Source organism: Hippopotamus amphibius, chromosome 3 (assembly GCF_030028045.1).
Source record: "Hippopotamus amphibius kiboko isolate mHipAmp2 chromosome 3, mHipAmp2.hap2, whole genome shotgun sequence".
Taxonomy (NCBI): Eukaryota; Metazoa; Chordata; class Mammalia; order Artiodactyla; family Hippopotamidae; genus Hippopotamus; species Hippopotamus amphibius.
This window is the reverse complement of record NC_080188.1, coordinates 124,578,099-124,722,277: the sequence shown is the minus strand read 5'-3', so window position 1 is coordinate 124,722,277 and position 144,179 is coordinate 124,578,099. Positions and strand designations below refer to the sequence as shown.

At 41.2% G+C, this 144,179-nt stretch overlaps 3 protein-coding genes and 1 long non-coding RNA gene across 6 annotated transcripts; 2 read left to right on the top strand and 2 right to left on the bottom strand.

Annotated features, from left to right (window-relative positions):
* Positions 1–23,228: 23,228 nt before the first annotated feature.
* On the top strand, positions 23,229–31,925 carry ZFTA (zinc finger translocation associated). Of its 2 annotated transcripts, XR_009052584.1 has the most exons (6): positions 23,229–23,370; positions 25,541–26,038; positions 26,563–26,949; positions 27,320–27,871; positions 28,031–30,851; positions 31,741–31,925. XR_009052584.1 is itself a non-coding variant. In XM_057726543.1 (5 exons), the coding sequence occupies exons 1-5, from the start codon at positions 23,229–23,231 to the stop codon at positions 28,489–28,491; spliced, it is 2,040 nt and encodes a 679-aa protein (XP_057582526.1). In that variant the 3' UTR covers positions 28,492–31,925. The 2 variants fall into 2 exon arrangements, 1 of the variants encoding a protein (XP_057582526.1); XM_057726543.1 differs by having other exon boundaries at positions 28,031–31,925.
* Positions 31,926–33,166: 1,241 nt separating this feature from the next.
* Positions 33,167–91,415, bottom strand: RTN3 (reticulon 3). Of its 2 annotated transcripts, XM_057726541.1 has the most exons (9): positions 91,059–91,355; positions 75,842–75,892; positions 64,554–66,893; positions 38,942–39,149; positions 37,574–37,712; positions 37,069–37,138; positions 36,545–36,591; positions 35,755–35,813; positions 33,167–34,123 (listed from the first exon to the last, which is right to left on the bottom strand). In XM_057726541.1, the coding sequence occupies exons 1-9, from the start codon at positions 91,204–91,206 to the stop codon at positions 34,078–34,080; spliced, it is 3,108 nt and encodes a 1,035-aa protein (XP_057582524.1). In that variant the 5' UTR covers positions 91,207–91,355; the 3' UTR covers positions 33,167–34,077. The 2 variants fall into 2 exon arrangements, with proteins under 2 accessions (XP_057582524.1, XP_057582525.1); XM_057726542.1 differs by lacking the exons at positions 64,554–66,893; positions 75,842–75,892 and having other exon boundaries at positions 91,059–91,415.
* Positions 91,416–91,507: 92 nt separating this feature from the next.
* LOC130848273 (uncharacterized) lies at positions 91,508–98,666 on the bottom strand. The gene is made up of 3 exons (XR_009052585.1): positions 98,529–98,666; positions 92,867–92,970; positions 91,508–91,930 (listed from the first exon to the last, which is right to left on the bottom strand). It is a non-coding gene; the product is annotated as an uncharacterized LOC130848273 (long non-coding RNA).
* Positions 98,667–98,955: 289 nt separating this feature from the next.
* On the top strand, positions 98,956–141,855 carry ATL3 (atlastin GTPase 3). The gene is made up of 13 exons (XM_057726474.1): positions 98,956–99,261; positions 111,041–111,255; positions 111,395–111,538; positions 117,186–117,290; positions 117,787–117,837; positions 123,045–123,101; positions 124,369–124,461; positions 125,088–125,226; positions 133,929–134,056; positions 134,673–134,729; positions 135,597–135,668; positions 136,058–136,489; positions 137,419–141,855. The coding sequence occupies exons 1-13, from the start codon at positions 99,216–99,218 to the stop codon at positions 137,503–137,505; spliced, it is 1,626 nt and encodes a 541-aa protein (XP_057582457.1). The 5' UTR covers positions 98,956–99,215; the 3' UTR covers positions 137,506–141,855.
* Positions 141,856–144,179: the final 2,324 nt, after the last annotated feature.

The window sequence follows — 144,179 nt, the reverse complement described above, 5'->3', positions numbered from 1 at the left end:
AAATCCCATGTACCTACAAACTCAAAATTGTTCATAGTGGTGGATCTTAACTCAACTTTCTTTAGTATTCCAGTTGACAGGGATAATCAATATTTATTTGTTGTCATTTGGAAAAACCAACACTCTACCTGGACTGTAATGCCACAGGGTTCACTGGAGCCCCATCCTATTTTTCATAGGTTTTACATCAAAACTTGGCAAACTTATATTTCCCTAAGAAGCCTCCACTCATTCAATATGTAGATGAAGTCTTCCCTGGTGGTGCAGTGGTTAACAATCTGCCTGCTAATGCAGAGGGACATGGGTTTGAGCCCTGGTCCGGGAAGATCCCACATGCCGTGGAGCAACTAAGCCTGTGTGCCACAACTACTGAGCCCACGTGCTGCAACTACTGAAGCCTGTGCACCTAGAGCCCGTGCTCTGCAACAAGAGAAGCCACTGCAATGAGAAGCCCGCGCACTGCAATGAAGAGTAGCCACCACTCTCTGCAACTACAGAAAGCCTGCGGTCAGCAACGAAGGTCCAACACAGCCAATAAATAAATAAATAAATAAATAAATTTATATAAAAATATGTAGATGATTTATTGCTATGGTCCCCTTCAAGGGAGAATTCAGAAATAGATTTCTCTATTATACTAATTAGCATGTAAAGGCCATAAGACCTCTAAGAAGAATCGCCAATGCTCAAAGGAGAAGGTCTACTACCTAGGACATGATTGGAGTGCAGAAGGCATTGCCTTTTCACTTGGAAGAATAGAGACTGTCCCAAACTTCCCCAGAGCTACGACTAAGTGACAATTAAAAGGTTTCTAGGGGGCTTCCTAGGTGGCGCAGTGGTTAAGAATCCGCCTGCCAATGCGGTGGTCACAGGTTCGATCCCAGCTCCAGGAAGATCCCACATGCCGCGGAGCAACTAAGCCCGTGTGCCAAAAAAAAACCAAAAACAAAACAAAACAAAAGGTTCCTAGGATTTGCAGGATAGTGTACTCTTGGGTTCTGAATTTTTCTCTGATAGCAATTCCCCAGTATGCGCTTATGAGGAACAATTCCAGAGCCCTTACCCTAGGACGATAGTCACGAGCAAGTCCATCACCAACTAAAATTAGCACTGCAATGAACTCCAGCCCTCGGGCCCCCCAGCCTTTCATCTTATTTGTCCACAAGCATGATGACCAGGCACTAGAAATTCTAACACAAGAGCATGGAGGAAAACAGAGCTATTGCTTACTATAACTTACAATTAGACCCAGGAGCCAGAACATATCCAAACTGTTTGAAACAGTAGCCATAGCAGCTAAACTAGGGAAGACTCAGCTGAATTGGTACTAGCATATGACTTATACTTACAAGTACCTCATGCTGTGGAGTCTATTTTGTTTTCTTTCTTTTTTTTTTTTTTTCACATTTTTAAAGAACTTTTATTGAGATATAATTGACATACAATAAACTGCATATATTTAAAGTGTACAATTTATTTTTTTCTTATTAGTAATGTATATATGCCAATTTCAATCCCCTCCCGCCCCCCTGCTTTCTCCCCTTGGTGTCCACACATGTGTTCTCTACGTCTGTGTCTCTATTTCTGCCTTGCAAACTGATTGATCTGTACCATTTTGCTAGATTCCGCATATATGCGTTAATATACGATATTTGTTTTTCTCTTTCTGACTTAACTTCACTCTGTATGACAGTGTCTAGGTCCATCCATGTCTCTCTCTCTTTTTTTTTAAAGAAACAATTGTGTGTGTGTGTGTGTGTGTGTATTTAATTAGAGTACAGTTGCTTTACAATATTGTGTTAGTTCCTGCTGTACAGCAGAGTGAATCAGCTATATGTATACATATATCTCTTCCTTTTTGGATTTCCTTCCTGTTTAGGTGACCACAGAGCATTGAGTAGGGTTCCTTGTGCTATACAGCAGGTTCTCATTAGTTATTTTTTTTTACACATAGTAGTGTATATATGTCAATCCCAATCTCCCAATTCATTCCACCCCTCTTCCCTCCTTGGTGTCTGTACATTTGTTTTCTACATTTGTGTCTCTATTTCTGCTTTGCAATTAGGTTCATTTGTACCATTTTTCTAGATTCCACATTTATATGTTAATATATGATATTTGTTTTTCTCTTTCTGACTTACTTCACTCTCTATGACAGTTTCTAGGTCCATCCACATCTCTGCTAATGGCACAATTTTGTTCCTTCTTATGGCTGAGTAATATTCCATAGTATATTGTACCATATCTTCTTTATCCATTCCTCTGTTGATGGACATTTAAGTTGCTTCCATGTCCTGGCTATTGTAAATGGTGCTGCAATGAACATTGGAGTGCATGTGTCTTTTGGAATTATGGTTTTCTCCAGGTATATGTCCAGTAGTGGGATTGCCGGGTCATATGGTAACTCTATTTTTAGTTTTTTAACGAACCTCCATACTGTTCTCCACAGTGGCTGTATCAATTTACATTCCCACCAACAGTGTAAGAGGGTTCCCTTTTCTCCACACCCTCTCCAACATTTATTGTTTGTAGATTTTTTGAAAATAGCCATTCTAACTGGTGTGAGGTGATACCTCACTGTAGTTTTGATGTGCATTTCTCTAATAATTAGCGATGTTGAGCAACTTTTAATGTGTCTCTTGGCCATCTGTATGTCTTCTTTGGAGAAGTGTCTATTTAGGTCTTCCTCCCATTTTTTTGATTGGGTTGTTTATTTTTTTGATATTGAGCTGCATGACTGCTTGTATACTTTGGAGAGTAACCAACAAAGTCATTTGCTTTGTTTGCAAATGTTTTCTCCCATTCTGAGGGTTGTCTTTTCATCTTGTTTACGGTTTCCTTTGCTGTGCAAGAGCTTTTAAGTTTAATTAGGTCCCATTTGCTTATTTTTGTTTTTATTTTCATTACTCTAGCAGGTGGGTCAAAAAAGACCTTGCTGCGATTTATGTCAGAGGGTGTTCTGCCTATGTTTTCCTCTAAGAGTTTTATAGTGTTTGGCCTTACATTTAGGTCTTTAATCCATTTTGAGTTTATTTTTATGTACAGTGTTAGAGAGTGTTCAATTTCATTCTTTTACATATAGTTGTCCAGTTTTCCCAGCACCACATATTGAAAAGACTGTCTTTCCTCCATTATATGTTCTTGCCTCTTTGTCATAGATTAGGTGACCACACATATGTGGGTTTATCTCTGGGCTTTCTATCTTGTTCCATTGATCTATATTTTTGTTTTGTGCCACTACCATATTGTCTTTTTTTTTTTAATTTTTATTGGAGTTTAGTTGATTTACAATGTTGTGTTTGTTTCAGGTGTACAGAGGGTGATGATTTTTTAAATACAAATAAATAAATAAATAAATTCATATTGGCTGTGTTGGGTCTTCATTGCTGTGCATGGGCTTTCTCTAGTTGTGGTGAGTGGGGGCTATTCTTTGTTGTGGTGAGCAGCCTTCTCATTGTGGTGGCTTCTCTTGTTTCAGGACACTGGCTCTAGGCGTGTGGGCTTCAGTAGTTGTGGCGCTGGGGCTTAGTTGCTCCGAGGCAGGTGTAATCTTCTCAGACCAGGGCCTGAACCCATGTCCTCCGCACTGGCAGGTGGACTCCCAACAACTGTGCCACCAGGGAAGTCCCCATACTGTCTTGATTACTGTAGCTTTGTAATATATTCTGAAGACAGGGAGCCTGATTCCTCTAGCTCTGTTTTTCTTTCTCAAGATTGCTTTGGCTATTCAGGGTCTTTTACGTTTCCATACAAAGTGTAAAATTTTTTGTTCTAATTCTGTAAAAATGTCATTGGTAATTTGATAGGGATTGCACTGAACCTGTAGATTGCTTTGGGTAGTATAGTCATTTTCAAAATATTGATTTTTCCAATCCAAGAACATGATGTATCTCTCCATCTGTTTGTACCATCTTTGATTTCTTTCATCAGTGTCTTATAGTTTTCTGCAAACAGGTCTTTTGCCTTCTTAGGCAGGTTTATTCCTAGGTATTTTATTCTTTTTGATGTAATGGTAAATGGGATAATTTCTTTAATTTCTCTTTTATTTATTTATTTTTATTATTATTTTTTAGAACTTTTATTGAGATACAGTTAACATACAATAAACTGCATATATTTAGAGTGTACAATTTGGTATTCCAATCTCCCAATTCATTCCCCCCCAACCCTCCCTGCTTTTCCCACTTGGGGTCCATATGTTTATTCTCTACATCTGTGTCTCTATTTCTGCCTTGCAAACTGGTTGATTTGTACCATTTTTCTATATTCTGCATACATGTGTTAATATACGATATTTGTTTTTCTCTTTCTGACTCACTTCACCCTGTATGACAGTCTCTAGGTCCATCCAGGTCTCTACAAATGTCCCAGCTTCATTGCTTTTTACAGCCGAGTAATATTCCATTGTATATATGTACCACAACTGTTTTATCCATTCATCTGTTGATGGACATTTAGGTTGCTTCCATGTCCTGGCTATTGTAAATAGTGCTGCAATGAACATTGGAGTGCATGTGTCTTTTTGAATTATGGTGTTCTCTGGGTATATGTCCAGTAGTGGGATTGCTGGGTCATAAGGTAACTCTATTTTTAGTTTTGCAAGGAAACTCCATACTGTTTTCCATAGTGGCTGTATCAATTTACATTCCTACCAACAATGCAAGAGCATTCCCTTTTCTCCACACCCTCTCCAGCATTTACTGTTTGTAGATTTTCTGATGATGCGCATTCTCACCGGTGTGAGGCAATACCTCATTGTTGTTTTGATTTGCATTTCTCTAATAATTAATGATGTTGAGCAACTTTTCATGTGCCTCTTGGCCATCCATAGTCTCCTTTGGAGAAATGTCTATTTAGGTCTTCTGCCCATTTTTTGATTACGTTGTTTGTTTTTTTGATATTGAGCTGGATGAACTGTTTATATATTTTGGAGATTAATCCTTTGTCTGTTGATTTGTTCGCAAATATTTTCTCCCATTCTGAGGGTTGTCTTTTTGTCTTGCTTATAGTTTCCTTTGCTATGCAGAAGCTTTGAAGTTTCATTAGGTCCCATTTATTTATTTTTGTTTTTATTTCCATTACTCTAGGGGGTGGATCAAAAAAGATCTTGCTGTGCTTTATGTCGAAGAGTGTCCTTCCTATGTTTCCCTCTAGGAGTTTTACAGTGTCTGGATTTACATGTAGGTCTTTTATCCATTTTGAGTTTATTTTTGCGTACGGTGTTAGGGAGTGTTCTAATTTCATTCTTTTCCATGTAGCTGTCCAGTTTTCCCAGCACCACTTATTGAAGAGGCTGCCTTTTCTCCAATGTATATCCTTGCCTCCTTTGTCATAGATTAGTTGACCATAGTTTATCTCTGGGCTTTCTATCGTGTTCCATTGATCTATATTTCTGTTTTTGTGCCAGTACCATACTGTCTTGATCACTGCAGCCTTGTAGTATAGTTTGAAGTCAGGAAGCCTGAGTCCACCAACTCCATCGTTCCTTCTCAAGATTGCTTTGGCTATTTGGGGTCTTTTGCGTTTCCATACAAATCGTAAAATTTCTTGTTCTAGTTCTGTGAAAAATGCCATTGGTAATTTGATAGGGATTGCATTGAATCTGTAAATTACTTTGGGTAGTATAGTCATTTTCACAATGTTGATTCTTCCAATCCAAGAGCATGGTATATTTCTCCATCTGTTTGTGTCGTCTTTGATTTCTTTCATTAGCGTCTTGTAGTTTTCTGAGTACAGGTCTTTTACCTCCTTAGTTAGGTTTATTCCTAGGTATTGTATTCTTTTTGTTGCAATGGTGAATGGGATTGTTTCCTTAATTTCTCTTTCTGATCTTTCATTGTTAGTGTATAGAAATGCAAGGGATTTCTGTGTGTTAATTTTGTATCCTGCAACTTTACCAAATTCATTGATGAGTTCTAGTAGTTTTCTGGTAGCATCTTTAGGATTTTCTATGTAGAGTATCATGTCATCTTCAGACAGTGACAGTTTTTCTTCTTCTTTTCCAATTTGTATTCTTTACTTTCTTTTCCTTCTCTGATTGCTGTGGTTAGGACTTCCAAAACTATGTTGAATAATATTGGCAAGAGTGGACATCCTTCTTTTGTTCCTAATGTTAGAGGAAATGCTTTCAATTTTTCACCATTGAGAATGATGTTTGCTGTGGGTTTGTCATATATAGCCTTTATTATGTTGAGGTAGGGTCCCTCTATGCCCACTCTCTGGGGAGTTTTTATCATAAATGGGTGTTGAATTTTGCCAAAAGCTTTTTCTGCATCTATTGAGATGATCATATGATTTTTATTCTTTAATTTGTTAATATGGTGTATCACATTGATGGATATGCATATACTGAAGAATCCTTGCATCCCTGGGGTAAATCCCACTTGATCATAGAGTATGATCCTTTTAATGTGTTGTTGGATTCTGTTGGCTAGCATTTTTTTGAGGATTTTTGCGTCTATGTTCATTAGTGATATTAGTCTATAATTTTCTTTTTTGGGGGGGATATCTGTGTCTGGTTTTGGTATCAGGGTGATGGTGGCCTCATAGAATGAGCTTGGGAGTGTTCCTACCTCTGTAATTTTTTGGAAGAGTTTGAGAAGGATGGGTGCTAGCTCTTGTCTAAATGTTTCATAGAATTTGCCCGTGAAGCCATCTGGTCCTAGACTTTCGTTTGCCAGAAGATTTTTTTTTTTTTGTAGAAAAGTTTGCTTTATTCAGAAGGACAGCAACCTGGGGAGAAGGTGGACTCATGTCCAAGAACCAGTTTCAAAGATTCTTCTTAACCATGAAAGTTTTCAAAGGGAGAAAGGGGATGCTAATCGCAATTAATCATTTGAGGAGGGGGTCAGAATCTTTGTCATTTTCCAGTCTGTGCAGACTGGCCAGCTCCATTGTTCCTCTCTTCTGATGCTATTTTGATTACACAGCCTAATAACAAAATGCTGGAGAAAAGGTCTGGTTAACCTTCTAATAACCTGTTCACCATTTTCCCTTCCTTCAATATAAGAAAAGAATCAGCATGTTAAGCAAGAAGAACAAGAACAAAGGCCTTGGAAACTATGCAGAAGCCTGAAGGTCCTAGAATGTAAAGGTTGGAGTTTATAGTATAACTAGATTCTAAGGCCCGGGGCTGCTTAAACTGTAACTTGCTTCTAACTATAGAAAATAGCAAAAGTGATGGGATGTTGAAAGATTTTTAATCCCAATTTCAATTGCTTTATTTGTTCATATTTTCTATTTCTTCCCAGTTCAGTCTTGGAAGGTTGTACTTTTCTAAGAACTTATCCATTTCATGTTAGGATATGACTTATACTTACAGGTACCTCATGCTGATGAGTCTGTTAAACTCTGATCAGATTCAACATTTTTTCAGCAAGCAGACTAACATGAAATCCTTCTCCTTTCACTATTTTTTTTTTGGCCTAGCTGTGTGGCATGTGGGATCTTAGTTCCTCAACCAGGGATCAAACCCATGGCCCCTGAAGTGGAAGTGCAGAGTCTTAACCGCTGGACTGCCAGGGAAGTCCCACCTTTCACTTTTTAAGCTCCATCTTGAGTCCTGCAACTTTCTCAACCCTGCTGCCTTTGCAGACGATGGTACAGATCACCGTAACTGTGTAGACATGGTATCATGGTTATTGACCCCTTGCATTGACTTACAGGACACATCACTAGAAAACCAAGATTTGATACTCTTTGTTGCTCGGTCAACAAAGAATGCGGAAGGGAAAATCAAGCAGGATATGTTATGACAGCTCAATAGGAATTATTGGAAAGGGGAAGTCTTCCCAAATTTAACTCTGCTCAACCAACAGAACTATATGCTCTCACTTGGAGCTGTCAGCTAGCCAAAGGAAAATGAGTAAACCTTTATACCAATAGTAAATATGCCTTTGGGGTGGTCCATGACTTTGGTATATTACAGAAACAGAGAGATTCCTCACTACTAGTGGAAGGCTGATCAAAAATGGGCCCCAAGTAGGACTTCCTCGGTGGTCCAGTGGTTAGGACTCTACGCTTCCACTGCAGGGGGTGCAGGTTCGATCCCTTGTCAGGGAAGTTCCACATGCCGCCCTGGGGCAGCCAAAAAAACAAACAGACAAAAAACTCCCTAAAACAAAAAACCACGGCCCCAAGTAAATGAACTGTTCCCTGTCATTCTTTTGTCTAACTGAATTGCAATTATTAAAACGGAAGCTCATCCTAGGAACATAGAACCTGAGCATTAGGGAAATGCTCTAGGAGACTTCCATACTAAGTCAGCCAGCAATAAAACTGTACCAATACACAACTTGAATGAACTCCATAAGATGGATTCTAACCAAATTATTTATGATAATTTATATAAAAGACAAAATCAGGCATCTGAGCTGGAGCACAACATTGGGACCAACAAGGGTGCAAATTTCATATTAAACAAGAAGTCACTGAGGGCCGGGACAGTTGCCTGGTTCTTCCTGAATCTTGAAAAGGCCATTACTAAAAGCTCTACATTCTACAACTCAGCAAGGCACAGATAAAATGATCAAAATTATGAAACAGTATTGGTGGAATGACTACTTCAAGGTCACAAATTTGGTTTACCACCAATACCTGATTTGTCAAACCCATAACCCTGGAAAGACTATTAAGGTGTTAGATGGTGCATTCCCACCACCTACTGGACAGGCCATCTGAAGACTTACAAATGGATTTCATTCACTTGCCTCCCTCAATGTGTTATCCATATGTTCTTGAAATTGCCTATATGTTCTCAGTATGGATTGACTGAAGCCTTCCTATGCAGAAAGGCTGATGCCACAACTGTGGCTGAGAAATGTATAGAAAATATATTTCCTTCATGGCGCTTCCCCAGAGAAATCTCCAATGATAGGGGAACTCATTTCACCAGACAAATAATTAAACAATTAAATAAAGCACTGCCAACTCAATGGTATTATCGTTGTCCTTAGTCATCTTGTAAAGTTGAATGGACAAACGGTAACTTAAAACTAAAGCTAGCTGAATTCACAGAATCAACTGGACTGCCCCAGCCTAAAGTTCTACTATTGGTTTTGATAGTGATTAGATCAACACCCCTGGGAAAGGATAAAGTAATGCCTTATGAAATAGTGACAGGAAAACCTATGCCCTTGATGATAGAACCACATCTGTCTCCTGTACTCAAATTTCTGATATGATTAAATATTGCAAAGCTTTAATGCATTATGCCAAAGTGTATTTCCACCACGTAAAAGAGCTTTCCATGACCCTCCTACAGATGGTTGAGCCTTCTACAAGTTAGAACCTGGAGAGTGGGTCTTCCAGAAACGACACCTGAGAAAGACTGCCCTGGAATCCCATTAGAAGGGACCATCCAGGTTCCCTTCACTACCCAGATGGCAGCCAAACGTCAGAGACTCAAAACCTGGGTCCACATCTCCCAGTTGTAAAGGGCTCCTCCAAACTGTTAGAACTGCATGCTAGCCGGAGATCTAATGTTAAAACTGACCAGGGAGATTCCTCCCTAGAAACAAATGCCATCTTGAGGTGGACAGCTCTCTCAAGATCATAGACCGAGATCTTTATTTCCAATATGAAATGTTTACCCCTTTCACCTATTTGCTATCTGCTTTTTCTCTCTATTAATGCATGGAAAGATAACACTATAATTAGGATTTCACAAACAAAAGCTACTGCAGGAAACTTAACTAACTGCTGGATTTGTCCTGCTAAACCAAAGTCAGTACGTGGAGGGAGAGACCACTTAGTTCACCTTATAAGTAATTTCACTGGAATCCCAAATACCACTGTGTGCCTAAATTGTTCTGCAGGTCCCTTTTATAAAGTTAAAATACTAAATCCACATATTCCTATTCCTTGCCTCAATTTAACCCAACAGTGGGATGGGAAAATGAGATTCACTGAATATATGATATATATGATACTGCAGAGCAGCCAGTGTAAATCAGGCCATTTACAGGCTCGTGGACAGGCCCATATATTTAGGTGATCTTTCAGTATGTTGGGTCTTAGTAGAACGATGCTAACTAATACCTCTGTACCAACCAATGAGCCCACAAATGCTAATACTGATGAAGGAACCCTATGCACACCTCCTGGCTATGGCTTTATACGTGGAATTTTTGGTATGGGCCCCTATGCTTGAGCAACTCATTGTCTTGACAGCTGGAAGATGAAAGGGCACTGTGCCCTGTCTGCATTTAGTGTTCCATTGCCCCTTCATAATACCTCAGAAACTCAATGTTGGCCACGCCCTTGAATTTATGCTATGGACCAAAAAGAAGTTTCTCAGCAGATGTTAACACCCCTGGATGGGCATCATTCGGATGGTTTCTTCTTCCTTGGCTTGGAGTTAGTACAAACAGACATAGGATTAGAAACTGATCTTTAACTCTGGCAAACATAGCTGAGTCTACTGCTAAGGTCTTGGCTGTACAGCAAAAGTACTTAGGCTCTCTAGCTAAGGTGGTTTTAGATAGCAGAATTGCTTTAGATTATTTGTTGGCTGAATAAGGGTTCTGTGCCATAGCTAACACCTCCTGCTGTACCTGAATTCACACCTCTGATGTTGTAAAAACTCAAATATGAGAAATTAACAAACAAGCTACTTGGCTAAAACAGATTGGTACCACATCAGGTACATTCTCTGACTTACTTGATACCAGCTGGTTTGGTTCATAGGGGACCTGGCTAAGGAGTATACGTCAGTCTTTTGGTATTATCCCCCAGTAGTCACCATTATCGTCTCCCTGGTGGGGTGTGTTGTCTCAGAGATCTCAAATGCACGTTTGCAGCTGTCAGCAGCAAATCAGATGGTCTCACTGCGCTTGGAGAAACAGAAACAAGATGTACAATGGGATAAACAGGAAAAGCAATTCTTCTATGGATCTGACATCATAACCTGATAAGAGCAATTTAACTCTCATGGTGACTGAGAGTAGGGCTAACACCAAACTTTTGTTTATCCTCAGGATGACCAAAAGGGGGAAGTGTTAAATTAAACAAGGAGGCCATTAGACTGAGACAGCTCTAATGCCTCAGTGCCTACGTAAGCAAACCAAAAGGTAAACCTGTAAATACCTCAAGGTAATGAAAGCAAAACCTAGCAACCAATCATTAACCGCCAACTAGTGTTTAAGCTATGGTCAATCAATAATTTCCTTACTTCGCTCCCACCTTTTTTCTATAAAAGTTTTTCCCCAGCTCCCATCTGTGGAGTGCTTCTAAGCACTTCCCATTTGATAATGACCAATTTGGATGGATTTTCGCTCAAATAAATTCCTAAAATTTTAATATGCTTCAGTATCTTTTAACAACGGGCTCTGCAAGTTCGGTCAGCAGGGAAGAGAAGCTTAAGAGTTAGAATTTAAAGGCATTTGTGTGATTTGATATGGAATGTTGGGGGCAATGCACATTCTCCAGGGTTATAAAAGTGGCAGGACCCCCCAAAGGATGTAAATGTCCCAGTAGCTCAGGAGGCAGCTTCTGTGTATCCTTGCACTGCTGCCAGCTTTGCACACTGCGCTAGTCTCTGATTATAGAGAACAAGACATTTGAGGGCTGCTGTTTCATAGAACTTCCTGAAGGCCGCATACAAGTAATAGCAATTGGGTATATAGTGCATGAGTAAGTGGGGAGATAATCAGAAAAGTGTCTGTCTTTCCCTAAGAATTGGACAAATATAACCTAATGAAATACAATCACTGTTTTTAGTGAACAGTTAAGGGGAAGAAAGAAGACAGAGAAACAGGAAGGAGGAGACATGCCCAATGGGCAGTGAACACTGAGTGGCCAAGGGGGCAGAGGTGCCCACCTACCTGTAAGCCCCAGCAGCCCCCAGGCAGCTCCAGCTCCCCCCACTCTTCCTCTTTTTCTCATAATAATATTTGATGAAATAACTTAAATTCTGGATCTTGGGACGTCCCTGGTGGCACAATGGTTAAGAATCAGTCTGCTGAAATAGACACACAGATGTAGAGAACAAACATATGGACACTAACGGGGAAATCGGGGAGGGTTGGGGGGGAATGAACTGGGACATTGGGATTGCCATATATATATTACTAATAAGAAAAAAAATACCAAATTGTACACTCTAAATATATGCAGTTTATTGTCTGTTAACTGTATCTCAATAAAAGTTCTTTAAAAAAAAAGAATCAGCCTGCCAACGCAATGGACACGGGTAAGATCCCTGCTCTGGGAAGATCCCACATGCTGCGGAGCAACTAAGCCCGTGTGCCACAACTACTGAGCCTGCGCTCTAGAGCCTGCAAGTCACAACTACTGAGCCCGCGTGCTGCAACTACTGAAGCCTGCATGCCTAGAGCCCATGCTCCACAATGAGAAGCCACCACACTGAGAAGCCCACACACTGCAATGAACAGTAGCCCCAACTTGCTGCAAGTATAGAAAGCCCATGCGCAGCCATGAAGACCCAATGCAGCCAAAAAAAAAAAAAAAAAAAAATTCTGCATCTTACTTTTACCACTTTAATACACATAGCTCTACCTCATTCGTTTTTACTGCCACATAGTATTCATAGCATGACATTCTCTGGCTTATTCAGCTCCTTCCCTACTGAAGGACATTAGATAAGTCCTGAGTTGTCATTAGGGCCACGCCGCAAGGAATACCCTTTATCCTTAACTCCTCGTACATGTGCGTTTCTCTAGTATAGAATCGCTGGATCAGTGGGTATGTGCGTTTTACAAATAAATTTTTTAAATTTTGGAATAATTTTAGATTTACAGAGAAGTTGCAGAGAGTACTGAGAGTTCCCATATAGCCCTCACCCAGTTTTCTCTAATGTTATCATGTTTCATTATCACGGTACCTTTGTCAAGACTAAGAAACCAACATTTGCATATTACCATGAATGAACTCCAGATTTTTCTGGGTTTCATTAGTTGTATTGGTCTGCTGAGGCTGCCATAACAGAATATCACAGACGGGGTGACTCAAACAACATAAATTTATTTTCTCACCGTTCTGAAGGCTGGAGGTCCAAAATCAAGGTGCCAGCAGGGTTGGTGTCTTGTGAGACCTCTCTCCTTGGCTTGCAGATGGCCACCTTCTCCTTGTGTCCTCACACGGCTTTTCTTCTGTGCACAGCTCCATGGGGAGAGAGAGAGCTCTTTGGTGTCACTTCCTCTTAGAAGGACACTAGTGCTATGGGATTAAGACCCCATCATATGAGTTTAATTACCTCTCTAAAGGCCTTCTCCAAATACAGTCACATGTGGGGAGGTGGGGGGAGGTTAGGTCTTCAACACATGAATTTAGGGGGCAACACAATTCAGTCCATAACACTAGCTTTTCTGCTAATATCCTTTATCTGTGCCAGGATCCAATCCAGGGTACCACATAGCCTTTTGGAATCTGTGCATTTTTATTTATTCATTTATTTTATTTTTTATTTCTATTTCTTTTAAGAAGAGTTTTATTGAGATAAAACTGACATACAATTAATTACATATACAGTGTACAATTTCATATTTTTTTATTAGTCATCCATTTTATACATATTAATGTATATACGGCTATCCCAAGCCCCAATTCATGCCCCCCAACCTCCCCCTCCCACCCCCTCCACTTTCCTCCCTTGGTGTCCATATGTTTGTTCTCTACATCTATGTCTCTGTTTCTGCTTTGCACACCGGAGGATCTGTACCATTTTTCTGGATTCCACATATATGTGTTAATATACGGTATTTGCTTTTCTCTTACTGAGAGTCTGTGCGTTTTTAGATTTAAATAGATTTGGCTAATAGACTGCTTTCCAAAGTGGCCCTAGTAGTTGACACATTCCCATCTGCGTGTCCCGCTTTCCTCATACCCTCCCCATTCCTGATAGCAACAAACTTTAAAATCTTTGCCAATCCGATGGGTGACTAACAACAATATCTTGCTGTTTAATCAGCAGTTCCTTGAATGCAAGTAAAGTTTAGTTACTCTTTGCTGGCCACCTGTTGCCCCTGGATTGAGAACGGCCTATTCTTAGCCTTTGACCTTTTTTTTTTTTAACTGTATGATAAGTTTTTCGTATTGAATTGCAAGACCCTGTAACTTTGTGAGGGGAAAGGCTATGTCTTATAGTCACTGCTGGCACATAGCAGGTGCTTTTTGTTGCAAGAATCAGGGGACTAATTTGAGGAAATGAAAAAGAGGACGTGTCCCAGGGGACCCAAACAGGCATGTAATGAGGCCTCTTCAGGGTTTGGAATCAGGAAGGGCAGGCAGCCTCTCCTCTTCCCCTTCCTTGTTGGTCTGGGTCTCCTCATCCTGTTCCACATAGTGGGAGAGGCCTGGTCCTGATGGATGCAGCTTCAGCCACCCACCCTCAGGCATCATCTAGCTGTCTATCAAATCCCGAAAAGTGCCAGGAGAGAGGATCTGATTGGCCTTATGTGGGTCAGGGTGACATTCCCACTGGACAGCCACCTCTAGGCTCTTAAGCTGGAATGTGTGGAGGAAAGATGGCTGCGGGGGCTCCCACGATGGGTAGGGAGGGGTGAGCCGGGCAGAGAGCCAGAGGAGAGCCAGCTTCTGCAGGACTGTGATGGATAGAATGGGAGAGATGGCCCCCCAATTGTGCCTCGCCCCTGTCCTACTGGTGTCTTGTTAGTAGCTGGAATGACAACATACTCTCAACATGAGTGACTAGATCTCTGTTGTCTGTGCCGTTGAGCATCCCTTCTTTTGTCAACTTCATATGGTTTTTCCTTATAGCATCCACCCTCCTCAGTCCACATGCTGACTCCGTCTGGAATCGGCATCTGACCCCAGGCATAAGGAAGTGGCACATCCCATGTGTTTGGCCACAGTGATTGGTTGAGGGATAAACATGTGATTAAGCATGTGATCTGGACTTCCCTTGTGGCACAGTGGTTAAGAATCCACCTGCCAACGCAGGGGACACAGGTTTGATCCCTGGTCTGGGAAGATCCCACATGCCATGAAGCAACTAAGCCTGTGTGCCACAATTACTGAGCCTGCGCTCTAGAGCCCACAAGCCAAAACTACTGAGCCCACATGCCACAACTGCTGAAACCTATGCACCTAGAGCCCGTGCTCCTCAATAAGAGAAGCCACCGCACTGAGAAGCCTGTGCGCCGCAACAAATCGTAGCCCCTGCTCACCACAACTAGAGAGAAAAGCCTGTGCACAGCAAGGAAGACCCAACGCAGCCAAAAAAAAAAAAAAGCATATGATCTAATGCAGGCCAGTGAGAGTTAGACCTGGGATTTTGTTCACATTGCTGGAGAAAGGAAGATCTCTTTCTTTTCTGAGGGCCTTGGAGTGGTGAAGTCACAACTCTGGAACTGCTAGGGGCCATCATTTGAAAGACCTGTCTGAAAGGGAACCAATAAAGAGGGAGGCAGGGTAAAAACAAAGAGAGAAGGACTTCCCCGGTGGTGCAGTTGTTAAGACTCTGTGCTGCCAATGCAGATGGCCCGGGTTCGATCCCTGGTCAGGGAGCTAGATCCTGAATGCAGCAACTAAGAGCCTGCATGCTGCAACTAAGATCTGGCGCAGCTAAATAAATAAATAAATATTAAAAACAACAACAACAAAGAGACAGACAGACAGACACGAAAATCATGGTGACACTACTGAGCCTCGGGTCAAGTCATGGCTGAAGACAGCTCTTCTGTAGTTTTCAGTCCCATGAACAAATACCCCCTCTCCCCACCTTAAAAAAAACATTGAACCAATTTAAGTTGCGTTTTGCATCATTTACCACCAAAAGTGTGCTGACTCACAGTAAGAGACAGGATTAATGAAACATTAAGCAACTACTGGAATACTCTGTGCTGGATGACAGGTTATAGAAAAGGGACAGAGAAATCCCACATGTCTGGTTTTGACATATTTAGAGGGACAGGGATGAAGGCCTTGCTGGTCAGTTACTTCTTGTTCCCTATTTCTGCTGGTGGCTGGGTCAGGGAATTGGACCATCATGTGACTTTTCTCTCCTCAGCGGGGTGAAGTAGAGGGAAGACTAAAATCCTCAAATGTTTATGCGAGATCAGAAGGGTAGGACACTGAGACCATCTTGGAGACATCCCCACAACCAGCAGCTGGGGACGCAGCAGCAGGCCAGCATCTGAGGCTGGTTCGGAGCACCTTTGGATGCATCTATGATTTTCTGCACTAGTGGGAACTCAAGCCACTTGAGCCATGGTCCTCAGAATTATTCTTCCTTTGGCATCAACAGGTAAGAGCACGAATGCTATCCTGTATTTTCTTTGCTTCCTTTTAGAAATTTATTATTTATTTATTTATTTATTGGCTGTGTTGGGTCTTCGTTGCTGCACTCGGGCTTTCACTAGCTGCGGTGTGCGGGTTTCTCAGTGCGGTGGCTTCTCTTGTCGTGGAGCACCGGGTCTAGACATGAGGGCTTCAGTAGTTGCGGCAGGTGGGTCCAGTAGTTCTGGCTCACAGGCTCTAGAGCGCAGATTCAGTAGTTGTGGTGCATGGGCTTAGTTGCTCCCCAGCATGTGGGATCTTCCTAGACCAAGGATTGAACCTGCGTCCCCTGCATTGGCAGGTGGGTTCTTAACAACTGCACCACCAGGGAAGTCCCTATCTTGTATTTTTTAAGTGATCATGTCACCCCCAAAAATAGTTATACAGCCTGGGCATTAAGAATGTTCCACTGGCGGTGAGGGGAGTGGGAGGTACAAAGTATTGGGTGTAAGATAGGCTCAAGGATGTACTGTACAACATGGGGAATATAGCCAGTATTTTGTAATAACTATAAATGGAAAGTAACCTTTAAACATTGTATAAAAACAAAAAAACTTTTAAAATTAAAAACAAACAAATAAGAAAATTTTTCATTGGACCAGCTCCTCCAGAATCAGAATCAGAAATCAGAATGTGAGAGCTAGGGTTTTCATTTGTGAGTCAACCTTGGTGGTGATATCAGTAACAAACATTCAATAAACAAGAGTTGAATGAAAGAATGAATGCATAAATGAATGTTTGCAGTGTGGGTGCGTGTAAGAAACTTTGAAAGTTCTAGAATGATAAGTATAGAGGAATTCCATTTAGTTCAAGCCTAAAAACATGAAAGTCATTGATTTATATTGTTTTATTTATTTATTTATTTATTTATTTATTTATTTATTTATTTATCAGCTGTGTTGGGTCTTTGTTGCTGCACACAGGCTGTCTCTAGTTGTGGCAAGCAGAGGCTACCCTTTGTTGTGGTGTGTGGGCTTCTTAGTTGCGGCTTAAGGGCTTAGTTTCTCCGTGGCATGTGGGATCTTCCCCGACCAGGAATCGAACCCATGTCCCCTGCATTGGCAGGCGGATTCTTAACCACTGCGCCAGCAGGGAAGCCCTGATTTATCTTGCCTTTTTTTTTTAACTTTATTTATTTATTTACTTATTTATTTTTGGCTGTGTTGGGTCTTCGTTGCTGGTGGAGGACTTTAGTTGCGGTGAGCGGGGGCTACTCTTTATTGCAGTGTGTGGGCTTCTCAGTGTGGTGGCTTCTCTTGTTGCAGTGCACTGGGTCTAGGCATGCGGGCTTCAGTAGTTGTGGCAGGTGGGCTCATCAGTTGTGGCTCGCAGGGTCTAGACTACGGCCTCAGTAGTTGTGGTGCATGGGCTTAGTTGCTCTGTGGCATGTGGGATCTTCCTGGACCAGGGCTTGAACCTATGTCCCCTGCATTGGCAGGCAGATTCTTAACCACTGTGCCACCAGGGAAGTCCCCTGATTCATATTGCTTATGAGTATGTGGGCAGTGAAAATACTGGAACTTGTATGGGAAGGATATGCACCAGCTTCAGGACGGTGAACTTGGGGAGGGAGGAGATGGAGCAGGACAGAGCTTCAACTGCCTCTGTGATATTTTCTTTCTTTTTTCTTTTTTTAGTATTTATTTATTTATTTATTTATTCATTCATTTGGTTGGGCTGGGTCTTAGCTGTGGCAGGAGCGCTCCTTAGTTGCGGCTTGAAGGGTCCTTAGTTGCAGCATGTGAGCTCTTAGTTGCGGCATGCATGTGGGATCTAGTTCCCTGGCCAGGGATCAAACCCAGGCCCCCTGCATTGGGAGTGTGGAGTCTTAACCACTGTACCACCAGGGAAGTCCCTCTGTGATATTTTCTTCCTTAAGAAATGTTATGTAGCAAATACATTAATATGTTTAGAGTTATTAAAGCTGGGAGGTATGAGAATATGTACATAGGTACTTATATAATTTTTTTCTGTATGTTTGAAATATTTTATAATTTAAAAAAGTGTTTTAAGTGTCAGGGCTTTTGAGACTGGCAGGTTGGAGTTTAAGTCTTCTTTTCACCAACTACTAGCTGTGTTTTGGACAAGTTACTTCCTTTCCCACCTGTGACTGTCCCTCTTGGGATATGTCGCATCTTCTTCACCTGAACTGAACACTCAACTAAGTTAACATTGGGAAACAGCTTGCTAGTTTTCTCGTCTATGAAAACAGAAACATCATTGGCAGGTTTGTTTTTTTTTTAATTTTTTAAAGTTTTTGGCTGCGTTGGGTCTTTTTTGCTGCTCATAGGTTTTCTCTAGTTGTGGAGAGTGGGTCAGGGAGGCAGCTACTCTTTGATGTGGTGCATGGACTTCTCAGTAGTGGCTTCTCTTGTTGCAGGGCACAGGCTCTAGGCTTGCGGGCTTAAGTAGTTGTGGCTCGTGGGCTCTAGAGCACAGGCTCAGCAGTTGTGGTGCATGGACTTAGTTGCTCCGTGGCATGTGGGATCTTCCTGGACTGGGAATTGAATCCGTGTCCCCTGACAACAATCCTATTGGTTACTTTATTTTCAAATTTGAGTGCCTGGGGTTGAAATTCCTCCCCTCTCTCTCCCCTCAACATACAAAGTTTGAAGTTTACCTTACACCTGGAGATAATGTTTAGGTTTGAAATTCCTTTAGAATTTTACAAGGGATGATTTAATGTACAATCTGCATGGAAAGTCCCTTTGACATTCATAGGCTATACCGCCACTTGACTTTTGTTCTGTGAAAGGGTTTCAGTCTGCCCTCTGGAGAACACTGAAAACCTACTTTTCTGAACCTGTTTTATAGTACTGAGACATTTCAAAAAGTAGAATCTAGAATTTGTGGCAGGTTTGGGTCTAGTGAGATGGATGTGTTTACAGCCTTAAAAACTTTCTTTAGGAACACTCTTCACAGCTCCCTGTTCTAGTCACCAGGGAGGCTCTTCCTTCAACAGGACTCCCGAGGAGCCACTGAGGTCCTGGGAAGATACTCCGATTCTGCCCCAAGAAACTCCGGCCCATGCAGGCTGGGACCAGCCACCCTAAGGAGCCTGTAGTGCTGCCGGCTGAGAACCACAGACAGTGGCCTACGCATCTGTGTCAGAGAATGGAGGGGAAGTGGCCTGGTGCAAAAACCAGGTGTTCTGGCTTCCATACAGGCTCCAAGGTGTCCACTTGTGACCTCATTCTGTCTCCACCCCTAAATCTATCTTGCTTTTCTATCCCTGCCCTTCCAATGCAGACACTGGGAGGTAGCCGGGCTTTTCTCTCACCACCGCATTCCAACAGGCACTCTGTCCTGTAGGTTCTACCCTCTTAATATAGTTCAATCTAGGACCACTGCTGGCATCGATGGGGCTTTTGTTAGAAGTTAGCTAAAAGGGCCCTCTCTGTGCTAGTGCTTGATCTTGCTGGAGGCAGCTTTCAGGTACATGCTTGGCTAACAAAGAGCTTGTGGGTGAGAAGAGGTGCACCTTCCTCCTGGCTCAGCGGGGGGCACAGGTGGCATTTCACATTCCCCTCCAGCACCTCTGTGTGCAGTGAAGATGGCATCACGATGTGCTAGGACCCTGCTCAAATCTTTAGCTTCCTCTCCATCAGCCCTGTAACTGCTCCCTTACAGCCTTTCTGTGGCTGGCGTGGATGGCTCCGTGTCCAGTCTCTCTCTCTTCTCTCCCTCCTCCCTTGTGTTATCAGGGCTGCCTCCTGACTGCCCTGCACACTGGCTCCAGGCACTCCCCAGGCCTCTGGGACAAACGTGGACCTCTCACTAGGCACCCAAGGCTCTTGTCCCTGCTCTTTCCATTTCCTCTTCTGCATCTCCCACTGGAAAGCTTCCTTCACCCTAGATCTTCCCTGCTTCTGTTTCTCATCCTGGCAGCACCTCCTGGTCTTTCAAGACTTGGCTCAAGCCATATACCTTCCCTAAGAAGTCTTCCCCAGTGGGTTGGGTGGCATCTCCCTTGGCACTTGTCACCCTGTATTGCAATCAAGGCAATTGGGCACTGGGCACTGGGAGCACAGTGCCTAGAGCTCTCAGTCATCTTAGAGGCTCATGAAAATGTTTTAACTTATTTAAAAATCAGAAGAAATAAAAGAACTTTAAGGGTCAAAGAAAATGTATTTTTTTTCATATCAGAAAAAAAATTTGTAGCACCCATAAAAATCCATTAAATCATTTTTCCTTTTTTTTCTTTTTCTTTTTTCTTCTTTTTTCAGAGGAAGATGCCCATGGAGGCAAAAGTATCTAGGACCCATGTAAAGTCATAATGTGACCCTGACGGCCACTGTCTTCCCACAGTAGACTCAGGAGACTGAGAGTTCCTAGGAAGTGGGGACTGGAACCTCCCAGGGCTGTGTTATGTAATCTTTAAACCTCTGTATCCCCAGCGCAGTGCTAGGTACTCAGGACTGGCTCAGTCAGTGCTTTCTGAATAAGTGGGTAAGTAAATGAATGAATGGCCTTGAATGAGACTCTTGACTCTGAGTCTCCATTTCTTCATCTGCAAAGCAAAGCTTCATCTTTGTAGGGTGGCTGTGAGGATCAAACGGTGAGTGGAAGATGCCTTGGACCCGTGGAGCTTGGAGCCGGTCCTGAAGCTACGCAGGATGTGAGCAAGAAGAGCCAGAGGTTGTTAAAATGGCTCTAGGTGGTGTTGATACCTCTTAACAAGTAAAATTATCCTATTTATACACAGAGAAAAAGAACCGGAAGGATATTTACCAAAAGTGTCTCTCAGTGGCCAGCCCTGAGCATGGGTTATCTTTGTAATTTTTTAAAAACCATACTTAGGGGACTTCCCTGGTGGTCCAGTGGGTAAGACTCCATGCTCCAAATGCAGGGGTCCCAGGTTCGTTTCCCTGGGATCAATCTAGATCCCACATGCCGCAACTAAAAAAAAAAAAAAAGATCCCGCAGGCAGAAATGAAGATCCCATGTGCTGCAACTAAGACCCATCGCAGCCAAATAAATAAATAAATAAATATTGAAATAACAACAACAAAAAACCCCACGTGGATTTATGACTACCAAAAAAAAAAAGAAAAAAAAAAAGAGCCATACTTAGGAACGTGTGAAGGCCAGGTCTGTCTCTTATTTTCCTTTTGTGTCCCTGGCCTGGCACAGGTGAAGGACATATGAATAACGGAATCCTCCATTTCACGGTCCCTTCTGGCACCACATCAGCACCAGGGCCCCTGTCCCCAAGTGGGCGAAGGAGTGCAGCAAGGCCAGCAGTGGAGAGAGCAGAGCTGTAGGACAGAGACTCTGTTTACCCAAGGTGATGTCTCACAGGTCATCATGGGGACCGAGGAAGAGATGGGACAACATCTCCAATGGTGACAGACGCCTTTCAGACACTTTAGAAATTTTAGTTCCTGGCCCCTCTTCACAAACACTTAGCAGACAGGCTTCCTGTGTTCCAAGTAATTTAGTATTTCTCATGGCTCCCAAAAGGCTGGAATTGTTTCCTTTTTATAAGCCGTGGGTGCTAAGTCAGAAACACTATCAGACTTGTGCGCCTTGCCCACTGCTGTCTGCTCAGCGCCTAGGAGCATGCTGGCACACAGTAGGTGTGGAGTAAGCAAAGAAATGTGTCAAGGGTGACTTCTTTAACGGGTTGCTGGGCACCACCCCAAAGAAGAGAAGAAAACCCACCTCTAGATAATAAGACCCTGCATGGCCTCCCGCACCCTGTAATTTGGATCTCTAGGAATCGCCTTTGTTGTGGGCGACCAACCACAGGCACAGAAAGCACCTGCTCCTCCAGCCGGTCCTCGAGGAAGGACCCCAGGCTGCCGTGCCCCTAGCTGCTTCTCCGAGTCCCTTCTCTCCGCTTCCCGAGACCTGGGGGCTCCGAGGCATCCCGAGGCACGCAGCAGGGTCCGCCCCAGCGCTTCCCAGCCGTGGTGGCGCGCGTCCCCTGGTGCCCGACACCCCGCCCGGGGTCAGCGTTCTTCCCCTCCTCGTGCGGGGCAGAGGGTCCGAGGCCGCGTCTAGGGCCTCGTCTGGCACCCCCAGGCCTGCGGGGGCAGGAGCCTGAGTCACGGCGGCGCGCGCCCTCTCCTCCCGGCTTCCATCCCGGGGCCACCTCCGCCCGGCAGCGTCGGGCCCCGGCGCAGCCCGCTCTCCGCGGTCTGCTGCTGCGCGCCCCCCCTCTCCTCGGCCTGAGTCTCCGAGGCCGCGGTCCCCGCCCCGGCCAGCTCCGGGGGAGCTCCGCCTGTCCGCCCTCCCGTGCAGAAGCCCGAGCTCCCAGCGCTCCCGGGCGGCTCCCGCGGGAGGGGGCGCGGCCGCCCCCGCGGCTCCACCCTCTCTGCGGGGCCGCGGCCATCTGGGGCCCCTGCCAGTCGTGTCCGCTCTGGGGCCCGCGCCGAGCTCGCGCGGGGGAAAGGCAGTCCCTGGCGGGGACCCGGACCTCCCCGCCGGGCGACCCCCTTGGCAGCGCCGGTGCAGGGAGCCGGGCGCTGCGATGCCCCGAGGGGGCAGTGGCTGCGAGCCGAGCCTGGGTGGAAGCGCGTCGCAACGGACGCGGCGCCCCTGGCCACCTCGGTGACCCTTCAGGAGCCGGGACCCGAGCCCCGGAGGCGGCGGCGGCGCGGGCCCGCGAGGACGGCGAGGTCCGTGCTCCCAACGTCCGCGGCGGGCGTCGGCTGCGGAGCCTCGGTCGGGCTTGTTGCCTCCCGCCTCTCCCCCCAGCCCCCCGCGAGCCGGCAGGAGGAAATAGCGCGCGGCCCCTTTAAATTTACCCAGGAGCCCTTAAAGGAGCCCCAGGGGCCCCAGACAGGAATCCCCACCCCGGTCCAGCCCGCGCCGCCGAGCGAGCAGCCAGCCGTCCGTGCGGCCGGCCGCCCCGTGCATGCGCCCCGCGCCCCGGGGCCCCGCGCACCGAGCGCCGCGCGCGGGCCGCCGCCCGCCCCGCGGCCCCGCGCCCTGCCGCCCCGGGGCCCCGCTCCGCAGCGCAGCGCATGGAGCCTGGCGGGGACCACCGGAGCCGGAGCGGCGGCGGCGGCAGGGGCGGCCCCGGGCCAGCAGCGGCCTCGGCACGGGGCCGACGGCTGCCGCCCGCCGGCTCGAGCGGCGGCGCGGAACCCGAGGAGGACGACGGCGGTAAGAGCTGGCTGGGGCCGGCGGCTCGGGCGGGGGCCCCGGCATGGGGGAGGGGAGGGCTGCGGCTCCGGGCTCCGGGCCCCTCTCCGCCGCCGAACAAAGGGGGGGACGCGGGCAGGGCGGCCAGGGGCGCCACCTGGCGGGCGCGAATCGCGGCTGCAGGGCCGGCGGGGGAGCCCCCCGCCCGGCTCCTGGGGTTGGCCCGCGGGGCTCGGGCGGATCCCCTCCCCCTTAAAGGGCCCCGCGGCCCCCGCCTTGGACGCCAAGCTGGAGGGGCCCCAAAGGGCCTGGCCAGGCGCCACGGGGCGCGCGCTCTGGGCTGTCGGACTTGCGGCCCCCGCCCCTTTCTCTTTCAGACTCCCAGGTGGTCTCCCTTATCCGGCTGGCTGTCTCTTAAAAGTCTGCCCAGACCTTGTCCCTTTCGGGGGCTTTTCCCCAGAGGAACTGAGCTGGGGACTCCGCTGCTTAAGTTGGGCAGTCCTCTCTTCTGTGGCCTTGCCTAGAGAAAGGAACCTTTTTTCTTTTTCTTTCCCTGCGTTCTCCCTGGGAAAGAGCCTGGCTTGCGCCTTTGGGGACCTACCAGTACCTTCCCCGCGGCGGGCAGTTTTTAAAGGGATGGGCTCGCCCACAAAGACAGACACCCCCTCCTCTCCGCGCGTTATCCCCTCCCTTCTTTTTAGTAAATTTGCCACAATTTGTCAGCTATAGCGGGACCAGCCAGTCCTCTTCGTTTACTCTGAGAGGAGACTTTCTTCATCCCTCTGCTGCAGGGTCAACGCCTTAAGACCCAAGAAGCTTCTGTCCAGGCTAGGGAAACTCAGCCCTAATCCCCGAGGTCCCCTCCCAGAAATTCCCCATCCCCTTTTGTTTTTAAAGAATCCCAGCTCCTCCCCTTTTTTCGGCTCTTAAAGGGCCAGTCCACCTTAGACTAACAGATCCAGCACTGGAAGGATGCTCAGAGACCAGCTAGCCAGCCAGTGCCTTTGCAGACAAAGACGCTTAGGCCCAGAGAGCGGACATGACCTACCAAAGGTCACAGAGCAAGTTAACCAGTAAGGCCAGGAATCGAACCCAGGTTTCTGACTCTCAAACTAGTGCTTTCTTTTTCTTTGGATCTACTTACGCCGAAACTAAACAAAAACACCTTGATGACAGGAGCCCTCTCTGATCCTGCCTTTTGTTTCCCAGACTGTGAGATTCTCCACTGGGAGAATGACCACACCTGTCTGTTCAGCCTCTTTGGCCAGGAGACCCTTTTCTAAATAAAATAAGGTCCAAACTGTAGGGAAAGTGGGGGACTGCTCAGTGTCTCTGTTTGGCAAAAGGGAACACCACTGGGTTGGTGGCCTCTCCACTATCTGCCCTCTGATTGCTGGGCAGTGGCCAGCTCCTGGCCAGAGCAAAAAATAAATCCTCAGAAAGACTTAATGGACTCCAGTGGGTGGTGGCCACTCCCTGCTGCAGAATCTTCAGTAGCCACTCTGGTGGCCCTCCTGCCATCCTGCCCTTTCAGTCGTCAGCTCTCCCAGACTCTAGGAAAGTCAGAGTCCTAAAAACTCCCTTCTCCGGAGGTGCTGACAGCTTTGTTGTAGGGGTCCCTCCTCTGGGTCCCTAAATTTGGGGAACCCACAATGCTTAGTGCCCCTTAAAATGGGATTCCCAGGAGGGTGTATCTGAGGCATTATTGGAAAAAGGGAGAAGATCATCTTCGGGTGGGGCCCTCCTGGCTGGGGCCTTGGGCGGTGGGTCCTGCATGCAGCCCTGGATGCAGACAGATGCCCCCTTTGTTCTTCTCGCCCTGCTGCCCGCTCTGCTCCGGCTGTAACTGCTGCGGCAGGCTGCTCTCCTGGCTTTACCCCTACAGCTCTCATCCAAAAGGGTGCTTTGCAGAGCCTACTGCCTCCTTGGCGTTCACCTTATTTTTTAAAAAGTCAGAGCTGTGCCTGCATTCTTTTGTTCTTGATCCTCTTTTAAAGGGGTCTTGCTCTTTGTAAAGGACCAATATTTTGACTCCCTGCTCTACCACCTCTCTTTTATTGCTGTTGCCATCCCTTTCCTGCCTCTGAATGACCTCTCTCCCGCTTCCCTCCTCTTGCAAAATCAAAGCCCTAGTAAGTTCTTTCCCTGGAAATCGGAGGTTGAAAAACTGTCTCCCTTTCCCCCTCTTCAGGGCAAGATCTTCAGCTGGAAGGGGGTGCCTTTGGGTCCTGGGGGAGTGCCCCCCTGCCCTCCTCCAGGGCCAGGGGACCAGCATCTTCAGGCAGGAAATACTCAGACCACTGTGAGGCCCGGGCCTCGAGGCCTGGAAAGAGCCGCATCCCCGGCCGTGACCACCGGCGCTACTACCACGACCACTGGCGGCTGGAGTACCTAATGGACTTCAACCCTGCCCGCCACGGCATGGTGTGCATGGTGTGCGGCAGCTCCCTGGCCACTCTCAAGCTCAGCACCATCAAACGACACATCCGCCAAAAGCACCCCTACTCCCTGCATTGGAGTCCCCGGGAGAAGGAAGTCATCAGCAACAGCTGGGATGCCCACTTGGGGCTGGGGGCCTGTGGAGAGGCGGAGGGCCTGGGGGCCCAGGGGGCTGAGGAGGAGGAGGAGGAGGAAGAGGAAGAGGAGGAGGAAGGGGCTGGCCTCCAGGCTTGCCCGCCCAAGGGCCCAGGTAATATAGGACATGGGGAAGCAGGGGCCTGGGTGGTGGACAGGGCCAAGTGGGGACAGCCAGGGCTTCTTAGCCAACCAGCTGGTTTTCTGGAGCAAATTATTGCTCCTTTTTGGGGTGAGGTCTGCTTACTGGACAGTAGTGGGGGAGAGACAGGGGAATGTGGGGGTCTCCAGCATCCCAGACAGCTTTGACATTCTGTGGTTTTAGTGGAGGCTGGAGAGAGAGGCAGGGGAAGGGCTGGGAGCAGAGGGTACTGGGAAGGTATGACTGACAGTGAAGTCTAGGGAAGGGGCTAAAATGTGGATCTGGGGGAGGAGTTGGGTGGGCTGACAGTTTGTGTGCAGGAGGATTAGGAGATGGAGGAGTTAAGACTTGAGGGGAGAGGAAGGGAAGGGCAAAGATTAGGCAGTGGGCTCAGTCAGAATGAGGGAGAGGCTTGTGGATGGAGGACCTGGCTGTGGTGGGGGGGCTCCCCCAGAGGGCCAGCATCTCAGTTCCTTCCCTCCCTCCAACCCTTTCAGGCAAAGCCCCAGCTGGTGAGGGCAGCCGGCGCCAGCGGCGAGGGGGCCCAGGGGCACCCCGGGCTCGGCGTCGGCGCCTCTCTGCCTCCCGGAGGGCTGGGGGCAACAGGGGGCTGGGTGCCCGGCGCCTGGAGCGGAGGCTGAAGGAGTCCCTGCAGAACTGGTTCCGGGCAGAGTGTCTCATGGACTATGACCCGCGGGGGAACCGGCTGGTGTGCATGGCCTGTGGCCGGGCACTGCCCAGCTTGCACCTGGATGACATCCGTGCCCACGTGCTGGAGGTGCACCCCAGCTCCCTGGGGCTCAGCGGCCCCCAGCGCAGCGCCCTGCTGCAAGCCTGGGGTGGCCAGCCTGAGGCACTATCTGAGCTCACCCAGCCCCCACCAGGTGCGAGGCCCATCTCAGGGCCAGGACCACTTCAAATAAGGGATGCAAAGTGAGGTCTGTGGCCAGAACGGGAGGGACTCATCACACACACACACACACACACACACACACACACACACACACACACACACACACACACACACACACACACACACACACACACACACACACACACACACACTCTCTCTCTCTCTCTCTCTCTCTCTCTCTCTCTCTCTCTCTCTCTCTCTCTCACGCATTCACTCACTCTCTCTCTCTGGTTGGGGCCTCTAGCTTAGGGCTGGGGTGAGGAGCAAGGGACCCTCTCTGCGTGGGTAAGGGCAACCCAGCCAGCAGGCTGAGCCCCTCTCCCTCACCCCTTCCCCAACAGACGATGACCTCGTCCCCCAGGACCTGACCAGAAAGAGCCGGGACTCGGCCCCCGCTGCTGGAGCCCCCTCCTCTCAGGATCTCAGCCCCCCAGACGTAAAGGAAGAGGCTGGCTGGGTCCCTGAGAGGCCCGGGCCGGCAGAGGAGGAGGAGCTGGAGGAGGGCGAGAGGGTGGGGGTCGCGGGCCGGTCCCCGCGGGGCCGTGATCACCGCCGCCACTACCAGGAACGCTGGCGGCTGGAGTACCTCATGGAGTTGGACGGCGGCCGGCGCGGCCTGGTGTGCATGGTGTGCGGGGGCGCGCTGGCCTCGCTCAAGATAAGCACCATCAAACAGCACATCCGCCAGCGCCACCCGGGCTCCACGCGCCTCAGCGGGCCAGTCAGGGCCCTCATCGCCCAGGAATGGAGCGAGAAGGCCGCCCACCTGCTGGCCCTGGGGCTGCCCTGCCCCGAGTCCCCCAGGGAGCCTGCCGCCCCCAGCACAGCCGCAGCCTCCGAGGAGGGGGGAGGGGAAGAGGAGGAGGAGCCAGAGGAGGAGGAGGAGTGGTGGGGTGAGCTGGTGAAGGGCCAGAGCAGGTGGAGAGGGAGAGTGGGGCCAGGGGTAGAAGGGGGTGGGGAGAGTGGAAGGTCGAAGGGGCGATTGGGGAGGGGGACACGGGGGGGTTATGAAGCCGAGACACCCCAATGTGCGGTCCTTTGTTCCGTCCTAGGCGACGTCCCGCTTTCCCCTGGGGAACCTTCGGAGCGGCCGGCCGAGGAAGAGGAGGACGACGAGGACGGCCCAGAGCCTAGGGGACTCGCCTTCCCACCGCTACCCCCGCCGCCGCCGCCTCCCCCGCCGCCTCCGCCCCGCAGCCGAGAGCAGCGGCGGAACTACCAGCCGCGCTGGCGGGGCGAGTACCTGATGGACTACGACGGCAGCCGGCGCGGGCTGGTGTGCATGGTGTGCGGGGGCGCGCTGGCCACGCTCAAGGTCAGCACCATCAAGCGGCACATTCTGCAGGTGCACCCCTTCTCCATGGACTTCACGCCCGAGGAGCGCCAGACCATCCTGGAGGCCTACGAGGAGGCGGCGCTGCGCTGCTACGGCCACGAGGGCTTCGGGCCGCCCGCCCCGGCGCCGCGCGACGGCGGCGCGGACCTCAAGGCGGGCGCCGTGTGTCGCGCGTAGAGGAGTCGCACTCGAGGGGCCGTTCCTGGCCGGCTGTCCGGCTGGGAGCCCCAGCTTTCCCGCGGCCCTGGCCGCTGCCGCTGCCCCCCGCTGGCCGGGCCGGGCGGAGATTCGGGATGGGGTGGGGTCTCCGGCTTGCGCTCGGATCCAGAGAGCTCGCCAAGGTAGTTGGGGCGCCGCGGGAAGCGCGCTCTCCCCCTTGGACCCGGAGCCCGGGCCCTCGCCGCTCAGGGCCACGCGTCCCGGAAAAGCCACAGCGTTTGCACGGAGAGCTTCTGGTCCCCGGCCGCACCCTCACGAGGCGATCCTGCGCCAGGCCGGGACCGGGGCACCGACAGGCAGTATTAGGTCTCCAAGTAGGTGGGGGAGGGGGGGGCCGGGTGGAGAAAGGACGCTCCGGCCCCTTTTCCCCGCCGGGGTCCCACTTCTCAGAGCTGTCCTCCGGCAGGCACGGCTCCCGGGTCGGGGCGGCTGCTGCCTAGTCGTCACTGGCATTCTCGGCCGCTCGGGGGCCTGGACTGCGGACGAGGGCCTTCCACGCGAGGAGGGGCAACCGGGCTTGGGAGCCTGCGGGCAGGGAAGGCGCAGCGGACCGTGGGGTGGGCGGTGCCCGGGGCGGGGGCGGAGCTGGGCCCGGACCCCGCCCGCTGCGCTTGCCTCCGGGGCGGGGCTCTACGGGGACGGCCCCACCCGCTTCCCCCTCCCCGGCCACAGCCGCCCGCACCGAGATCTTGTAAAGGGATTAGCACTTTTTTCCTTTGCTCCTCTCCTGCTCCGAAGGCCTCCTTTCACCGCTAAGCTTGGTCAGGCGCTCCTGCTTCAGCGAGCCCGGGGCACTGGAGGTCCCGGCAGTTGGCGTTCTGTTCCTGTCCCCTTTTGTACGCGGTGGACGTGCCACCCGTTCTCAGACCCCAGGGCCTGGGGCGGGGCCTCGGCCTTCTTATCTCCCCGTGGCAGCGCCAGGTCCCGAGGGGCCGAGAATGGGCCCCACGATCTCCCAGGCAGGTCCGAGAGGGATGTGTAGATTAGTTCTCCTGTGGAGAACAGGTGGCCCCGAGATCAGGCCCTTTTTGCTCTTTGTATTTTATTTTGAAACTGTATTTAATGCTTTTATATGAGAGGGGGAGGGGCGGGAAGAGCTGTCCGTCACCCTTATGTGCAAATGTCTTATTTATTATGCGTGTATCAGAGATAAGCTGTGAGGTGGTGGAGGAAGGACCTAAGAGGAGGAGCAAGGAGGAGCGGACGGGAGGACCGACCCCCAACATCATAGACTAATGTGTGCCTCACCAGGCCCCTCCTCGGAGTCTCTGATACCCATGTCTGCTCTTCACATAGCCAGGCCAGTTCCTTTGGTCTTAAAGCCTGAGAGTGGGGAGGTCAGCGGGTTGGGACTTCAGGACTGGGTCTGGAGGGGAAGGGGCCCTGGCACCTGGCGCCAGGAGCTGCCTCTGTGGGTGGGAAAGCAGAGAGCAAAGAGGAAGCCCTTCCTCTCATCCCAGTGCCCCCAGGCCAGAGCCCAAGGTTCAAGTGCCTCAGGCCCAGTCCCCTCGACTCTTCCTGATTGGGAATTGAATTTTATACCACGAATTTTATAGCATTTTTATATAATTCAAGATTGTCTGAGTTGGAAAGACCTTGGAGATCATCTACTACCTGCCCCCACCCCTTTCACAGATAGGTAAAGTGAAGCCCGGGAAACTGAAATTATCCTACATCAGATAGCAACAGTACTAGGACTAGAATAAATATTTCAGCTCCCAATTCAGTGTTCTTTGCACTACACCACACAGCCTCCCAATCTCTGGTAAATTAAAACTTCTTTTACTGTTAGGCCTGTCGAAGGATGGCATGCGTTGGGCGCTGCAGGCCCTCACAGTGCAGTTGTGGGCTCCTGGGGATGGCAAAGAACAGCACACTTCCCTGCAATGAGTATTTTACAGGGCAGTCTTGCCACCACTGTCTTCAGCGGGAGGGTGCCAGTAGCAGCCTTCTCTATCAGAACTCCGGAAGTAGGGCTGCCTGCCACCTGGCCCAAGACCTCTCTACTGGGCAGAGGCTCTGGTGTTGTGTTGTTGATGCCACCTGGGGTTCAGGAAATACTGCACGGGCTGTTAGTTGACTGAAAAGTGAATTCCTAGAGTGTTTGAACCTCCAGGTTTTTTGAGACAGTATTAAAAGCTTGAGAACAGGGATGATGGATGGCACCAGGTTGGGTACTGCCATTCTTTTATTTTCCTTCATGCATGTTGTTTTCAGATCCAGGAGTGTTCTGCCACTTTTGCTACTCTGCCTGTTCAAAAACAGTAGGCAAACTGGGGCAACTGTTATAGTCATCCAAGCCCTCTGCCGAAGTTCAGGTAAGCCAGGGCAGAGAGCAGGGTGGGAATGGTTTTTCCCCTTGATAGGCAGGGGAGAGGACTTAGGAGGGCAGGAGTGGATGTCTTTATTGAGAAGCAGCCCCAAGCACTCCACTGGTTCTCAAAAGTGGCCACCAGAACAGCATCATCACATTAGGAAGTTTGTAGGAATGCAGATTCTTTGGGCCCCACCTTATAGACCAGAAACTGGGGTGGAGCTCAGCAGTCTGTTTTGATAAGCCCTCCAATGATCATGAGGCATGCTGGAGTTCTGAGCACCAGTGATCTAGAAAGTGCCACTGCAGTGATTACTACACTTTGCAGCTATAGCCTCATGAGTTAGAGTCAGGAGATTAGGTGGTCCTCATCTTTTGGTGCCTCCTTGCCCTGGGAGTCTGACATGAACAGGTGAAGTTTCTTCATGAATATTTTTGTTAATGGTATGCTTGCTATTATGGCCAATATGTAAATGTTACTCTGAATACATATTTATATACCATGTTAGTGATATTATTTGAACATTTGTATGCGTATTTGTGAAGTTGTTTGCATCAGTTATTTTTTAAAAATTTCAGCCTATGTTTTCTAAGAGGTATGTTAAATAAATTTTAAAAATCCAGCTTAAGGGTCATGGCAGCCTTAGTTCTGGGAGAGAGCAAGTCTGAGACAAGTTCTTTCACCAAAGACCTGATGGAAAAGTTTCCATTTTCCATGGTGACTGACTCTCATTTTAAATACATTGTGACTGTGAGTTATAGGCTGCTTCATGTTGCAGGTCGGGGAACCCTCCTAGGTTGGTGTGAACTGAGACAACAGACCCCTCTGGCCCCTTCCACTCATCATCTTTCTCCTAAGGTCACCTCTTAGAGGGTCTCTTATTTTCTTTCAGAAACCAAATGCACAGCTTTGCTCTACTATGGAAATTCTTCAATCTTGGAAATCATTAACCAGTATCAACTATTAGTCGCTTTTTAAAGCCTCAAAAAGTGGAATGGGATGGGGGCCAGTGGAAGCTTTGTTTGGTTCTTACTTTACCCAAACTGTGTATAAAGAATAAAGTTAGCAGAATGACACCACAGTCACTGTGTTCTTTTTTTTTTCTTTTTTATTAATACCACATCAATTTGCAGTTTTACAGGAACCAAGATTCAAGCTCCTTAAGTGCTACTGTACTTTTATGTTGCACGCACATACACGCACACACAGTTTCATTAGTAATTTTTCACCTATAGCTTTTTCTTAAAAAAAAACAAAAAACAAAAAATTCCTGTGTGGCACAAAGATCTGTCCAATTAATCTAAACACAGCAGTAACAAAACAAAGAGCTAGGTGTGGAGGCTTCCAGTGCAGAAAAAGGTCCTTTGGAGGGGAAGCCCAAAAAGATGATCAGTGCACTGACTTCCTGGAGGGCAAAGGATGGGGATGGAGAATGCACTTCCTACCATGACATGAAATCAAACACTTCAAAAGAAAAGTAGGCTAAGAAAATAAGAGAGTAGAGTAAGGCAAGGGTACCTTTTACCCATCTAAATTCCTAAGTAATTTCCTCAACAAAGTAGAAAGAAGACTTCCTTCCACTACCTTCTACAGAGCTGCACTGCTTTGGGGCTGTCAAAGATTGTAGCCTTCACTTTAAAGTCACTGGTGCACATTCTCTCTGGATTATCATGGCTATGAGTTACAACCTGAAGGAACTCACAGATGATTTTCTTTCACTGAACTTTCATGTTGGAAAGGGAGGAAGACACTTTAAGTCTCAAATGGGAATCAAAGATTCCCAAATGCCCTCCATCTGATGTCAACGTGAACTATTCTGTTGTTTTTTAATTGTGCACGGAGCCCATCAACACGGTCTGGCCCTGTCTGGTCACCCTTACCTAAAGCTTCTGGGAAAAACACTCTCAAAAGGAGCACGCTGCACCATGGTAGAGGTGCCAACACATTTTATGCGCCTGAAAATGAAAGGAACCTTCAACACACACCCAATAAGCTAGCCTCCAAGTTAAAACTCCAGATGAACCACAAAATGCACTTCCCTACACTAATCTGTGGTCTTGTAACCACAGACACCAACAATCTCTCAAGCCAGCTCAGCTTTGGTCCTCAGGGTAAAAGGATGAGCACAGGTTAAAGATGAAGCACATGAAGGAGGAAGTTGTAGGGAAAAGAGAAAAGAGAAAAAGGCCTTTGTGTTTCTGTAGTTTACCTCTTGAGAACGTTTCCCCCCCCATGGACTGAGACAGGATTACAATAACTCAATAACTGAGGAGCCCACATGCAGATTAATTTTTTTCTCTAACAAGTTTACAGCAGTGTACAGCAGTTACAGACATTTATTTTATAATAAGAAAAGTACAACCATATTTATTAAACTTGAGGGTAGGAAAGAGGGAGAAAAGCACGTTCAGGAATAAGCTCTCAAACTAAAGCTCAGAACTGGTGTCCAAAAGAAATGACACAGACACCACCGTCCCACATGGCGGAGCCTTTCCTTTGCTAAGGATGAGTGGAGTCACAGCAGTGCTCCTGTGCGCTCCTTCTCCACCTACTTTCCATCTCCACTCTTGGTTACCAGATGGCATTCTGAGAATCAGGAATTATCACCATCAACTATAAGTTATTGATAGAGTTGAAAGTTATATCGTTAACTGAAGAAGAAGAATATTAGGAGTAGCTGCTCACATTGTGGGGCAGGAAGATGGGATCAGAGGGCTGCAAAAAACAAAACAAAACAAAAAACAAACAAGGGAAGGAATCCCATTCTTGTTCCCAGATGATTTCTTCATAAGTTAATCATTATTTCTTAACTTAAAAATAAGGGCAAAACTATGATGGGAAGCTATGTAAGACTGACTAGTCCTTGAAATTTGAATAGGAGAACCCAAGAGATGTGTTTTACTTTTCATTTTCTCCTTTATCTCCAATCTTTCCCCTCCTTTACAGGTAAAAGCTCCACCATCATTAAGGTATTGATTTATCCTACTAATTTGATTCTTTCTTTATTCTTTTGGGTTCTAAGATATCAGTCCTTTTATAAGCCCAACAATTCTTGTGCTTGATACTGAGGGTAAAGGGAAAGGAGGGGAGAAAACACCAAATTAAAAAAAAAAAGCTTGGAATGCAGGCTCAAGCTGACACTGAGCATGGTTCCTTCATAGTACAAGTAACAACGTTATAACTATTAAATGGTGTTTTAGTAACTGTTGCATTTCTGGTTTCCATGTACTTATTCTGCCTTTTTTTTTGCGATTCCAGGGAGTTTTGCTTGGATCCTATGGAGGAAAGGGGGGAAAAAGGGTGAAATATAGACATTAGGTCTAGGTTTTTATTTTAACACTGACATCCCTGGACTTACAGGAGTCATGTGAAAAACACTCCCATTTTCACAGGGCTTCCTCTGGATGAAAAGTGGCAGGGGCTGAGCCTGGCCTGGATGAGCTGAGGAGTACAGCAAGATCCACACCCCCCTCCCTGCCACTGTGCCTGTCCTCTTTCACTGCCTGAACCTCCTGACTCCTTCACTGGGGGTTCCAGAGAAGAATGAGCTATCTGGGCATAATGCCTGCTGGCTCTGCTCTACATGCTGGCAGTGCAAGAGCCTATTTCTCTTGGAATGCCAGGTTACCCATTAGTGTCACAGAAGGAACCAGGAGTCAAGGGTCAAGGTGACATATAAAAAAACTAGAGGAGCTGGCAATAGTTCCCTGCCCCTCACAGGACACTAAAGCTGTCCTTTATTTTGTGCACTAAGGTTACCCATCACTAAGGATACTAAGCGACATTCATACCCCTCAGCTAACAGTCAAAGCTACTCCCCACAAATGATATATCCCACAGCAGGGGGCCAAATCAGCTAACACTGACAATCAAGATACTAGGTTTAAAGCTGAGTTTTGATCATCTTTCACAATAAGAAGTAAACAGCAACTGCATACAAATCTGTGCTAACTGCCCTTGCCTGGCTTTAGCTCCAACATCTGCCTCAGAAAGCACGAGTGGAGGTAAAGAACGTGGCATCAAGCCAGAGCTGTCTGGCTACGGTCAAGGTTTCATCTTATCAAAGCTGGAAAAAGCACTAAAATTTGGGGTGTGAAAGGTGGGGGCGGGCACAAAGAGGATTTAACTGCTTGTGATGTTTTGTTTCTTAAAGAATATCTGAAGAAAATATGGAAAAATATTAACATTTTAATTCAAAGTGCTGGGTTGCACAGTGTTTGTTATAAATAATTGAAAACAAAAAAAAAGAGAGTTCCTTGATATAGGCAGTCATAAAAATGTCTACCAATATTTTATTACTTGATTTAAATATTAAATTGGTTAAAACAGAGGGATTTGGTGGTCTTAGAAAAGAGGTAGTTCTGAGCTTGAATACATTTATTTACTAAAACTTTTATTTCTGAAAATGGAGGGAAGAGTTTGGCTTAAAATTGATATTTGTGAAAACTGGGGACTTCCCTGGTGGTCCAGTGATCAAGACACCGTGCTTCCACTGCAGGGGGCATGGTGGGTTCAATCTATGGTTGGGGAACTAAGATCCCACATGCCACGTGGCACAGCCAAACAAAATAAATAAATAAAAAAAATGAAAATGAAAAAAAAATTGATATTTGTGAAAACAAATGAAGGTGCGTAGACAACTATGAACATTTAAAACCCGGTTCAAAAAGGCACAGTGGTCCTAAGTCCATTGGTCCTTTTCAGTCTAAGATACAAAGCAGGCTTTACAAAGAAGAGGCTGAAATCATTTCTAGCAAAATCAAACTATCAACCAAAGTTTTCTTTTTCCCCAGGGTAAAAATTACTTTCTTTGGCATTAACATTTTACACAGGAGGCTAAAAATACCGGGGGGGGCGCGCCGAGGAGCTCATGTCACAACGAAACGGGGACCCTAAGCATACTCACTTTTCAACAATTGACTTGGTCTGATCGCGGGCGATGCCAACATAGTGATCAATCTGGGTCTTTAAAGAAAAAAAGTGACTCAGTTGTAGCAACACACAGATGAACGTTTTTCCTGAAGGTAATACTCTTTTGTCTAGTTTAACCATTTTTAAAAAACACTATGGAATATTCTGGAAAATGAAAATAGTGCTCGGTTTTAAAAAGTACGTGCTAGATATTTCCTTCAGAGACACTAGAGTATACAGCATTTTCTGAATACTAGAAACTGTGTGTCTAATCTATATTCTGTAACCACAAATGTGTTCTGACTCCTGGGTGAGGCTAATTTATTTAATACCAAAAAGCCATGAATAAAAAGTCTGTTGATGGATGACAATCTATGAAGAACAACCTCATAGCATCCAGTACACTCTGTACACACCACTCTACAATGCAAACATCTGTTCAGTGATGGAGTCCCACGATAGCCTTAAGTTTGTTTCTTTTTAGACACCAGCTTTTACTTAAGCATTTTTTCAACTTATTTTTTAGAACAGATCCATGTGATAAAAACTCAAAAGGCACACAGGCAAAGTATAAATAAGTTCCCTTCCTACCCTTATCTCTCTTAGACATTCAGTTTCTCTCCTTAAGGGAAACCACTGTTACCAGTTTCTTATAGGCACCTGACTTACAAAATTAGACTGTAAAAATGGTTAGAAAAAGATTGCTCTGAATTTTCAATGCCTAAAAAATGAACTAAAATTAGTTGTACATCAACTGGCATATCTGATTAGAAATAAATGCTTACCTTGTACTTTTCATAGACAATTGGAACACTGAAAATGAGCAGTTCGGCTGCAAGACAGAATCATGAGACAGGACAAGTATAAATGTGAGAGAAAGTCTCAAGACTCAAGTAACATGAACATTTTCCCTCACGAAATATAGGGAAACACAGATCTTCTTCAATATGAGAAATCCTGGCCAGAGCTCTCAATTAAGGACAGTTACATACAGGTACACAGGCTCCCTTGTTTGTACCACAAATAATTTCCAAATTATGAAAACAGTTTCTACAAATAAGATCCCCATATTTAAACCAAATCTAGACAACTCTCCTTTATTTCCAGCCGTCTGGATATTTCTTTATAGGTAGGACCATTTAATAAAGCTGTGGCCACAAACACAGGTTCCCCCAATAGCTAGTCAAGGTCTCTATGGATGGTAAAGACTGGACCAACGCTTAGGACTGGAGCCACGCTGAGCCTCTCTTTGCTCTCTCTCTTACCAATTACTTCATAGAGGCCAGAGACATTTTCCTTGCCACCTTACCAAGAATCAGAAGGGTGATCCCATTGAAAACAGCACCAACATAGGTCATCAGCCACATGAAGACAGCCAGCTGTGAAGGCCAACATCAGAGGGTTAAGCAGGAATAACCAGAATGCAAAATGCAGGTTAACTGATGCCACTCTCCTCTAGCAAACTAAGTCTGCACAAATTTAGTGATGTATGTCATAAGTAATTACAAAATGAAGGCTACCTCATTTGTACTATACATTTGAGGGTACATAAGAGAATTCTATAGTTCTCTCAGGCCCCCAAACAGACTGTAACTACATTTCTGTCAATTACATTATCCTCGTTCTGCTGTTAGTTCTCCAGGCGCAGACGGTACCTTCTTTATTAACTCCTATCCCCATTTTTACAGGTAGATTGAGATAAGCATGCAGTTGCTTTTGTCTGATAAAACCCTATTTACTGTTTTTCCTCTGAATTATAACCTAGTCCCTGGTTTTCCTCAGCCTCACCACCAAAAGCTACAGAGGCAACTAACCTTCAAGGAGTCAACGAGATCTTCCACCAGAAAGAGACGAATAATGAGTTTCAGGGCCCTGTTGATGTGCACCATGGCAGCGTTCACGTAATTATGGAAAGCTTCTGAGGACAGAGTGATGTCTACATCCAGGTAGGCTCTTCCAGAAGAAGAAACAACAGTCACACATTTGACATGGCAGGAGAAGATCTCTTTCTGTTAGCACAGAAGTTCCTTAGAGTGTGAAATTACCCAGAGATGTGTTTTAGAAATCTGCAAAGGCATTTTTTGCTGCCATGGAATGGGGTGAGGGCACCACTGTCGTTTAGTGGGCAGAGGCAAGGCTGCCAGACGTCTACAGTGTGGGACAGTCACGCACCATAAAGAACTGTCCTATGTCCTGCATAACTTTTACTGCCTCATAGGGTATTCATGAAGGGGAACCTGTTTATAATTATCAAGAGCCCAGAACATATAAAAACAAAGTATTTCTCCCCACAGTTTTAACATATCCTGAACTGTCTAAAACTGTATTTTGTTTATGCTAAAATCTTACTAAGATATTTTTCACCATTTTAGAAAATCACATCTGTAAGGGAGATTATTCATGTGCAGGTATCTGATGTTTTTATTATGTGGTTTTTTTTTTTGGTGTAGTTATGTCCAAGCAATTAAATATTGACTAGAATACATATTATTTTACTGTCAATGGCTTCTTTTTCCATGAGAAGGGGTTTTTAAAAAACTGTCTTTTGAAAATAAATAAAATAAAATAAAAACCTGTCATTTGCTGATGTTAAAGTTTTTTATGGGCTAAGACTTTCAAGAGGAAAGGTGTAAGGAAAACACTTGTTAAAGTCATAGCACAGTAGGAAAAACTAGTAACTGGATTCTAGAAATGCATGACCTACTGACTTCATCAAGACTTGCCCCTGGTATGAAGAAAACAAGAAGAGATAGGAAGGAAATCAGTAATAAAACCAAGAGTAAACACACTGAATTCTGATATCGCCAAGAACGCAGCCTCAACACCAAGATTTCAAGGCTGTTTTAAGAGTTAACTATGTGGCGGCTTAAACATGTACTTGGGACCCCATCTGACAGAGTGCTGTCCTAGGTGCTCTGCTTTCCCTACTGACCCTGCCCAGGAATTCAGACAGTCTTTTTTGGTGAGCCTCTAGTTTCTCTAAAAGTTCCTGGCTCCTAACGTGGTCATTTGATAAGGTGGTCCCTTCACAAGGTGGTCTCAAGTTGATGTTTCATGCCACTGATCAGCTGCATTAGGCCCTATAGTTCTTGATTTTTAATCAGGTCTGATTTAGATCTGACCAGCCTCAGCGAACCCCTTCCCTAAACTGTAGAGTGTTAACTTGTGATACTTCAACTCACTTGAATGGATGGCCTTCTTCTGATTTCTGTACAGCTTGGATGACAGACTTGTAGATCCTGAAGCTGATGGTGACAGACAGAAGAGCCAGGATGAGGTAAGAAACCACACTGATGACACTGAAAGCTGCCAGGGAAAGCAGCATGATCAGTGTGGTGCCAAAGACAAACCCAGTCTTCTTCACATCTCGCCAGAAAATCAAGTCGTGCACTGCCAAAAGAAAACGGAACATAAGTTATATGGACACCCATGAGCCACAAGGCCGGGACTGTTCTCCCTGGCTGTGTCCTGCACACCTGAGAAGCATTACACTAGCATGCAATTACAGGTGCACCCCTCCTTAAGACAGTGATAAATGAAAATCAAATTACATAAGGGATGATGAGTCACACTGCCAAAGGTTCCTTTGGTTTCCGGATAGGTTTATAGAAACTTAATTTTTTAGTCACGGCTACTGAAGTACAATGGGGTAATGGATCATTCACTTTATATATTTCAGTAGAGCAACTGTGGGAAAATCTTGATAACTGTTGACTAAATTAAGCAAACCATGCTTATAGATCAGTTGGGTCAACAGACTATAAAACCAAAGGTAACCTGAAATGTATAAATTGGGGTAGGGGACAGAGAGAGTGGTGAATGAAAACATACCAAATTCTATTAACGTTGGTTACAATGAAATACCAGTCTCTACGCTTATCTGAAGGGAACTCAGGAAGGAGTACGGGTAGGGGACCATATAATTAACTAAACTGTGCTACTTCTGAAAATGAATGGGGACACTATTAATAACTGTTAGGAAATAGGTATAAGCCAAGACTGTCTCAGGCAAGTGGGTCTTATGGTTGGGAAATCCCAACTGGAGAAATCTAAGTTCTTCTACTTTAAAGATACCTCAGAAACAACTCCAAGTGTGAGGGCTAGCAATCACCTCCAATGTAGCAATGACACAGCATTCGAATTTCAATCTGTGAAGGCTAACTTCAACACTAATAGCCCTACACAATTTCTTCTGTGCTACTCTTTCCTTTTAAAGACTTTGGAATTGGCGAGACAGGAGTTTGAGTTCTGGTAATTCTTAGCCATGTTACCTTAATTAACCCTTCTAAACGTTTGTTTTCTCATCTGTAAAATGAAGAAAGTGACATCTATTTCTTAGAGTTGTTTTAAGGAACATATAAAAGCTAACGCATGCAGACTGCTTAGTGTTGTACACAACACACAGTAAACACTCAAATTTTAACTATAATGCATACGTGTATGTCACAGTTCACATGACCACAAGAACAGTTTCAACACAGAATGCTTCAACGGAACAGATACCATGTGCCTTCTGATGCAACGCACTGAGAAGGACACATAACTTCAATGGTATTCTTGCCAAAATGTGTAACTTAACTATAATGAGAAAGCACCAGATAAAGCCAGTTTGAGAAAAATCTATAAAACAATTGACCCGTATTCTTCAAAAATATCAGTGGTGTGGAAGACAAGGAAAAGCTGAAGAACTTTTTCAGATTAAAGGAGAAATAGGAGACTTAACACATAAATGCAAAGTGTGATCATAGGCTGGATGCTGGATAAGGGGGTAAAATAGCTATAAAGGACATCACTGGGACAAGTGAAAAAAACTGAATGTACGCTATAGAATTGATAAAAGTACTGTATCGATGGTGAATTTCCTAAATTCAATAAGTATACTGTGGCTATGCAAAACAATTCCAAACAATTTCTGTTTGAAAGAAACATACTGCAAAATATTAAGGGGTAAAGGGGAAGGACGTCTGCAAGCAGTTCTTAAATGGTTCAGGAAAAAATATGTTCTATAGAGAGAGAGGGAGGGAGTGATAAAGCAAAAGTGGTCAAATGTTAACAATTGGTGAACTAGAGCAAAGGTTATTATGTGAGTTTTCTGTACTATGCTTACAATTCTTTAAGTCTGAAATATTTCAAAGAAGGGCAGAAAGAAAAAGAAAAGCTTAGAGGCACCTAGAGAGAAAAAGACCTTGGTCTATTAGAGAAGGAAAAAGGCATAAAAAAGTAGCCTAAATGCAAATTAGAAAAAAGCCACCCTTCCTCATGACCTGTACTGCCATCTGCTGGGAAAATGTGAAAAGAAATAGTCAAACCTACAATGATAATGCATGTGAATGGTGCCCTGTAAAGGTGTGCAGTATACAAACTGCGAAATTGTATAGAAGGTCCTGGGCTCGGCTTTAAAAACAGTGGTAGAATTGTGGTCTGGGATAGAAGGGGGAACATACTGATTAGAAGGGGGATAACAGGGGAAAGCTAGGAAAAGAGGGTTCAATACAACAAACCTCTGGGATGCTCTTCATCTACAGCTTCCCACAACTTGCTCCTTTACTTCATTCAGGTCCTGATCCATGGGATACCTCCTCACAGATGGCCCACCCTATCTCACATCCTCTCTTTTCATCACTGTCTCCTCATTCTGCCTTATTTTTCTTTAGAGCACTTGTTACTTTATTCATAGCAGGCTCTTCATAGCTGCTGTTGAATACTTAAACATGAGCTAAACTAAGCTAATGGCTAAGAGACGGCATAACCACAGCTTTCATTTGTTTTCTGATAATTCCTGTCAATCTAGTCAAGTTTCTGCACCTGACTCCTATCAAGTACAGTGAACCAAGGATTCTGAGTACACAGTATCAAAGAAAGGAAACAGGCATAGTCTGCAAACATTTTCCTCTCTGATCCTTGAGGGAGAGTTAGGAGGATGAAACGTGTGAAGGAAAAGCAAGAAAGGAGACAACTGCCAAAAGTTTAAAATGTGAAGCCACTAGACTTCGGTTTAGTGTTTATTTCATAACCAGGAAACTAGCAAGAGGTTGCAGTGGTTTGATTCCATGAAATGTTTCTTTTTTTCTCTTGTTTCCATTCATCTTCAGTGTTAAGACTTTTAAAACAAGAAATTCCTTCTGTTTTAAATTTAATGTGTTCTCTTTTCTTCCTTTCCCACCCTTCTCTTCTTTCAGTAAGCTTTAATTTAATGCCTACCACATGCCAGGCAAGTGCTAGGAAATGGGACTACAATACAACAGTAAACAAGGCAAACAAGGTCCTTATTACATTTCAGTGGGGAAGAAAAGCAATGAATAACAAACGAGACATGTGTCACTTGTGACAGAGGCCTGTAAGAATATAAACCCATTGTGCTGTGAAGAGAGTAATGTGTGCGCACACATGCACTGCCGTAGGCAGTGGTCAGGAAAAGCCTCTCTGCGGAGCTGACACTAAGGTGAGGCATGAAGGATAAGAAGAAGCAGACCGTGCAAAAAGCCAGGGGAAGGGTGTTCTAGGCTAGAAGAGACACGTGCACATGGTCTCAGGAGTGGTGGTGGTGGGGTTTGGCATCCCTTAGGAAAGGGCAGAAGGCCAGTGTAGATGGTATATAGTGAATGAAGGGGAGGGTGGTGTGAAATAAGGCTTGAGAGACTGGCAGGGACTAGATCAGGGAGTATTTCCACAGAGCAAAGTAAAGAGCTTGGACTTTACCTCAGGTGAAATGGGAAGTCACTAAAGAATGTCCAGCAGGGGAATAACACAATATATTTTAAAAAGAGGAACACCTTTACTGCTGTATAGAAAATGGATTGGGATGGCGCAAGAGTACAGGCAGAGAGACTCCCTAGGAGGCTAACACGGGGGGTTCAAGTAAGAGATGGTCACTTAGGTCAGGGTGCAGTGGAGTGCACAGGCTATATTCTGGAGGCAGAACAGACAGAACTTGGTGACGAACTGGATATGAGAGGCGACAGAGAGAAAGAAATATGGATGAGACCTAGTTTTGGGGACTGAGCAAATGGATGGATGTGGTGTCACTTACTGAGATGAGAAAGAGCAGAGACTAGAACATGTTAGTTTTGGGATGGACGTCCAGAGATATATAAAGAAGGTGGTTGGATCTACCAGTATAGAGCACACAGGACAAGTCTGAGCTGGAGAGGCACATTTGGAAATCACCAGCACACAAATAATATGGAGTCATGGACAGCTGACTATGCACAAAAAAAAAAGAGAGAGAGAGAAAGAGAAAGTGAGTCATGGAAATGGATGAGGTTACCTAGTATTGATAGGGAAGAAGGGCCAGTCTTAATTCGGAGGTACTCCAATATTTAGTAGCTGAGTAAAAGTAGAGGAGCTAGAGAAAGGAAACAGAGGAAATAACCAAGGAAGTAGGGGATAACTAGGAGAGTATGGCTTCACAGAAGCTGAGAACAGAGTACTTTGTGGAGAAGGATGTGGAAACTGGCTAATTCTGCTAAGGCTGAATAAACAAAAAAGTGATCCTGGACGTAGCAATATGGAGACGGTGATCTGATCAAAGCTGTTCAGTGAACTGGAGGGGGATGAAGAGGAATTAGCAGTGAGGCATGGAAGCAGTGTGAGAGAAAATGCCTAAGAAGTTTGGCTCTGAAGGGGAATAGAGATATTGGAGCCAAGGGACGGTTTTTAAAAGATGGGAAACACTAAAGCATGCTTCTATGCAGTCACAAACAAGGAGAGACTGGAGATAGGGAGCAGAAGCAGTGAAGTCCAGGAGAAAAGAGAGGTGGAGATCCAGAGCCCAGGAGGAGGGGCTGATCCTTGTTAGAGTAACACGGCGAAGAGGATGAGGAGAGACACAGGCCCAGTCACAGATCTGAAGAATGGAAGAGGAGGGACTCCTTCCTAAATGTTTCTATTTTCTCAACAAAAGGGAGCTGAGGTCATCAGCTGGAATTGGGGCAGGGGGTGAAGACACTGTACGGAGAGAGAGAAAAAGATACAAAATGGTTGTTTCAGAAAATTGCAAAAGTGTCTTAAAACTCAGAAGAAAACACAAGAGTAAATCTTTGTGATTTTGGATTAGGCAATGGTTTCTCAGCTATGATACCAAAAGTATAAATGCCAAAAGGAAAAATAAATTCGACTATATCAAAATTAAAAACCTTTGTGCTATAAACAGTACCAAGAAAGTGACAAGAAAACTCACAGAATGAGAAAATACATTTGCAAATTATTTATCTGATAAGGTATTTGTGTCCAAAAAATACATAAGAATAAAGAATATAACTCAATAATGAAAAGAACAGCCTAAATGAAAAAAAGAAAAAAAAAAAAAAAAAGAAAGAAAAAAGAAAAAAATTTAGAAAGGATCCAAACAGACATTTCACCAAAGATATACGAATGGCCAATAAGCACATAAAAAAAGGCTTAACATCATTAGTCATTAGGGAAATGCAAATCAAAACCACAATGAACCCACTAGAATGGCTATAATAAAAAACACACTAACAAATATTGGCAAGGATGTAGAGAAATTAGAAATCGCATGCATTCCTAGTGGGAATGAAAAATGCTACACCCACTTTGGAAAACAACTTGGCATTTCCTCAAAAAGTTAAGCATACAGTTATTATACGACCCAGAAATTCCACTCTTAAGCAAATGCCCAAGAGAAATAAAAACATAAAACACAAAAATTTGTTTATGCAATGTTCACAGAAGCATTATTCATAATAGGGAAAAAGCAGAAATAATCCAAACATCCATCAATTGATGAGTGGACAAATAAAATGCAGTTTACCTATACAATGCAATTATTACTTGGCAATAAGAAGGAACGAAGTTCTGATGATACATATGACAACATAGATAAAACACGAAAACATTAGGCCAAGTGTAAGATGTTAATTACAAAAATCATTTAGCTGTACACTTTAATGGATGAATTGTATACTATATGAATTATATCTCAATAAAGGTATTAAAAAGAGACAACTATAGTCAGGGATTTCAACACCCCTCTTTCAATAACTAGCAGAACAAGTAGACAGAAAATCAATAGAGATATGACTTGAACACTATCAACCAATTTGACCTTCTTGATGTTTAAAAGAACACTCCAAAAAGGGATGAGATGGAGCTATATGTAATGAGGTGGATAGAACTACAATCTGTCATACAGAGTGAAGTAAGTCAGAAAGAGAAGGACAAATATTGTATGCTAACTCACATATACGGAATCTAAAAATGGTACTGATGAACTCAGTGACAAGAACAAGGATGCAGATACAGAGAATGGACTGGAGAACTCGAGGTATGGGAGGGGGCGGGGGGTGAAGGGGAAACTGAGACGAAGCGAGAGAGTAGCACAGACACGTATATACTACCAACTGTAAAATAGTCAGTGGGAAGTTGTTGTATAACAAAGGGAGTCCAACTCGAGGATGGAAGATGCCTTAGAGGACTCGGGCGGGGAGGGTGGGGGGGACTCGAGGAGGGGGAGTCAAGGAAGGGAGGGAATACGGGGATATGTGTATAAAAACAGATGATTGAACCCGGTGTACCCCCCCAAAAAAAAATAATAATAATAATAAAAAGAACACTCCACACAATAACAGCAGAATACACATTCCTTTCAAGTACATGTGCCACATTGACCAAGATAAACTAAATTCTGGGTCTTGAAAAGGATTCAAGACACTTTCATGTTTTCTGACTACAAGGTAATTACATTAGAAACAATAACAGAAAGATATTGGGAAAACCAATAAAAAACTTTGTATAAACTAAACAATATTCTTCCAAACAACTCATAGACCAAAGAAAAAAAATCAACAGGGAAATTGCAAAGTATTTTCAACTGAATGAAAATCAAAGTCTGTGGGATCCACCTAAGTGCCTATATTAGAAAAGAAGGAAGATGAGAAATCAGTGATCTCAGTTTCAACCTTAAAAAACTAGAGAAAGAACAACTTGAACGCCAAGTAAACAGAAGAAAGAATAAACCAGAGCAGATCTCAGTGAACAGATAACAGAAAAACAAAAGAGAAATAGCAATGAAAGCAAAGTTGGTTCTTTGCGAATATCAATAAGATTGATAAAACTCTAGCTAGCCTGATCAAGAAAAAGTGAAAGAATACACAAATTGCCAACATCAGGAATCAGGTGACATCACTCCAGATTCCAGAGACATTAAAAGGATAAAGGAATATTATGATCAATGTTATGCCAACAAACCAGACAATTTAGATGAAGAGGACAAACTCCAACAAAGACACAGACTATCAAAGCTCACTCAGGAAATAAACTGGGCTTCCCTGGTGGCTCAGTGGTTAAGAATCCACCTGCCAATGCAGAGGACACGGGTTCCATCCCTGGTCTGGGAATATCCCACATGCTGCAGAGCAACTAAGCCTGTGCACCACAACTACTGAGCCCACATGCCACAACTACTGAAGCCCACACGCCTAGAGCCTGTGCTCCGCAACAAGAGAAGCCACTGCACTGAGAAGACCTCGTACCGCATAAAAGAGTAGCCCCTGCAACTAGAGAAAACCTGCAGACAGCAATGAAGACCCAACGCAGCCCAAAAAAATAATAAAATTAAATTAAAAAAAATAACATGAAAATATGAAATACTTAGGTATAAATCTAACAAAAGATGTATAAGACCTGTACACTGAAATCTATAAAACACTGCTAAGAGAAACTAATGAAGACCTAAATTAATGGAAAGCTATATTGTTTTCATGGGTTAAAAGACTCAAAATTGCTAAGGTGTTAATTTGTGTATAATTCTAAGTAATTCCAGTCAGAATCCCAGTAGGTTTTTAAAATAGAAATAGACAAACTGATTTGAAAATTCCTAAGGAAATGTGAAGGGCCTAGAAGAGCCAAAACAACTTTGAGGAAGAACAAAGTTGAAGGACTAACTGTCTTGATTTCAAGGGTAACAGAGAGCTACCATTATCAAGATGGTGTACTACTGGCTTAAAGACAGACAAAAGAGCGATGAGGCTATATACAAAGTCCAGAAACAGGCCCACACCTATATGGATAAACTATTTTTTGACAAAGTTGCAAAGTCAATTCAGGGGAGAAATGAGAGTCTTTAACAAATGGTGCCAGAACAACAGAATATACATATGCAAAAATCCCCCAACCTTTATCAATACCTCATATGATATGTAAAAATTAACACAGAAGGATCACAGACTTAAATGTAAAACCTAGTACTATATAATTACTAGAAGAAAATAAGCAAAAATCTCTGTGACCTTGAATTGGGAAAAAATTTTTATATACAACAATAAACATTTGAGGAACTTCCCTGGTGACGCAGTGGTTAAGAATCTGCCTGCCAATGCAGAGACACAGGTTCGAGCCCTGGTCCATGAAGATCCCACATGCCACAGAGCGACAAAGCCTGTGCACAACTACTGAGCCCAACTACTGAGCCCATGAGCCACAACAACTGAAGCCTGAGTGTCTAGAGCCCGTGCTCCACAACAAGAGAAGCCACCACAATGAGAAGCCTACGCAGCGCACCACAAGAAGAGCAGCCCCCAATCGCCACAACAAGAGAGAGCCTGCGGGCAGCAACAAAGACCCAACGCAGCCTAAAAATAAAATTTACATAAAAAATAAGCATTTGATACATAATAGAAAAAACTGAAAGACCGTACTTCATCAAAATCAAAGGTTTCTGCTCTTTTTGAAGGATACTGTTAAAAGAATAAAAAGATAAGCCACAGACTGGAGAAAGTATTTATAAAGAATGTGTCTGATAAACAACTTGTATCCAGAATGTATGTGTATACACACACACACACCCCCTTCTCAAAAACAAACACTAAAAACTAGTCAAAATTTGAAGAGACTTTTCATCAAAGAAGATATATGCATAGCAAGTAAACACATGAATAGATGCTTAACACCATTAGTCATTAGGGAAATGCAAATTAAAACAGTGAGAGCCTACTCTGTACCTGGCACAATGTCTAGTCTTAAATGGCTCACCTCACCAAATGCTGGTGAGGATATGGAGGAACCGTAACTCTCATACATGGCTGGTAAAATACAAAATGATGCAAACCACTGTGGAAAAAAATCTGACAGTTTCTTACGTAGTTAAATACAACTATCCTATGATCCAGCCGTTTTACTTGTATTTACCCAAAAGAAAACACTGTGTCCATGTAAAGACAAGACATGAATGTTCATACCAGCTTTATTTGTAAAATAAATAAGCAAAACTGAAAACTCAGGAATTCAGCAAAAATTGAAAATAACCCAAGTGTCTGTCAACAAATTGTATAGCTATACAATGGAATACTACTCAGTAATACACTGATCAACATGTATGAATCTCAAAAAAATTGGGTTGAGCTGAAAGAAGGATAAAAAAATAATACACATACTTTGATTCCATATATACAAAATTCTAGAAAATGCAAACTGATCTAGTGACAGCAGGCAGATCCATGGTTGCCTGACAGGAGGGAGAGATTAAAAAAGGGAGCAGTGAAAGTGTTGTGTGATGGAACTGTTCATTATCTTCACTGTGGTGACAGATTCATGGGTGTACACGTATGTCAACACTTATCAAATTGTACATTTTAAATATGTGCAATTTACACCTCAATAAAGTCATTTTTTACAAAAAGCTAAATGACCATGAGGTAATATATGTCATTTTTGGTCTTCAACTAGTTATCCTAACAAATTAAAAACTTAACAATGATGCATAAGACAGAATCAGAGGAAAAGGAAGAATAATGTATGGTAAAACCTTTTTATTTTTATTTTATTTTTTAGCTCTTTATTGGAATATAATTGCTTTACACACTCTTGAATCAGTTTTTGAGGTACACCAAAGTCTATCAGCTGTATTTATCCACATATCCCCATATTCCCTCCCTCCCAAACCTTTTTAATTTGAAGGCTTTTACTATGAATTCAAACTTCATAATAATCTAACTAGCCCAAGCTTACCTCTGTATTTTCTATAAAGTGTCTAATAACAGTTTCCCAAGCCCTTAAACTACTCTGAAGTACCATTTATAAACAACAAATGTATACATACTTACAAAGATTAAATCTTATTCAAAAATTACCAATGAAGAAAACTTTAGTCTAGAAATCTGGTTACTGTGTCAGAGATGAGCAACCTATGGTCCTGGATGCTAAGGCAACATCAGAGATGATTATGAAAGGCATTAGTTAGATCCAGCTTTAGGTACAATTGTGAATTAAGTGATGTTTATTTTAGGGATTATTACAGTTTTCTCTTTGGAGCCCCTTCATGCCTCTGGCTTCCACCTGGCTCCAGATCCCTACCTGGTGACACACCTTATCCCTAGCTTTAGAGTCAGTACAGCAAAGAACAAACTCAGCTCCAGACTGCCTGGATTTGCATCCTCTTCCATTTACTAGCTGTGTGATTCTAAGCAAGACACTTAACCTCCCTGTGCCTTGGGTTCCTCATCAGCAAAATGGAATAATACAGTATTTGGTTTATAGGGATGTTGCCTGCATTAAATGGGTTAATGTGTAGAAGTGCTCAGAACACTACTGATTAGGTAGTAATACAGTGTTAGCTGTTATTATTATTCATTTGACTGCCAATCCCTGCTACAATTAAAATGGAAAAGTGAAGAACTAAAGTTAAAATCCGCTACAGAGAAGTAAAGATTTTTTTTTCCCTTTCCTCTTTGTTGCTATGATACTAAGAAATTAAGACTGGGGGATTATTACTAGGGACGCTTGCAACCAAATCAGCTCCTTTGATCTATTTTACACACCAAACTTCCTCATAAAATTTCCTAGTTGCACTGCCAGCACTATAATTAGATAAAGAGAATGCCATGTAAATGGTTAGAAGGAGGCAGAGGGCCAGGAGTTAAATGCAATACGACAGGTGGGCCTATAGGGCAGACTGGACTAGCACAGATTCTGGAGGTTCCAACAAAGAAGTGGAAACCTAAAGCCATGGGTACAGAAGAGATCACTTAGAGGTATCTCATAACACCTCCAACCCCACTTATTCTGCCCTCCATGCAGTAACCCAAGAAAGAGTTATGGAAATAGGACTCTCTCCTCCTTCTCCCTCATCCCCTACACTCAAACACCATGGCCTGACAAAGTCTATCTCCTTGAATCTATCCACAGGATAATAAGATCTTAACTGAGAGCCAATGGGCTAACAAAACTGCCACTCTAGTACACCATCTTAAAGAGACAGAATTAAGCCTTGGCTAGCCTCTTCCAAAGTCCTGAGTACTGACCCAAGCTAGTTCAATGGGCACTGGAAAAAAATGAAAGGCAAAAGTCCTCAAAAGTGCAAAGTCAGTGTTTTCCTTACTTTTCAGTTATAACTTTATTACATGACCCAACATTTATTTTCATTTGAAAGACCCTTACTTTTTCTAGTTATGTTTCAATATGTTGAAAGTTTTGTGCCATACTAAGTATTTCTTAGGATCCATTTCAATATATAATACAGCTTCTTTGTATAAGTTCATGTAAGTGAAGTCAATAATTTCTCAGTTATTTTGCCAATGGCAGATGAAGCATCTGACAATGAATGTATGTATTCACCAAGAGTGTTTATGTTGCTGGTAGAATTATGACTGAGTCATTCCTTCCTTTCATATCCCTAGTCTTTTATAATGTGGGCATATTTTTTATTTTAAAAACTTTAAAGAATGTCTATCGCTTGCCCATATTATTTGAGGCTGCAGTACCCTTATAACACCAAAAGAGGGCACTAACACATTCAATGGTAATCTTAAGGCTGAGGGAAAAAATTGGCTCCTGCCAATTCAAAAGAGAACAGGAGCAAACCTTGTTGACTCCCTACCCACTGATTTTTTAAAAAATAAATTTATTTATTTATTTATTTTATTGGCTGTGTTGGGTCTTTTTTGCTGTGTGCATACTTTCTTTTTAGTTGCAGTGAGTGGGGGCTACTCTTAGTTGTGGTGCGCAAGCTCCTCATTGCCATGGCTCCTCTTGTTGCGGAGCACGGGCTCTAGGCACGTGGGCTTCAGTAGTTGCAGCACATGGGCTCAACAGTTGTGGCTCACGGGCTCTAAAGCACAGGCTCAATAGTTGTGGCGCATGGGCTTAGATGCTCCGAGGCATGTGGGATCTTCCTGGAGCAGGGCTCGAACCCGTGTCCCCTGCATTGGCAGGCGAATTCTCAACCACTGCGCCACCTAGGAAGCCCCCCATCCATTGATTTTTATGACTAAACCTGGGGAGATCTCTTGGTTTCATGCCAACTTCAACCATTCCAAAAGCCATTCTCAAACTTTACTCTCCCAAGTATACACCTCAAAGGAAGAAAAGAAAGGCTGCTCAAATGCTTATTCTGAAAAGGAATAAGTGTGCAAGAAATTTCAAGGTTTAGTAGTCCATCAGCTTTAACTTCATTTTCAAGAATAAATCACCAACTAAGGATCCATGTTCTATCTTCTGTGCACTGATATTTCAAAATTTGTAAATATACATTACTAAGATTTAAGTGTGACTGAAATAACTAAAAGGAAAAAAGCATTTATGACCATGAAAGAGAAACTGTTCATTAATAAAAAGGGAAATGGGCAGTTTTCTATATGAGTAATTATGTGTAGAAAGGTATGCAAATATTTTCACATTATTTCTTTTCTTTGGTTACTTTTGCATTAATAGTTCGTAAGAAGTGAAGCCACTTTTTGAGTTGCAAAAGACATTGGATAATGCATTTATAAATTCAGATCCAAATTCTGTGGCTGCTGAAATGGGTTAATAGTCTGCTCTACTACAAATTTGTTCTTACCAAAGACACCTCCCTCAAAATGGCACAGAAGGATCACTGATAGAACAGAACCGTCACTGTCAAAGACAAACATACATGCTTTCAGCCATGGAAGCACCTGGTAGCAGGCCAAAGAAATTTGTAGGAACCCCTCTCAAAGACTGTCAGGAAAAAATAGCTTTTCATCCATTAAAATAACCTAAATCCCCACTTGCTTTCAATTTCAGATTTTAAAAGCACAGAAGACAAAATGGCATTGACTACCCTTCCCCAACAGAATAACTCTAGGTGGATCTGAAAATGTGAACTTTTGAACTAAGTTACCTAAAGAATATAATTAAAGATAATAAATGTAGTGCCGAATCATGTTGGAAAAGATAAAGACACAAAACTCTGGCTTTAGTTTTCTATCCTTTTTTTTTCTTCTAGGCACAGCTGGTTATTTGCACATGCCTGACAACTACTTAATTCTCCAACTAAGAAAGTCTAGAACTTAAGTCTGCAGAAGATACCAGATCCAATCTAAAATTAAACAAAACACTAGTTAATTGCTAATAATTGTGAAAGCCCAATCAAACTTACAAAGTGATTGTATGCCCTTTGCACACGTTATCTGTAATTCAATCTTCCATGCTAGTCATGTTACTGCTAACATGACACTTCTCCTATGGTTACAATACACTTGGACTTGTATGCTTTTTGACAGTCTGTTAAGCAACACAAATAAGTGACATGGTTTCAGACTATCATAATAAGTGACAGAATTATTTTCTTCTAAAAAAAAGCTGATAGTCTCTAAAATCTCTACCAGTAATAAGAAAAACAAATTTTAAAAATGAAGTATTAGGTAATATACATATCTTTGACTTCTGAGATTTTATTCTCTCCATTTTCCTAGCAGCTCTACTGAGTATTTCCCTCATGGAAGAAATGGGAATCTGACTGGTAACTGGGACAGATTTTCTCCACTGTTTTATTCCCCCCAACATATAACTTCCTCCCAACATATAGCAAAGTTGAAAACAGTTTAGAGTGAACACCCATTATAATCACTACCTAGAGTTTTACTAGTCATGTCTTATTTTAATTTTTTATTGTGGTGAATATACATAACATAAAATTTACCATCTTAACCATTTTTAAGTATACAGTTCAGTGATGTTAAGTACATTCATTGTTGTGTAACCATCACCATGATCATTAGTGTTTCACTATACTTACATATCTGTTCCACTTATCTCTCCACTAGTCCCTTTTATTTTTTTTAATGTATTTCAAAGTAAATTAAATGACAAATACAGGAAATCATCTTCAGCTTGCATATCATTAACAAAGTTCAATATTTTTTCTTTTGATATAAGATTTTCATACAATGAAATATACAATACCTTCACTGAGTTTGGACACAGGCATACACCTGTATAACCCTGTCAAGCTACACAACATTATCGTCACCCCCAAAAGTTTTCTCTGTTCTTTCCCAGCCAACACCCCAAGTAGCCACTGCTCTGCTCTGCTTCTTTTCCCTACATAGAATAGTTCGCTTGTTCTACAATTTCATATAAATGGAATCATGCAGTATGAATCCTTTCTGTACTGCTTCTTCCACATTTCATAATTTCTGAGATTCACCGGTATTTGTTCCAAGTATCAAAAGATCTGTTGCAAGTATCAAAAAAGCACCAATGACATTTTTCACAGAACTAGAACAAGAAATTTTATGATTTGTATGGAAACACAAAAGACCCCAAATAGCCAAAGCAGTCTTGAGAAGGAAAGACAGAGCTGGCGGAATCAGGCTCCCTGACTTCCAACTATACTACAAGGCTACAGTGATCAAGACAGTACGGTACTGGCACAAAAATAGAAATATAGATCAATGGAACAGAATAGAGAGCCCAGAGATAAACCTGTGCACATATGGGCACCTTATCTTTGACAAAGGAGGCAAGCATATACAATGGAGAAAAGACAGCCTCTTCAATGAGTGGTGCTGGGAAAATTGGACAGCTACATGTAAAAGAATGAAATCAGAACACTTCCTAACACCATACACAAAAATAAACTCAAAATGGATAAAAGAGCTAAATGTAAGGCCAGACACTATAAAACTCTTAGAGGAGAACATAGTCAGAACACTCTATGACATAAATCAAAGCAAGATCCTTTTTGACCCACCTCCTAGAATAATGGAAATAAAAACAAACAAATGGGACCTAATGAAATTTAAAAGCTTTTGCATAGCAAAAGAAATCATAAACAAGAAGACAACCCTCAGAATGGGAGAAAATATTTGCCAACGAAGCAACTGAAAAAGACCTCATCTCCAAAATATACAAGCAGCTCAATATCAAAAAAGCAAACAACTCAATCCAAAAATAGACCTAAATAGACATTTCTCCAAAGAAGACAGGCAGATGGCTAAACAAACACATGAAAAGATGCTCAACATCACTAATCTTTAGAGAAATATAAGTCAAAACCACAATGAGGTATCACCTCACACTGGGCAGAATGGCCATCATCAAAAAATCTAGAAACAATAAATGCTGGAGAGGGTGTGGAGAAAAGGGAACCCTCCTGCTCTGTTGGTGGGAATGTAAATTGGTACAGGCACTATGGAAAACAGCATGGAGGTTCCTTAAAAAACTAAAAATAGAACTACCATATGACCCAGCAATCCCACTACTGGGCATATACCCAGAGAGAACCATTGTTCAAAAGGATATATGTACCACAATGGTCACTGCAGCACTATTTACAATAGCCAAGACATGGAAGCAACCTGAAAGCCCATCAACAGATGAATGGATAAAGAAGATGTGGCACATATATTCAATGGAATATTACTCAGCCATAAAAAGGAATGCAAATAAGTTATTTGTAGTGAGGTGGATGGACCCAGAGTCTGTCATACAGAGTGAAGTAAGCGAGAAAGAGAAAAACAAACACTGTATGCTAATGTATATATATATATATATATATATATATGGAATCTAAAAAAATGGTACTGATGAACTCAGTGGCAGAGCAAGTATAAAGATGTAGATATAGGGAACAGACTTCAGGACATGGGGGGAAGGGGGGCGAAGGGGAAGCTGGAATGAAGTGAGAGAGTAACACTGACATATATACACTACCAAATGTAAAATAGATAGCTAGTGGGAAGCTGCTGCATAACACAGATCAACTTGATGATGGGTGATGACTTAGAGGGCTAGGATAGGGAGGGTGGGAAGGAGTCGTGGGAGGGAGCGGATATGGGGATATATGTATAAATACAGCTGATTCACTTTGTTGTACAGCAGAAACTGGCCCAACAGTGTAAAGCAATTATACTCCAATAAAGAGCATAAAAAAAAGATAACTAGCTACACCACAGGTTATTTACTCCTTTATTGATGAAGAGCTTTGAGCTGTGATGAATAAAACTACTATGAACATAAACAAGTGTTTATATGAATGTTTTCACTTCTCTGCAGCGGAACTGCTAGGTCATGGGGCAGGTGCATGTTTAGTTCTCTAAGAAACTGGACAATCTTTCTCCAAAATATCTGTACTATTTTGCATTTTTACCAATAGTTTGAGAGTTAGTTGTTGTCAGTGTTTAATTTTAGCCATGCAGGTGGATGTATAGCGATACCTTATTTTGACTTTATGTGAAGACTTGTGAGGTTGAACACATTTTCTTTGGATTATTGGTTATTTGTGCATCTTGCATGAAGCGTCAGAATCTTTTCTGCCCTATTTCTTTCACTGTGTTGTTTCACCTACTATTATAGAAACGTGGTTGTAAATATTTCCTGGATACTAGTCCTTCATCAGATACGTGTTTTGTAAAATACTTTGTCCTAGTCAATGGCTTATGACTGGTGTCTTTTAATGATCAAGTTTTACTTCTGATGGAGTCTAACTCATTGATCCTCTATTTTGTGGCTAGTGCATTCTGTGACTTAACAAACCTTTGTCTACCTCCAAGTCATGAAGATATTCTCTCTTCTAAAAGTTTTATGATTTTAGTTTTTAATGTTCAGGTCTCTGATTCATTTCATATTCATCTCTGTATATCATATGAAGTAGGGATTGTGGTCGGCAAAATGCTGAGATGGCCCCCAAGACTCTTACTCCTTGGTGTACATGTCTTACATAATACTTCCTCCTGCCTGCAAATGTGAGCAGAACCTGTGAATATGATGGGATAGTCACTCTCGTGTTTAAGTTCCAGTTATGTAATATCCTGCAGCAGACTGGAGAGAAATTCTCCTGATAGCTTTGAAGAAGTAAGCTACCAAGTTGTGAGAGGGCCACAGACCAGGATCTGAGTGCAGCCTCTCCGAGCTGAGCACAATCCCCACTCCACAGCAGCAAGCTAGAAAATGGGGATCTGGTCCTTCAACCTCCAGGAACTGAATTCTACCAACAATCAGTGAGCCTGGAAGAGAACCCTGAGACTCCGATGAGATCCCAACCCTGGTTCACACCTGGTGATTTCAAAATCACACTTTGTTTCAGCCTGGTGAGATTCTGAGCGGAGGATCCAGCTAACCTGTGCCTGGACTCTTGACCCTAAAAAACTGTGAGATAACAGAGTTGCGTTGTTTTAAGTCGCCAAATTGTTGGTAACATGTTATTTCTGGATTCTCTGTTTCTTTGAGCTATCTGTTGACTCTTTTGAAGTTCCAGTCTTTATTTCTGGAGTTTTATAATGTCTTGGGCTATTCCAAGCCCTCAATTTTGTCCTTTTTCGAGATTGGTCTGTGTATTTCCAGAGAAATTTTAGAATGAGCCTGTCAATTTCTATTGAAAAATTCTTCCAGGACTCTGAATTGTACTGAATCCACAGGTGATTTGGGTAGGACTGACTTCTTTATAGTATCGAGGTTTCCAATCCATGAACACAGCATGTCTCTCTTCTTAGTTCTTTAGCTTCTCTCTGCAGTTCTGTAATTTTCAGTATAGAGGTCTTACGCATTTTTTTTTCCTGGTTAAATTTATTCCTATTTTATGCTTTGATGATATTATAAGTGGAACTTTAAGTTTTTTTAAATTTTTGATTGTTTGTTGCTAGTATACAACAAATGAAACTGAGTTTTGTGTATGAACCTAATATCCTGTAAACTTGCTAAATTAAATTCACTTATTCGTCTTAGCAGTTGCTTTGTATCAATAGATTCCTTAGGATTGTCCATGTACACAATCATGTAATTTGCAAATTAAGACAGCTTAACAACTTCTTTTCCAATAGTCATTCCTTTTATTTCTATTTCTTGTCTTAATTTAAAAGTGAGAACCTCCAGTATGATGCTGAATACAAATGGTAAGGGTGAGCATCTTTGCCTTGTACCCAGTGTTAGGGGAAAGTGTTCAATATTTTGGCATTAAGCATAACGTCAGCTGTAGTTTTCAATAGATTTTATTTATTAGAGTGAGATTACCTTCTTTTCCTAGTTTGCTGAAAACTATCAGAAGAGGATGTTGAGCTTTTTCAGATAATTTTTCTCAATCTGATATACTGCTGGATTTGATTTGCTAACATTTTGTGAAGGATTTCTCACCTTATTATGTTCCATAGGGATATTAGTCTACAATTTTCTTTGTAGTGTCTTTCTCGAGTTTTGGCATTACTATACATAAACTAGTCTATGAGTTGGAACGTGTTCTCTCCTATTTCCTTAAAAGTTTGACCAAAAACAAACAAAGAAACCAACCCAGTAAAATCTCTGGACCTGGACGTTTTTTGGTGAGATTTTTGATAACAGATTTAATAGAAATTGTGTTAGCTTTGGTAAACTGTGTTTTTCAAGGAACTTGTTTCATCTGAGTTGCATAAAGTTGTTCATAATATTTTATTACCCTTTTAGTATCAGTAGGGTCTGAAATAACCCCTCTTTTCATGCTTAACACTGGTAATCTGTGTTCTTTTTTTTTTTTTGATCAGTCAAAATCAATTTTGTTAATCTTTTCCAGGAACCAAATTTTGGCTTTGTTAATTTTTTTTATTCAATTAATTTCTGCTCTTATTTATTATTTCTTTCCTTCTACTTCCTTCCTTTGGATTTACTTTGCACTTTTTCTAGCTTCTTAAATTGAAACCTTAGATCACTGAATTTAGGTATTTTTCTTTTCTAATATATGCACTTAGAACCATAAATTTCCCTTTCAGCACTACATTCCACAAGTTTGATATATTATATTTTCACTGTCATTCAGTTTAAAACATTTAAATTTTTTTCTCATGATTTCTTATTTGAGCTATAGATTATATACAAGTGACTTGCTTAATTTCCAAATATTTGGGGATTTTCCTAGGTATCTTATTTTCATTGTTTAAAGTTTTTATTTCATTATAGCTTTAGAACATATTCTGTATGATCTTAATCTTTTACATTTACTGAGCTGTTTTATGGCCTAGCATATTGTCTATACTGGTGAATGTGTACCTTGTGCATTGGAAGAGAATGTGTATTATGCTGCTGTACGGCAGTGTTCTATAAGTATCATGTAGGCCAAAGTGGCTGATGGTGCTGTTCAGGTCTTTGTGTTTATGTGTATTTGGTTTACCAACTGCTGAGAAAGAGGTATTAAAACCACTAATTATGATTAAAGAATTGCCTATTCCTCCCTTTAATTCTGTCGATTTTTGCTTCTTTTGTTTTGAAGCTTTTATTAGACACATATACATTTACAACTGTCAGGACATCTTCATATCTTTTATCATGATAACATGTCACTTTTTACTTCTGGTAATACCCTTTGTCTTATGCTTACTTTTGCATGGGCATACATTTACATATGTCTTGGTATACCTTTTCCCATCCATTTACTTTCAACTTCTGTGTCTTTACATTTAATACACATCTTTTATAGTCAGCATATAAGTAGGTCTTGCATTTTTTATGCAGTCTGTCACTCTACTGACTGTAGTCTTCAGTCCACTAACATACTGATATGACTGCAGCAAGTCTCCCATTTCACTCCCATGTTATCTCAACCCTGTTCTTCCTTTTTTACCTTCTTTTTGATTATTTGAAGATTTTAATTTAAACTGTCTTTGCATTATTATTTAATGGTGGTTTTAGGGACCACAACATAAACCCTTGACTTTTCAATCTACTTAAAATATTGTACCACTTCATAAAAAATGTAGAACCCCCTGCTACAGTACAGATTCACATACTCAACTTTTGCTATAAACTGTGATATGAAATAAACACCATAATCTCTGCATACATTATAATTTCTCTTTTAAACAGTCATGTTTTAAAGAAGAGGAAAAAATGTTTTACATTTACTCAGATATTTACCATTTTCAATGCTCTTCATTCCCTCCCAAAGGTCAGAGTTTCTACCTCGTATCAATTCCCTTCAATCAGAAGAACTTCTTCTACTGTTTCTTGTAGTACAGGTCTCCTAGTGACAAATTCTCTTAGTTTTCTTTTATCTAAAAAAAGTCTTTATTTTGCCTTCATTCCTGCAGGGTATTTTTGCTGAATAGAGAAATTCTGGTTGGCTTCTCCTCCCGCCTCATCACTTTAAAAGCTGTTATTTCACTGTCTTCTGGTATCTGTGGTCTTTGGTAAGAAGTAAGCTCTAATTATAATTGTCATTCCTTTGTGTGTGTCATTTTTCTCCTTATCTTTCATTTCAGCAATCTGACTACGATATACTGGGCAGGAAAGGATTAACTTAGCTGTTCTGGAATGCTCAAACCCCTGCACATGCCAAAGAAAGGTCTGTCTTTAGGACTGGCCCTTGGCTGCCTCCTGGGAGACGAACTCTGAGCCCTAGGCATATTCTGGCTGATAAGTGTTTTGGCCTACCTGGGGCCTTGGGCCATGCTGTACCAGCATGACCACTTAAGTCTATCCAAACAACATGATTTATGGCAAACACCTGTTCTTGCTCTGGGTGGCTGGGGTCTGAGTAGTCTTGGGGTCAGTCACGGGGGTGCTGTGTGCCATCTTGAACACCCAGGATTGGGTGAGCTTCCCTAGTTGGCAACACTGCACATGCTGTCATGTATCACTGGTGGGAGAATTAAGGACAGCTTTGTGTGACTCTACTGGACACCTGGAAGCTTGCACCTGGGTCCTCCTGGACTTTACCCCATGTGTCTTTCCCCTCTGCCAATTCTAATCTGTGTCCATTTGCTGTATACAGTGAGTATAACAGCTTCTGAATCCTGTGAGTCCTCCCAGCAAATCACTGAGCCTGACAGTGGTCTTAGGAACCGCTAACACATGTACCAAGGTATGGTTTTCTTTGTCCCTATCCTAGTAGGTGTTTGCTAAGCTTATTTAATCAGTAATTGTGCTTTTCATAAAACCTGTGGAGGTTTTTTTTCCATTTTATCTTCAAATATGTTCTTTTCCAGCCTCTCACTTTCCTCTCTTCTGGGACTCCAACTATACGAGTTAGCTCTTATAATATTGTCCCAAAGGTCCCTGGAACTTGGTAATATTTTTTCTTTCTGTCCCTGAGGTTGTGTAGTTTTCTGTTCATCTGTCATCGAGTTCACTGACTCTTTCTTCTATCGTCTCTGTTTTACTGTTAAGGCCACTCGGTGAATTTTAATTTTGGCTTCTGTATTACAGAACTCCACGTTGCTCTTTTTTGTTTCTGTTTCTCAGTTGAGATTTCCTTTGTTTTCATTCAGTGCAAGAATATTTTTCTTCAACTGAGCAATTATAATAGCTGCCTTAAAACCCATTTCTCAATTCTAACATATGAAGTTAGTTTCTGTTGGTTGTCTTTTTCTTCAGACTGACTTATATTTTCCTGGTTTTTAAAATGTTGTGTAGTTTTAGATTATATCTTGGACAGTGTGAATATTATGCTGTATAGCCTCTGGACTCTGTTATACTCCCCTGGAGAGTACCAATGTTTGTTTTAGTATGCAATTAAATTTGGCTAGACCCAAACTGCAAACTCTTTCAGCAATACCTCAAATCTTAGTTCAGTTCCTTTAGCTTCATGGTTCAGGGATTAAACAGAAGCTTACATAGAGAGGTTATACTCAGAAGTTTTGGCTGTCACACTCCAGATCTCTCCTTTCCAGGATTCCTCCTCCCCTCACTTTTCAGTGGTCAAATGGCTGTGGCTGACCTGAATTCTATCCTCTGGTAAGTTTTCTATTAAAATTTTAACCAAACTGCCAGGTGCTGACTTCAGCCTTCCTCTGGTTAAAAGCAGTAAAAGTGGAAAATTAATTTCATGCTGTCTCTTCTTGAAAGTGTCAGCCCTTTTTCAGAATCTGTCCTTTTGCTCATTTTCCAGTGCTTTCAGGTCTCCTTCCCTGCTCCCACAATTCTGTCCAGAGTACATAGTTACATGCAGAAAGATCAGGTTCAGTAAAAGCCTACTTGGCCATAATGCAAGAAAAATCATTGTGAAAAAAAAAGAAAAGAAAAGAAAAAAAAAAAAAACAAAAAACAAAAGAAAAATCATTGTGATCTTGGGTTTTTAAAAATTTACTTCAGGATCACTCTGTGTAGGTATGTAGATTCACTTTTAATGATACCAAAATAGGTATTATTCTGAAAACCTTGTTTTCCAACTTGTTTTTTTCTACTTCAAGCATTCTTCATATAACAAAAACTCCGCTGTATCCAATAATGTAATTTTCATTAATAAATTACGAACATTTCCACGTAATAGAAGAAACTACAATTTTGACAGCAAATTGACAGTAACTAGAAAAACAGTGCACTTACTCAGTAGTGAAATTAATAAGCAGTGGCACAACAACCTTAGAGAAATACGTGCATATGTGTAAAAACAGACAAGTACAAGGATGTTAACTTCAGCACTGTCTATAATAGTAAAAAATGAAAAATAACCCAAATCTTAATTAAAAGGGAAATAACATAGTAATAAAATGCATTACTACACAGCTGTTAAATAAAATTATATATATTTCAACATGAAGAGAATTAAAAAAAAACCTTATGTTGAATGAAACAAGTTGCATAACAAAGATAATATGAATAAAGCTTTAAAAGCACAAAACAATAATAGCACACATGCACAAATTTAAAATGCAATGGAAGGATGATATTAGCTCCAGTGATGGTGGTTACCCTCTGGGCAAGGGGAAGGAGTGGGCCAGGTGGAATCAGAGGGTCCTTCAGTTTGGAAGCAAATGTGACCACTAATTAACAATTAATAGAAGTTAATTCTAATATATAGAAACACAAGTTATGTCCTTTTGTACTTTTCTATATGTTTCCATTTCTTAAAAAAAAAAAAAACAACCAATCTATAACAACTCCAATAGCTGTATAATATTCAACTGCACAAATGTAACATACTCAGACAATATCTAATTGTTAAGGCACTGAGATATCTGCCACCATTGTAAACAGCCCTATAAAGAACATCTTCGTCGTTGTTTTTGCACATAAAGTCTTTTTCCCCCTTAGAATACATACCTAGAAATAAAATTGCTAGGTCATTTCCAGATCTTTGTTATATACTACCACATATACCATAAAATAGGAAAAGAAAAATAAAATACCATTAATTTTTTCATTGTTTCTTTTGCCTATTTTACTACAGTTGATATTTTAAAAGATTTATTCATAATGTAAGACAATCTTAAAAGGTTTTCAATTCTGAAATCTGCAAAGGAAGACCTTTTAGCTTCTTGGTCTAATTATACTAGTCTTTAATTATCATCTAAAAATATCTGCTAATCACAGAATTTGGTCAATAACATACATTTCCATACCCCTTTTTACCTCTCACACTAGATTAAGTAACTCAGTTGAGATTTACTAATAATTAGTATTTACATAGTACTTTATTTACTAGAATACTATAAAGCAGGGCAAAATAACTACCACAATATTAACAAAGGAAGATGCCAAACCAATTTGGCTAGTTGTCTAAGATCATACTAAAGCAGGTATTTGCCAGAATTAGACTCTGGACTGACTGTTGCCTAATTTGTATATGCTTCATCACTCAAAAGAATTACCTTTAAGAATTCTGATAACAACTTATGGAGAAAGCTAGAATATACCAGAGTCAGAAAATCATATTATTGAAATGATATTGATGATTACCTACTTCAACATCTTCACTTTACAGATAAGGAAACTGAGGCCACAAAAGATGATGTAACTTAATTGTTTAAAGTCACACTTCTAGACACCGTAAAGCAACAATAAGAATTCAGCTCTCTTTAATCCAAGTTCAACAACCTTCAATTATTAGAGTATAACGGCTATTCTTAACTGCCAAATTTTTGACTATATAAAAGAGCCTTGATGTTTTCACTGATAATTATTAACAATTCATTCACTAACAAACAATTATCCTGTACCTAGTATATGCCAGGTCCTATACTTGGTGCTAAATGAATATTTACTATATACTAGGCTCTGCATTACCTGCATTTTCACATGTAATCCTCATACTATTATAAAGTAAGCACCATTTTTATCTCTATTTTAAGGATTAAAATTTAGTAAGAGTAAATAATCTGCCCATGGTCTTCAATAAGGAAATGTCTTTACAAAAAGTAAACGGTGCCTTTCTGCTGCAGGCAGCAAAGGGCAGCAGCCATGGCTCTGCCGCAGCATGTGACTGTGGGCTTCAAGGTGACCCAGAACGTGAGGAAGCAAGGTGACCTAACCAGCAGGGCACCTAACCAAGCAAAACAAGTTAGTGCGGGACAAGATCTGAGAGGCATGGGGTTTCGCTCCTCACAAGCAATGCCCCCGCAGGAGGAGCTGGGCAGTGTTCTAGATACTACGAGGAGAGGAAAGCTGCTGCTAGGGATTGAGCCCCCTCCTTACTCTGTGCATAATAAAGTCTTTACAGGGAAAAAAAAAAGTAAATGGTATAATCTCATAAGTCTATTTTAACAAAAATCTGATTTTTGTTTTAAATATTATAACTGTGTATGATTTCATTTGAAAGAAGGGATCTATTGTTTAAAAAGTTTGGAAAACCACTGAGCCCTACAAAGCACCTAACACTGACCATACAGTAAGTGCAGAGCTTGGTATAAGATTAGCAGTTGGGGGTTGCTTTCGGAGGGCTTTATATATCCTTTTTTCATTACACTTTCTAAGACACCAGAACAGAAAGCATTTGACATAATTTAACTGAAGGCCAACTGCTAGGAAAGTAATCACTCAAATACACTGGGTTTTGGCCTGAAGAATGTTAAACAAGGTCCAAAGTAGAAGAATGCATGAGTTCTCTTAAGTATTACTGGCAGAACTGTACCATAATACTGGTTACCTACTTTCAGAGCGTAAAATCCCTGTGGTATAAGATCAGATTAATTAAAAGTTTCATTTATTATCTTCCCAGCAGGAATTCCTTTATCTTTGATTGCTAAATAGACTTTACAAGGCCCATAGCAAAAAACCCAACTGCCAAGTAGTGCTACTATTATGGACATTTTAAAATAAGCTTTGTTAAATAAATAAGAAAAAAAAAAAAGTAAATACATAAGAGCCTAGCGATATTTTTTTTAAAGAGTAAATTTTATCACATGTAATTTAAAAAACGATTTTAAAAAACATGAATACTGAAGAGGAAGAAACAAAATTGCTACTTTTACAAGTTATACAATCATATACATGAAATACCCAAAAGGACCTCCAAAAAATTATTAGAAATAATAAGAGAATTTAACAAGTTAGAGAAATAGAAGATCTATTAGAAAAATCAATTGCATTTCTCTACACTGGAGCCCAGTGATATTCTTAAAAGCAGCAATCCCCTCTAGGGCCAACATAAAAGGAAAGGAGAACCTTGAAAAAACTGGACCATAAAATTTTTTCTTTAGGAGAACATTAATTTTAATAAGTAGCCTACTGCTTTGGGAAATATTTGTATAAGAAAACCAAATCAAGCAACCATTAAAAAAATCTACCTTTCTCCATTTTACAGTATCTTTATTCTAGCTATAATTTTAGTGATCTATATCAGACTAAGAAAAACAGCACTCTAAATAATCAGCAGAATTAACCACATGCAGTTATTTCTAATATATAAACAATTACCTGAGAATTCTGTCAGAAGTCTTGCTAGGACATGCTTGTTTACCAGTTCAGTCTTGCTAAGGCTGGAAGTAATATCTACCCTAGTAGTTTCTTTGATAATAGTGGGCTTCTTGGAAATCTCGAGATCAGATCCAGTCTTGACATCTTTGTGTTCTAGAACATCACAGGATCTCTGTGGCCAAGATTCTGGAGCAAATGTTAAAGTCTGTTTGAGTATTTCTTCGGGAGATTCTACTTTATCCTGTACAGAAGCTTTCTCAACTTTCGTTTCACTCAATTCTTTAAGAGCTTTGATTGTGAGCTGTTCCTGTTCTAGGTTGAGAGATGCTACTGGAGTACCTTGGGTAGGGAAAACATTCAGAAGCTCACTCCCATCTGTTTTTTCGCTTTGTTCATTGTATTTGCTTTCTATGTCTTTAATTTCAGAACCACCTGACTCACTTTCATGCAAAACATCTACAGGAAGAGCTGTTTTAAAGTCCTTAGTTTTCTCTGATGTTTCTTTTAAGGTATTTCGTTCACCTTTACCTACTATTCCTTTCTCTGTGGTTTCTGTAAAGGCTGATATCAGGTCCTCTGGGGAAGAATCATCTATATCTTTAACACCTTTTTCATGCAGTGACTCCAAATAGGCAGAGGTTGTCACATTTCGTGAGAATTCCATCTTATCATTAAAAGCCTTTGGAGATGCTTCTGAAGGAAGTTTTGGGTTCTCAGCTGCAACAGGCTTTTCAGGAGCAACTACACTCATGCTATCTGAATGCTTCACATCTGCTGACGTGACATTTACATTAGGTACTTGTGAACATGCTGCCTCACTGGCTGGACTCCTTCCAAGAATATCAGGCTGAACTTGTCGTGGCTCAGAGTCACTGACCAACCCTTCAAAGTTTTCAGATGTTTTGTCTTCCCTGTTACAACTGAGAATCTCTTTGATTTCTCTTTCATCTGTGTTTACAACTGCACTTGGGATGGAAACAGGTTTTTCAGCTTTAATTTCATTGCTCTCAAATGAAGTATCTGCTGTGATGTCCTCTATTACTGTGTCATCAGACTCACCAGAACTATCAGCCTCTGTCACTTCTCCCAACACAGAGGTCTGCCAGTTCATTTCACCTTTCAGGTGCCCATCAGGTAAAACTACTTTCGCTGTAGCCACTCCAGAACCAAGAGAGACACACTTCTCAAGTGGAGATCCAGGTAACTCTGAAAGTGTGTCATCTCTTTTCTGCATATTGCCTCGCACACCTTTGATACTGATTTCCTGTGTGGAGTTGAGACTGTCTGACACAGCATTTTCCTGTGGGAGAGATGTTTCTGCCCAATTACCTGCTGATTTAGGGGTAGTAGTGCTCCCATTAATAGAACATACAGGAATTTTCTGATGAGTGCTAGTTTTAAGATTTACAACTAGAATTTCTGAATTGTATTCACTCACGTCAGGTCCTGTAGGTTTTGTGATGCAGCCAGATTTATCACTCTGCTGTTCTACTTGGGGAACCAAATCCCAAGTCAATATTTCATTAGTAAAGTTATGCATATCATTCACGCATCTAGATACCTCCTCCAGCGCTGCAGTTGTGTGGGAAAACTGCCTAGTGAGCAACGCAGAGGTTGGGTAACGCCCTGCTTCTTTACTTCTCAGCGGAAATACTTTGTCATCAGACTCTGAAATGTCTGCAGGTGATTCTCTATCAGTGTGCACTGCCCAGCTACCAAAATCATTTATGCTTTCCTTATATGCATCTTTAAATTCTTTGTCAAATGCTGCTTTGTCAATAATTACTTCAAATGGTGATTCAGGGGAATCCTTTTCCATAATACCACCTCCTGAAACTTCAGAGGGGGACAAGGAATATGTACAAATGCCTTCTGCTTTAGACTGCTTGGTGGGTGGCTTCTGGGCTGTTAGCAAAGTGAATTTGTCATCTGCATCCAAGGCAGTTCTATCATCCCTATTTGGTCCCTCATTTGGGTTCTTGGACTCTTGATCTTTATTTATCTGCTGTTCCATTTGACCAACTTCCTTTGAGAGAAAAGCAGGATGATCTGGGAAATTGGCTGGAAGGGAAGGACGGTTACAGTGAACTTCTTCTGCAACAGAAACTGGGGAGTCTGCTATGTCTTTACTGGTCACCTGAGGCTTTTCCATCTTTTTCACATCCAGAAGAGCCAAGCGGTCTTCTTCTTCTTTGGCTAAAACAGGCTGGCTGCCTAACACTTTGCTTTTTTCTCCATGTAGTATTGTAAGGTCAGTGTTATATATTTCAGAAGATGAACAAAAGGAGGAAGTCATAATTTCTGAAGGTGGCTCATCAGAGCAAAGAGAGCTCAATCCCTCTATGGTCAGAATTTGAAAGAAAAAAAATTGTTTACCAGGTACAATTACACATTAGCTAGTCGGGCCAAGCAGCATGCTTTTTATTTTTAAATTCATATATATACACACAGGATGTATATATACACACATATAAACATGTAACAAGACAATGACCAACAGTTATAAGACATGCATAAAACTGCCAGCAGTGAAACAAGAAAAGGCTTATCATGCTACAAATTGCAAATGACAAAAAATTTTCACGACAAAATACTTTTTCTTTTTTTAAAGCTCTTTATTAGAATATAATTGCTTTACACTCTTGTACCAGTTTTTGAGGAAAAAATACTTTTCAATCTACTTTTTCCCTTCAATGGCAAAGTATGAAGAAGGGTATAATAAGATCAGATAATCTGGAAAGTGTTTTTGCCTTTGGTATTTGGTAGAGCTAGTCAACAGAAACAATGTAATCCATATAAAACAAACAACTTGATATTATGAAGTACTGATATGCTCTCCTCTGTAGGTGGGACAATTCAGAACACACACCTACAAAACCACTGTTAATGTGAAACTGGAAAAAAGAAGTGATCAGAGTTTTCTTTTTTTTTCCCCCCTTTCTTCAGGAGATATAGAGGACCCCTGCTCAACCTAAAAATCGGACTAGAAGTATTCTATTCCATCCACAGGGAAGATGGGCCCCAGGTACAGATGGCCTCAATGTCTTCAACTAAAGGGTACTGAAAAGGTCTGTCTGTTCCAAAATCTCTTGCGCCACCTTGCCAATTGAAACAAAACTGAACTGTGTAAACTGGTTTCCTTTATTAAGAGTAAACTCCAGAAATCCTTTTAAAACAGAAAATATCCCCCTAAAAGTAATACAGTAAGTCTTATTAGTTTTAATATCGTAGTAGCCACTGATTTATCACATTGTTTTCCAACTATCCAATCTAGGAAGTTTTTACTGGCGAAAAGATCAGAACAGCTGTCCCAAGGGCAGGCACTATCTTTCTTACACCCTGTTGTATCTCTAGAGCTGGAACAAAGCAGGTCTTAAATAAATAGTTCCAAATGAATGAATCAAAGATTCAGCTTGGTCAGATGAGACCTAAGTAGGTTCAGGGCAGCAATGCCTTCCTTGAGTGTGAATGAGTAATTGGGAAGATGTGAAAGAGAAAAAGCTTTGGGATTACATTTATTCAGCTTATGTTCTTTCACGTGAGAAGCTGAATAATAATTAGACAAAAGTGAAATTATGACTTTATTAAAAATAATTTTATAAAGATGAAAAGAAATATCTTACTGTAAGAAATAAAATTCCACTACTATGAAAAGTTTCCAAATGCCAGATAAAGTTCCTCTATTTTAACACATCACTGAAATCTGATGTAATAGGATCTCTGACCTTTAGAATAGTGTAACTGTAATCTGGGGGAAAAGTCTTTGTAAAGTGAGGAAAAATAGTTAAAAGTTTGGTGGTACAAATTGTACCAGTGAGACAGAAGGAAGCTGTAATTCGTGCTTAGTTCTAATGCAGTAAACACATATCACTGCATAGTGTGGATACTGAGCAAGATTGAATTAAGGATAAATGAAGCTCACCATTGTACGTTAAAAGGCTTAAAAACCTGAAATTTAAAGAACTATGGGCTACATTTAAATCAGAAATATTCCACAACCTGAGCTATGTATTATTATTGAATTTACTGGCAATTGTTCCTACTAGGAAACATTCAATGGACTAAATCTGGAATAAGGTAAAACTGGGGCCCCCCTCCCTTCAAACAGGAATGGAACCTTGAGGTGAGCAAAACTGACTCCACCTCAGAGGGAATGCTCAGCTTATATGGTTTACAGAGACTGAGATTTCAGATGATTTAGACCTGTCATTTTACAGACACAAGTGGACAAAATGAATTAGAAATAATTCATTAGTAAGTATTGAGTGCCACTATCACGTGCCTGACACTGTTTTAGAAACTAGATTAAAAGCAGTGAACAACACAGAAAAAATCCTTGCCTTTTGGCACATACAATACAGAGTGGGAGATAGAAAATGAACAAAATCAATAAGTAAAATGATGATGATGCGGAGGTGGATTTGATGAAATAAAAAAGAAAGCAATCTATATTGAATGCTAATAAAGAATACACACAGTACTAGAAACAAAAAAAGCATGGTAGGGAGCTCCCTGATGGTCCAGTGGTTAGCACTTGGTGCTTTCACTGCTGTGGGCCCTGGTCAGAGAACTAAGATCCTGCAAGCCGCACAGTGTGGCCCCAAAAAACAAACAAACAAACACAGTAGAAATGAATGTTTTGCTTCGTCAGGACACAAACTTTTCAGTTTTTGAAGCCTTGCTTCTTTTCTAACTTCCTTGAACCCTTTTTTTTTAAGATTTTTTTTTTTTTAATGTGGACCATTTTTAAAGCCTTTAATGAGTGTTACAATATTGCTTCTATTTTATGTTTTGGTGTTTTGGCCAAGAGGTATGTGGAATCTTAGCTCCCCGACCAGGGATCAGACCTGCACCTCCTTAACCACTGGACCATCAGGGAAGTCCCTCCTTGAACTCTTTATATTCCAAAAATTATATAGGTATGTAATAATGTGAGGTAAAGCCAGAAGATTAGGTTAGAAATCTATTCTCAGAATACCAACAAGTTCTGTACTGAATGCCACGACTGCTTGGCAGACTTCAAACATTTTATTGAAGGTTCATTAGTATGACATAACTATTATATATACAAAATAACTTTAATCATGTTCCCTAACAACAATTTTGTGACTTGATACTTGGAGTGGATAGTGTTTTCTGGGGGGCAGGTTTAGGGGCTAAGCAGAGTATGAAGTTGCATTCATTCCTCAGTAATTGTGAGATGCAGATACTAGCTCTCAAGATTATCAATCAAGCTTTCCCACATGTAGCAAAATAAATTAGCATCTTCATCTTTGCTTTAATTTTAATAATTATTTTGTTTAGAATTTCAGCAAATGGAAAGAAGTTTAACCGGCTAGTTGAAACCCTCACAAACTTGAACAGAGCTGACTTGTACCAAGATAATGGAAAAAACTGGTCTGGAAGTAAAGCGCTTATAATGGCATGAAAACATTAAATAAAACAAAGACCAGAATCTAATAAGCCTTTAGAAACTAAGCTCCCATAAGTAAAGACTCTTCAAATTGTCAGTATGACACAACAGTCATTAGTGTTGTCAAAGTCTAAATAAAGTACCTGGCAAAATAGCAGAAAACTCCAGGGAGTTTGAAGGTTGTTCGTTTTTAAAAATACTATACCCTGTAAAACTGCTTGATGGAATAACTCTGGATTACCTTACATTTCAGAAAATGTCCACTACTTTCCCTTTTTCAAAAGATCCACCCCTTCACATGTACTAGAAGGTATTTTCAACATTACTCAAAACAAATGTCTGTCAAAAATCTCATTATGAATATTTTCTAGATTAGTTATTTGCTGTAATGGGATTTAATGTGCACGTTCATTTTCAAAAAGTCTAATTACTTAAAATATGGCATTATCCTAATTACTAACAAACAAGGGTTATACATCTAATAGATTTGTCAAAAAGGGAATCAATACATGGTAAGAGATGAAAAATATCATAACCCCACAATCATGAGCATGTTCCCAAATTTATCCAGTACTGAGCTCCTTGCTTACTCAATTTCTTCTTAAACTCTGAATACTCAGAAGTCTCCATTTAAGTATATTATCTTAAATAAGTCTAGGAAATTAAGTTGGTAGTCATAGTCTAAATTTCTACACCACTCCCAAACCAAAAATTCCTATTAAAAGATGCAAAATCCTTTCATCACACTAATCTGTGGCCTTGTCAAGTTGCTTAATCTTACCTGAAAACTGGGATACTAAAGGACCTAATTTGAGAACTGCTGTGAGGATTAAATGAGTTAATATATGTGAAGTGCTTAGAACAGGATCTGCCACTTAATAAATCTTCAATAAATGTCCCCAAACACCACATTCTCAAAAAATTCTCTCCTGACATAGAGACTCCACACCGTATGCCTTTTTGTTTGGGGAGAGAAAAAAGGCATAGTGTCAAATCATAACCACCTTCACTTGATATATAATAAAGAAAATCTTTGTTCAGAGGTTTAGACACTTCCCCTCCAACCATTCATAAATAAAAGGAAGTAATTTAAAGAGCTTTTATCTATTTCATAATGTTGGGTGATGCAACTTCTGAATCATCTAGTACAAATCAAATGCCTATGACATTCCAAGAATGGTGCAAAGTACCATCTGGATAAAGACATTTGATACAGCCCAATAAGTAAAAAATTCTAAGTCAAGAAAGATAAAAGAACTTTTCCTTAACAAAATGTTTCAGCAAATGATCTTTGCCATTACCAAAGTCAAAGTATATTCTAGTTCAATGCACAACTAGCTGAACAATTTAACAACCTTGGCACACAGTCCTTTTCAAACTTTAGAACAACTACTAGTACTTCATGGGCTCTATCTCTGACTTAATGACTCAGAATTTCCTGAGTAGAATGGAGCTCAGGAATCTGTATTACAAGTTTCTCAGTAATGAACCCTGTTTGGGAACCACAGCTTTACTGAATTTTACTAGTTTTTGAAGGGTAGAAAAACCAAGCTGTACTTCAGAACTTGTGTCCTGTAAAAATCCCACAGAGGTAGAGACTGGGACTCCTCACTCTCACTCACCACAGATTCTCTTTGTCCAGGAGCACAACTTACAGGTTAGGAGGGCATGCGGCAGGGGTGATCCTTTTGTGCCTGCTTCAAACACTTCCAAATACTAATTTTAAAGTACAGTAACTTGAGGGAATCCCGTGGCCGTCCAGCAGTTAAGACCGGGTGCTTTCACTGCCATGGGCCTCGGTTTGATCCCTGGTTGGGGAACTAAGATCCCACATGCTGTGTGGTGTGGCAAAAATAAAAACAAACAAAAAACTTCTCTCTACTTTGTTTCTTATTCCCCAAACTGTCTTTTAGAAAAAGGTTTAGTACTTTTTTATTCATTTTATAACTTAATAATGAAAACACAATGTAATCTAGCAGCAAGTCAGCAATAATGAATGTTATATGTTATATCAGACTTCTTCCTTAAGAGTGAATAACTTAGAATTATGTTATACTGTAGTTACTATTTGGTTACTAACCCCCCTCAGGAAATTCATTATTAATTAAAGGGATACTGGTAACATGGAAAAAGCACACACATCAGTGAAGAAAGGGTGCCAGCCTGTAGTAAACCACTAAGTTACTTTTTCACATATTAAACTATGCATATTCATACAAGGGAGGCTTGAAATATTCAGGTATAGGTTTTCCTACACTTGAATTTTCTCATGTTCACAAAACAAGAGGGAAAGACAAATTATCGTGCAAAACAGTATCAGCAACTTTCAGCCAAAGCATCAAAATAGGAAGTTAGCCAGCAGACACTTTGCAGCCAAGCTAGATCCTAAACAAAAAGTCTCTTTTGTACAAAGAAAAATGTTTTGCTTTTGTTTAAAAAAAAAAAAAAAGGCTGTAACTGGCATATTCTTTTTCCTCAACACTTGCCCCAAAGTTCAGTGCTTAACTTCCTATTCCAGATGCCTACTGCATAACTCAAATTGAATGCAAATATTCACTACTGCAAATGTGCTTCCAATTCTTCATGGTGGGTAGATTCTCTTTCTTATTTTCACCCACTTTTCTTCCAAGGTTTTCTAAAGAAAACTGTAGTATTTTCTAGCCTCCACTTTTATCAAAGATTTCAAAAGGAGAAACCAAATTTCAGTGTGATTTTGTGTCTGATGAAGGGAGCACATTCCCCAGATGATACTAAAGTACATGACTAACAGCAATAATATGGTTAAAATAGTAATTTCTGCTTCTTCTGCTCTCATGATTCTAACATTAACATCAAAATGGCATCTGTAAAAATATCTGTAAACCCTAAAATACAACTACTATATCATCTTTACTGTAGGCAGTGGTTACATGCACGGATTTTGGAGTCCTAGGTATGTCACTTACTCACTGTGTGACCTTGAGCAAGTTATTTCACCACTGTAAACCCCAGTTTCCTCAATTAGTAAAAGAGCCAGTACCTTTCCTCCTTAAAATTGGCTGTGAGGATTAAATGAGATGATTCACATAAGGTACTGAGCACAGTAAAAGCTCAAAAAAAAAAAAAAAATTGGCCACATACCACTTCTATAGCTGTTAATATATCCTTATTTAACAGTACAGGAAAACATCATTAAAATTTACTTGCTTGGGGATTAAGCTGAAATTAAACTCTGCTTGATGAGAAAAAAGGAATCAATAAGCAAGACTGCAAAGGACCTACTCAGGAGTACAACTTATTTAAGAAGGAACTGATTATTCCCTTGATATTCTCATCACAAATCTATTCATTAGTTTTCAAAAAGCTTAACTTGCTAGCTTAAGCAGCTGCATACTTTAAAGTAGTATAATTTAATAAAGATTACATAATTTCCTTTTGAAAGATTTAAATGTCCTTTCTTCTCAGTCCAAATTAATGACAACTTTGGGAATTCCCTGGTGGTTCAGTAGTTAGGACTCTGTGCTTTCACTGCAGTGGGCCTGGGTTTGATCCCCGGTTGGGAAACTTAAGATCCCACAAGCCACAAGGCGTGGCCAAAAAAAAAAAAGAAAAAGAAAAAGATAAAAAATAAGACAACTTTTAGTACATGCATCTCCTTGAAGCTCAATAATGATAAGTACATATTTCAGGATGAAAAATGTCATTCTTAAATATGAAAATGTCCTATTTAATTACTGCTACATATTCCTTAACATGGTTTAGATATATAAAAGTAAGGCACAGTTCTTCGAGGCTAAATGGCTAAGGGATATAGAAGCCAGAGACAGATTAGCTGGGTTAGTGCCAGTGACGGACTCAAGGTACCTGCTGGTGACAGTCACTCTGAAAGGCCTGCAGTTGGGTGGAACTGGTCCTAGCTATTCTCTCCAGGGGTTTTAATCCAGTTAACCAAGTACACCAACAACTTCCTTTCCCTTATTTTTATTACGGCAGGCTAGAAGCTAGCAGTCTTGGCTACCCTAGAACATACCTAACCACTTGCCAAGGAGTGCTCTCAAAAAATTGAATAGGCTGATCTCTAGACCTGCCAATGAAGCAGAGCACCAACTGGGTTGCTTTTCCATTATGTGTTTTTCTGCAGAAGAAAATGCTAGTAATAGAGGCTGTATTGGAACACCTTCAGGGATACGACATTTTTAACCGCTTCTTTACAATATAATACCCTTTAAACAACAACACTATCCTGAATCTGCACTGGTCAAAATAACTATAAGAAAAAGGAAGAATGACAAATCTATTATCTTTAGCAAACTCTCATACTCACTGTGAAACTGAAGCCTACTTAAACATTTGTTTTCATTAGAAAAATCCTTTTTATTTACCTTCATTTTACTTGAGTGTATATGTAATTTCTCCTAACAGGGATTAAAGTAATTTTTTAAACTATGATACTTATCTTCTCAACATTCTACACATTAGGTATGTTGTGCTTGGGTTGTATTGTTACACTATTTAGGATATTAATTATTCCCTTTCTGTATGAAAAAAGTGACTATGGAGAATGTATTTTAGAAGATCTGAAATACAATAAAGAAAATACAATTATTTGTTCTATTTACACTACGATATTTTTACTGATTTACCTTCCAGAGTAGAATAAATGTAATACCTATTTGCCTAAATTATTAAATTTCTCATAAGGAAAAAAAAAACCCTTAGAAATATAAATTTGGATAAATCTGGTTGAGTTCCAGATGTCAAGGATCAATTTGTAATGTTTGAGTTACTTTCTAATATTCACAAACTATCTTTTAATGTAAACAAGTTAATTTCAAAGGTACTGATTTGATCCAGAAGATTTCCAAATTCACACAATGAGGCACATTATAAAAAGGTTGGGGACTCTAATGTCATCAGTCTAAATTAAAAGCAACAAATTATCTATCACATTTCCTAAGAAGCAGATTAAACTCTGAAAGACTTTTACTACGTGCATTTTATCCCATTATGTTTTTATACTTATAAGGTCAAAGTCTTCGTAACAAACCAGCACCCTGACTTTGCATTCCAGCTAGAACAATGAACTCTTTGCACAAGGCTTCTTAGACCTATCTAGTGAGTTTAATTACCTTTTTTAAAATAAGGATTTTCCGTTGACCTATACTTGAGGTGGACTACAACAGCACTAATGAAACACCACTTTATTATTAGTGCATATCAAAGAAGCACACAGCACTCTCTCTTTCAGATTCTTGGCAGTGCTACCCCTACAAACCTATAGTTTGTCCCTTCCTCATTGTTGACAGATTAAAAACAAAGCAACCAACCCCCCAAAACACCACAACTCAATCTCTAGGAAAACAAGCCTTGCTTGCCAAAAATTCAACCAACTTGTTCAATGTTCCTAGGCAATTTGGAGCTGGCCTAGCTCTTGGGACGCATCTTACGTAAGTTCACACTAAAGTATTCTAGCTAGGACCGTATATCAGTTAAGCGGAAGCACACTTTTATACAGTTTTCCCAAATCTACTACCTATTCAAACCAGTTACATAACTGAAAATCAACAGGTCAAATGCATTCTGGAGGTGGTATGTTTTCTGAGTCACAATTCTATCTACTTCAAGTTCTGTGGGCAGGTTTTTAATCTTTAAGAAATACTCAAAACTACACCTAAAGCATATGCTACGTTAAAGGATCCACCTAGCTTCATTCTATTTTATTAAGCTTTACAGGAAATCCATTAGAAACTGCTAAATAGAAAGCACTGGCTTGTATTTAGCTTTTATTTTAGGGGATTTGGGGGCAACAGAAAACTTGTGCCTCATATCCCCAGTTACAGCCTCTTTCTCAACATTTTTCTTTTATTAATGCACACACAAAAAATGACAGACTTGCCTTGTGAGGTCGAAAATAGAGATACAGGCTGAGAGGAAGAAACAAAGGAATCTGAAAGAAAATATACAGCATGAGAATTTGACAACCTCACACAGGAACTTGAACTTTTCCTTTTTTTTTTTTTGGCCAAGCATTGTAATTTCATTGGGTTTAAGCAAGAGGGAAAAACCCAAATCTATATTTCCAATTACTGTTTTCACTCACCTGGCAGCAAAACCTTATTTCATTTTCAAGATGCATTTCTAAAAATTAACGAATTCAATTTTTTGGTCAAATATTCTTACCCGGAAAGGAAGAAAAGAGGAACCTCTAGCATTTTTAAACAAGTGTAACCTCAAGAAAGATAATGCTCCCCTGCAACTTTGTGTGGGAAAGGAAAAACAGGTATCTGAGTACTAACTGATTTTGCTTGGAACCATTTTCAACTTCGTTTTGAGGAGTTAGTCATGAATATGAGCATTAAACATATATAGCTGGCAAATATGTAAAATTTACCCTGAATACTAAAAAAACCCTTTCTTTAATCACAGTTAATCTACTGGGAAAATAGGACCAACATGAGAATTCTTCCATCTGTAAAATTACACGTCTCTAAGTTTGGCAACATATATCAAAATTTTAAATGCATAAACTTTCTCCACCACCCCATGCACATATTCTTGAACTTGGCTGATATATTTGCTAACACGTATGAAGACATGTACATTCATACACATGAATATCCATAAGAGCACTGGTTATAATACTAGGAATAATCTAAATGACCATCAATAGAAGTCTAGTTAAATAGTTACAACCAAATAATGGAATATTTGCTGCTATAAAAAAGAATGAGGTACAGCTATACATGTTGATACATTAAATTAAAAAGCAAAGTACTGGGGCTTCCTAGGTGGCGCAGTTGTTAAGAATCCGCCTGCCAATGCAGGGGACACGGGTTCCATCCCTGCTCCAGGAAGATCCCACATGTCACGGAGCAACTAAGCCCGTGTGCCACAACTACTGAGCCTGCGCTTTAGAGCCCGTGAGCCACAACTATTGAGCCCACGTGCTGCAACTATTGAAGCCCATGCGCCTAGAGCCTGTGCTCCACAACAAGAGAAGCCATGGCAATGAGGAGCCCGCGCACCACAAAGAAGAGTAGCCCCCACTCACTGCAGCTAAAAGAAAGCCCGCGCACAGCAAAGAAGGCCCAACACAGCCAATTAAATCAATCAATCAATCAATAAATATTAAAAAAAAAAAAAGCGAAGTACTGAAGAGCACACAGTGTGCCTCCATTTGTTAACTGGCAACAAAAGGGACTTTGAGGTCTAGGGCAGGAGAGAGATTTGCTTTTTACTATAACCTCTGGCCTTAAAAGAAGACAACACAAAACAAACAAAAAAGACAAAGAATATAAACTGCTGTTGGTAAAAACTGGAAAAAAAATTAATAAAAACAGCATGTGAAAAACAAAACCCTCCCAAAATGCCCCTAAATATACTGATCTTTACTTAACTCCTTTTTTTCTTGCAATTATAAAAATGTTTTCACAAATATTAGAAATACACTTAAAATGAGGAGATTGCTTTAAAAGACTGGGTCATCACTATATTTGTAAGTACTAAATCTAAATATAAGACAGGGAATATAGCCTATATTTTATAGTAACTATGAATGGAGTATAACCTTTAAAAGTTATGAATCACTGCATTATACATCTGTAATTTATATAATATTGAACATCAGCGACACTCCAATTTTAAAAAGCAAACTATTTATTCAACAGACATGGAGCATGTTAACACCAAGGCAGAATTTAGTGGACAAGAGGCAGTAATTCAGTAACTCAAAACCAGAATTTTAAAATTCACTGCTTTTTAATTATCTTAAAATGAAGCATCACATTTACTTCTACAAATGAAAAACAGTTCGCCTTTCCTTTTTTAAAACAAGCATTTCTATCTATTTCTTTAATGTTTCCAGATGGGTTCATTTCTATATGCAATTATCAGCAACATTAAATCTCTGCCAACTGAATAAAGCTGAAAATCCAAATGCTAAATAAGCCTGATGCCGAAAAAGATCCTATGAACTTGCCTTCTCATCTCCACCTGACACCCCTTCTAATGGGAAAACAAATTTTTATGCAATAGCATCTATTCTGATACAGAACGCAGATAACCAGTAGCAGTTTGCAACAATATTGCATGAGGTCTTCTAACTTACAAAACCACATTGTATTCATATGCCATATTTATCCTATAGGCAACTGAACCCCCCAAGGGCGACCTTAACCCTCAAATACTATTAATTAAGTCAAACATTATCTACAAGTAGCTAGGTCTAGGCACTGTATAAGCACAGAGATGATGGCTGTGCCCACAAGCAACTGAAAAAGACAAACCAGTAAAACCGTATGCACTACTGGAACGCAGCAGAGGCAGAAGAGACGATGTTCAGCAGGTGAACAAAGCAGGGGAAGGCATTCTGGAGAGAAGCAACAACTGATCAGATTCCAAATGGCTTTAAATGTCATGTAATGAAATTTGGATTATATTATGTAAAATGAGGAATCACTGAAGGTAAGGGATTGGCAACATCACATTTGTTTTAAAGAGAACTGGCAGCAGGGTAGAGTATGGACAATTGAAAAGCTACCACATAATCTTGGCAAGACGTGAGGGCTTAACTAAGGCAGAGAGAATGGGAATAAGGGCATAGATATGACAGGACAGAATGGACAGGACTTGGAATCACTGGATGTTGGAGACTGGAGAAGCAAAAATCAAAGGCTTGAAGGACTTTGAAATGCCACTTGGTTGAGGTATGAAACAGATGAGAAGGAATTCTTTATATTAATTTCCACCAAAAATAAGTTATCTAAGGCATTTCTAAGAGGAAACTGTTTACTAATAAGAACAGGCTCAGGAAACAGGTAAGGGTTACAGATAAATATCTGGGAGTTAACATTTGGGTGAGAATTGACACTACTGGGGTGAATGCATTTATCCAGGGAGAATCAGAGGGCTGTCAACAAAGGAATTTTGAGATATACTACCGATATTTAAAGAGGAGCAAGAAAGAATTAAAGAGCAAGAAAGAAAGGAGTCGGCGTCGGGGAAAATGGTGTCACTTGGAGAAAGCTTTAGAGAATGATTAACAGAGTCAAAAGCCAATGAGTGGGGACTTCCTAGGTGGCACAGTGGTTAAGAATCCGCCTGCCAATGCAGGGGACACTGATTCGATCCCTGCCCCAGGAAGATACCACATGCCACCAGCAACTAAGCGTGTGCTCTGCAACAAAAGAAGCCACCACAATGAGGAGTCCACAATGAAGAGAAGCCCCCACTCGCTGCAACTAGAGAAAGCCTGTGTGCACCAATGAAGACCCAACACAGCGAATAATTAAAAAAAAAAAAAAAAAAAGCCAATGAGTGGTGAAGACTTTGAAATGGGTCACTGAAATTAAGTAATCAAATAATTTAGCACTGATGACTGGGGAGCGGGCCAGACACTGGAGACTGAGGACTGAATGGAAGTTTAAAGTATGCAAAGTATGGATGATAAACGGAAGGACTAAAAACTAGGCAGCAGCTAGAGAGAGGTAGAGTTGAGGGAAAGATTTTTAGGAATGGAAATGACAAGCATATTTATGTAGAGAAAGAAGGAAGTAGAAGGAAAAAGACTGAGCATGAAAAAGCAGTAATATTTGCAGGAACAAAGTCCAGGAAGTTGCTAGAAGGGATAAAAAAGAACGAGTGGACCTGATGAAATCTAATTCCAATAAATAGATTTATTTATAAATAAAATAATAAATCTTTGCAAATATGTTTTATGTATTTATTTGGCTGTGTCAGGTCTTAGTTGTAGCACATGGGCTTCTCTAGTTGCGGCATGAGGGTTCCAGAGCGCATGGGCTCAGTAGTTGCCCTGCTGCATGTGGGATCTTAGTTCCCTAAACCAGGGATTGAAGCCAAGTCCTCGGCATTGGGAGGTGGATTCTTAACCACTGGACCACTGGGGAAGTCCCATAAATCTGTGCAAATATGTAGTTATAAGATTATTCATTACAAATATTAAGGAAATTTAATAAAAGTCTATTAGGGACTGGTTAATGGTTTTGGTATATCCATACAGTGGCATACTATTCATTAAAAATTGTATTGTAGGTGAGAATTTATTGATACTAAATGATGTTGATAATACACTGAGTAAAAAAGAACATTACAAAAGTACTTTAAATAATGTGATCCCATTTTGGTAAAAAATACAAATTCATTTATGAAGGAAAAGGGATAATGATATTTACTCTCTGAGTAGAGGGATTATGAGGGTTTCTTTTTTTGGCTTCTGAGTTTTCAAAAATGATGAACATGTATTATTTTTAAAAAGAGATTATTGTTACAAAATGAAAGGATATACCACCCACTGATTTTTAATTTTCTTTATATTTTTGTTTCCTAAATTTTCTATCATGAACATACATTTTTCTTAGACTTCCTAACACGTACCTATGCTCCCCACCTACATGGAATGGGTTAGTAATCTTAGAGGGAGGAAAAGGACACCTAAAATGGGATTTTTAGCAGGTCTTTCAATAAAGCTGTTTAATGAATAATCTTATTAGTCTTCACACCACCACCGGATTTTCAATCTTCATACTTCAAGCTACAACAAACTGTCAAAACGAAAACTAAAAAAAAAAAGAAAAAAAGAAAAATCATCTTCTCTCTTTGAAAACAAAGCTTCATTTCACATACTGAGTCCTGAGTGTGATAGACACTGAATTAAGTATTTATATACACATTAAATCAAATCCTTAAAAAAAACAAGCATATAAGTGTCAGAGTCGAGTTTTAAACCTGAATTTTCCGTGAAAGCCTGTGCTTCTCCCTTTCTATCACTCTACCAGTCAGATCACCTGTCTTTATATTGCTGGTCTGAAATGTAATGTGCTACTTACCTAAAAGTTTACTTATCAAGTTTATACATATATATTTTTGTGGTGGTTGTACTTATGACATTCAGTCCATTAACTTAATTATATATGAACTCAGAATCAATTACACAAAGTGATATACTTAACATTTAGAAATACTGCTGTTCCATTAACATTTCATGAATTAATTTTATTTAACCTTTCATGTGTCTTCAACATTTGCATATTTATCACAACTAGAGTATTTTTTGTGTAAAAAATTTGGGTAAATAATTTTAAGTAATGAGAAAAGTTGAGTAATGCACTTTCCCAGAGCCCCTGATCTTCTCTTTCATCTCTCTCTGTATTTTCAAACCCCATGGTTATTACTTATTGTGAATCTTATTTCTCATGGGTTAGTTACATAAGCTAAGGATTTAGTTTCATTGATTCAAAACTTTTATAGATTATACTTCATTTAAAGTTATTTTAAGGACTTCCCTGGTGGAAGCGGTTAAGACTGTGGGCTTCCACTGCAGGTGGCATGGGTTCGATTCCTGGTTGGGGAACTAGGATCCCTCATACCATTGCCAAAAGTTATTTTAAAAATTGGCTACATTCCTTGTGCTGTACGATATATCCTGTAGCTTATTTATTTTATACATAGTAGCCTGTACTTCTTAATCCCCTACCCCTATACCTTGCTCATCCCCTTGCCCTCTCCTGACTGGTAACCTGACTGACAGTTTGTTCTCTATCTCTGAGTCTGTTTCTGTTTTGTTATATTCATTCATTTTACTTTTTAAGATTCCACACATAAGTGATAACATACAGTATTTGTCTTTGTCTGATTTATTTCTTCTTTTGTTTTCTTCCCTTGTGATTTGATGACTATCTTTAGTGTTATATTTGGATTCCTTTCTGGTTTTTTTTTGGCCATGCCCTATGGCTTGCAGGATCTTAGTTCCTAGATCAGGTACTGAACCCATCCCGGGCCCTCAGCAGTGAAAGCGTGGAGTCCTAATCACTGGACCACCAGGGAATTCCCTCCTTTATCTTTTTGGTGTGTGTATCTATTATAGACTTTTGGCTTGTGGTTACCATGAGGTTTCTACATATGTGATTATTTTAGGTTGCTGATCTCTTAATTTTAAGCAAATTTTTAACAACCCTGCGTTTATACTCCCTCCTTCCCTCTAAAGTTTATGTTTTAAAACTCCATCGAACCAGGAAGATAAGATCCTGTCCCCAGTACCTCTTAACTCTTCTCTCCAGTAATATATTGCGTAGGCAATAAGTAGAAAAACAAAGAGGAAAAATAGCAAAATGGCACACTAGTGGAGGTTTTCAAATTCTTGTCAAGCTTGTGCTAGATGGGTTTTGGGGCAGACAGGAAGAGAGAAAAAGCTTTGAATTGGATGTGAGATTCAAGTTTTGATTTGGATTGGGGGCAATATACAAACAGCAAATCTAATTGTTTGAATTTTCTAAATTGCAGTTTCAATGAATTGTTTATTTTGGTGATATGTGTTCTTCAACATCAGCAGAATACAGGCTATATTTTTTAAAGAAGTAAGCTATTCTAGGAACAGCTTTGTAGAATGACTTCTATAATTTAATGCCAAAGCCTTTTCCTTTGTGTTAGTTTCTATAGTTATTAAAGCATCTTCTAATACATAACAAAAAATAAAGTGTTTGAAGTTTTACCTAAAGTTTCTATAATGAAAATTAGAAATTCATCAGTTCTTTTAAACATCTTTTCTCTCTAATAGTAATATTCTCTCTAAGGACTTCCCTGGTGATCCAGTGGCTAAGACTCTGTGCTCCCAATGCAGGGGGCCTGGGTTCGATCCCTGGTCAGGGAACTATATCTCACATGCTGCAACTAAAGATCCTGCATGCTGCAAAGAAGATCCCGAGTGCTGTAACTAAGACCTGGCGCAGCCAAATAAATATTTTTAAAAATTCTGATATTAAAACACATGATTTTTATCATTTAGTTTTCCTTTTTGCTTTATAGCTGGGTTGACCAAAAAATGGCAGTCTTTCCACTCTTTCTCATGACAATGACCTCAGTAAACTCACATGACCTCAGTAAAAATTGCTAAACTGAGCCAATTACTGCCCCCTTCCCAATCAAAGCTCCAGGAACAGGCAGACTGATTTTTCTCCCCAAGCTTAGCGCCATTTTTTTCTTTTTCTTACCTTTTTGTGCTGGCTAGGACCTCTACTGCATTACTTGGACCTGCTTGTCTCTTCCAAACAATTCCTACTTCATGATTAAGGCTTTCTCTCTTTTTCTAAAATTATTTTAGAATAATTTTAGATTTACAGAAAAGGCGAAAGGATTGTATAGAATGCTGCTTTAGAGCCAGCATTGTTTCTGCCATTGTTAACAAGTTACATTAGTATGGTGGTACATTTGTCACAACAAATAAAGTAATACTGATACATTACTAATAACTAAAGCCCAACTTCGTTGAGATTTCATTAATTTTTCCCTAATGCCCCCTTCCTGTTCCAAGATCCCATCCAGGATACCACATCACATTTTGTCATCATGTCTGTTTAGGCTTCTTTGGTCTAGGATAATTTCTCAGACCTTCCTTACTTTTGATGATCTTGACAGTTTTGAGGAGTACTGCTCAGATATTTTACAGAATGTCCCTCAATTTGGGTTTGTCTGATGCTTTTCTCATGTTTAGACTGGAGTTATAAGTTTTAGGGAGGATTACCCCTGAGGTGGTAACCCTTCACTGCGGTGAAGGGCCATCCGTGTCATACCATATCAGGAGTACATACTATTAATATGACTTACCACTGACGGTATTAAACTTGATCCCCCTGCTGATGCAGAGTTTGCCAAGTTTCTCCATGGTAGTACTTCTCCCCACCCTTCTATACAATACCCTTTGAAAGCAAGTTACTAAGCACTTTCCATACTTAAGGCATGGGGAGAATCTGCATAAACTGGCAAGCTAATTTTTAATTTACTAGAGCTAACATAAGTACTGTAAAAACAGACCAATTAGTAATGTTTTGGTCCTCCTGAACCAATAAACCTAGATAAGATCTAGTATCTAGTTAAATTCAATTTATTTGCTATTGGAAATAAATTCCAACCTGATTGGAAACACCTTACGGCTAAGGACCATCTTACATGTCCCTGAATCTTTCACAAGTCACAGAATATGATGGTCAGCATAAAGTAGAAGGCATAGAACATGGGGACCTGAGTGTTATAGAGCCTTAATAATGTCTGGTGAAAACCAAACAGTAAGAGTTTAAATCTTTATTTCAAAAATAGACTTTAAGTAGCTACTGGACATTGGTCCTGCTAATGCAGTAGTTACACAGTTCCCTCTAGTATAAGTCAAGATGCTCACTCTGTTACAACACAAAAAGAGTTGGAAAGCTTACATTTGTGAAGTAAATGCATATGCAGTGTAAGAGGAAAAATAGGCAGAATTCTTGTTGCAAAAGAGACAAAATTAGAGTCTGACAGAAAGAAATAAAATGAACTGTATAAATAGTAAATTGGTTACAAATATTTTAATAACCCAACTTCTAAAGTACTGCTACAGTTATTGTTGTTAGGAGTATCTTACTCTTCTCCAAATAATGTTTGAAATGTATCAAATCAAAATCCCAGATTGTTAGGAGTAAGATGGAAATCAAACTTATTTTAACATATCTAAAATTCTGACACATCAGACTAGTCTACCATTGAGTCCTTATTGGAAGTGAGTCTCTTTCTAATACACGAAAATGTGGCACTCAAGTGGTTATAATTTTCTGCATTAAAACCATTAGTGGAAAATACCTAGAGTCCAGAAATAAGGATAGTAGTAAAAGAAGACAACTGTAAACACACAATATGTTTGGATATAGTCTTATGCACTTACATGAAAATTCTCTCCTCAGCACCTAAATGAATATATCAATTTCCATATGTGTAAGTTTTTGCAAAGCTTATATTTTGATTTTCAAAAACCAAAATTTCTTTACCTGATGTTTATGAGTGAATTTCATAGTAGTTCATGAATCTGTGAAAGTTCACGCAATGCTTCATTTATACGCATATTTTTCTAGGAATAGGATTTCTCCAACTACCCATCCATTCCATAAATATTTACTGAACATCTATTATGAGCCAAGGATTAGTTTTAGTTGCTGAACAAAAACAATAAGGTCTCTGCTCTCGTTCAAAAATATCTGAGGGCCTGCTTTGTGCCAGGTTCTGTTCAGGCATTAGAGACAGAGCAGTAAATAAAACAGCAAAAATCTTCACTCCGATGGAACTTACACTCTACTGTGGCAGACAGACAATATACAAAATAAGTAAGTCAAATACCATAAGATGGATTATGACAAGTGGTAAGAAAAACAAAGCAGGAAAGGCCTATAAGGTGTTTTTCTCCTGTGCAATTTAGATAAGGTGACCAGGCAAAGACCTAAAGGAAGTGAGAGAGCGAAGGGCTGCAAGAATGTATGAGGGAAGAGCATACTAGGCACAGTGAACAGCAAATAAGACTAAGGTAGAGAAGTATTCCTGGTGTGAAGAATAGCAAGAGCAGTGTGGCTAAAGCTGGGGTGGGGGGAGGCTGGGGCCAGATATAATAGGGCTTCATAAGCCTTCTAAAGACTTCAGCATTTAATCTGAGTGTGTTCAGAAGCCACTGGAGCATTTGCCAATGAGTGAAATGACCTGACTTACATTTTTCACAGGCTTACACCAGCTGCTGTGCAGAGTAAAGACTGAAGAGAGCCCATAATTCAGGAGAGCTATGATAACAGCCTGGACCAGGGTGGTAACAACGGAACTTGAGAAAACTGGTAGTCACTGAATATATTTTGCAGGTAGAATCAATAGTGTTTGCGGATTGTTGTATGAAGGAAAGAAAGGAATCAAGGGCATTTAAAATGAGGAAGAGAAGTGACCACTGGATTTAACAAAGTGGAAAGTAACTGGTGAACTTGACAAGAGAAGTTTCTGTAGAACACTGGAGCAAAAAGGCACCTGGCTTAGGAACCATGGGACCAGAAGTGAAGATTTCTAAGTTAACTGGACTCGGTTAACCAATAACTGAATTCAAGAGTGACTGAACCATTTTTAGCCCATGTTGTTTCAAATTTCCAAGAGAGGCAGTGTACATATTTGAAAGAACTGAGTTGGGTCCTACTTTCAAACTTCACAGCCACAAACCTTTGGGTGTATCACTTAATTTCTGATTCGTCACTTACAAAGTGCGATCTATTTCACTACCAACCCACAGATAAACATAATACAAGTCTTTCTCCTACTGAATACAGACTCTTAGATCTACGCACAGCACCTAACAAAGAGCTTTAATGTATGCTCAAACGTTTGCTGAATTAAGTTAATGTACAGGCACAAGTTAAACCATAAAGCAATACATAAATGTAAGAAATAAAAAATCAAATATTTCCATCTTCTATGTAAAATGAAGTCACTGCTCACTGTTGAAATGATTTCAGGTGGCTCTGTATTAGTTTTGCTAAAATGTTTTTCAGAATACCCTTCAGTCGAACCTCAAGGGCAAACTGCCAATGAGGAACAAGTCAAAAAGCTCCTTTGCCACCCCCACCCCCCTCCAGGTTATGATGGTGTGCTTATGGAGAAAACTTAGACTGGAAAAAACAGATATAAATATTTCTTTGAAATTTAAAGAGACCATCACAAGAGGAGGCTAACTGCTAATAATTACCCACCCCACCACAAAATGTAAAACAGAAATGCAAATCCTATACAGTATTTAAAGGGATTCTCTCTGGGAATTCCCTGGTGGTCCAGTGGTTAGGACTTGGTGCTTTCACTGCCCTAGCCAGGGTTCAATCCCTGGTTAGGGAACTAAGATCCCATAAGCCCTGCAGCACTGGGCCCCTCTTCCCACCAAAAAAGAAAGAGAAAGAAAGAAAGAAAGGAAGGAAGGAAGGAAGGAAGAAAGGAAGAAGAAAAAGAAAGAAAGAAAGAAAGAAAGAAAGAAAGAAAGAAAGAAAGAAAGAAAGAGAAAGATTCTCCCTGAAATTGCAGTATTACAGAGTAATGTCTTACTCTAAAAACAGATGTTACTAGTCAGATATGCAGTAAAAGACTTCAATGATGCAATCACAAGCAATACTGATTACAGCTAAACTTATGTAGCATACATACTTTTTCAGAACACCTATAACATACCCAATGATCCAAATTAATTCCACAATAGCTGTTATAAATAAACAGAATAAAAGTTGTCAGTCACCTGCAAACTCCTGAATGACTTAAATATGAACCTAGTATCAACTTGGTAATTTTTATCTAAAAAGTTTTACTATGAAACATATATTTTCCATAAATCTGTATAGTTTAGGAGGCAGTTATAAATTCACCATTAACAGTAAAGTAAAACACAAACTATAAGCTAGGTACATACAACAAATATGCATAGCCAATCATTTATTTGGAGCTTTTGTAATTCTGCTCAGAATTATAAAAATGGTAAGTTCTAGGTTTATGATTAGTCTAAAGAGAAGTGCCCTTCTACAGAACAATCTCTTGGCTCACACAAAACTGGAAACCTTAACTTTCCCTTTGCCCTTCAATGACACGTCACCAATTCCTTCACTACTAAGATTCGTTTACAAATGCTTGTAACCTGCACAGGATTAAACAGGTGACTTCTATATCAAGACGCATGTATCATTTCCTCACCACAGAATACAATAAAAGCAATAATATTAGTTTTATTTTATTTTCAGACCATCTCTAAAATAATAAAAATAGAAACACTGAAGCTCTTACCAACTACTCATAAATAATTCCCAAGAGATTTCTATTTAAGGAAGGTATAAGTGTTAAATATATGTAGACTGGTTTGATCAGAGTGGCTAAATTACTTGTGAACTGACTCTAAGAGAAAACAGCATTAAAAGAAATCTTCTATTCCTGGGGAATAAAAACCATCTAAGTCAACAGGCATTTGTGAACCATACTGACATGACCATTCTTGCTGTCTCCTGTATTCTTGCTTCCACTGATAGGAATTTCATAATGTATCATAACTATATTTATGGTCAGAATGCCACAGAAAATATTTAAGCATACTGATGCCAAGCGATCTATGAAACATCTTGGCTCCCCACCAACTTCTTTAATAGATCAGCTAAGTGAAAGCAGTGGCAGCTCTTATTAATATGAGGGGTCAAAAGCTGAAACAACCGACTCACTTTTGGAAAAAAGAAAAAGGTATAAGAGCATCCTTTATTGTGAGGAAGATTATGATTTCTCACTTGCAATTCAATTGTTTTTTGTATCTGTGTTTTAAACCTGCAAACAGATGTATCAAGTATTAGGTATTGTTATTCAATAAAAGTTAGGATTTAAGGGTAGCAAAGCAAACTTGTCTAGGTCACGTTCCTGAGCCTTAGGATTTGCACAAGGTCATAAAATTAATGAGAGACAGGATTGAAATCTAGGTGTCTCTGGGGCTCAAGTCTGTGTGTTTATCACCATGTTATACTGTCACCTCTAACCTGACATGAATACACTACAGATGTCAGTGCTGAACAGGTGGTCAAGGTTCTTTTTTAATTAAGAGTTAAGAATGAAAATACAAATTACATAATCATATGATTGATTGATATGTTAGAACAAAGTATAAAAATGATGCCTTAAAAAGTACACGGAACAACTCAGTTTCATAAGTGAGAAAATAAGTGTTTAAAGCATTAAAGTATTTTTTAGTTGTCCAAGCTGTTTTTGCTTTGAGCTAATTTCCATGAACAGGTACAAGAAATGTAGCTTTATTTTGGCACCATGATTTTCTGAGCAGTAATAAAGAACAGTCTCTAGCAAGTTATAGAATTTCAAAGGCTACAGAGAGCAAACTATTAAAGCATTTTTAAAGTTCAGACAACAGACAGGTACCTATACTTGATGTCTAATATGGTCACCCTCATCCAGAAAAGAACACTAATTATTTACATATCTTTTACCTCAACTTCAAATTTCTGCCTTTGAAATCCTCATTTTCCTTCCAAGGCAGAAATTTGGGAAGCCAATCCTGGCTCCTTACCTTCTCCAAGCATACACCAGCTGCACTAACATCTGATGCACTGGAAGAGACAGTGCTATCACTAATCATCTCTAGATAAGAACTAAATTTCTAAAATTTGTTACTAGACAGGTCAGTCAAGACATAATTGTTTCCTGCAGGTACCAAGCAACCACTTACTCATTTTTTTTATTTTTTGAAAGTCTCTAAAACCAAGGGGACCTTGGTGAATGAAAGTGAAGCTAAAGGTCGGTATCAACACTCAGATTTTTAAAACAACGTAAATTTTAAGAATCCATTTTAAATGAGTCAAATTTTAGAATAACAGGCTTCATCTTATTTTCATGGTGCAAAAGCCTGAGACATTTCCTGTGAGAGATGGAGAAAATATTTTGCAAGGAGGAAGAGCTTCTGCAATGAAATGATGACTATACACTGCAGTGTCTTAAGCTAAACTTATCCAGCAGTGACTGACAAATGAGGATCTTGCATTGAACCCACCAAAACTGTATTAATGATTTTTACACAATATTAATGCATATTTGCAATGGATAAGAGTTTAAGGCAGAGAAAGTATCTAATTTATTTTTCAAGTGTATAAAAATTTAAAATCAAGAAAAATCAAAAGGTATGCACAAAAGGGCCAACAATCGAAGAGTAACCAATGACAAGTGATTAAAGCCAAAACACCAAGTTGCTAAGTATATAGGGAAGCTGCTGTTCATCTGGACCTTTGCCCAGAACACAAAAATTTGGAGGAGAAACAGTAGTAATTTAAAGGGGACAAGGGTTCTAAATTTGCTGCCTCATTCCTTTATCTGGACAGCTAATCTTGGTCTTGCAGAAGCTTCCTCTGATACTGTTTCTACTGAAATGGCCATAACCACACTGGAAAATCCATATGGGTACCAAAGCTCTCATGTGGAAATCCACTGTTTGAAAAACACGTAGAGAATATATTTAAAGCTAAGATCAATTTTGTTCTTTAGAATGATCAACCCAAAATTCTGGCAAAGGAGACAATGAAGCATTTTAATACGTCTCAAAATCCTTTAAAGTAACTAAATAAAGAGCAAAATTATCTGTCCTCTCCCGAGTTTATGGCCTTTCTTTTGAGAAAAAGCTTTTTTCCCCCTTCTTCAAAGACTGAGTTCCTTTAAGAACCACTACCACCTGCTCATGGTGTCCCCCCCCCGCCTCCCAAGAAGGCATCTGCACTGCAGATCCCTGCACGAGGGGAGCTTGTCAGCCAGCTCCCACCATCAGGAAGACGCATATACAATAGAAACTGAAAGCGGCCTGCAGCTTCCCTCCTAGTCTTTCATAGAGATGGGAGGAGAAGGGGGTTCAATCAGCCCCTGCTTTGTCTGAATTTTCTCCCCCTCCCCCCTTTCTGCGGAAACACCCCCTTCTGTCATACTTCGATCAATAATACCCGACAAAAAGCATGAAATTAAAACATGTCGATGGCTTGGCATGACTCTAATCTATTCTCATCTAGAATATAAGCAGCTAACCTCGTGTCCCCACCCCCACGCCGCGCCAGTGAAGGAAGAGCAGGCTGTATTGCAGATGCAGCCACGGATCCATCTTGGACCACGAGCAGCTCCCTCCCAAATCTCCCCTGAGCTATTCTCATCACGCCTCCTTCTACCACGGAACCTCAGAAAAATCGGGCATTCGGAGTCTGGCCACAAAAAATTAAAGGCAGACGAAAGCAGTATAGAAAACGGCCGCAGTGTTTCCATTAAACTTCCTCATCCTCCCCACAGGCAAGCAAAAAAAAAAAAAACAAACGTGTTTTTTTGGAAGACTACCATGAATGGCTGATTATGTCAACACCTGTCTGCAAAACCTGCAATGCAACCCAACCCAACCTTTCACCACTATACCCTCAAAGTCGTAAGAAGGCATTTCTCCTACCACCAACCTGCCCCATTCAATCCCCTCAATCTCTCTAATCCTCCACTAAATCACCCCGGGTTCAGAACACGGCTCCCCTCGAAATGGAGTGTTTCCCCACCTGCCCAGCCTCGGCGTTAACGCCCACCCTCGAGAATATCTCCCCTCCCCCAACCTGTTTTCCTCGCACCCCGTTATTTCCTCACCGTCTGCAAGACCTGTCGCTCCCCTCCCCCTTAGCCCGTCTCCCAGACGCTCCTTCCCGGGGGCTGAAGCCTCCGGTACGCGAGGGTGATGTGCAGGTCTGACCCCGAGGGCCCCCCCTCCCCAGAGGTCGAGGTCCCCCGGCGCGCCTCACCCGCACAGGAGGAGCCGCAGCTCTTCGCCCCCAGGGCGGGGCAGGCTCCCGGGCTCCCGCCGCCGCCGCCACCGGCCGCAGAGGACTCGGCCCCGGAGGATGACGAGGAGACCGACGGGGACTGAGTGGCCGCCGCCGGGTCCGCCATGGCTGCGCGAGCAAAGACAGGAGAGGGGCGAAGAGAGATGTGGGACGGGAGAGAGGGAGGGGAAAGAAAATAATCGGGCAGCTGGCTCTGCGAAGTCGCTTCGCCTCTCCTGCTCCGAGGACAGACTCCGACAGACTGACTGACTCAGCCCAGCGCTGCGAGAGGGCGGGAGTGGGAGCGCGCAGGCGCACAAAGGGCCCTCGGGCGGGCTGCGGGGGCGGGAGGAGGGCTTGTGGCGGCGCCCAGCGGCGCAGAGCGCAGGCGCAAGAACTGTCCCTCCGCGCTCCTGCAGGGAAGGCGGGACAGAACCGGCTTCGCCCAGCGCCCCGGCGGGTGGCTGGGGTGGGCCGCGCCCCTCAGGGAGCTTGGCGCAAGGGGGCGTGGCCAAGCCCCAAGTCCCGCCCACCACTGCGGCCGAAGTGGGAGGGGGTCCTGCGGCTTACTGTTTCTCCACCTCTTTTTCTGTAAATGTTTTAGCGTAGGCTGATTACGTGTTTTAACGATAGAAGTTTCTTTTTTTCCATTTGTGGAGAATATCTTTCCGACAGATTCCAGAGCCGATGTCTTTTGTCTGATGCGTTCCCGCCCGTGATTCCAATGGTGAAAACCACAGTGTAGGCCCACTCTGCAAGGTACTTTATGAATTTTTCTGGATGTGTCGTAATATCTCATCACCGTGAGGCAGAGATGGCACGATCTCCCATTTGGTAGGTGGAGAAAGATGCTGTACAGAGTGAAAAACTATTATTTATTCCAACCACATTGCAATGCAGCCGCAGAACCAGCTTCATATTCTTATCTCGTTACTGTTCCGCAAGAGGGGTCCACCTTGGGTCTCAGGGTTGCCCTTTCCTCAGAATAGACTAACAAATAGAGAAGACACATTCTGAACGAAAAAAAGCTGAGCTAATGAGAAAAGAAGAGCCGGGAGATAACATCCTGCCTGTGGTTATGGGAGATGGTAAAATGAGGTATTAAAAATTGAGAATATGGCACAAAAGATACGCAATTGAATTTTATTCGTAGCCTAAAAGAGGTCCTTAGTGGAAACTGTATTTGAAACCAGATAGCTAGTTTATACTGGATTTTGTTCATTTTTTGGCTTCTCTTTGGTTGGCTTGCAAAATTCAAAGCCTTTTCCCTACATCTGGTCAAATGATTTGAAATGTGCATGATTCATTTAAAAAGGGAAATGTAGACTGGAAGTAATAAAAATCAAGGCTGTGGGCCCTGTTGTTGCTAAAGCGGCAATCGATGACCCGACGGGCAATTGCAGAATCAGCAGGTACTATAAAGATGCAACCTCATGAAGAGGGAGGGAGTCAGCCAAGCAGCCACACAGTGGAAAAACGATCTGACCCGTGGAAATCTTCTAGAACAGGCAGTGGACTACGTCTGCCCTTGACAGTTTTTAAGGTCAAGTAAAGCCCAGAGAGGGAAAAAAAAAACAAACCTCCTGGCCATTGAAACACTCTGAAAAAAGGCACAGAAGAGTATTTCCCAAAATAACTTTGTGGCAAATATTTTACTCTGGCACTTACAGCATCAGCTGATACTGCAGCAACCTGTCCTTTAGATGACAAAGAGAAATGCAAGCCAATCTAATAACCAAGCCAGTTATCTACCCATTCTGATAAATGCAAAAATTTAAAAAATTTACATTATTAGGTGCTGGATAAGGAAATGAATGAGGCTGGTCCATAACTTCAACAGCAATTGCTAGAATCTGCAGACTCTGGCTGGAAAGGAATCCTGTTCCTGTATCTAGAAAGAGAGAAAAGAAGATAAAAATCATGACACGTGGTCTTAGTGGTCTCTTCAAACCCTTCAGATTTTTTACATAAGAGGCCTTTGTGCTAGGTCCAATTCCTGAAGTTGCCTTTTCTTCCTGCTCTCATTTGCTGTACCAGTAAATTTTCCTGAGACTGACTCTTGTTTGGGATGTTATTTGTATACATGATTTGTTCCACAGATGTTCACTTGTCACTTGATGTGTGTATGACACTCCCCTGGGGAATTTGGAGGGATCCAAAAAATATGTTTGTTCTGAGCTTACAAGCTAGTTGGGGCTTAGAACAAACTCACATAAAGTTAAAAAAAATACAAATTAAATAGCAACCAAAAACAACCCCCAAACAACACAAAACTATAATGCTATGATCAGATGACACGTGAATCGTATGAATTTAGGAGGAGAAGGAATCCCTATGGAGTTATAGTGACTTGGGGAGGTTTTATGAAGAAGCTGGTCAGATAGGAGTTTGGAGTGGTAAGGAGGTCATTAAAGGCAAGGGAGAATGGTGTGAAGCAAATGCATGGGCTGCTTTTGTGCAAGTATACAATAACACCTCCTTCTGGGCAGACCAATCACAAAAAAGCATCCCTTCCTCCCAGTTCAGCCCATGATGCACATCAGTGCTGGCTTGTCTAACAGAACTTGGCCTAGATTTGATCCCTTCTTGCCCCCCAGTCTGCATTAACACAACACGAGACCACACACCCTTCTGTGGTGGCTGGAGGCTGAGCAGTGCCCGGGTTGGCTAGAGCCAAGGGCTTGACTTGGGACAAGAGGGAGATAAAATGGGGAAGATGTGTGGAGGCCAGAGTGTGGAGAAGTAGTAACAGAGCCTTAAAGAACTGAGGGTTTGGGACTTCCCTGGTGGTGCAGTGGTTAAGACTCTGCCTGCCAATGCAGGGGACATAGGTTTGATCCTTGGTCTGGGAAGACAATGTAGCCAAGAAAGAAAGAAAGAAAGAAAGAAATTAAACAAAACAAAGAATTGAGGGTTCATCTTAGGGATAATGGGGAGTCAGCCTAAGTTTTCAGGCAGGGAGGGGCTCAGATGGGATTGTTAAAGTGCTCACTGGGATATAGCCATTTCTCAGGAGTTCTGCTGAGCAATTTTTACTGCTGAGGTGCTAAACTGGGAAATCTTTCTTGGTCTTGTCCCTATAGAACGGGTATTTACAAAGCTAATTTCCCACATCATTTTCTAGGCCATCTTGTTACCCTGTTTTTTTTTTTTCTTGACTTTTAGAAAAAAAATTATTTAATTAAAAAATTTGATATAGTCACATGCCATATATGTGTTTATATTCAAAAGTATATATCCTATAAAGTTTTATTCTATCACCAACCCCTCTCCACCCACTGGTCTCGCCCTCTCCACTCACACAGGAAACTACTGTTAGGAGCTTTCCTTGGCAAATGCAAAGGTCAACATAGCAAATCTATATCCTCATCTACCCCTTTTAACACAAATGATAGCATGCTTTACACACTGTCAAGTATGTTGCTTCCTTTCCTTAAAAGCAAATTCTAGTGATCTTGGGACTTTCTAGGTGGCGCAGTGGTTAAGAATCTGCCTGGCAATGCAGGTGGACCCGGGTTCGAGCTCTAGTCTGGGAAGATCCTACATGCTGTGGAGCAACTAAGCCCGTGTGCCACAACTATTGAGCCCATGTGCTGCAACTACTGAAGCCCACATGCCTAGAGCCCATCCTTTGCAACAAGAGAAGCCACCGCAATGAGGAGCCTGTACACCACAATGAAGAGTAGCCCCTGCTTGCTGCAACTACAGAAAGCCCGTGTGCAGCAATGAAGATCCAACACAGCCAATAAACAAATAAAACAAATACATTAAAAAAAATTCTAGTGATCTTTTCTAGTGTCTTTTTGAAGCGTTAAACAGCGGTGCTTTTGGGCTGCAATAAAACTAACGAAGCAGCTGATAGCTGTTGAGCTTTTACTGTGTTACCACGTCGAGGGCCTGATATTCAACTTATAACACCCGATGAGTTGGGGTTGACTATTTTCTTTTTATAAACTAGGACATGAAGTTATTACCTCATTTTATACACCCTTTTATTGTATTTTTATTTTTAAAAATTAAGTAATTAGTTTATTTATTTTTGGCTGCGTTGGGTCTTTGTTGCTGCCTGCCGGTTTTTTCTAGTTGCGGTGAGCAGGGGCCACTCTTCCTTGCGGTGCTAGGGCTTCCCACTGCAGTGGCTTCTCTTGTCGCAGAGCACCGGCTCTAGGGGTGTGGGCTTCGGTAGTTGTGGCACATGGGCTTTGTTGCTCCGTGGCATGTGGGATCTTCGCAGACCAGGGCTTGAACCTGTATCCCCTGTATTGGCAAGCGGATTCTTAACCACTGTACCACCAAGAAAGTCCCATAGACACCATTTTATATACGAGCAAAGTAAGGTATTTAAATGACACCCAGGGATGCCAGTGGTCCAGTCTGTCCTTTCTGAGTGCCCAGACTGTTGGTTAAACGTGGATCCTGCTAGTAGGTGGTAGGAGAGGAGGCTGAGCTGTGTCCCAACACAGTCAGTGAGTGATAATTATTTACTTGGCTGTTTACCCCACAAGGCCGTGAGTCTCTGGAGGACAAGAATGTGTCTTATGTATTCCTGCAGCATTACTGCCTGGCACTGTGCTTGGCACTCAAGAAACACTCTATTTTTGGAAAGCTTTGGAACCTGAGTCACAGTGGAAATTACTGCAGAAAACAATTTTGCTATTTTTGTGCTTTGTAACATAACTCAGCATCTCGAATATTTATGACTTTGTTTTGCTTTTCCAGAGTGAATACGTTTACCAAGTTTTTGAGCACTAATCATGCATCAGTCATAATTGCCAAACACATCTCATTTAAACCTGCAACAACTCTTGCCTTGAGTATTCGAATCATTTGGCAGATGATAATGAAAATTTCGAAGAGGTTGACTAACTCACCCAAATTTGCCCAGCTAGTGAGCATCAGAGCTAGGATTCAGAGCCAGCTTAGTCTGACCACAAAGCCAGTGGCCTTGACCATTCAAACATTGTCTACATGTCACCTACTTCTGGAAAACCACAAGGAAAGCTCAGCCTCTGGTCATACTGCATGACTCAATTCAGAGTGGGATGGCTGAAGGCAGGCTTAAATCAGTCTCATCAGTATGTAACATTTTGAATCTCCACTGTTTTGATGACCCTGGATACTTGAGAAGGAAACAATAACAGAACAGATTTCTTGTTTATAGGGGTTGTTTTCTAAGCTGTGCCTAATCCTAAAGTCTACCTATAATTTGTATTGTGTTGTTCCAAGTGCCAAAAACTTCTACAATGTATGGGGAAGGCTAATGTGCTGACATTGACCTTGAGGATGTTAAATATTGAGAAAAATGTAATGTCATTATTTGCTGGTCACTTCTTGAAAGGATGGATTTCAGTGGATCTCTTTTGGGAGCCCTTAAAATAGAACACGATATGTTATTCAAAAGTAAAAATCAGGTATTCAGCATTAAAAGAACAAAAAAGTGAGTGAGCAGTATTAAGTGTAACATATACCTTCTTTATTCATCTATTCAATAAACATTTGAGGGACTTCCCTGGTGGCACAGTGGTTAAGAATCCACCTGCCAATGTAGGGGACACGGGTTCAAGCCCTGGTCCTGGAAGATCCCACATGCCACAGAGCAACTAAGCCGGTGTACCACAACTGCTGAACACGTGAGCCGCAACTACTGAAGTCTGTGCACCTAGAGCCTGTGCTCTGCAACAAGAGAAGCCACTGCCATGAGCAGCCCCTGCTCACTGCAACTAGAGAAAGCCCTTGTGCAGCAATAAGGACCCAATGCAGCCTAAAAATATATAAATAAACTGCACATATAATTCTAAAAAAAAAAAGAAAGAAAGAAAGTGAAAAGACGATTCATAGAACGGGGGGAAATTTTTTGAGTTTCTACCATCTGCCTGGCAACATCTGGGGGCACTGGAGATACAGCAGTAAACCAAAACAAAAATTCCTGTCCATTTGGAACTTGTATTCTCGTGGGAAGAGACAAAAAGAAAAGTAAAACATAAGTTAGATGGTGAGAAGTCTTGTGGAGGATTGGGAAGGGGAATACAGAATGCTGGGGTGTATGGTCAATTTTAAATTCTTACACTGTGTGTTGCAAGTGTGACAGGTCATTAGCCTCTGGCCGCTTTCTGTCTCAAGCATACCACATAACTCCCTGGATTTGTGTCACATCCTGTAGGTCCTGCTTTCTGCACACCCAACGTGAAATCCCAGTAACCACTTGTCCTGATGTTTCTTCTTTTTTTTAATAAAGTTATTTATTTGTTTATTTATTATTGGCTGCATTGGGTCTTCGTTGCTGCCCGCTGGCTTTCTCTAGTTGTGGAGAGTGGGGGCTACTCTTTGTTGCAGTGTGCAGGCTTCTTACTGCGGTGGCTTCTCCCAGTTCCAGGTGCAAGGGCTTCAGTAGTTGTAGCACGTGGGCTCAGTAGTTGTGGCACGTGGGCTCAGTAGTTGTGGCACGTGGGCTCAGTAATTGTGGCTTGTGGGCCCTAGAGCACAGGCTAAGTGGTTGTGGCACATGGGCTTAGTTGCTCGGTGGCATGCGGGATCTTCCCTGCCCAGGGATCAAACCTGTGTCCCCTCCATTGACAGGTGGATTCTTAACCACTGTGACACCAGGGAAGTCCCCACATCTAGTTTCTTGCTGGCCAGAGTTAGTTTAGATCTAACCTAGACTCAAATATAAAGACTGGAAGAGGGTATTCAAATAATCTTCAGAGTTCACAGAGAATCAGAAGGGGCGGGGGAAAAAAAAAGAAGGGGCAGGGGAAAAGAAATAAAAACAGGACCTCTTTAGGTAAGATTAGGTGGAATTATCTTTACCTCTTCACTTCTGGCCTAATCACTCAGGGAATGAAAAACAGCTCAAGAGCATGAAGAGCCTAGAGATAGCTGGAAGGAGGTTCTGGGTAGGTTATAATAGTTAAGGCAGAGGCAGAAGAAAGAAGGTGGAATAATGTGTCGAGTGAATGAGGCAATGGTGATGCCAAGAGGTGGTGTGGATGGTGGGGAGGGGGATAGAGGCTTTAGCTTCCCGTAAGCTGCACCAGCCACTTACCCCCAAGACAACTGCCCCTACCCCAACGAATCCAAAATAACAATATTTTTCAATTGTGACAACTGATTTCCTCAATCACACGTTAAGCGTGAATGAAAGCACTTTTGGAGAACCGTGTTTTGTACTGATCTACCATACAGTTTAAGTGAGAGTGTGATTGCCAAAGGGGCTGCAAAACAAGCTCCTGTAAGCCAGAGGTTTACAGAATACGGCCATGGCTTAGACCGGACAAAGCCAGAGGAAGGAGTTTTCCTGGAAGTTCTCACATTAGCTGTTAGAGTGGCGATGGTGCGACATCAGGCTTGGGCAGGGACGGGATCAGGGGGCGAAGCTGTGATGGTGATACTGAAGTCACGGCCTCCTCGCCTTGTGAAGTCAAAATCATTCAAAAAACCTGCAATGCTCACGTCATCCAGGGTTGAGGCCTCCCTTTGGTCCTTAGGGCAGACTGCCGCCGACCTATGGCCCCGGCCCACGTGAAACGCCGAAACCTCCTCAAACGCGGCCAGTAGAGCTGCAAGGGCGATTCCACCGAGGCCTCGGCCCCGGCCTGGCCCTAAAACTAAGTAAGGGCGGGGCGGGGATGACTGGCCGGCCCGCCTCTCCCTGCCTGCACAGCCTGCTGGGAGTTGTAGTTCAGTCGTCCAAGAGCCGCGGCAATCCCAGTCCCTTTCTTCCGCTTCCTCCCCGCCCTGGATGAGTGCTCAGAAAGGGGACCACGCGAGGGTACCTAGAGGGCGTGGGACTACAATTCCCAACGGACGGTTGTCCTCAGTGCGCAGCCCCAGGTATCCGGCAGCGCGTGTCGGCCTCCGGCGCATGCGCACGCGCAAACGCGTCGGGCCGTGGCGGGATCCGTCCGCGTGCTTTGTCGAGTCCCAGCCCGCTCCGCGCTCGCTGTACCTCGCGCTGCCCGTCGCGCCTTGTCAACCCGCTGTGTACGCGCTGTCTCGAGGGTTCGCGCGCCCCTCCTTCTCCCTAGTTTCTTGTAGAGCCCAGGCCACGCCCGTTTCCCGCCTCCAGGGCCTGGCTCGTTTCCGCCCCAGCCCGCCCCTCTCTGAGCCCCTGCTGCTTGTGCTGGAGGTGGAGGCTCCATGTTGTCCCCTCAGCGAGCGGTAGCGGCTGCATCGGGAGGAGCAGGTGAGGCGCCCGCTTCCCCCCCCCGAGCCCGCTCCGTGGCCACCCGCGCCGCCCTCCCTGCTATCGCTCCGAGGAGACCGGACGCCCGCGCCGCCGCCCTTCCTCGTCCCGGGCTTGGGGCCGCGCACCCCTCGCTGAGGTCCCTTGGCGAGTGAATTCGGGTCTGGGGGCTGCTCGCGGGGCCGGGCCGGGCCGGTCGGGCGCGGGCGGCGCCTTCCCCTGCCACCGCCTGGGAGCGGCCGCCTTCGTGGGTCGGGCCCTGCGCCCGGGGTGGGGGGGGGAGAAGGCCGTTAGTGCCTGTCCGGGCTGCCGCCGCCCGTCTGGCGCCTCCCCTCCCGGGAGGCCCCCGACGGTCGGTGGTCCTGGGGCGGCTTTCAGAGGCTTCGCCCCGCCGGCCCCGCCCCGGCTGAGCCGGGCGCTCCGGGCTGCGGTCCCCTCCCTGCCCGGGCGCTTCGCTCGCTCGCGGGCCGGGAAACCTCGGGTCGGGTGGCTCTGGCGGTGGTCACGGGCCCAGGGAGCCGGGAGGGTAGATGCTTTACTATTCAGCCTTCTAAAAAGCTCTGGAGGGTTGCGAAGCGTCTTTGAGTTGGAAGCTTTATTTTTAGTCTACCGACCTTGAGTTACAACAAATATCAGGAAAGTCGATTTTCAGCCCACACTTAAAGGAGATAAAAGAATGTGTCCTAAGTTGATTCTTAGGGAAGTTCTTTCAGTACGTTTGGTACCATACGTCGTTCTATTGCTTTCTTGAAGACACAGAACATAGTGAAAGCATTAAATGAAAAACAAATGGTCACCGTAAATTCATGGATTTTGATTTCATCTGTCATTTTACCTGGCTTTATTCTTGTTTGCCGTCTGTGCTGTTGAAATGGCCAGAAGTTTCACTTGCGAAATTTAAAGGCAAAACAAAAACAAAAAAACATTGTTTGAACACTCTTAATAAATCCCTGCCCTCAAATTTGAATACGAAGTTGGATGGAATATTTTGGGAAGGAGAGAAAACTAACGGACCAAAAACGTGGTTTCACACTTTGGCTGGCTTTTGGAGAAGCAAAACCTGGTTTTGTAACAGGTTTTCAGCATTTCAGTGTACTAAATTTCAAATTAGTGGGGTTTTTTTCCCCAATCCCCACAGAAACTAGCTCATAGTATAGAAATCTCGGTTGCTGCTTTAACACCTGTAAAGGAAACGCTTAATTGGAAAAGATCTCTACCTAATGAAGCATTACGCTAGTAGAGTAGGTTTTATTAGTTATTGTTTACTATCTTATTAGACTAATCATAAAATTAAGAAAAGTAGTAGTAGAGGATAAATGTGGTGGTGGCTACTAGTTTGTCTTGGTTTTAACTAAGTAGGACTTGTTTAGATTAGGCTTTTTTATATTGGGTTTTCTATGGTGTAGCACATGAATTTTTCATTTTTATGATTCCTGAGTCACAAAATGAAAGATATACTAATTAAAATGAAAGAGAATTGTAAGAAGCAAGGAATAAAAAGTTGTCTCTACCTCCCCAATTCCCCAGTGGTAGTCATTACTCAGTTTGGTCACATACTAAAGATTTCTTTTAAGTACTTTAGGGAACCCTAGGTTGTGTGAACTTGTTTGAGAGTTGGTTTAAAGTTTACCTGTAATGACTCGGCATCCCTGTTAAAGATTCTATGGCCTGTGTTTCATATTGAGAAATTGTTTAGATAACATAACTGCAGTTTAAAGTTAGTCTGAATTTTAAAACATTTTCCTGACTTATCTTTGAGATTTTAGGAGCATATTCGCTAAAAAATATCAAGGGGGAAAATGAGGGGAAAGCTTTTAGTTGAAAGAAAAATATCTCTTAATTGTTGTAGAGCTGTGGTTCTCAGCCCTGCTGCTGCATATTAGAATAACTTGGGGTTTTTAAAACCTGCCAGTGCTTGGGGCCTACTCACAGATTCTGATTTAATTCATTGAGGGGCTGGGCCACAGTTTAAAAAAAAAAACCCAAACTCAAAACCCTAGTAATTTAATTTCTATACTAATATATAATCAAATTTCCCTATAGGTGGTTGCTTAATTCGAACTTATTTATTACTTTATAGGAAGTATAATTTGTAATATCACTATTTTTGTATTGAGTTGATGCTCTTCTGTGCAAATATCAAAAAATGCCTTTTATTGGTATGTGTTTTGATTGTTAGAATGTGTTACAAATATTTCACAAAGTATCAATAGATTACAAATTAGGAAATATGCTTTATTGATACAGTAGGTGAATAGGCAAAGAAGTAGATTAACTCTTTTTATGTCTTGAAATGATAAGGAATCCAAATCAAATATTGCATCAGTTAAGAAAGTCTTATTCAGCTGGAATACAGGTAATTAAAACCTTCAGTTAACCAGATTGATTTTGGTGGTGGTCGTATTTTTAAGGTAAAGTCAAATAAGACAAATATTGAATTCATTCTATTAAAAAAATTTTTTTTCGTATGGTATAGCCTGGCATTTTTAGATTCAGCCCAGTCTCTGCATTTCTGAATCTTTAATACTGCTTAGTCATAGTTGATCTTCATACATCCCTTAAGCACTACAAAATTCTTAATTGACTAAGTGTGGTTTTGTTCAGCGTTCTGTGCTAAGGTGCAAATTTCTCCTACTATTCAGTTAGTTTGCATTTAAATAGTATTTTCACTGAAATAACCTTAAAAATATACGTGTATCTACCAGCATAGTTACTGCCTTGAGACAAAATAGAGTATATAAAAGCACTCCCCCACCATCACCAAAAAGGAGCCACACCCAGCAGTTGTAGAGTTGGTTGAGGGCTTTAGTGTGCTTAACTTCAAATATGATGATGTGTTTCCTTTGGCCTTTTCTGTGAATTAGGAACTTTAAAGACTGCCAGCAAGAACAAGACATGAAAATGGTATGCTTCTGTTTTTGGGTGTGTTGCTTTTGCCCTTTAGAAAATGTGGTATTTGACAAGGAGAGTGGAAAACTCAGGTCATAACTTTACCCTGAGTCATGAGCGCTACTCAGTGATATGTTTCTGTAACAGTAGTTATGATTTGCTTTTCAGAACTCTCTGGACAGTAAGGATGAGTACTGAGCCTGGCTCAACACCAGTGGTTCTTAACCCAGGGAGATTTTTTCTGGTTGGGACACTCAGCAAGGTCTGAAGACATTTGTGGGTCTCACAATTAGGAGGGAATGTTATTGGTATCTAGTGGGTAGAAGCCAGAGATGCTGCTAAATATCTTGCAGTGAATGAGATTGCTCCCCACAACAAAGAGTTATCCAGCCCAAAATATCAGTGGTGCTGAGGTTGAGAAACCCTGGTCTAAACTGTCATATTGACCTAAATTCTGTCTGAATAATCTGAAATAACAGTTGTAATTGCTTCCAGATAACTAGTTTCATTGACTTTATCACTGTTCAGATGTGCTCAAGTATTTAAACTTTTTTCCGCATAAGGCTTTTTCTGATAGAACTTATTTCTTAAAATTTACATTTTCCATAGATGCAGAAAGGCCGATTATAATTCAATAGTCTCATCTACTTTTATCTACCCTGTGCAGCTTTTTTTGTTGTTTTTTTTCTCTTTAGTCCTTTGAAAATTCAGAAATAATTCTAGGAAGAATCAGTGCTGTAATCTGCTCAGATCTCTACAGGTTTTTCCCTGTAATAATTAATTTCACCTGTAGTCTTTCAGCCACTCTATTTGGGTTGTCTGTCTTTGTTTTAGTGCAGAACTTCTCCAGTGAATCCAGTTATACAGTGATTGTTGGAATAGGCATACTTAAATCTGTTGGTTAGTCTGGATTAAGGTGTGTTGTGTCAAAAGTAAAGGATATATCAGTACTTTAAAAGTAATTAGAGAAAACATTGTAGCTTCCACATCATTATTGGAGTCCTTTTTAATTATCCAAATATTTTCAACATTTCTATATACTTTGAAATGATGGCTGGTACAGTATTACTGTGAGCTATTTGCAGCACTAATCAGAATTGGCCGGCTTCCCTGGTGGTGCAGTGGTTAAGAATCCGCCTGCCAATGCAGGGGACATGAGTTCGAGCCCTGGGCCAGGAAGATCCCACATGCTGTGGAGCGACTAAGCCCGCAAGCCACAACTGCTGAGCCCACGTGCCGCAACTACTGAAGCCTGCACGCCTAGAACCTGTGCTCCACAAGAGAAGCCACCGCAATGAGAAACCCGCACACCGCAGCTAACAGTAGCCATCACTCGCCACAACTAGAGAAAGCCCACACGCAGAAACGAAGACCCAATGCAGCCAAAAATAAAATAAAAAAATAAAATCTTAAAAAAAAAAAAAAGAATTGGCAGTATGATTTGATAGTTCTACCACTAACTTTTTTTTTTTTTTTAAACTTAAGTTTTAACTTCACTAAACTTATGTTTTCCCTAGACTTAGGTTTTAAGTTCATTTAAATGCATACAGATGGTTGGGGAACTAGGATCCCACAAGCCTTGTGGTGCAGCCAGAAAGAAAAGAAATATATACAGACGATAGGTGTGACTGTGGTCAGGCCATATCTTTGTATATGTATAAAATGTCACATCTGTTATTTATGTAAGTGAACATAATAGAACATTAACTGTTCATGTAAACATAACTGTTACATGTTACATTAACTGTTACACTGTAAACATGAACATTAACTTTTCATGTAAGTGAGCATTTCCATTGTTGTCCTCTCAGAATGCATACCTAGACCTTGGGAAATGATTGCTTTGCTAAAGGGAGAAGGCCTATAAGGTTGCCATTTAAAGGTTTTTCTAGTACCATCTCTGGAGGTTAGATCTCCAGAGTATAAGATTACAGAGAAGTGGGAGTAATTTCACTGCAAATGGGGTGTCCCTCCCTCTTAACTCCTAAAACAAACCCCCAAGTCTTTTGTGGGGTCCTTACTGATCAAGTTGCTTTAATTTATATATATATATATATATATATATATATATGCATGCATATGTATATATATTTTCATTTATTTATGGGGGGTTGTGTTGGGTCTTTGTTGCTGTGTGTGGGCTTTCTCTAGTTGCGGAGAGTAACGGCTACTTTTCCTTGCCATGTGCGGGCTTCTCATTGTGGTGGCTTCTCTTGCTGCAGAGCACGGGCTCTAGGTACTCGGGCTTCAGTAGTTGCAGCACGTGGGCTCAGTAGTTGTGGTGCATAGGCTTAGTTGCTCCGTGGCATGTGGGATCTTTCTGGACCCGAGATTGAACCGGTGTCCCCTGCATTGGCAGGCGGATTCTTAACCACTGTGCCACTTGGAAAGTCCCTGCTTTAATGTTTCTATCATCATGAATTTTGATCGGTTCTTTAGCCAGGCCTATACAATTTTAAATTAAGCCAAAGCATGAATATGTTGCCTAGCAAGTTTGGCCAATTTAGATACTCAGGAAATTTTCAGTTGTTCAAGAGGCATTGAATTTTAGAGCTAGAAAATGGCTTTACTTAACTGCTTGATTTTGTAGAAGAAACCGAGACACAGAGAAGTAGAATGATTTACTCATGCTGCTACGGTTAGTACGAAAATGGGTCCAGAAACCTGGTCTTTTTTGATTGTTAGGGAAGGCCTTTCTCCTGTACATACTCCTTCACAAGCATAACAGTCTTTGCCAAACCAGGAGTTTAAATCATTGAAGGAAGAAATGATAGGGTCTGGTTGTATGTGACATATAGGAAGATAGAGTCAGGGAAGATGTAGAGGCTGAAAGGTGGAGATTTGAGAGAAGTGGAGCAGCTGAGAGGATTCACTTTGATAATACTAAATGTAGACTTATAAAATGTTAGAGCTGAAAGGGTTGCTAGAGGTTAAATATTGACTCATTTTACTGTTGAGACTGAAGACTAGACATGCCCAGAATCACACAGGTTGTTAGTGGTAGAACTAGAACAGGAACTTGTCTCCTAACTCTCATACCCATATATTTCTACATAATACTCCTCCGAGAGTGAGCTGATGGTAGAATGTCCAGGTGAATCTGTCCCTTAGGCAGTTGCACATTTGAACCTAAGTGCAGGTTAGAAATTAATGAAATTGCATCATCAAAATAGAGGGTGTAATGAAATTATAAGAATAAAGAACTCATTCAGGGAGAGGATGAGAACTGTGCAAGGCTAAAGCAGGGTGTTGGTGGGTATCACAGGAGGCTGGAAAGGAGAACCGGTAAAAGGGGATGATAAAGAGGCTGGAAGAGAATTAGGAGTGGGCAGTGTCATGAGTCCAAAGGTTTTAAGAAGTTTTAGAAGTGGTTGGCCATTGTGTTTCTTTGTCTTTTTTGTTTTTCTTGCTGCGTTGGGTCTTTGCTGCAGGTGGGCTTTTTCTAGTTGTGGTGCACGGGCTTCTCATTGCAGTGGCTTCTCTTGTTGAGGAGCATGGGCTCTAGGTGCTTGGGCTTCAGTAGTTGCAGCATGTGGTCTCAGTAGTTGTGGCACACCAGCTTAGTTGCTCCGAGGCATGTGGCATCTTCCCAGACCAGGGCTCAAACCCGTGTCCCCTGCATTGGCAGGCGGATTCTCAACCACTGTGGCACCAGGGAAGTCTGGCCGTTGTGATTTATCACAGGTGTAGGGTTGAATGAGAATCAAGAAAGGCCTATTGGATTTGGCAGGAGAGGTCGTTGATGAACTAGAGAACGGTTTCAACAGAGAGACTGAGAGGAAAGTCACATTGCAAGGTGATAAGAGGGGTATGGGTAGATAAGTGGATGAAGACATACCTTCAAGGAGGGTGACAATGAAAGCAAGGAGACTGGGAGGAGGAAGAGAAGAAACTGACTTTTATTAAGGTTCTTTACATGTACTGTTGGGTTTAGTGTTCACAGTACTAGGAAGTTGTTATTTTATGGTAGATACTGGGGCTGAATGTGATAGTTTACCTACTCCCCAGGAGCTCCCAGGAGCCCTTCACAGTATTATTATGTTGTAAGGAGTGGAATAATAGTACAAGGTTTTAGTGGAAATAGGAAAGTGGGTTCTTTTTGTTGAGTCCCTATTATGTGTCAGACACTGTGCTTTGAGATGGGTATTAGATTTATAAATAAATGGAGCTACAAATGGTTAGAAATCTACCCACAGTCACATTGTGACTATGTGGTGGAGTTTGTTTATTCCCCAGCTGTTTATTGGATGTCTTCTCTCTGTGGGCACTGTTCTGGTTCTTGGGGGATATAGCATTGAACAAAAGAGACAAAAATTTCTGCCCTCACGTAGCTTACATTCTAGAGGCGAGAAACTAAGGATTCAAACCCTGCTGTCTCTCTGATTGCTTTTAAAAAATTTTTTTTTTACTTTTTTATTTTTTTTAAGAACTTTTATTGAGATACAGTTAACAATAAACTGCATATATTTAGAGTGTACACTTTGGTATCTCAGTCTCCCAATTCATCCCACCCTAACCCTCCCCACTTTCCCCACTTGGTGTCCATATGTTTGTTCTTTACATCTGTGTCTCTGTTTCTGCCTTGCAAACAGGTTGATTTGTACCATTTTTCTATATTCCGCATATATGTGTTAATATACGATATTTGTTTTTCTCTTTCTGACTCACTTCACTCTATGACAGTCTCTAGGTCCATCTCTTGATTGCTTTTTATTGTACCGTGTAAAGTGATGGACTCTGAGAGGAGGTTGGGGTGGGGGGTCAGGACAGAGGGAGGGTGAAGGTGCATGTTGAAGGATGAGCAGGTTTTTGCTGTAGTCAAGTGGAAGAAGCATTTCAGGCCATAGTAGCAAATGTCTGAATAGGCTGTATATTTGAAACTTTGAAATCAAGACAGGACAGGACCTGAATCCTAACTTTCACCCAGGAGGAAGATCAGTGATTATAAATTTACCTGGGAGGATGAGGAGAATAAAGAATTAGAGGAACGGAGGCAGTAGGGTGAATGGTGAAAGGCTTTGACTTGTAGGATGGCGATTTTAGCTCTTGAGTCATCAATCCATAAAATGTTTTTGATAGTTTTTTTTTTTTAATGTAGTCAAGATATATGTATGTACTGTAATGAAGGCATTCAGCCCTAAGGGATGAGGTGGCATCGTTAAAGCAACACTCGGGGATGTTGACTTGCATGATCAACCTAACAGGTTGCAAAGGTTGGAAGGTGGCATGGCTAAAGGAGAGGGCCCTGAGGTTTTGATTAAGGGATCTATGGGATTGGGGAGGGGTGTGGTCTGAGACACAAGGATAAATCAGCAAAGGCAATTTACATGATATCTGGAAAAGGGTGAGTAGAAATACGATTTTTTACTAGGACCATCAGTAATAAAGTTCTGTCGTCTTAGGAAGTGAGAGATAAAGATGGTGTGGTGAAAAGTGAGCAGATCTGTTTATGTTAAATTATTGGTGATGTGTACAGTTCAAAATGATTTTTCCCTTAAGTGGACCCAAACCAAAGGAACAAGATCTTTTAAAATTTGGTGTGCCCAGGGACTTCCCTGGTGGCACAGTGGTTAAGACTCTGCACTCCTAATGCAGGGGGTCAGGGTTCGATCCCTGGTCAGGGAACTAGATCCCACATGCATGCCTCAACTAAGGAGCCCGGCTGCCCAACTAAAACCTGGTGCAACCAAATAAGTAAATAAAATAAATAAACAAATAAATATTAAAAAACAAACCAAAAAAGCTGGTGTGCCTAGTATACTGTTGAAGAGAAATGCAAGATCACCGCAGCTCCCTCAACTAAATATAGCCTGGTTCTCTTCCTTTTCACTTTGCTGTAGGCAGAAAGAGGAAGAGATGAGGGAAGGCTTTATCACTTTTTTTTTTTTGAAACTGTCCTTGGTGGTCTTCATCTTCTCTTGAAGTGCAATGCATTGTGTACAACTGCGTACATTTGTCATGGGATTATTCTATCTTGTTTGTAGCCCAGGTAACCTTATCTTCCATGCCTGTTGCCCTGACAATACCACCTGCATCCTTTGGGTGGTAGCTTGCAACGCTATTATTGTACGTACCATTCATCCTTTTTACAGTTGTTTATTTTGTGCCTGCCATGTGTCAGTACATTCACACTGCTCAGTAAACTTTAGTAGTGAAATAGATAAAATTGAAAGAGCCAGTACCATGAACTAAACTGTGAAGTCCTAGGGGACTGTTGTATTGGTTACTAGGTTTGGCTGTATCTCACAGAGCCTCCAAGTAAGTGATGTAAACAAGGTAGACATTTTTCTTTCACATGAAAGTGAGCCAACATGGCAGTTCTACACGAAGTCCTCAGCCCTACCTCTCTCTCTCTCATTTTTTTTTTTTTAGATTGTTATTTGTTGGCTGCGTTAGGTCTTTGTTGCTGCGTATGGGCTTTCTGTAGTTGTGGGGAGCGGGGGCTACTCTTCATTGCAGTGCATGGGCTGCTTATTGCTGTGGCTTCTCCTGTTGTGGAGCATGGGCTCTAGGCGGACGGGCCCAGTAGTTGTGGCACATGGGCTTAGTTACTCCGAGGCATGTGGGATCTTCCCTGACCAGGGCTCAAACCCTTGTCCCCTGAATTGGCAGGTGGACTCTTAACCACTGCGCCACCAGGGAAGCCCCCTACCTCTCTTGTTGCTCCAGTGTTCCTAGGGTGTTGCCCTCATGTGCCTGGTCCAGGGTGAGTTGCTCCAACTTTTGCATCTAGCCAGCAGAAAGAGGGAAGATGCGTTATCTGGAAGTTGCTGTATCACTTACAGTCAGAACTTTGTCACATGGTGATACCCTACATACAAAATTGGGTTGGAAAGGTGTTTCTTCTGAACATTTATACACCCAGCTAAAAATCTGTTACCATAACAGAAGGAGAAAATGAATATTGAGGGAGCAGCCAGCCATCTCAGGGACTTTGGTACTGCTTTGAGTACTGCACAGTACTTAACCCTGTGGCTTATCCATAACGTGTGAATCAGTTGTTCTCATTTGTTCTTTTATATGAAAACTGAGGGTCTTCAGGTCCTGGATTCACCAGTTAATGGCAATAAGAACTCTAAGAGGTTATTCAAAGAACTATTTTCTTTTTATAATGGGAAATAATGGAAAAGAAAAGTATTAGTATACATGTATTATAATGCTAGCATGACATTTAATCAATATTTATGAATTGGTTTCCAATAGTTTGCAAAAAATTAAAAAGTGGTAAGAACCGTTTTGTGGCTGTTTGATAGCATAGGTATAAAACATGAGCAGCAATTCCCATACTTAAAGGGTAGAGTCTGGCAGTCGAGCTGTTTTGTTGACTTTGCATGCTGTGATCATTCAGCCTTCAGTGCTTCCCAGATGAAAGTGTTTTTGGGACCATATGTATAATTTCGGCCATATCTGCCTATCCATACTGTCCTCAATATTTGTCCTTCCTTTTACTTTAAATTGATTAGTTTTTAAAACTTAGCCTCCTTCTAAGCAGTAATCCATTAAAACATGGTTTTGTTTCCCAGTATGCATTAAAATACATAATTATTAAAATAAGTGTCCTTTTAACTACCTAAAAACATCTCCTTTAGTACATACACTTAGGGAAATAGTGCTTTGCCTCATTTCCTAGGCCCCACTGCTCTTTTTTTGTAAACTTTCCATAAATTCACATAGCTAAGTGGCTCTGAATTTCAAAGAATTAATATCTTTGTGCGTTCAACTCTAGAAGAGAAACTACTAGTTAGTGCTTAATTTTGAGCTAAAGAATTAATTGCCCCTGAGACCTCGACTAGGTTATCAAGAGTGATCTGCAAAACATAGATACCTCAAGATCTTTTCAAGCTTTTCTCCAGGACCTGCTGGTGAAGATGCTTAACTTGCGTTAGCTTTAGTTTCTTTATTTTTAAAATGGAGCAGTATTATTTACCTCATAGGGTTGTTCTGAGGATTAAGTAAAATGATGTATATAAAAGGCTTAGGGACTTCCCTGGTGGTCCAGTGGTTCAGACTCTGCACTTCCTCTGCAGGGGCCTTGGGTTAGGGTTAGGGTTTCCCTGGTTGGGGAACTGAGATCCCACAAGCCATGTGGTGCGGCCAAAAAAACATAATTAATAATAATAATAATGATGATGATGCTTGGCAGTGGCAGGCACCATTTCTACTATTGATGGACGTTTGGGTTTTCTCCAGTTTTGGATCATTTTGAGTAAGCCGATGTGAACATTCTTGTATGTATGTCTTTTGGTGGATATACACATTTATTTCTCTTAGGTATATACCTAGGAGTGGAATTGTTGGATCATAGTTCTGTTTAATTTTAGTAGATACTGCCTAATGGTTTTTCAAAGTGGTTCTATTCCCATCAGAATGTAACAGAATTACAGTTGTAGCACAGTCTCTCCCACAGTTGATATTGTCAGTCTTTGAAATTTTTACCCATTCTGATGGGCGGGCAGTGGTATCTTATTATGGTTTTAATTTATTTTGTTGTTAAATAATGGTAAGGAACCTTTTCATATGATTATTGACCATTTGGATATCCTTTTTTAATAAAATGCCAGTTCATAATCTTTTGCCCATTACTGTTTTGAAAGGTGGTATAATTGTCTTTTTCTTTGGGATTTCTATAATGATTCTGGATATGAGTCCTTCGGATTTAGATGTTAATGAATATTTTCTCCTAGCCTGTGAGTTGCATTTTTCCTCCCTTAATGATGTCTTTTAATGAACAAAAATTCTTAATTTTGATGAAGTCTAATTTGTCATTTTTTTTTCCTTTTATAGTTGGTGCTTTTGTGCCCTGGTTAGGGAGTTTTTACTCTTCCCATGTTAAAAAATACATATTTAAAAATTATTTGAAACGAATTTTTTTTTCTCTACAACAACATAGGTGATGCTATGGAGAGTGGAAAGCCTGGTCCAGTGCAGGTTGTTTTGGTTCAGAAAGACCAACATTCTTTTGAGCTAGAAGAGAAAGCCTTGGCCAGCATCCTCTTACAGGACCACATCCGAGACCTTGATGTGGTGGTGGTGTCAGTGGCTGGTGCCTTCCGAAAGGGCAAGTCCTTCTTTCTGGACTTTATGCTACGATACTTATATTTACAGGTAAGGTAGAATTATTTCATTTCAAATTGAAAGTGAGACTTTTATGTCCAGAAGAACAAACCAAGCTCATGAATTATCTTTGATGTGTAAAGTTACTCGAAATTTAAGATTTCATGGAAATGTCTTCTTTCTCCTATAGAAGGAAGGTGGCCATTCAAATTGGTTGGGTGACCCAGAAGAACCGTTAACAGGGTTTTCTTGGAGAGGGGGCTCTGACCCAGAAACCACTGGGATTCAGATCTGGAGTGAGGTTTTCACTGTGGAGAAGCCAGATGGGAAGAAGGTAAGGAAGAAAAAGACTTACAAACTAACAAACACAACAAAATGAGAACTTTAATGTGTAGTCTGATAATCCCATGAAAAATGAATTTGTATCACAGTGATATTAAGTGCATGATTTAAAAATAATGCATGAATATAGTTTAAAAGGTCAAATAGTAACATAGGCTTCTAGTGAAAAATAGCCATCAGATGCCCTAGTCCTCCCTCTGCTCGTTTTGCCTTCCCAGGGGCTAATGCTCTCAACTATTCAGATGTTACTTCTGTTCTTTACACTCTTAGCCCTGTAAGCATTCACTCCCCCCACCCCTCCAGCTGTCAGCAGGGCATCTTACCCATCTCATCAAGCCTAGTAAGCTTCAGTTGTAGAGCCTCTCCCCAGATTTCTTTGTAAGGGTCAGCAGGGGCAAGTCATGTGTCTCCTAAAGTGGAAGAGGGGATTTGGAGTTATGACTGTTTCTTGAACAGACTTTAACCCATTCCTTCTGTTTTTAGCCTCACCCAAATGCATGCCTTCACAGCTGTTTGTGCCTCTCATTTTTGAGTCTTTTCAGGGCTTAAGGTTTCACATCCCCTCTTCAGTTTGCTCAGTTTCAGCCTTTTCTTTCTTTTTTTTAAATTAATTATTATTTTTGGCTGTGTTGGGTCCTAGTTGTGGCACACTGGACTCTTCATTGCAGCGCGTGCTTCTCTTTAGTTGTGGTGGATGGGCTCCAGAGCTCAAGGGCTCAGTAGTTGTGGCGAGCGAGCTCTCTAGTTGTGGTGTGTGGGCTTAGTTGCCCCGGGGCACGTGGGATCTTAGTTCCCTGACCAAGGATGGAACCTGCGTCCCCTGCATTGGATTTTTTTTTTTGATAAATTTATTTATTTGTTTATGTAATTTATTGGCTGTGTTGGGTCTTCGTTGCTGCACATGGGCTTTCTCTAGTTGCTGCGAGTGGGGGCTGCTCTTCGTTGTGGTGCACGGGCTCCTCATTGTAGTGGCTTCTCTTGTTGTGGAGCACAGGCTCTAGGCGCGTGGGCTTCAATAGTTGCGGCACATGGGCTTAATAGTTGTGGCTCACGGGCTCTAGAGCACAGGCTCAATAGTTGTGGCGCATGGGCTTAGTTGCTCCGCGGCATGTGGGATCTTCCCGGACCAGGAATCGAACCCATGCCCCTGCGTTGGCAGGCGGATTCTCAGCCCATGCGCCACCAGGGAAGTCCCTCGTTTTTACTTTTAAAAGTCAACATTCTTAAATATGTAGTTCTGGTTTTTTCCTTTTTCTCTATTGGTAGGCGTTTAGATTGTTTCTTTTTTTCATTTTTGTAATCCTTGCTAAACAACCTGAAAAATGTCTTCGTGAGTAGTGTGCAAGCGTGTCTCCAGGCCACAGTTTTTTGAACTATGTCCATGACCCATTAAAGGATAGAGAAATCAATTTATTGGCTCATGGCCAGTTTTTAAAAATAAGAACTAGAACACAGTAGAAAGTGTAGCACACATACAAATTTAATTTCAGCTCTATACATGGGTGTATTTGGTTGTAATGTAAAATATATTTCTTACTGAGGGTTCCAGTCAAAAACTTTAGAAAGCCACCTAAAAGTGGAATTATTGGGTCTGAGCATGCCCATTTCCTCTTTTTCTAGCTATTGCCAAATTGTTCTTGAAGGTGGTTATGGCATTTTACTGTTCCATTACTTGTTAGGAGAATACCGTTTCCCCCAAATATCCATGTTAAAGTATACGTATGACTCCCATTCCTTACTGAGCTTCCTTTTAGTAATTCCTCTTCTTACCTCCATTTAAGCCTCATTTTTCTAGTTAGCAGATGCCATGATTTTCTTTTTCATTGAGATTTAATTCACATACCGTAAGATTCATCCTTTCAGAGTGTATAGTTCAGCAGTTTTTAGTACACTCACAAGGCTGTGCAAATATAACCATCTAATTCCAGAACATTTTCATTACTCTCAAAAGAAACTCAGTCACTCCCCATTTCCCTCTTCTCCCAGCCCATGGCCATTATCGATCTACTTTCCTCCTCCATGTTTGCCATTTCATACAGATGGAGTCATATAATATATGGATCTTTTGTGTAGTCTTTCCCCCCCAGCCTAGTGTCCTCAAGGCCCATCCATGATGTAGCACGTATCGGGACTCGATTCCTTTTCATGGTGGAATAATGTTCCAGTGTATGGACATACCACATTTTGTTTATCCATTCATCAGTCAAAGGACATTTAGGTTGTTTCCATATCTTGGCTCTTATGAATAATGCTGCAGTGAACATGCGAGTCCAGATGTCTCTTTGAGATCCTGATTTGAATTTTGGGAGTACATACATACCCAGAAGTGGGATTGCTGGATCATAAGATAGTTCTGTTTTTACTTTTTTGTGAAACCTTCATGCTATTTTCCATGGTGGCTGTACCATTTGGTATCCCCATCAAAAGTGTATAAGCATTCCAATATCTCTACATCCTCTCCAATGCTTTTTCTTTCTTTTTTTTTTTTGATGATAGCCATTTTGAGGTGGTATCTAATTGTGGGTTTTTTTTAAATAACATTTCTTGTTTATATTTTTTAATTTTTTATTTATTTATTTATTGGCTGTGTTGGGTCTTTGTTGCTGCACATGGGCTTTCTCTGGTTGCAGTGAGCGGGGGCTACTCTTCGTTGCAGAGCACAGGCTGTAGGTGACTGGGCTTCAGTAGTTGTGGCACGTGGGCTCAATAGTTGTGGCTCACGGGCTCTAGAGCACAGGCTCAATAGTTGTGGCACAGGGGTTTAGTTGCTCCACGAATTGGCAGGTGGATTCTTAACCACTGTGCCACCTAGGAAGTCTCCTAACTGTGGTTTTGATTTGTATTTTCTTTCTTTTTTTTTTTTCTTTTTTTGGCTGCTTTTTGGGTCTTTGTTGCTGTGTGTGGGGGCTACTCTTCATTACGGTGTTCAGGCTTCTTGTTGCAGTGGCTTCTCTTGTTGTGGAGCACAGGCTCTAGGTGTGAGGGCTTCAGTAGTTGTGGCTCATGGGCTCTAGACTTCAGGCTCAATAGTTGTGGCACATGGGCTTAGTTGCTCTGTGGTGTGTGGGATCTTCCCAGACCAGGGATCGAACCTGTGTCCCCTTCATTGGCAGGAGGATTCTAAACCACTGCCAGCAGGGAAGTCCCAATTTGTATTTTCTTGATGATGAGTGATATTGAGTACTTTTTCATATACCTGTAGCCATTTGTATGTCTTCTTTGTAGAAGTATTTATTCAAGTCCTTTGCCCATTTTTAACTGGGTTATTTGTTTTTGTTTTTGCTTTTTTCTGTTACTGGGATTTGGAGTAAACATGTATTTTCAGTTCTCTTGGATATGTACCTAGGAGTGGCGTTTCCGGGTCATGGCAACTCCATAGCTCACCTTTTGAAAAACTGCCAATCTGTTCCTCAAAGCTGATATGTTCTTACCAGCCATGCAGGAGGCTTCAGTCTCTCTCCATCTTGCCACACCTGATATAATCATCTTTTTGGTTATAGACAGCTTAGTAGATATGAAGTGGTATCTCATTGTGGTTTTGATTTGCGTTTGCGTTTCTTTAATGACTAATGATGTTGAGAATCTTTTCGTGTAACCATTTGTATATTTTCTTTGGAAAAATGTTTATTCAAATCAAGTACACTTTTTAATTGGGTTGTCTTTTTGTATTGAGTACTTTATATATTCTTGATACTAGACCCTCATCAGATATGTGATTTGCAATTATTTGAAGTCGAATTTGTGTTTTGTTTTGTTTGTTTGTTTTTTGGTTTATTGTGCTTTAGGTGTCATATATTAGAAACCATTGCCTAATCTAAGACCAGAAAGATTTATACCTATGCTTCCTTCTGTAAGTTTTGTGGGTTTTGCTGTTATATTTTGGTGTTGATCTGTTTTAGTTAATTTTTGTATATGATGTGAGGTAGAGATCCAATACCATTCTTTCACGTGTGGAAATCTGTTTGTCCCAGCCATGATTAGTGTTGATTGGTCATTTAGTTTGATGGTATCCTCTTCACAAAACACCTGAAGTATGGGTAGAATGAAGTCTTCTATCACTAGGTTTCAGTATATTCAGGCTAGAAACTTCATTTCATTTGAATTGGCCTTCTTTTCTGCATAGTACTTTCTTTTGCTTGAATTTATTTCATAGGTATTCAATTCACAGTAGTGGGTTGGGTATATGAAAATAAACTCATAAATATATAATATTATTAATGGGACCTGATATTTAAACTATATAACATGATAATCTTATAATTTCTAAGAATAAAAATACCTTTCCTAAGTAATAAAATGTCATTTCTAAGAATAAAAATTTTAATTTGTATTTGTTATCATAAATCTTACTTAAAAATGTTTTTGACTGTGGCATTTCTCTTCTTGGATTCAATACAGCTTCATAGAAAGCTTCCCTTCTGGCCTTTGCAACAGTTGAGGTATTTGTTGCTAAAGAATTAGGCCCTTGCTGATGATTTTACTTATTTTTCTAAACGTATTAAACCCTACCCTCTTTTGGAACCAGTTATGTATGAGTTTGAAAAATTTTATTTTTAATTTATATGACTGAAAATTATAGCAAGTTGTATGAGGATACTATATCTTTTTTTTTTTTATTTTTATTTTTATTTTTTTTTATTTTTTATTTTTTATTTTTTTGGGGGGTACACCAGGTTCAATCAACTGTTTTTATACACATATCCCCATATTCCCTCCCTTCCTTGACGCCCCCCCCCTCGAGTCCCCCCCACCCTCCCTGCCCCAGTCCTCTAAGGCATCTTCCATCCTCGAGTTGGACTCCCTTTGTTATACAACAACTTCCCACTGACTATTTTACAGTTGGTAGTATATATATGTCTGTGCTACTCTCTCGCTTCTTCTCAGTTTCCCCTTCACCCCCCTCCCCCTCCCATACCTCGAGTTCTCCAGAGGATACTATATCTTATTTAACATAAATAATAACTTTTAAGGTGGAAACGTTCATTAAGGCTTCATGAAACCTAATTACATAAAGCTCAGTGATGACCTAAGTTTCTTCTGCTTTCGTTTGGCATCTGTGGTGTGGTCTCTCTTTCATTAAGATTGAAGTAAATGTTCATTTCCTTTTATCAAACAACCAAAAAACTCTAGAAATTTGAGAGAAGAACACAGCCTTGCAGGTAAATGCCAAAAATATACCAGGCCTTGTGTTTTATTTATTTTTTTGACTATGCCTAAGTTTAAACTAAATCAATTAGTATTTTAGATCTCTTTCAACAACAAAAAACATCCAGATGACTGGCTTTGAAAGTGAGCTAATTGGCTTCAGCATTTGGCTGTTTCGATTATCAGGGCGATCTTCCCCTCTTTTCATATTGCTCTGTACACCTCTGTTCTGTATCATATCACCAGGTCAGAGCAGGTAATCCTCTCCAGCAAAGTGCTCTGGTCAAACATACAAGGCACCTGAATAGTTACATTTATGGGGAAAAATTCGTGTGTAAGTTGTTCAAGGGTCAGCTGTAATTATACTTTTCTGATAGAACCTATGAGCAGTTGCTTAAGCCTCATTTAAATATTACCTGTACTTTTCAATTTCTCCTTGCATTTCTCCCCTTCTCACTTTTGCATATTTTGTTTGTGTTTTCTCTTTTTTACAGGTTGCAGTTGTTCTGATGGATACCCAGGGGGCATTTGACAGCCAGTCCACTGTGAAAGATTGTGCTACCATCTTTGCTCTAAGTACCATGACTAGTTCTGTTCAGGTAAAACCATTTGACTAGGAAAAGAGTTTGTAGAAGAAATAAGATAAAGAGAATACATCTAGTTTCAGTTATTATTGTGTTATCAGAATTCCTATGGTAACATGTAAATATTCTTTTTAGACAACAGATAGGAGTTAAGCTCTTAGAAGCTCAGGAAGGAGCCTAAACTATTTTTCCATCTTGGTTGTAAATATATATAGTATATTCCAAGGAAAGTCTGAAAAGTGGAAATCGGAACTACATCAGTTATATCATATAGGAAATGTAGATTTGGTAAAAATTTAAGAAAACTGTATTTTAAACTGTAAAGGAAGGATTATATGATTTCAACCTTATATGCATAGTTTTGCAGAAAACAGGTATTATTACTGTTGAAACAGGCCTCATATTCTTACATGCACACCTTTAATTGTGCAAAGCTTTTCAGTGCTTTAGGCTTATTCAGGGTTCATTTGAAGTAAGCTAGAGTAATATCAATCTGAATTTTTGTTTCTAGATTTATAATTTGTCCCAGAACATTCAGGAAGATGATCTTCAACAGCTACAGGTATATATTCCTCATAAAAATGTTAAGATATCATTTAAAAGTTTTAAGACTAAGATAAGTTTTACAACTGAGTAGTTTCAGCAAAAGATTGAAATATGGAGGAAGTTCATGGTAATCGTACACTCTGTGTATCTGTGGCTGGAGTGGTCAGGGAAGGCCTTACTCAGGTGAGCTGGGAACCAGAAGAAAGTGGGCGGGTAAGTCCTGCAGATATGTGGGGGGTGGGGAAGTGGTGCAGGGGAGGGAAGAGCAGGAAGAAGGACCCTGAGGTGGAGTGTGCTTGGTGGGATCCAGGAACAGCAAGGAGGCCAGTGGGTGGGCTTGGAGGGTGAGACAGGAGAGGCCAAGTGATGAAGTCAGAGCGGCATTCAGCTTCCAGTTACGCCCTGCTTTTGTAAGGACTTGAGCTTTTCCTCTCGGTGAGACGGGAGCCATGTTTTGATCAGAGGAGTGATATTATTTGACATGTTATGAAAGGATCACCCTGGCTGTTGTGTTTAGAATAGGTTTTTAGAGGCACAAGGGTGTATTCAGTGAGACTGGTTATGAAGCTATTGCAGTAATTCAGGATGAGGTTAAATAAATTCATATTTATAAAATGCATAGGATCATGTGCCTGGAAAACAGTATGTGCTTAATGTGTGCTAGCCATCGCTTATTGTACCTGTCACTGCTACTGTTATTAGTCATTGTCTCCTCTTCTCCGGAGTAGCAGTTCTTATATGTTTTTCCTGTAAAATCCTCTTTATTGGGTATTCCAGAGTTGGATGCAGTCTGGCATGCTTCTCTATTTCTACTCCTCCCGCTGACTTTCAAGAAACATATCAGAATATGAGAGAGTGGGGGTGTCATTTATTATAGAGATTACCTTGTATTCGTCCTAATTTATATTCCTTTAAAAAAACAAAGGAAATAATTCCTAAATTTTGGCTCTTAATGTTACTATTTGCAGTTCCCTGTACTCCATAATTGGTGGTTCTGCACGTGTGCCATTGTCTAGTGCTCTGTGATGCACACCCTTCAGAACTTGTATTTGACACCTTTTCACCTGAAACTCATTCCTCCCTAAGCTCCTCTCTTTCATGCTTTTTTTTGGAGTGCCTGATTTGTGTGAGGCAGTGAACCAAGTGCTGTAGATACCATAGTGTGTGAGGTAGACGTGATTCTTTATGGATTTTGTCATCCAGTCAGTGAGAGGGTCCATAAATGACGAGGCATGGTGATGTGTTAGACTGCTGTCACTGAGCACCACAACCTGGAGTGGCTTCAAGCAGTAGAAATGTATCATCTCATAGCTGTGGAAGCTGGGATCGGAAACCAAGTGGTTGACAGGACCACTGTCTCTCCAAAGCCTGTGGGGGAGAATCCTTTCTTGCCTCTTCCTGGCTTCTAGTGGTTTGCTGGCAGTCCTTGGCATCCCTTGGCTCTCAGCTGTAACACTGTGGTCTCTGCTTCTGTCTTCATGTGGCTGTCTTTCCTCTGTGTCTTTGTCTTCCCATTTCATTCTCTTCCCTGTGTCTCTTATTTCTTCTGATGAGGACCCCAGTCATATTGGATTAGGGCTTACCCTAATGACCTCATCTTAACTTGAATAATCTGAGAAGACCCTACATCCAAAAAGGTCACATTTAAGAGGTACCAGGGATTAGGACTTCAACCTGTTTTATGGGGGGGTGGAGTGGGGGGGGGAGCTATAGTTCCATAACAGGTGGTAAGGATTATGAGGCAATTACCTAATTCTCCTTTGATACTATTCTCAAGAGCTCCACCATCCTGTGGTTCCTCAAACCCATGATATGTTTAAACATGTCTTTCCTAGAATCATTTCAAACCAAAGCATTCCTGATTCTGTTAATTATGTCCTACTATATGGGAGGAAAAAATCTTTACTCATCGTAGGTTCTTGGCTGAGGCAGGGATTGAGTGGAAGTGCCTGCTTTGATGAAGAGGACTGGGACAGGTGTCAAAGTGCTCAATGAACGATAGGGAATGACCACATGGTTAGTAGGTGGACGGCAATAAAAAACGGGGGAATGGGTTATCCTGTAGAATGGCACAAATCCTAGAGGAGTAGGGCTTTTTACAAGAAGATGGAAGATGATGGCTGAGAAGGGGAGCAGGGAAGTCACCAACCCCACCTTTTGATCCAGGGACACATGGGATGTGAGAGAATAGCAGCCACCACTTGAGATATTTATGGGAAGAATTGTGCCCTCAGGTTTTATTAAAGCAGGGAGGTAGAAGAAATGCTGGGAGAGGGAGCTAGAAATTTAGGAGAGTGTTCATTGTGGCTCTGAAGTTGCAGGAGAAACAGTGGATGTGTCTGAGGGTGGGGTAGGGGGGAGTTGGAGAATTAAGAGGCTGATAGTGTCAGTGCCTTTGACTGTGAGGCTGGTGGGGAGCATGTGACTAGGTTTAGGGCCCTGGTCAGTGAGAATAGGGATGATAGGTCAGGTGGATTTATCCCTACAGAGGATGACCACTGGAGCTAATGGCCAAAGGAATTGTCTCATATGACAAGGGTGATTGATGGTAGATCTAGAAATTCAATAAATATGTGTGAAGGAGACAATAATGTTCTTGTATGCCTGGAAATCCACAAGAATCAACTGGTAAACTAGAACTAAAAAAAAAAATTAGGTACCAGTCACAAAGTACAAATACAAAAATCTGTAGGCTTTCCTATCTACCAGCATTACCCAGTTTAAAAATGTAATGGAAAACATTTGCTATAGCAACAGAATATTAAAAACTTGGAATAAACTTAAGGAGACCTATATAAAGCATTTCAGTGTTATATGAGGCATATAAAAGGTTTAACCACATGCAGGAAAACACTATGTTTCTTCTGTAAATATCTATATTCTACATCTTCTTTATGTGTGGCTAACACATGTTCATTGCTTACTCTGTAGTAGACACTGTGCTGTGTATTATTTAAATGTTACTTCATATGAGACTGAGTATTATAAAGTTGTCACATCTTTCCCATTAAACAGAATCATAAAGGTGTTCTTTTGGGAACTTGACAGAATTGTTCTGAGATTCATTTGGAAAGTTAAATTGTAAAACACCAAAAATATTACAAGGGGTGAGGAAAATAAGAGAAATTTGACTTAGTACATCTTATAAAGCTGTAATTACAAGAACAGGGCACTGGTTCAGGGAAAAATAGATTAATGTGCTATATACTTATGATATAGTACATTTTCATATATTTCATTCTATTTAAGAATATATAATACTATACCATGGAGGATGGATCAATCAATAAATGATGTTAGGATAGATGCCTATGTATTTAGACACAATAGAAATTAGATCCCTACCTTGTAGTATATGTGAAAATAAATTCCAGATGATTAAATATTTTGATGTAAAAAAAAAAAAACACCCCATAAATGACTGGAAAAAAATAGGCCGATATACAATAGTGAGGGCGAATTTTTAAAAAAATATTTATTTATTTATTTGGTTATGTCAGGTCTTAGTTGCGACACGTGGGACCTTCCTTGCAGCATGCGGGCTCTCTAGTTGTTAGGTGCGGGCTCCAGAGTGTGTGGGCTTTAATTTGCGGCACGTGGGGTCTCTAGTTGAGGTACATGGGCTTAGTTGCCCTGCGGCATGTGGGGTCTTAGTTTCCTGACCAGGGATCAAACCTGCGTTCCCTGCATTGGAAGGCAGATTCTTAACCACTGGACCACCAGGGAAATCCTGAGGTAGAATTTTTTAAGCAAGACATCAAAGGTAGAGACAAAAGAAAAAAAGTGGCTAGATTTGATTCCATGTCAATTACAAAAACAGACTTCTGAGCAGGAGTTCAGTACCTATTAAGTGCTGAGGGAGAAAGATGCCCAGGTATCAGAGGGCCTGGCCTGGAGGCTTGGGAAAGATTTCCTGATGGAGGTACTCCTTTCACTCTGTGGCTTCTTCTTAGAGCCTAGAATTAAGCTCTCTAAGTAGGTAAGATGATATCTATCATTGTAATACTTTTTCTCTCTTTAAAAGTTAATGATGTTTAATATTACTTAAGAAATTACAAATGGTATTATTGTTTAAAAAAACTGGGCACTTTGGATAAAGCTGAAGCCCCCCTCCCCCTCCCCAGTGTGCCTATCAGTTTTGAATATATCATTTCTATTCTTTTTCTGTGTATTTGTAAACAGGTATATAGCCCTATAGAAGATATATGACATGTGAAAACAAGCCCTTATCCAAATGCTTTGAGGCTACATGTGTTTCAGAGTTCACATTTTTTTGGACTTAAAATTAAAAAAAAAAATTATTTAGCCGCTCTGGGTCTTTGATGTGGCTTGCGGGATCTTTAGTTGCGGTATGTGGGATCTTTAGTTGTGGCGTGCTGGATCTTTTTTAGTTGCAGCATGTGGGATCTAGTTCCCTGACCAGGGGTCGAACCCAGGTCCCCTGCATTGGGAGCGTGGAGTCTTAACTACTGGACCACCAAGGAAGTCCCCCTCATGGAGTTTAAATGCTAATAGTGAAGACAGACACTAATCAAGATGAGTAAAGGTACAGTATGTTAAGTAGTGAGACAGGTGAAGGAGAAAAATTTAAAAAGGACATGGGTAGGAAATATTATGTGGAGAAGTGTCATCTTTTTAGGTAGATGGCCATGGGAGGCTGCATGGAGAAGGAGTCATTGGAGTGAAGACCTGAGGAAGTGAGGGAGCTGATTGTGCAGGTGTTGGGGGAAGAACATTGCAGGCAGAAAGAGCACTGAGAACAGAGGTCCTAAGGCAGCCGTGCGCCCAGCAGGTGTGACACACGTCAGGGAGGGCCAGTGTGGCTGGATCACACTGTGCCTTTTATCCCGAATGGGGTTGGAGGGTTTTGAGGTGAGGCGTGACGTGGTCTGAGTAACCTTGTATATGACAGAGCCGCTGTGGCTGCTGTATTGAGAAGAGTCTGTGGGGGGCAAGGGCAGACGCAGGGAGAAACCTTTGCAATGTTCTAAGCAATAGAATGGTTGGATTTGGGGTTTGCTGATGAATTGGGATGAGAAATGTGAGAGAGAGGAATAGTAAGATTATTTTAAGGTTCCTGACTGGTGTGGGCTTTTGAAACTGTAGTCCTTTGGTCTCATATAAGTAGTATTCAGTCTGTTAAATGAATTATTTGCTATAGGATAGCTATAGAGATACTTTATGTGATATTGCCTTATAAACCATAACTCTTCTTTCTTAAAGCTCTTCACAGAATATGGTCGTCTGGCGATGGATGAAATTTTCCAAAAACCCTTCCAGGTAGAACGTTAACCATAAATTTAAGTCATATCTTTGTTGTAGTTCAGAGATGAGCAGACTAGGGTGCACAGGCCAGATATGCCCGCTGCCTGTTTTCATGTGACTTGAGTGTCAGGGATGGGTTTTTGTTCCATTTTTAAATGGTTGAAAAAAATCGAAAGAGGAATAATATTTAACGACATGTGTAAATTATCTGAAATTTAAATGTCAGTGTGTACAGTGAGAGTTTTATTGGAACACAGCCACATTCACTTGTTTTGTCCATGGCTGCTTCTTGCTACAACAACCTGACCCCTGCTTTAGCTAGTTGTTTTATGAGGATGAGAATGCATAGTGACCTCAGTAAAATTAGAGGATCTCTAAGCATCATTTCTTTTCTTTTTTTTTAAGCTCTTTATTGGAATATAATTGCTTTACACTCTTGTACCAGTTTTTGAGGTACACCAAAGTGAATCAACTGTATTTATACATATATCCCCATATCCCCTCCCTCCCGCGGCTCTCTTCCACTCTCCCTGTCCTGGCCCTCTAAGGCATCACCCATCATCGAGTTGATCTCCCTTTGTTATACAGCAGCTTCCCACTAGCTTTCTGTTTTACAGTTGGTAGTGTATGTATGTCCATGCTACTTCTCACTTCGTCCCTGCTTCCTCTTCACTGTCCCCACCTCCAGCCCTGTGTCCTCCAGTCCATTCTCTACATCTGCATCTTTATTCTTGCCCTGTCACTGCGTTCATCACTACCATTTTTTCAGATTCCATATGTATGAGTTAGCATACGGTATTTGTTTTTCTCTTTCTGGCTTACTTCACTCTGTATGACAGTCTCTAGGTCTATCCACCTCATTACATATAGCTCAATTTCATTCCGTTTTATGGCTGAGTAATATTCCATTGTGTATATGTGCCACATCTTCTTTATCCACTCATCTGTTGATGGGCATTTAGGTTGCTTCCATGTCCTGGCTGTCGTAAATAGTGCAGAGCCCCAAATTTAACATTTTCTCGTCAGTCTCTTCTCAGCAATCTCTTCCTGGTAATCCAGGAGAACAAAAATACCTGATGGGATATATTGACCTCACATATGGCTTATACATGTCCTTCTAGTATTTGTAAGGTTTCTAGGACATTTCAGAGTGGGTAAATCCTTTAGCACATTTTCTTGCCCCCTTTGAAGAAGCTGACACCATGCAATGAAGTATTTCAATGGTTATTTTGAAAATACATTTATGCAGGTTTATAATATGTTCTGCTCTTTTTCTAAATAGACACTGATGTTTCTGGTTCGAGACTGGAGTTTCCCTTACGAATACAACTATGGACTACAGGGAGGAATGTCGTTTTTGGAAAAGCGTCTGCAGGTAAACAGAAATATAATCTTCTGAGGAGTTAGCTAAAAGTAGTGATAACTTTCTCATTTACCTTTAGCTATTGTATTTAAAGCAGATCATGGAAAATTACATTAAACACTTAGGAATATTAGCACACTAATATTATTCATGGTAAGTTTAGAAAACCCATGTATATAACTCAGAGGGGTTGGAGAGAAGAACCCTGGGCAAAAGCCCAAGCTTTGATTACAATTTCCATTTCCCATTTTACACATGGGTCCATATGTACCTTTTGTTTCTGGTGTGGATACAAACAGGCTTAACCTGTTCTCCAAAATCAAAGCACAGGAGTGTTTACTGGTTAGACCCCCCTTCATGCCCACAAACCTTCCCTTGTTCTTCCTGAGTCTTGTGCAATACTCTTTTTTAAATAAATTTTTTTAGTACTTGTTCTTTGATAGCTCTAGGAGCCAAGCCATGGTTAATCAAATTTATGCATTTATTGCTTCTTAGGGTTCTGAGTGTTCTCATTGGACAACACCTAGGCCACTATGATCCATTAGAGTTGGGAAGTCTTCTTTACTTTATCCTATACTAGTGGTTGCTGGTGAGGAGAAACAAATGGTCATTTGTAAATTGTTGGCCTTTATTGGCAGGTGAAAGAGCATCAACATGAAGAAATTCAGAATGTCCGAAATCACATTCACTCATGTTTCTCCAGCGTCACCTGTTTTCTGCTACCACATCCAGGACTCCAGGTGGCCACAAGCCCTGAATTTGATGGCAAATTGAAAGGTATGTTACAAATGATGTTATTTTTTGCATGTGATTTTATCTCTGGAATTAAATAGTGACCAGAAAAATATCAATTGTGAGTAGTACTTGCTTAAGAGAAATAGTATGTTCTCTTAAGAAAGAATAGTATTTAGAATCTAGTTCAGTTTTTGCCTTTCTATGACCACCAGAATTAGTTTACCTTAGTTTCTCCATCTGAAATGGCTGTAGTAATATCCATTAATGATCTTTCTAAGAGGGATGTTATGATTACTGGTTTACAAGAGATAAAAGTGCTCAACAAAGGAAAACTTAACATGAGCCAGCTCATTGTTATGAAGTAAAATTGAATTTCCAAACAAAGGTAGCATGATGCATGGGATGGCTACTGTTTTCATCCTGTTTGTGATTATAGCAAAACTTGATGCTGGGTCATGAGTCAATATCGGGAAGTGCTGACCAAATGGCAGCTTAGAGAAATCGGGCTGGGACGTTGGGGTTCCATTATCTTATTTTGGTTCTTTATTCATGAGACCTTGAGTCATTTAGTGGCTGGTCCTCAGTTTACACATGCGTTAAACTAAGTGCTTTTGTTTGTAAACTTATCTGAGCTTCTTAGGTTCCTTTGAGTAAAGTACAAATAATAATAGCTCCCATTTTTAGAGGCCAGCTGTGTTCCTAACTGTCAGTCTCTTTTGGCTCCTATGACAGAATACCATAGACTGGGAAGTTTGTAAACAACAGAAATTCATTTCTCATAGTTCTGGAGGCTGGAAATCCAAGATCTGAGTGCCAGCATGGTTGGGTGAGGGTTCTCTTTCTGGTTTCAAGAGATCTGATTGTATCCTCATGTGGTGCAAGGGGCTGGGGAGCTCTGTAGGGTCTCTTTCATAGGAGCACTAATCCCATTCTTGAGGGTTTTACCCTCATGACCTGATCACCTCCCAAAGGCCCCACCTACCAATACCATCACCTTTAGGGGTTAGGATTTCAACATACGAGTTTTGGGGGAGACACAGACATTCAGACCATGGCATCAGCACTGTGCTAGTTACTTTGCTGCTGGTAATTCCATGGAGTTGATACTTACCTTCAAAATGAAGACGCTGGCTTAGGAAAGTTAAGTAACTTGCTCAAAGTACTCAGCTAGTAAATAGTGGGGCAGAGGTTCACATCCAACTCCTTCTTTCTTCAAAGCCATACTGTGCTAAACTAGAAGTTCTGTTATATTGGGGAAATCATTTAGAGGATATATATCCTGTTTAGTTGCTGGGAGAACTTGCCTTTTGAAGTGGAAATTTTTTATAGCCTCATATTTAACATAAAATGCCCCTTTTTCAATTTATTTGGCTCAGTTGATTCAAGAAAGTTAATATGCTTGTTCAACCTAAGATTTACATTCCAGCTGGTCTTAATATTGCAAAAGAAACTGAGAGCCTTACCTTTACCTTCTATTTGTCACCTGTGTGATATTTTTATGTGGTTGGCAGCTTTCCTGAGCAGGGAACTTCCACAGCCTGTTGGTTGGCAACTGAGAAATCCAAGATTGGGGCCTGGATTTGGAGAGAAGTCTACTTAGGCAACACTGGAGCTAAAATAAAAGCAGTTGCAAGTGACTTGTGAGTTAGGTAGGAGAGAAAGTTGAGTGTGTAAGTGGTGTGTTTTTTTAGGGTTATAACACTCCATTATTTTACCAAACCTAAGCTCTGGTTTGTTCATCACTGGTTGGGAAGATGTCCAGTGGAATTCTTTTTTTTAAGTACTTGGTTTTCATTTGAATTTTTTATTTTTTAATTTAATTTAATTTTTAAAAAATGTATGTATTTTTTACTTATTAGCTGCATTGGGTCTTCGTTGCTGTGCGTGGGCTTTCTGTAGTTGCAGAGAGCTGGGGCTACTCTTGTCGAGGAGCATGGGCTCTAGGTACATGGGCTTCAGTAGTTGCAGGGCGTGGGCTCAATAGTTGTGGCACGCAGGCTCTAGAGCACAGGCTCAAATAGTCATGGCGCACGGGCTTAGTTGCTCCATGGCATGTGTGATCTTCCTGGACCAGGGCTCGAACCTGTGTCTCCTGCATTGGCAGGCGGATTCTTACCCACTGCGCCTTAACCACTGCGCCACCAGGGAAGCCCCATGTTTATTTATTTATTTAGGCTGCATGGGGTCTTAGTTGCAGCACGCAGAATCTTTGTTGTGGTATGCGAACTCTTAGTTTATGCATGTATTTGGGATCTAGTTCCCTGACCAGGGACTGAATCCGGGTCCCTTGCATTGGGAATGCAGAGTCTTAACCACTGGGCCACCAGGGAAGTCCCCCAGTGGAATTCTTAACTGACGATGTTTAGGAGAGGGTGGGTTAAAATGACTCTTCATGCTTTTCCTCTCGCCTTAGGGTGGTCTCGGGTTATCGGGCGTAAACATACACAATGACATTCCTCCATATTATCAAACATTTAAATATTTCAGAACATTCTGTTTTAAAATTCATTTTTATCATGTTATTCCAGGAAATAGGAAGAGCTTTTTAAAGCTCTGTAACCCTGACTTTTGAAATTTTGTACTGCTTTTGGGTATGCATATTGTATTAGTTTCTTAGGACTGCTGTAACAAAGTGCCACCAACTGGGTGGCTTAGGAAAAGAAATTCAATCCCTAACGGTTCAGGAGACCAGAATTCCGAAATCAAGGTGTTGACACGGTAGGTTCCTTCTGGAGGCCCTGAGGGGGAATCTGTCCTGTGCTTCTCTTGGTGGTTGCTGGCAACCTTTGGCTTTCCTTGGCATTTAGTTTCAGCATTCTGATTTCTGTCTCTGCGATCACATGGCTACCTTCTCTATGTGTTCTCTCTTCTTACAAGGACACTGCTCTTTGAATTTAGGTCCCACCCATCTCCAGTATGATCTCAACTAATTACATCTGTAAAGACTATTTTTAACTAAAGTGACATTTTGAGATTCCAGGTGGACATGCATTTTAGGGGGGAATACTGCACAACCCAGTATACATATTTACAGATATGAAGGGTTTATCACTAAATAGTAAGTGTGCTGTTTCATATTATATTTATAAAATTGGGAATAAATTCTGTATCAGCAAACTTTAGTCTCATAATTATGCACTATTTGCTTCCCTCATGCATGATTAAATTATAAATCACATTTATAGGACTTCCCTGGTGGCACAGTGGTTAAGAATCCACCTGCCAGTGCAGGGAACACAGGTTTGATCCCTGGTCTGGGAAGATTCCACATGCCTTGGAGCAACTAAGCCCGTGGGCCACAACTAGTGAGCCTGCACTCTGGAACCCACAAGCCACAACTACTGAAGCCCGCACGCCTAGAGTCCGTGCTTCGTAACCAGAAAAGCCATCGCAATGAGAAGCCCTCGCTCACCGCAACTGGAGAAAGCAACGAAGACACAACACAGCCAAAAATAAAACAAACAAAAAACCAAAAAAACACATTTATAAGGTTAAAAGTTTTCCTTTGCTACATGAAAAGGAAAGTCCCAAAGGAAGAAATACAAATGGTTGGGACATATTCATGAAAATATGTGTTGCATAACAGTAATGAAGAAAGTACAAACATGTTGGTACAAATTCATGCAGTCTTTATGTGACAGTATCAACATAATTTAAATGTTCACATCTTTTGATCCAGTATTTCTCTTTTAGGAAATTACCCTAAGGGACTATCCACATATAAGTGGACAAGAGTAGGTGGGCAAGAATAATACTAGTGTGACATTATTATAATAGCGGATAATTGGAAACATTCCAAATATGTGTTTTTGAAGAACTGGGTAAATTATGTTACATCTCAAAGGAATGAAGTCATTTAAAAGCATAAGATAGATACATGGATCTGTCTGTATTTACATAGAAGGATGTTCATGATATGTTATTAAATGTAAAAAGATTGCAGAGTAGCATGTATTGTATGATCCTAATTATTGAAAAATGTGTATTTATAAGGATGTTTTTAGAAGGAAAGATTTGAAAAATAAAAATTCCCTTTTTTATTTCACTTTAAAAATATGTTAATATTAGTTGGCTCTGGGACTTCCCTAGTGGTCCAGTGGTTGAGAATCTGCCTTCCAATGCAGGGGATGTGGGTTTGATCCCTGGTTGGGGAACTAAGATCCCGCATGCCTCAGGGCAACTAAGCCTGTGCGAGCTGCAGCTACTGAGCCCACGTGCCACAACTAGAGAGCCCTTGCTCTGCAATGGAAGATCCCACATGCCGCAATGAAGATCCCGTGTGTTGCAACTAAGATGCAGCCAAAAAGAAAGAAAGAAAAATTAGAAGAAAAGTATTAGTTTGCCCTTGTGTGCCTATTTAGGGAACTATAGTCATTAGCAGGGTTGTTCATGAAGAATTCTTGGAGCTGGGTAGTTTGTAATTTTAGGGAAGCCTTTACAGGATATTGAAGGGTTTTGAGTGAAGAGTAAATTTAGGATGCTACATTGCAAATAGTAGGTGACTTGTGAATATTTGGCAGGTGCTTGATTGAGAAGCACAGAAACTTTATTGCGGGGGACCTTTAGAGCCGATAACGTTTCTCGGAGTTAGAAAAATTCCTAGGCGTTGTATTTTCTCAAGTACATTCTCGTACAGTGACTTGGTTGAGGTTCTGCAGCCCCGCCCCATGTAACCTGGACAAGACACCATTAGCCTGAGAGCGTTTAGGGGTTAATCCAGAAAAGGACCTTCATGTAGTTTCTGTAGAACACTTACATTTATTAAGAACTACATTCTGAAGCTATTTCTTCAAGTGTTCCTCTAAGTACTTCAGGGATTGTCTTAGTGGTTTTGTTTTATTTTTTTTTTAAAGAATAACCATTTATTTATTCAGAGGTGAACACCTGCCAAACACAATCTTAGTTTTGGTATAATTAGTGCTAAGCTGCTGCCTCCTACAACAGTTAGCTAGGAGATGAGCTCATTTTTGAGACTCCTTTTCAACAGACACAGGATGACTGTTATCACCATAAAGAAAACCGTCTTCCTTTCTACTAGAGCAGAGGGACCTAATAAGTAACTACTGAGTTGTTTAGCTAGAAATTAAACAGAAGAGATTGTAGGGAGCAGTCTTCCTGGACATCATGAGATATTGAGATTGTCTCAGTCGTGAGACAGTTCTTATCTATTCTGAGTCTAAAACTCATGTTTTGGTACAGCCTTCATAGAAGCATTAATAGCTGAGGGTCTATTAAGTCTGGGTAAAGCCGTGGATAATACAATCCATGGTGTCTAGATCCTGGCGCTTCTTGTGTGAAATACTGCTGAAGCTCTCAGTCTTTCAGTGTGACGAACGTTGAAACCATAAAAGGAGTTTTTTTTTCCGGATAGGTAATGCACTCACTTATTTAAAATCCCAGAAAGGATTAAGAAGTAATCTCTTCCGTTTTTGTAGGCTTCCAGAGTTTCTTTTAGTATATGCAAAGCAAAGATAAATATACACAGGATAGCATATTACGTACACTGTGTTTTTCACTCCAAGGTTATAAAGAAATTGTCCCACTTTTTTTTCTTGAAATTTTATGGTTCCATTTTTCACATTATAATTTACGATCCAGTTTGGATCCAGCTTATTTTCTGAATGGGTACCTGTTTGTCTCAATACTATTTGTTGAACAGTCCAGTTTTCCCCCACTGGTTGAAATGTCACCTTTATCAAATGTTAAGCCACTAATCAATGTGTAATATAGGGATCCATCCCTTTTTAAAATTGCTATAGGCCATATTTTGACACCATCCTGAGAAGACTATAGAATTAAGGTATTTAGGTGGAGATTGGTACCGATTTACTTAGGACATTAAAAAACTTTAAAAACTTTTTTGATGTGAAGAGATTTTATGATTGATTAGTTATTTAAGTTGGGATGGAAATCAGTGATGAGACGTATATGTTACTATTTAGAGAAAAATCTCATGTAATAACTTAATCTCCCTGAACAGTACAGAGCTTCAGAACAGTTTACCTCTGATTACCTTCCTCCCAACTAGTGTTTCAGTTCTGTCTTCTTTTTAAGCTCATCAGTTAACTGTCATTATTATTACGTAAGATAATGTTTGTTTAGCTTTTCTTACCTTTTTTTAATAATTTCATTGTTCACCTTCTTGTCCTGCAGACCTTCCTTCTGGAAACATTTTTCTTCTTTCAGAAGGTCTTTGCCTTGTGATAGCTTTACTGTTACGTGTGTATTTCTTTCTTTTTAACCTGCTTGTTACATACTGTGGTTTTTGAAGCTGTGGATTCATGTATTTCATCAGATCTAGAGAGTTCTCAGCCATCATCCCTTCTCTTATTGCCTCTAATTAACTCCCCTTCATTTCCCAGGACTCCACTTAGACGTATTTAAATAATCTTATTCTGTCTTCCACATCTTAGTTTTCTTCCTTATTTCCCATCATCAGATCTCTCTGTGCTGCTCTTTGGTATGTTATTCAGGTCTCTTTCTTCCTCCAGAGATCTGTGTTTGCTCCTTTGGGGAGCTAGGAGCTTACCCACCTGGGACCATTCCAGCCCCATTTCAGGATCCAGCTTAATTTTTTTTTAATAAATTTATTTATTTATTGGCTGTGTTGGGTCTTTGTTGCTGCTTGCAGGCTTTCACTAATTGTGGCAAGCAGGGGCTACTCATTGCAGTGGCTTCTCTTGTTGCAGAGCACGGGCTCTAGATGTGTGGGCTTCAGTAGTTGCAGCACATAGGTTCAGTAGTTGTGGCTCATGGGCTCTAGAGTGCAGGCTCAGTGATTGTGGCACAGAGGCTTAGTTGCTCTACGGCATGTGGGATCTTCCCGGGCCAGGGCTCAAACCCATGTCCCCTATATTGGCAGGTGGATTCTTAACCACTGCACAACTAGGGAAGTCCCTGTTTTTTGAAAAATAGTTTTGAATGTTTTCCAGGAGTCTACGTTGTTGTCACATACCTGGTGATTTCTCTTAGAAGACCTTATATAAGACAAGGAAAGAAAAGCAACCTGAAGTTTTTTCTATGGGATTTTTATGGTGATATTTGTATTTGGAAAACTTTAGAAACCACTTTTGTTTTATTCACTGTGCTATCCCCAACTCTTACAACAATGCCTGCCACAAACAGGTGCCCAAAAGTGTTGAATGAATAAATAAGAATGTCTCAAGTTTGTAAATTTGGGTTATGGAGTATAAAAGAGTTCCTACCTTGATGTGGGTTCCCATCTACTTTCTTTTCAGTGGATAGTTGGAATTAGTTGGAAAGCTAGGAAGATGTTAGATCATGTAAATCAGATTCCTTGCATTTTCATAGTTGGGCCAGCGAGGTCTCACTTTGAGGAAAGAACTCCATTTAATGGTTTTCGTGAACCCTCTATGGGCTCTTTGTAGAAACTGGAAAAAAGCTGTCACCTTTCCTGAGACAGTAGTCATTTCTCTTTGGGGTAGCCAGAGGACCTCTCTGAGAAGATAATAGAAAATAAATATGAAGAAGTTCAGATGCTTTTACTTCCTTTAACATTAAAAAATGAACAAAAATAAATCAAATGGATGAATAGTGAAATCTAATGAATTTAAGTGGAGGAGTGAGGGAGCAGGAAAGGCCTGTCCTGGGAGAAACTGAGGGATTGATAATTGATTTTCTTGAAGGCTTGTTAGTGAAATTCTTTTTTTTTCTTTCTTTTAAAGATTTATTTTTTATTATTTACTTATTTATTTTTGGGTCTTTGTTGCTGCGCACGGGCTGTCTCTAGTTGTGTTGAGTGGGGGCTACTCTTCGTTGTGGTGTGAGGGTTTCTCATTGCTGTGGCTTCTCTGGTTGTGGAGCATGGGCTCTAGGCACGCAGGCTTCAGTAGTTGTGGCACATAGGCTCAGTAGTTCAGGCTTATGGGGTCTAGAGCACAGGCTCAGTAGTTGTGGTGCACAGGCATAGTTGCTCTGAGGCATATGGGATCTTCCTGGACCAGGGATCAAACCCATGTGCCCTGCATTGGCAGGCGGATTCTTAACCACTGCCACCAGTGAAGCCCTGAAATTCTTTAAAAAGTAAAATTTGTTGAATGTAGACTGAATCTCCCAGAATGGGGTATTTTGCATGTTCTATTCTGAATTAGAGAGGATGTAGTACTGCAGAAGGAAAGGAGACAGTACAGGTACATGAGAACAGAGACCAGTCAGCAACCTGGTCATTGTCAGAAAGTGTCAGACTCGCAGCCTGGGACCCCTGCCCCTCTCTTTCAGCTAGCAAATGTTAGAACAACTGGGACTTCCTGGTGCTCAGTGGTTAAGAATCCGCCTGCCAATGCAGGGGACATGGATTCTATCCCTGATCCAGGAAGATGTCACGGAGCAGCTAAGCCTATGAGCTGCAACTACTGAACCTGCACGCCGCAACTACTGAACCTGCACGCCGCAACTACTGAAGCCTGTGTCCTCTAGGGCCCACGTTTCGCAACAAGAGAAGCCAGCACACTGAGAAGACTGCACACTACCACGAAGAGTAGCCCCCACTTGCCACAACTAGAGAAAAGCACACGTGCACCAAAAAGACCCAAACGCAGCGAAAAATAAATAAATAAATAAAACCCATAAATCAACTCCAAAAGATAAATAAATTTTAAAAAGATATAATGTTGAAAAAAAATGTTAGAACAACTACATAGACTGTGAAGGTTGTGTTTCTTGCTCCCCTTGGTTGAATAAATCTCTTTGGCTTATTGTTGCCTTTTTCTTGGTTCTGTGAACAGATATTGCCAGTGAATTCAAAGAGCAGTTACAGACACTGATTCCATATGTACTAAACCCAGCTAACTTAATGGAAAAGGAGATCAATGGCTCAAAAGTCACCTGTCGGGGGCTATTGGAGTATTTTAAGGTAAATGTGGGCTTTAATTATTAAAATGTTTGACTGTTGGTAAAACTGCTCTAGGTTATGAACTAACGTGGTTTCAATATCTTAAAGCTTGGGGAGGTTTCACAGGGGAGATGGTGAGAGGCCTTTTCAGAGACTCCAGTGTCCTTCCAGGAGTGGGCCACTGGGTGGCAGCCTCGGTCCAAGAACCAAATGGATGTTGTTTGCCCTCTCTTAGAGGAGTAATTACTGTGGCTAAAGGAAGATTGTTCCTCAAGGAAGATGGTGTGGACAGGAGGTGGTTAGGAAGTTGCTGTGAGTAGGAGGAGACGGCACCTAGCTGTGACACGACTGCCTCAAGGCGGATGGTCACTCTGCCCACAGGTAGTGGTGAGGCCGGTGTGCATGGGGCGTCTGGTGGGAGTCCTAGCCTTGGTAGGCTCGTGCTGCTTTGAGAACATTTTTAGTTAACTAAAAAATGCTAACATGCACTCAGAGGTGTGCTGTGTTTTTGCTAATTCTTGGGTGTTGATCTAGGTCTTTAGGAAAATGTGTATGGTCACTGTTTCTAAAAATTAAAGCCCAGTTCAATATGACAGAATGGCATTTTTCATAATTGTTTTAATGTTTATTTTCTAAGGCATATATTAAAATTTACCAAGGAGAAGATCTGCCTCACCCCAAATCCATGCTTCAGGTAAGCAGTTCTTTGGCGTCCTAAACGATACCCTTCGATTACTTGAGTTGACCCGTATACATTAAGCAGAATCCTTTAGGAAGAGGATGCTGTTGGTCTCCCTTTTCATTATGCCAAGGTCTGTGAACGTTTAGCACTTTTTCCAGCAGTGGGACTGCCTTCCGTTTTTCTTGTCTGTATTCATGGTGATGAAGTTAGAATGGCTTCTCGCTGGGCCTGGTCTTCCTCCAAACATACAGTGGAAAACAGTGTTTTATTACTCCCAGGTTAAACATACCCAGTTCTGTTAGACAAATCATTGTCCTGTTACCTGTTGTCTATTTTCATAGAACATGTCCTACTATGTCAAAATATTTACTGTTTACTAAATAGGTTTTTAATTTTCAACTAGTTTTATTTTCAACATTTTGATGTTTTGAAGATGTCATTTTGTTGAAGCATATAATTTCTGACTTTCATGTGCTGAAGATAAGGCCATTTATTGCCAAATCTTTATTTCTTTAGTAGCAAAACATTTACACAAAGGGAGCTAGAGCGTGGGATTGATATTGTAAAGATAAATTTTTTCTCTTCTTTTCTGATTACATGTATTTCTTAACATGTAAAATTGAAGCAAAGGAAATATTTTCAGAGATTTAATTTTATGATAAAGATTCTTATGTATGAGAACATTTTTGGGCCGAAAATTTGGCAGAAAAGGTGTATTTTATTTCATAAATTGGGCTATATGGAAATCTGAAAAAATAGCAGAAGAATAATAAAGAAGGAGGGATGGGGAATAGGATGAGAGAAAATTTCTACTTGGTTACTTGTGGAAGAATATTAAAAGAGAAAGGATTCATAGTCTCTGCTTTTCTTTCTTAAAAGGCCACCGCTGAAGCCAACAATTTAGCAGCTGCAGCCTCTGCCAAGGACGTTTATTATAACAACATGGAAGAGGTATGTTCGGCAGATGTCTTATTCTGCAGTATCTGTGACCAGGGCACTGTTGCTGACTTCAGAAGTCCAAACCTGATCCTGTTTAGTGTATCTTATGGTGATGAGGCAACATTGAGGTCATCCTGGTTATTAGGGTCTTTTAATTATGACCCTTTCTGAGCAAAGCTTTCTTACAGGGCCACTGCTCTCCCTGATCAGTATTGCCCTGGTTACTAAGTGCGCTTTTCAGAGGAATTGAACCTACACCTTTATTGGCCTTAGTCATCATTTTAAAGTTAATTTCTAACATCTTCAAATATTCTAAGCTTTTCTGTGTTTTCACTTGTTTTATTTGGCACTTGGTTTTGAAGTGTTCTTTACCCTTCACGTTATGTCTTTATCCTTTTTAGGTTTGTGGAGGAGACAAACCTTATTTGTCTCCAGACATTCTAGAGGAGAAGCACTGTGAGTTCAAACAACTTGCTCTGGACCATTTTAAGAAGATAAAAAAGATGGGTGGGAAGGATTTTAGCCTTCGTTACCAGCAGGAGCTGGAGGAGGAGATCCAGGAGCTCTATGAGAACTTCTGCAAGCACAATGGTAGCAAGAACGTCTTCGGCACCTTCCGAACCCCCGCAGTGCTCTTCACAGGCATTGTGGCTTTGTACATAGCCTCAGGCCTCACTGGCTTTATTGGTCTTGAGGTGGTGGCCCAGCTGTTCAACTGTATGGTTGGACTGCTGTTAATAGCACTTCTCACCTGGGGCTACATCAGGTACTCTGGTCAGTATCGCGAGCTGGGCAGCGCTATCGATTCCGGGGCAGCGTATGTATTAGAGCAGGTAAGTGGTGCCAGCTGAGGAGGCTGATGGTTGATAATGGACTGATATTTGTGCTTTTATTATAAAATAGCTCCGTTTGGAAGAGTTCAGTCGTGAAAGAAGGTATGAGAAACTTCCCCTGGCCATTTTTTTTTTCCCCGATAGGCCTTATGTTTTATTATCCTTCTTTAGGATATTAATGTTTATTTGTAATATTTTGTTTCCCTGCCTAAAAACTGCTCTTTAATGCAAAAAAATTTCCAACTTACATATTTTGTGTTCTTCACGGGAAACTTAACTATGTGTTCATCAGACATAATTGCTGTGTGATTCTCTCCTCCATCTAAGGTTAGTTTGCCTTGCTGAAAGTCACAAGCATTGAAAAATACGAACTTAACAAAATGTTCTGTTTTGAGAGCTACAAATGGGTGGCATCTCTTTCACTTAAATCATCCAAAAAGCCAGTGGCTTTGACATTGACATGATCTCCAGGTTTTTAGATCCTTGAGACTCGGCTTTCTTTTTCTGAGTAGCAGGAGCAGATCAGTGAAGTTAGAAGCTTGTGGTAAAGCCCGGAGAGCTGCCCACCCCACTCTAGTAACATAGCAGAGGCTCAGCTGACGGACTCTGTGGGGAGTTAGCTAGCTGTCACAGGTTCCCTGACCCCTGCCCTGCATTTTCATTCCCTTATTTTTCTTTTTTCTTTTTTTTTTTAAATCATAAGCTAAACCTTAACAATTTTATTTTTTTTAAGAAATTTTATTGCGATACAATTGACATACAATAAACTGCATATACTTAAAGTGTACAGTTTGATATTTTCATTCCCTTATTTTCTATAACATACTGACAACGTAGACAGATTTTTGAAAGTTTGTCTCATAGGCTTACACTTTTGATGCTGTGCTGTATTTTATTAACTGACATGTTGAATAAATGGACTTTTGCAGGCCACTTCTCACATTGGTAATTCCACTCATGCTGCTGTGAAGGATGCAGTTGTTGGGAGACCACCTGAGAATAAAAAAGCTCAGTAGCATCTTAACAAAAGGATCCAACAAGAACCTGGCCAGCCCCTTCTGATTTCTGGGCTTCTGCCGTGGCCACAGGTCCAGCTCCCGAGGAACGCAGACCTGGGACCATCTGGGAAGAGCTGAAATGAAACACGGCACTAATAAATGAACAGACCTTTCCTGTGGTTTCCCATTGTTAAACACACTTCCATTTCTCTTGGAAGCATTTCTTTTTCTTGCTGGTGTAGATCCAAGCCTGTGTCTGTTCTCTTATTACTCTCTGCTTTGTGCACTTTATGGGGGAAAAAGCTAAAAGAAAAAATGCAAATGCAGTTTTAAGTCCTTTATGTGCCACTTAGTGCCTTTTAAGATTGAATCCATGCTTTTGAGGACATAATAGGGAGGGAATTGAGAATAACCGCATGAAAGGTGCTGTTTTGGTGAATTGTCAGTTCTTTTGTACTTTACTCTTTTGAGTTTTTTAAAGTTTACAAAACTTGCAAAAGCTTCAAAACTAAAGACTGACTAAAAATGATGCCATTACACTTTTAAAGTCTATAATATTTGAGAATTATGTTTGCCACACAGTATGGAAAAATTATATCATATTTAAATCTACCATACACTGAAATTTAAGGTCTGTTTCCTGATAGGCTGGCAGTTTTGTTAGAACATATTCTGGGGTCTTTTTTTTTTTTGCTTTCTTTCATTCCTATAGCTTCTTGCCAGAAAAGAGGCAAACATGCCTTGAAAAGCCAGAGCAGCTCATAATAAATGGAATGAGCTTAATACTTTAAGGAAAAAACTTGAGTTTAAATGAACCATGTGACCTCTGATAAGTCATTTGAACTTGTGCCTTGGTCAGATTCACTGATTGTAGGTTTATATACATATGTATATTATATATAACTCACACACAGTTGTCATTTGAGAGTTTTTGTTTTTTAGAGTTATGCATGAGAACAGAACTTTATCAAGGATTAGAGGAAAGACATTTACCAAACATACTGCCTTTAATTGATGTCCTGTTTCATGTGGCTTAGCAGTAAATCAGGTCTTTATCTACAATGTTTATTTGCATTATCCTATTCACTAATATTTTTAATAATGGAGCTAAAACCAGTTTTATTTAGTGAGTCATGCTTTATGTAACTTTATACATGACTAGTCTGGTAGCTTTAAAATAGCTTTGGCTTAGTAAGGACCAAAGTCCCACACAAATATGGACATATAATATCCAGAAGTATCTAAGAATTCTTCTTTATTTACCTTGGTCATGTGATAAATTTATCAGTTGCCTTTTCCTTTGATTTATAACGATGAATTGTAGATTGTAAAACTTCATAAAACTTGCCTGCAAGTATTTATATAAACATTCAAGTATGTGAGCCTTAATTCTTAAGATAATTTAATTTTTGTTGTGGGAGGGAGGGTGGGAGGTTTAGGCAAATTCTGAGAGTAAATTCTATATAGGTGAAGTATGAATGAAAGGTGGAAAAAGTCTCTTTTAGCCTGTAATCTGTCAAAGAATATTTTTCTTGACTATTTTAATACTTTACCACTTAAGTATTTTTTAAGTTTTGAATTAATTCCAAGTGTTTTATATATTTTTTCATATTTACATATCATCTTGCCCTGAAGCCCTTGCTGTTTCATTCAGTAGCGGTTAAAATTTAGAAAAATTCCAGCTTGTTCTAAAAACTGTTTACTTGCATATCAGAGACACTTAGCTTTATTATTAATAAATTAAAAGCTTAGTTTTGAAATTTTGGTGCATCTTCAGGTGGCCTCTCATCTCCCTGAAGGTTCATACTTATTTGCTAAAGGCCTTACAGATATTGAGATACTTAGCATTTAATGCATTTGTATAATAAGCACATTTATAGATTTCAGAAAAATTGTCTAGAATTACCCTACTTTTAATGGTTGAGAAAAGGCTGCTGTGTTTAAAATTTATTTTAATACTAAAATATCAGATTTTTTAAAATAAAAAATATGTGATAATGTATGATTTAATGAAATCTCAGAATTTAGTTACTGTTTAAATTCACCATTTCTGTTTTGATCTTAAAGGAATAACTGTTTAATTCCCCTGGGGAAGCCTTATTTTTTTTGTCTTTATTAGTTAACTTATTCTGCCTCTGGAAATTGTTTATAAAGTTTTCTCAGTGAGGATTTTTATGAGTTTTCTTGGCTTTTTTTTTTTTAAACAGAAAATGATGATTTTATGTCAGTTTTTCCAATAAAAGGCACATTCTCATTGCTGGTTATAAATAGGTCTTTTACCCCTTACTTTCTCTCAGCCATCAGTTTGTGGGTCAGGACGTTACTTAGGACTGTAAGTTTTTGCCTGGTGTTTGTTGCTCTGCCTCTCCTGCCTTTCCAGGCAAGCATGTTTAATTTGCACATTCCTAACAGTCTATGGGGCACATTCCTATTAATATATAAAAGGTTTTCAGAATTTTCTATGAAAAATTCATTTTAGGAGAGGTTAAATGTTAAGTTTTTCAGTTTTTTTTTTTTAATACTTCCAGTTAGCTTCTAAGTAAAAGTAGTAGAATCAAAATTTCGATTTTTTTTCACTGAGAAATCTTTCTAGATTGGTGTGTAGACAAGATGAGGGAAAACTATCATATATGATGATAGGATATTCTCAGAGTCATACCTTATTTTATCAGTACATCAAGAAAGCTGCTTGTCCTGTGGAAGTTTATGTAGTAACAGCTGTTTCATACTTGGTAGAGTTGCCTGCGTGTATTGTATTGTTTTTGTTTTACCTGGTCTTTCTTTTCTTCTCTTTCATGAAGCAAAATGCTTTAGGTGAGCAAACAGACAAACTGCCTTGTACTGGCAGCGCGTTTCTTTTAACAGATCATACCCAGCGTTACACCTGGCTTATGAAAACGGTGTCTTGGATAGAGTGAGTTTGGATGAGTATGTATGTATGTGTGTATAAGTAGTTGATTTAGGTCCAGTTAAAAGTGATTAAAAAACAGTTTTATTTTTCCCTAGAGTATTTTTTTTAAAGTAATGTAACTTACATGGACATCTTCATGAAACTATTTTGTCCCCTTAGAACTATTGAAATGTAATTTAGGATTATTTAGGATGGCTGCCATCTAAGGTTGCCAACTTGGGCTGCATCATTGCGGCTTACCTTTCGATCCAACAAAATTGTAGTCAGGTGTAACGAAGACAAACTTCAGTTACTAAAATACAAACTGTTTGTGTAGGTGGTGTTTTAAAATGACATTCAGAAGCCCATTTGTAAGAGACCATTTGCAGTTGAATAGTTTTCCTTCAGTAAAGCCATGTTGTAGCTGTGTTTTGGATAGTGGTTCTCATCTGTCCTGAAGTGCATAAAACTTACCCCTGGGAGGCATGTTTAAACAAATTCAACTTCCTAGGTTTATACCCAGGGATTGCCTCAGTGGGTCTGAGTCTGGGTCTGGAATAACCACTTTTAAAAACAGCATCGCAAAACAAACAAACAAAACAGCATTGCAGGTGGTTCAGAGACCACAGCGAGAGAGACTGCTTGGAGGGGTGGGAAAGTGCAATTCAGTAATGTCTGCGGCAAGCGGACGGCTTTTGCCTGAGGTTCAGCATAGGTGGTCTATTGCCAGATACAATTGCTGAGAGCGTATGGTGTTCAGAATAATAAGGATGCCTTTAGAGGATTATCTAAGCTCCGTGAAAATGTTTTGCAAAATTAGGAAGTCCTAGTGCCTTCTCTGAAAAATGGATGTACAAAATATCCTATTTACTAATAGGTGTAATTAGGATTAAAACAAAAACAACTATTTTGAAAGTTTTTCTTTTAAAAAGCAAAATTCAGCACTGACTTGAACCTCTAAATCTTTCATGCACAGAAAACCTTAAACCATAAATAAAAATGAACAAAAAGGAAGGAGAGGATCTTAACTTTGAAAATGAGTGACAAAATATCCCTTGCCAGGGACTTTCAAGACAGATCTAAGGGCAGAAAGATTTTAGAAGAAATTGTTCTTCCTGGGAAAGGAATTTCACGTGCCAGAACTAAAATTTAAATGTAGTGTTCTTATGACCAAGGGAAGGTTGCATTTGATTCCCAAAGTTTTCCAACTTCGATGAATAAATGCTGTCATGGACCTAAGCCTTAAAGGAGTTCATATTAATTTTGAGCATATACACATTTTCCTGTCAGATTCTTCTTAAAAAAAAGATTTGTTCAAAGCACTTTCTTTCCCCTAGACCCTTGTTGAATGGCTTTAAAATTTACTATACTTTTTTAAAAAAGTGCAATGGGTTAGATTATGCTATTAGTATATTGAAAGCATGTTTCTGTTTCTTAGTTTTAAGGTCATTTAATGAAATAAAGATCACAGCACCATGTTACTTGTGTTTTTTCTTTCTTTGTTCTTCACTGTGGGAAGATCTGTGAAGTACATTTGGGCTTGGCAAAGCAAATAGGATCTCTAAGGGGATGAAAACTTGTGTCAAAGGCAGCAGTGTTAATGTGGTAGGGGTGAGTCAGCTTTCTCTGTCCTGCAGAACGATACTGAGCTAGTATCTGATGAACATAATGCTGGAGAATGCTGTGCTGTTGGAGCTATTGTGTAAAATTGAACACACGAACACACAAACTCACAAGTTGATGTGATACGAAGAGCAAAAGCTGGGGGGAAGGAAGGACCAGCGTGGGAAAAGTGGTTATGTGTGGGTGGGGAGACGTTGAGCAAACTGGCATGTCTCTGGTGCATTGACATTCTTGCCTTTGATGACCGTGAACAGTTTGCCAAAGAAAAGTCCAACTCTAATTAGCTTAATAATTAATAAAAAAAAACTAACTAGGAAGAAGTTTCTTGTAATTGGCTGTCTAAAAGTTAAACTGTAATGAGGCCCTGGAAAAACTCAAATGTCTACAGGACTATTATCTCCTGTATGCAGTTGGCTGCATCATTTGCTCTTGCGGATAGATTTCCTCCATGCTGCCAGGGAGGTCAGGAACACATGGCTCCAGGCTTACATCATCTCACTTTAAAGACCCAGAGTAAAGAGGATTTTTGACCCAATGCGTATTCAAAAATGTGTGTATTTTATATATATACACACCTCCATGCTGGAGAAAGATTCTGACTGGTCTGGCTTGGGTCATGTGCTCCTTCCAGGGTCACTGACTAACCTGAGGCCTGGGGCATGATAACCAGCCAGATGTAGGTCACATGTGTCCCTACTCAGGGCAATGGGGGTACCGTGATTGGCGGTTCCCCCAGAAGCACATGGAGTCACCAGATGAGAGACTGGTGGACTAAAACCGAGGTCCACTTCGGTAATCAGTTCCCCAGGCTGGGCATTGAATAAGCATAGTGGAATGAGAGCCTGGAGCATCTCAGGAATGTGCTTTAAGGGGGGATAGAGGTGGCGATGCTGCAGGTTTCCCCAGTGGAAGCTCTTCAGGGCCTCTCAATAGGGGTTTATTCTCACCTCTTCAGTAGGACTTGAGGGGTTGCAGAAACAGGCAATTCACAGGGAAGGGATACGTGACCTTCCTTTCATAAAAGCCTGGTTCTTCTGGTTAGGAGAAACTGTCAGAGTTGGCGTATTCACAGAGCCTGCCCAGAGGGGCCTGGATCCATGTGAAAAGCCTGCATTCCCTTGGCTGATGGAGCACCTTTCCCCCAGGAGTTCTCCGGGTCTGAGCTGCCGTTGAGCATCAGGGCCCTCATGTCATCATGAGATGCTCCTACCGTGGATTCTGCTCCCTTAGATGCGGTTTGCTGCGCACGCTTCCTCCCCCCTCCTTTCCTCTTGCCCTGGCCTTGGTTCTCATACCCTCCCCACCTGCTCAGGATCCCCACAGGTCTCTCAGGCCTGCTCAGCATTTAGCCTTGTGCCATTTCCTCCCACTTTCTCAGTTACTCCTTCCTCAGAGACAGCACAACAATGGATTCTTCCGGAGGAGAACCCTCAGAAGGCAGAGAAGGGAGAGATCACAAAGAAGTGAAAATTAATATATTCCCCCCCTTCACAAGAAGAAGAACGGGTCTCCCCAGCTGTGGTTGCAGAAAAGACTGGCGGCTTCGTAGGCCGATAGCAGTTTGATCTTGGCTGTTTTGATCTTGGCTCTCCACCCAAATCATGATTTTGGACTTGGAATGGGGCTTAAGGGCTGACTGTCTTGCTGGGGATACTGGTGGCATCACGTGGTAAGTTCTCCTGGGGCCTTTCTTACAGAGCTCCACTCTGGAGAGCTGTGTAAAAGGTCAAAATCACTTCCCTGACATCCCTGCCCCTCAGCGTGCTTTTTATTTTCTTTTTCCTGGCACAGCAACAGGAAAAAAGAAGGAAGGAAGGAAGGAAAACAAACAAACAAAAAAGAAAGCAAGAAAAAGAAAGAAGGAAGGAAGAAAGAAAAAAAAAGAAGGACGTGACATCTGGGCAATACTGAAATCAGAGATTAGGGAGAGGCAGAAATCAGTGTGGTTTCCTCAAAATGCAGTCTTTCCATCCTGGGTTTGGACTGCCTTACAGATAGTCTCTTGCTCAATACCCATAACAGTCTGTTGGGTGAGTAGTAATGCACATAAAGTTTATTTACAGTGCCTCTGACTGTCCTTGTTGGGAAGCTGATGAATAACGTGAGCATGTGCCTTCCTCCTGATAACAACAGCCAAGGGGTCCCGAGTGAGGACTTGCCCCTGCCAGACATTGGGCTC

Bases quoted from the DNA above. Each gene is read 5' to 3' on its own strand.
- ZFTA (XM_057726543.1), top strand. From the start codon at position 23,229: ATGGAGCCTGGCGGGGACCACCGGAGCCGGAGCGGCGGCGGCGGCAGG. The intron at 23,371-25,540 runs GTAAGAGCTGGC...CCCCCTCTTCAG, and splicing joins ACCCGAGGAGGACGACGGCG to GGCAAGATCTTCAGCTGGAA. The intron at 27,872-28,030 runs GTGAGCTGGTGA...GTTCCGTCCTAG, and splicing joins GGAGGAGGAGGAGTGGTGGG to GCGACGTCCCGCTTTCCCCT.
- RTN3 (XM_057726541.1), bottom strand. From the start codon at position 91,206: ATGGCGGACCCGGCGGCGGCCACTCAGTCCCCGTCGGTCTCCTCGTCA. The intron at 35,814-36,544 runs GTAAGCATTTAT...TTTTCTTTAAAG, and splicing joins TTGTCTATGAAAAGTACAAG to ACCCAGATTGATCACTATGT. The intron at 34,124-35,754 runs GTGAGTATGCTT...TTTCCTCCATAG, and splicing joins ACCAAGTCAATTGTTGAAAA to GATCCAAGCAAAACTCCCTG.
- ATL3 (XM_057726474.1), top strand. From the start codon at position 99,216: ATGTTGTCCCCTCAGCGAGCGGTAGCGGCTGCATCGGGAGGAGCAG. The intron at 111,539-117,185 runs GTAAGGAAGAAA...TCTTTTTTACAG, and splicing joins AGAAGCCAGATGGGAAGAAG to GTTGCAGTTGTTCTGATGGA. The intron at 125,227-133,928 runs GTATGTTACAAA...TTCTGTGAACAG, and splicing joins ATTTGATGGCAAATTGAAAG to ATATTGCCAGTGAATTCAAA.